The 144,179-nt window shown below is 41.9% G+C and overlaps 1 protein-coding gene across 1 annotated transcript; it reads right to left on the reverse strand.

The window, feature by feature from the left end:
* Window positions 1–37,861: 37,861 nt before the first annotated feature.
* Window positions 37,862–87,237, reverse strand: LOC148040008 (two-pore potassium channel 5-like). Its single transcript, XM_087665974.1, has 2 exons — window positions 85,371–87,237; window positions 37,862–38,087 (listed from the first exon to the last, which is right to left on the reverse strand). Exons 1-2 carry the CDS (start codon window positions 86,684–86,686, stop codon window positions 37,922–37,924), a joined length of 1,482 nt encoding a protein of 493 aa, XP_087522100.1. The 5' UTR covers window positions 86,687–87,237; the 3' UTR covers window positions 37,862–37,921.
* Between the last annotated feature and the right edge of the window lie 56,942 nt (window positions 87,238–144,179).

Consider the following 144,179-nt stretch of genomic DNA (forward strand, 5'->3'; position numbering starts at 1 on the left):
AGACAATGCTAAAATGTAGACAAGACATCTGATTTCTACTTAACAGGGTAAGCCCAGGCCTTATGTGAGTAATCATCAATGAATTTGATAAAGCACTTTGCACCACCTAGCAACTGACAGGGCATGGGACCACATACATCTGAATAATGAACAAGAGCCAAAGGCTCACCTATGCACTTCATGCTAGAATTCTTATGGGTACTACGTATCTGCTTGCCATGTAAACAATGATCACAATATAGAAAACACTTATAGTCTAGGGTTAGTAGATACTACAAATGCATAAGCATTTTCATTCCTTGTAAAGACATGTGCCCAAGGCGATGATGCCAAAGAGATACATGTGGAACTGTAGCCATAGCCAAAAAAAATTGAACTAACCCAGATACAAGCAAAGGATAGAGGATAATAGACTTAGAACCACACATAATAACAAGATTCCCATAGGTGATCTTCCATGAGGAATCACCAAAAGAGACAACATAATTTGCATTATCCAAGGTGCCAACAGAGATAAGGCTCTTTGTGAGAGCCAATACATTACGTACATCATGAAGAGTGAATATGCTTCCTGAACCAAAACATAGCTCAACATCACCAATATCAACTATCTCTAATGCCAGGTCATTATCTGAATGGAAAGATCCAGTTATACTATGATATGGTTGAAATCACTCTCGAGGGGTCACATGAAGGGAAGCCCCTAAATCTATCAACCAACACTGAGTATATCTTGACAAAGCATCAATCAGTTGTGAAGCATCCCAAGAAGAATTTGCCAAGATAAAATCATCAGATATATCATGCTACACTACATTAATCTCCACAATATTAACAGTAGACTTGCTAGGTACAATGCTATAATCATCATTCTTGTTCTTCATTCTACCATTTCCCTTTTCCTTGCACTTGTCTTTGCACATTTCATGGCATTGTGGCCGAATATGATTTGCTTTTCCATAATAATGACAAGTAATTCCAGACTTATGGCCACGAAACTTACTGCAAGATTGTCCACATGTCTTAGATTGAGACCTTTAGAGTCTCTACCATGACCATTCCCATCCTACTAGCCTCTGACAATCAATGCATGTGATATACAAGAAGCATCCATATTCTTTCTATTCACCTCTTCTATTTTAACATCTTACAATTTCAACCCATCCTTAGTGCAAAGAGCCATATGAAAAGTGTCCACAAAAAGTGTCCCATGACTCAGGTAGTAGAGTACCAAGAAAAAATAAAGGGATGCAAAGTATCATTGAACTTAATCTCTTACAAAGTTAAATGGCTGAAAATGGAGTGACACTCATTCAAATGGGAACACATAGAAGTCCCTTCCTTCATGCAAAGATCCATCAACTATTTTAGCTAATGCATTTGAGATATAGGACTCTAGTTTTCATAAAGATTCTTCATCTGTATCCAAAGTTCATATGCAATCTAATTTTGAGTTACAACATTGTAGTGAACCTTCTTAGAGAGTGATAAAATAATTGTGGACTTATAGAGCTCATCCAATTCATCCAGTCCTTAGCTGTAATATTTTCGAATTTGGCACCCCCATTTTTTAGTGGTCTAACCTATAATTTTTGCACTAAAACCTTGCATATTTGGGTCTTTCAATAGTTGTAGTTGGTCTGATCTAGTTTCTCAATATTGAAGATAGCATTGTCACAAGAATCACTAACCATAATGAGACCAAGCAAGTGCACAAAAGGGAAAACCAGGATGTTGTAATACCCTACAAATCAGCCCCAAATCCATTGCTAAATCAAGCAGGAGATAAAAGATACTACCAAAGTAATGAATTGTCTACAACTAAGCAAAAGACTATCAAGTCCAAGTGAATTCCCTCAAATAGATTACATAAATCTAAAATGACAGACAGCTAAAATTCCAACAATATGCCAACAACCAACTATAAGCAACCAAGAGGGAAGAAGCAAAGAACAATTGGCACTGAAGATTGTCACAATTGTAGTGTGTCTCAGAAACCATATATGCAACATGCGTAGATGTCATACATGAGATAGGTCTCAAGGGTCAATGAAGAGAATTGCAAGATGCATAACCCATTGAGCAAAGCTCAATACATAACCTAGAAGCATATAAATACCACTAACAACACCTTGACAAACATAAGTACTAGGTCCAAGCCAAGAGATCAAATCAGCCCACGATAGGATAACTACATCCAATAAATCAGCCTAGGATAGGGTAATGACATCCAATAAATATGAACAGAGCATGTGCATGTCACAATGAGTCCCACTGTCTCACTGTAATAAGCTCAAGCTCAACTGAATAAACCAAATGCTCTTTGTAGTACATCCAAGTGCCAATGTGGCTTAGTACATAAAGTCGAATAGCTTCCACTGAAGCAAAAGTCAAATACCAAATGAGCACGAAAATCTTAGAGCATCATGGTGATGACATCCATACATCTAAGATCCATAGAACATATATCTATAAGCATAAAACCCAATATGTACTTCAAGCTTGTGAAACTGCATAAGCCATTGAAACAACCAAGACTTGAACCACACTCAAGATGAATATTTCTAATCTCAAAATCTAAGCTCAAGACTGTCCAAGAGCTAGATCAATGCTAAGTATCAATATATTTGTATGAAGCACCCGAATGAAATCCAAGAGCAATAGGCATTTAATGTTCCCTAAGAAAAGCTTGTTATCCACTATATTATAGTAGTGAACCTCTTGATGGGACAAAAAATGGGTCGGCACTGGCTATGGCACTAGCCGGGCCTCATGCATACAGCAGACACCTCCACCACCACCTAGCCTCGCGGTCCAGGAGCATCTATAATAACTAAATGCACACTAGATACTTCTAATATTGCATTTGTAGCTGGATAAGAGTCCAACGGCACCTTCCCCAAAACCCCATATTTATTTTTCTTGATCCTGACAATCCTATAAGGACCATCCCATTTGGGCTGCAGCTTTCCTGGAAATAATTCTCTACGTGCATCATAATACAACACTAGCTATCCTTTCTTAAAAGTGTATTTCTTTGCTTTTAGGTCATAGAGCTACTTCATCTGACACTTGATCACCTCCTAATGTAGCAAGCTCTACAATTTAATGTCATCAAGGTGTGCGAGAGTCGTAAAATGCTCTAAGAGGGCATCCTCGTCACCCAAAGAATGATTGATTGTGAATCTTATGGTGGGCAACTCAATTTCTAAGGGATACACGCACTCCTCCCCATAAACTAACTTGAATGGGGTGTGACTAGTAGCTTGTTTGAAGGTCATATTATATGCCCATACTGCCACATATAATTTGGTATCCCAATCCCATTTCTTTTCGGAGACTATCTTGGATAGGATACCCACAAGCTACTTATTGGTACTTTCAACTTGTCCATTTGCTTGTGGATTATAGGGGGTCATCTTATTATGCTTGATTTTCCACACTTCAGTCAGGCTCTTAATCACCTTGTTCAAAAAATGGGTTCTACGGTCCGATACTATTTCTTTTGGCGGACCAAATCGACATACGATTTTCTCCAATAGAAAACTAATGGTTTCCTTTGCATCGTCTTTCCGTGTTGCATGTGATTACGACCACTTAGTAAAATAATCTGTTGCTACGATAATATACCTTTTTTGTGCAGTGGGCGACAGGGTAGTAGGACCCACAAAATCGATCCCCCACTTCTCGAACGGAAGGATCATCATAATAAGAGTAAGTGGTCGCTTCCTATTCTCTCAGCTATCATGTCGTTGACAAATGTCACATCTTTTAATGTACTCGAATGCATCTTGGAAAATGGTCGGCCACCAATATTTCGACCTCAAGGCTTTTTGCGCAGTTAGCCACCCAGTGAAATGATCTCCACAAGCAGAGTCATGGCACTCTTCTAAGATGAAACGGACCTCGTCAGCAAGCATTACGCATCGGTGGTAGATATCGTCTACCCCTTGCTGATACAATGAGACTATAATTATTGTGAATTTTAAATCATGCTGCTTAATCTTTTGCTTGTCTAACTTCGATAGACCAGCTCCAGTCTCTCTCGTAGACAAATAATGTGTTATCACCGTACACCATGAGGGAATAGATATCATGTCAATCTTGAACAAGATTCCTAGTCACTACCTTTAGCCAGAGCTTCCTTTGGCTCCCCAAAGTCGACAAGGCACTCTACAATACCCTGCAACCTGGGTGGCTTACTCTTAACCTCATAGTGAAACACCTACAAAGTGATTAATCACTTTTCCAAACGGTCGAGCGGTTGTAGCTTATTCATCAGCAGTCCTAGCCCTTCCACCTTCGTATAAAGGACAACCTTCTCATAAAGGATGTAGTACCTAAACTTTTTAGTCGCAAAGACCATCGCAAGGCACAACTTTTCTATATAAGTATAATTAACATTAGATACACCCAGCTTCCGACTAGCAAAAGCAATCGGATGATACCACTTCTCTTCCCACATCTGCGCTAACTAATGCTATGCATGGTGGCTGCTGAAAAGATATAAAAAAATTTGCCCCTCTTTGGTGCTTTCAGCACAGGTGCTCTTACGAGTTCCTGCTTTACATCCTCGAAATCCACCTTACAAGCGTCACTCCACATAAACAAACAGTTGAAGAATAATATATTTGTCAATGGCAACGTTCTTTCTGCCAATGCGTTTATGAATCATTGATAATATCCAACTGGTGACAGAAAGCTATGGACTTCTTTGGGGATACGTGGTAGACTCATGGCGACTATAGCTTTGTTTTTTTTAGGATCCGTCATAATCCCTACCAAGCTAACTACATGGCCCAACATGAGCCCATAAGGTACGCCAAAAACGCACTTCCTCATATTGAGAGCTATGCAAAATTGTCTGCACCGCTCAAAACATTTTTGTAAAATAATCGACTACCTTTCTCTCACAGTGGCTACCCCTAAATCGTCAATAAATACCTTTAGCTCCTCAGGGGAAATGTCACCAAAGCTCTTATCAGCAGTTCGTTGCCAAGAACCAGGTGCGTTGCATAGACCAAATTCCATCACATGATATGCAAAGGTCCCGAAGACAGTTATGAATATCATTTTAAGCTTATCCTATTCTGCAATTGCCATTTGATTATAGCCTGCAAAACATTCCTTGAACGAATATATCTCCCTACCCGCCAATTGATCCAGAATCTGGTCGATAAAGGGTAGTGGGTAATAATCCTTAACTATTTGCGTATTCAACTCTCGAAAGTCCACACACAGCTGGATTTGATTATTTTTCTTATTCCTGATCACAACTGGTGAACACATTTAGTGTGCTGCATAAGGAAGATCAAACCTGCTTTCTATAATTTCTATAACTCCTCGAACCCATCCCACAACTCAAATGGCATACGCATGACTTTCTATCACAGAGAACAGCTTCTTTCCTTCAACAGAATTGTATGGACAACAAGGCTGGGAGGAATGCCCCTAAGTTCATCGTAACTCCAAGCAAAAATATCGCGGAACTCTTGGATTAGAGTGACATAATCCTCTCATTTGTCCGCACTAAGCATAGACCCTACCTTTATTGGCTACTTATCGTCTGGCATACCAAGGTCTAGTTCAATAACATCTGCGTCCCTTATTCTATCTTGAGCTTCTAATGGCTCATTCAGCATTAATTGATAGACGTCTTCTGTGGTCAATCCCTCTTTGGATTCATCAGTCAACGACATCTCACTTGCAAACACATCTTCCATTGTCTTTGTAGAAGACAGGGGAGCTTGCTCACTTTGAGGTGATTCAGGATATGCATCGACTACCACACATCTAGCACCTCTACCAAATATCAATCTACCAGTAGATATATCTACTTGACAATCTGCTTGTAAAATCCAAGGTTGACCAAGCAATACTTGGTAACTTAGACGTCCTGCAAATCAGATTACCCTAAAGTTCAACAAGCATTCTACGTTGGCAACTGTCACGTGGACTTTAGTAATGCACCCCTTTGGCTATCTCAGACTATCATCCCTATCAAATTCTACTACTTCTTAATAAAATTGACATCCACAACTATTCGTCTATATTTTTTAGAAATCATATCGGTTTATGCTTCATCATGTCCTTAACTTTGCCAAGGACATTAGAGGCACTCGACTCATAGCCACGATCATCTGTTTGTTGTCCTAGCGGTGTAACCACTTGATTAGGAATTGGCTGCTGACCTAATGGGACAACATTAGAATTCATTATTTGGCCTCCACCATTTACTGGGCCTACCTGACTAGCCATAGGCATAGTCATACTATTAGGAGGAGCTCGTAACATAGGCAGATTCGGCATGATACTCCCTCTGCCATTCACATTTGACATGGGGTCCCATTGACTCCCGTTGGTTAGTGCCAAATTATTACCATTCCAATTTATCCTTGTTGCATAAGCCGCTTGCAAGCACGACTCTACTCCTTTTGCTTGGGTAATAGCAGCGTCAATGTCGGCCCACGGAGGATTCAGTGGTAGTAATAAGGAGACGTAACCTGCGCGCAAGAAATATATGAAAATACCCCTTATCTACCCCCTATTTATGGGACCTTAGCTTATAAAATGCACCTTCCTTCCCTTAAATAACCCCCTCCCTTACACTCACATGGTACCATATGGTAAACCCTAGTGGACCCCCCGGGTTTCGGCTAAATCACCACTAAGCTGCACTTGGATATTGAAATCTAATCCATGTAGGAAATATTGCAACTATGCAGCCAGTGGAATGGGGATATAAGTATTAAGTTTGTGAAGAACTTGCTTTAGCTTCTTGGCATAGGCCTAGATATTCTCATTTGGCTCTTGGTGTGTTACATTCAAGACACACAACCAATATTGTCCACCCCTCTCAGGAGCAAACTCTCTACGGAAGGCTGTGAAGAATTGGTCAGTGCTAGTTATGGTTCCGACCTCTAGACCGTGATACCAAACTGCTGCCCTTCCTTTTAACATCATATTGAAGAACATCATTAGGTATCCTTCATCTTGGATTTGATAATTGAACATGATCGTTTGAAACTCCTTAATATGGAGTTCTCCATCTTCTTCTGCTAACACATGCAAGATGGAAAATGTACTCCTAATGCCGATAAATTCTGTGTCCCTGCTAGAATTGCGATGGGTTGTGCCATAGCTACAACCGGATTGACAACAGGACTTTGTGTAGGTAAAACTACACCCCCACTTGAAGTGGGTTAATTGACTGGAAGTGGGAAAGTTCTAAGACTTCCACTTGCACTCAAAGGGCTACTTATGACACTTAGGTTATTAGAACCACTACCGCTTATGCATAGTGGGCTGTTTCTTTAAAGGAATAATGCATTACAATCTCCAACCACCGTCTAGCCCTCTAAGCACGTTCCACTTTTTGTATTTCAGCTTGACGATTCTTGTCAAAGGGCATAAACCAACTATTTGGTCCCTAGAAACCCTAGATTTGTAACCACCACTTGTTGGAAGCTCCCAGCCAAACACACCACTGATGGGACCTAAAATGGGTTGGCACTGGCTATGGCACTATCTGGATCTCATGCACACAACAGACAACTTGATGTACATTGAATAGACTTAATTATGTGTTTGTAACTAATATGTAGTCCAATGTTTACCTTCCCTTCTCCTCAAAGGGAGATCCCAAACATATAGGCATAGTGCCTCGTAACACAAACATCAAGAAGCTCCTCTGGGCTGATTGCCATGGCTCCATTGTGACTCTCCTACACATCGGGGATTGGCCCCAGGATGCGTCACTCCAACATATAAAACATAATGCACAAAATCCACTCTTTTCTTGTTTTGTATGATCCAGGAATATATAGATCCTCAACCAACAGTCCCAAGGAAAGTGTACAATTGAGCTACAACAGCAAAGGCTCCTTTCCACTCCATGTATAAGTCATGTCCTAGGAAGACAATTGCTATGCAATCCAAGACTGGTACCATGTCATGCGTCATGCATAGTGCATACGATCCTAGTGCACAAACAATATTTATCAAATCACCATTTTTTGATGTGGAAAAAACAGCCCTTTCATGATTTTCACTAAACATATGCTTCGATGTATGGAGATTAGCACCGATTCCTCGTGCTACTAGCCTCTTAAACTGAAATATCACAATTCTAAATGCAATGCACAATCAAATATTTCAAAGATTCACACCCTCTCAGCCCTCTTAATCTCTTAACACCACCCTTTCCCTCTAACGTTTAGGTTATGCTGCATTGCATAGGTATAAGGTTTTATTTTGTATGTATTTTTCGCATAAAATAGAAAAAACATAAACTATGACACATAAAAAAAGCCAAACTGGAGCCAAAATTCATGCCTAAGCTTTGTTATATAGCCACAACCATGAATCATAATTTTCTAGATTTTTATAGAGCGAAAATATTATTTTTCTCCATTTTTAGCTATTTTTCTCTATTTATTTGTGCATAAAAATAGATTATTTTCTGATTTATGATTAGTGACTAATTATGACAGTGAAATATATTTTGTCTCAGAATTCTATCCCATGCGCATCTCTTTTCCCCACTTTAAACCAATAAAACCTTCATTTTTACACAAAAATGCACTTTTTGGAGCTATAATTTAATTATTGCGGCTATTTATTATTATGAATTTGCATGTCTTTTATGCATAGCCCTCAATCATAATGCAAAAAAGCTCCAAACAAATTTTTATTCCATATGAATTCCATTTCAACCATCAAACATCAATAAGAAGCAAATTTCCTTTATAAAAATGACGGATACTGCTTACTTGCGTGTTGCAGGTTTTTTTATTTTTTTTTGAGGTTGCCAATGGACCAATCAGCAACAAATCTTCAATAGTCAACATCTCCCCTCAGCCTCCTCTTGATCTTGGAGCAATCCGATTCATGTCGGACAAGCATCCTTCAACTTGTCTTCATTCTTCTTCATGTGCATGAACTGCCCCTTGAGGGGAGAGAGAGGGAGGAGAGAGAAAGACTAGATTTCTTGCAGACCATCTCGATAGCCATCTCACGCGTGAAGCCAAGTGATAGAGAGGGAAGGAAGAATGTAGATCATTGATGTAATCAATCTGGGGGGTTGTATTGAAGTAACCAAGCCCCCCCCCCCTCAAGAACTCGTCTTGCTGATTCCATGGCACCTTCATCTCCATGAGTGCGCTAAAAAAGTGTTCCCAAGGGGCCCCGCAAGGGTCAGACCCCTCTAATTCTCAAGTGGTTTACCAATTTTTAGCACTCCTCCTACATCTAGCTTCCAAATCGACTTCTGAAAATTCCTAGGCGTCCGTCTCGAAGTCCCCCACTGTCGGACATCTCCCAAAGTCTCATACGATAGTCAAAAAAATTATGAAAATTCCCCAATCGTTGCTCGATGGTTCTTTAAAGCACTTTAGGGGTTTGCCGCTTAAAATTGTACTAATTATAGCTGCGGCCTTCGATGAAGTCTATTTTTCCCTTGAAATTTGGATTTTTTGGCTATTTTTAAGCACTTCTCAGAGTCAAAAATCAGCTGTCAGGTAGAATTGCTTCCGTACCATAAGTCAACCTAAAGGGGGTCTAGCCGTCTTGTAAGCCATGCGATAGACCCACAAGGCAACCTTCAACTTGTTATCCCAATCATTGCGTGAGGCAGAGATGAATTTGGTCAGGACATTTATCAAGATTTTATTTGTGGACTCAGCTTGACCATTTGCCTGAGGGTAATAAGGCGAAGACTTCCTATGGATGATTAGGAAAGAGGACGGGAGGCGAGCTATCACTTCATGGATGAAGTGAGTGCCTTGATCGCTTACTAGTTCGGAACCATGAGATCACCTGCTCCTAGAGGAGCTTGGCAGTGGTCCTTGTGTCATTCGTTCTTGTAGCTCGTCCTTCTGCCCATTTTGTGAGGTAGTCGATGGCTACAATGATGTATTTGGCTTGTGAATACTATACCGCAAAACTAATGGGTCCGATGAAGTCAATCCCCCATTTATCGAAGGGTTGTCGTGTAATAATTGGGGTTAGCTCCATGTGATCCTTATGAATTGGAACTTGAGTCCATTGGCACTCATCACAATGCTTCACAAATTGTGTTGCATCTCGGAAGAGGGTAGGCCACCATAGCTGGGATTGCAGCACCTTGCATTTGGGACTTGGAATGCAACAAGGTTGGGTCTTCCATGTAGGCTTCCAGTCATCATGCAAACTGGAACTGAAGGTGTGTCCTTGAGCTTGCCAATTGCCTTGGTGGCTTGTTCATACTCCTCAGTGTCTGAGAATGGTAGGTTGATGGTAGCAAGAGCATGCATCCAATCTCGCTCATCTTTAGGGCATGGGTTGTACTTGGTAAGAGCCCCATATGATCTCCTAAACTGTACATCACCCTTCAGCATGGTGGAGATGGCATCTAGGTCAACCGGTGCAGTTTCCCAAGTGTCCATCTCTACTCTCACGGCCTCTGTTCGATTGCCTAAGAAGATGAGACCATTGCTCCAATCTTCTACGATTCTCAGATTGTGCATCTAGGGTTAGCCTAGCAGGATATTGTAGTCCACTCCTTTCATGACTATGAAGTCAACTGAGAACTAGATTCCTGCAATCTTCACTAACCAATTTTTCAACACTTCGAATGGTTTCACCTTCATTCCGTTAGCCAATGTGATGTTGAACCTAACAGTCTCGACCGGTGGGTTACCCCAGGCCTGGAGTACTCCATGGCTTAGCACACTCACTCCTGCCCCTATGTCTACAATCCCCTTTCTTATGATATCCCCCAGAGCTAGGATTGGCAGGAATGCATGCATTTTTGTGCCTTCCCAAAAGGCATTGACATGCAGGGATTTAGGCATGGAGTGCAGCGTCAGACTTGGTATTTGAGTTTCTGCATCATGCGGGGTATCTTTGCCTACATAGTCATGCCCTTTGGGTTGACGAACACACTAGCTACATTCGAGAGGCTCATGTGTGCCATTTTCAAATATATACTTAGGTGATATTTAGAAGTATTTGTTGAAGATTTATGTGTTCACTATAATTAGAAGAAACACCTAGCCAAGCTCCGAGCTGTTTTTGAAATATGTAGACTATATCATCAATTGCCCCCTTGACATGCCAATTTTGGGTAAAGCATGCATGCATCCTAGGGCACGTTGTGTCAAAGAATGGCATTGTCACCAACTTCTCAAAATTTAGGGTTATCGTTGATCTTCCACCACCAACCGATTACAAGGGAGTTCAGTGCTTCCTAGGCCATACAGGGTACTATCAACGATTTGTGTTGAACTATACATTAATTGCTAGACCTCTATACAAATTGCTGATAATATTTGAATAGACCAAGGAATGCCAATGTGCATATGAAGATTTGAAGAAGGATCTAACCATAACACCAATCCTAAGAGCCCCAAACTAGACCATAACCTTCCATATTCATATTGACACCTCAAAGTTTATCGTGGGAGCTATGTTGTGCCAACCTAGTGAACATAATTTAGACTATCCAATGAGCTTTGCTACCAGAAAACTCACGAATACTAAAATGAACTACTCCACTTACGAAGATGAAAGGGTTAGCCATGGTGTTTGCTATAAGGAAAATTTGGCATTACCTTTTGGCTACACCTTTTATCTTCTTTGTTGACCATCAAGCCTTGCTTTATCTTGTTAATAAACCTTGTACTACTGAACACATTACTCGGTGGTTACTTCTGCTTCTAGAGTTTGACTTCTCTGTGGTTGAATGCAAAGGGAAGCAGCACTACATGGCCAACCATATGTATCACATAGCCATAAGAGAAGCCGTTGGACAGGGCATCACAGATGACTTGCTTGATGCACATATGTTTAACCTATCTAGTTAAAGGAACCTAGTTAAGACCTGACTTGATGCCATACTGGGCAGACAACATAGTCCAAGTGCTTGAGCATAGACTACTTGGAAGACCCATCAAGAAGGCTCTCGACTTAGATGAATCATCCTTAAAATACAACCATGTCAGTTGATTAACAGGACAACTCTATAGATTAGGGCAAGACAGCTTGCTATGCAGATGCTTGTGTGAACATGAGATGCATGATGTACTTGCAGAAGCACATGGCGGAATTGTAGGAAGGCACTTCAACGGAGACATGAAAACCTGCAAGGTGTTGTAGTCTCAACTGTGGTGGGCTACTCTTTTTCAAGAAGCAGCATGATTTGTAAAGCACTATGACGAGTGCTGACGGACCAAGGTACCTGTTTGTAAGGACAAAATGGAGCTAAGTCCAATCGTTGCAAGACAATCATTTAAGAAAAGGGGAATTGACTTCATTGGAGTGATTACCCCTACGGCACAATACTCACAGGCCAAGTACATCATCGTTGCTATAGATTATCTCACAAAGTGGATAGAAGCACGAGCCATGAGGAAAATGATGCTAGAACCACTACTAAGTTCCTTCGGGAGCAGGTGATCTCACGATTACAGTAGTGGGACTCAGATGACTGTGACTCCATCCAAGCATGGCACTGAAAGTTCCAAAACTGTCAAAAATCGTGACAAATCTCACACACGCCTTGATCAATCTCTCAACTATGATCTTGGAAGCAAGTATCCAATGCAAAGGCACGGTCAAATCTTACATGTGGAGTTTAAAGGTGTGATAGTGAAGATTATCAAGCACAAAATGGTTTTTAGTCATGAAGCTCTCTCTCTCTCTCTCTCTCTCTCTCAACTCAAAAATGACAAATGAGCTCTCCCCCTATCCTCTTGGCTTCTTAAACCCCTGTTTGCTTAGTATTTTACCTCCCCCTTCTCTCTCTTTGCCATCTTAATGCCTTGAAGCTCTCTTTTTTCTAATTTTTCCATGTTTTGGACCTGCTATTCTAGTAGAAACCCTATTGTGTGTTTTTCTATTTCCCTTGTTTTTTCCCTACCCAATTGCATCCAAATCACAAGCAACCTTTTACACTAATCCAACCTACTTATATAGATCCAAAAAACCAAAAATTTTACTTACAAAAAGGAAATGGAATACCTCTTCAACTCCCTCGCTTCCTATCTATCTCAAGCACCGGTTTGGAGCAAACCCTACTTCAATGCTCAAGTTGGAGCATGCAAGCACTCAAAGCTTGAATCCGTTCGTTCGACCATTTTCCTTTTTACACCGTGTCATTCTGATGTATGCTTTGTCCATTATTAATTTTTGCGAGTTTTCATGTCTTTTTTGTGCATAATTTTACCCTTTTTTCATGTGAACCTGCCCTATTCTACTCGGAATTCAACTCTAACTGGATAGCCTTGTCCTGCCACCCTTTTTGCACAATTCTCCTTTTTGCTCCGTCCTGTTTTGACCTTTGGATTTTTTGTTATCTATTTTTATTTTCGAGCTCTATTTTATTGTTTTTCCCATGTGAACACCCTCTAACCCCCCAAAAACACATTCCAACATGACAGTCCTATGAAACATTGTTTTTTGGACATTCTTCCTTTTTACTACCCATCGTTCCAATGCCTGGATCTTTTTATATTAATTTTTGAATCCCTTTTTGGGTATGCTTTTTGGGTTTTTTCCATGTGAACGGGTCTTATCTTTTTCAGAAATGTGTTTTGACTTGATAGCCATGTTTCGGCCATCAAACAAAAAGCTTAATTTACATCATGACTTTTTGCACATTTTACCTTTTTCCCGCGCTTCATTTCGGCACAATCAGATTTTTCAATATTAATTTTCATATGCGTTTTTGGGCTTGATTTTTGCAGTTTTCCTATGCGAACGCCCTAAATTGTTCCCGGACACCCCGTTGCACTATTCCCTTGTCTCCCTCTCGACTTTTGGCCCAGTTTTCCTTTTTCCAGCATTTTGTTCTAGTGCACAGTTTGGGTTTTATGAATTTTTTCGTTCCATTTGCGCCTGTTGTGCCTCACGCGTTGCGCGCGATCGCCCTTTTTTCGATTTTTACTCATGGCATCATGTCTTTGCGTCATCCCGCACCCACAATGCCATCCAGACCCCCATTGTTTCCCGTCCACGCAAATTTTTTACACCCGTCCCGCTCATGTGTGGGACAGGAGCGGCCCCCATTTTTTCTTTCTTTCTTTCTTTTTATTTATTTCAATATCATTTTTTTGAAAAAAATAAACCCCCTCCCTCCCCGACGGTTTCCCCCCTCCCCTTCTCCCCTTCTCCCCTTCTCCCCTCTCTCTCTCTCTCTCTTTCTCTCTCCCCGACTCCATCTCATCCTCCCCCTTCCATCCCCTTCCCTGCCATCTCCATCAACCCTTCTCTCCTTCCCTTCGCCATCTCCTCCCTCCACCTTTTCGCCCCCGCCATCCTCCTTCCCCTCCTCCTCTTCCTTCCCTCCCTCTCCCCATCATCTTCTCCCTCCTTCCCTTCACCACCTCTCCTTCCCTTCGCCATCACCTCCCTCCTTCCCTTCACCACCTCTCCTTCCCTTCGCCATCACCTCCCTCCCACCCCTTCGCCCCTGCCATCTCCCTCCCTCCACGTCATTCTCCTCCCCCCTCCCATTCTTCTCCACTCCCCACCGCCGCACCTGCCATCTGCCTCACACTCTCTGTCACCACACCTGCCATTCCAGGATGGTTTTGAGAGGGGTTACCATTGACTGGAGCACTTACCTTCTTACGAAGATGGACCAGCATTTTGTCAAGGTGACTAGAGGGAATGTTACCAATGTAACATTTGGTTCATATTGATATGCTTTTCTGACATATTCAAGCCTTAAGAAGGGTGTTTTACCTCCTCCTCCATGTGATCCAGTTCCTCCACCTTCAGAAGATTCAAAACCCATTGCCATAGAGGATACTGATTCCCCTCATCCATTGGTCATTCAACAGAATAGCGTGTAGCAGAGACAATTCCACCAGTTATTCCTTCAGTGTTAGTTCTTACTACCTCTAGAAGTGAACTCTCTGCCTACCTCACATGCAATAACTTATTCACGGCACATCAAGAGGGTTCTTTGGATATATCTGTTCCTTCGCTAAACCGCTTAGTGACAGGGGATGCCATCCCTTTCCTTTGTAAAGACATCCAGAGTTCTATTGAACTCTCAGTGACAGCTTGTGCTCAACAGTTGTATTCTTCTTTCTATGAAGAATTGATGCAATCCAAATATGAGATGAATAAGGCAACCACAGAGCTAGCCTCTGCCAAAGATACTCTTTCCAATATGTTTAAGCAGATGGAGCAACATCAGACCAAAATGATTGAGACCCAGAGAGACAAAATATTTTCTTTGAAAAATCAGTTAGCAAAAGCTTAGTCAGAGGTCACAAGGGTTTTTAAAGAGAAAGAGAAAATGTCCAAAGAAGCTCAAGAGTTCAAGACTCTTCTGAATACAAAACTATGAGACTTGAAGACTGCTCACAATACAGTGGAATCCCAAGCCTCCCAGATTAAATAGTTGAGGGACCAACTGGTGCAGTCACGATCCATTCCTCCAAGTCGTAGTGTCCCCATAATTCCTTCTATGTCTCAGTAGGACTTGACTACTCTTCAATGGAATGCCACTTTATGTCCTTTATTTCAGGCCAAGGTTGAGAGATTGCAGTCTCGATTGGATATCTTATGGACTACTTTTGAGCAGTTTATGGAGTTTATTCCTCCCACCCACTCTTTCTTTGTTCATTATCAACACCAGAAGTTAGTCTTTTATGTTAAACTTTATACCATGGATTTATCTCCTCCATAGTATGGCTGGAGTGGACCTTGGTCTACGGACATGTTATCTGAAGTGGCCAGGATGGTATTTCAGGATTCAGAAGTCCGAGATTCAATGTTGATGTCCTATATGTACCTCAGAGGTGACTTGTTAAATCTAGATGATGACGACCTCTCTTGGTATGTTGGAGATGTAGTCTTGCAAGTAGTACTCTATGTACACCAGTTGGAGCTTAAGATTGATGAAATGTTTCAAAAGTATTCTTCTAGAGCAGATGACTGTCTAGAGGAATCTTGGCATCCTATGCTGGATTATGTGATCTTAAATCAAAGACAGTTAAAGGCTTTGTCTCATGTGCAAAATGTCAACCAACTAAGGGTGGATCTGTTATCCTATCTTTCCAAGAAACCTCCTTTTGATCCTTTATTTTTTGAGGCTTATGCTAGACGTTCTACCTTAGGACCATCAGTTTGATCCTTGACTTACTATCAACAAATGGCTCATAGGTATGATGCTTATCTGTATCTTTTCCAGAATACCCCACATGTCATTTTACCCCTTCTATTTCAACCTAAATATGCACCCCATATTCCTATTTTTACGCAATGTCCTTTCATCATTGATCGGGAATTTTCTCCCCTTATTCCTTGTCGTCTCCCATCTTCTCATTTTTTTGTCTACATTCCCACCACATTTCCTTACTCCTTTCCTTTCTGATACTGCTAAATTGTTGGATTCTCCTACCGTATCTTATTCTTATTTTTATGATTTTTCTTATACCTCTCTTTATCCTTTATCCCTTATTCCCTTACCATCTCTTTCATCTTTTATTCAGACTTCCCCTATGTTGGTTACAGAATATGAAGGTTTTGATTAGAAAATCATCAGAAGAAGAAGCTAGAGTGCTGGAGATTCTTTGACGGGACCCCAAATTAACTAGCCTGTGATTCTAGGAGAATGGAAGATTGCAAATCAAGCCTTTCACAACTATTTATGTTTTGCTCAGCTTCATTCTCAATCTTTGGATCCATCAATGAGACTGACTGTCCATTTTTCATGGTATCTAGCCTTTATGCACCATCGCTCTCATAGTGATCAAAAGTAAGTGCCAAAGTTATGTTTGGATGTCAATATAGATGTGGATACTCATAAGCTAGATGTGCTTTATTTTCATGCTTTGTGCTTGCCAAACAGTTTTGTTATCCTACTAGAGAGCATGTGTTGTTAGCAATTCTTGCAAAATCCTCCAAAAACCTTTGTGGATGAATCTTTATCCCTAGAAAGGTTTAAAAATCATCAATCCTTTAAAAGGGATCATCTTCATTGATCTATTATCCTTTGTAAATTTGATGTTTGATCAAAGTACATCTATCTATCATTTTCCTTCCAAAGAGGTGCCATTCAGATATTGTTTGTGTAAGTGGTGTGAGTTGTGGTATGTGCATATTGTTTATCTTTGTTGAATGGAGCTGAAGTTGAAGCTGGATTGCTGAAGACGATATTGGATTAAAAGCTAGAAAAAGATGATGCTAATTTAAAGAAAAATCTTATATCCTTTATAAGTTTATGTTGCTATCAATTTTTCAAAAACAATGGAGATAATATCAAAAAGGGTGTTTTCCTTTTGTTGTAGTATTATCAGATATATAGGTTACTTGTTGGGGTCGTGATTGGATGATTTTATGAAGTGTTGTTGAAGACAAAAGATCATATTGAGCTCTTTACTGAGCTTATATTCTTCTTTTCCTTAGGTCACGAGGACACTTCCTTTCTAAGTGTGGGGATATGTGGAATGTTGAAATGACTCGATTTTTTGGTTGATTTTTATTGTTTTTGAAATTTGAATGGTTGATTTTTTATGGATTTTGAGTGATGTTTAGTTTTTTTGGAAGTTCTTGAGAGTGTTTTGGATGATATTGATTATGTTTTGGAAGCTCATGATGATTCTCAGTAGAAATATGAGGCTATGTGATGTTCTAATAGGTTCTGTTGAGGTTTTGATTGGTTCTGATACCTTGTGTTTAGCTTTTGTTTTGTTCTAATTTTCTTCTGTATGAAGCATGGATTGATGGATGATGAAAGTTGAGTTCTTTTGAAAGCTTATTGAGTAGTTTTTGATAGTTTGGAATGGTTTTAGTATGAGTTATGAGGTTTTGATGTTTTCTGTTGACCTTCTATAACCCTTTGTAGACCTTCTGTAGAGCCTCTGTTCCTGCTCTGTTTTTGTTCTGTTCTATTCTGTAGATCTTTTGTAAGTGTTCTGTGATATGAGAGTGTACCTTGGAAAATTTTTCTAACTTTTGGAAATGATGAATCTAAGTTCAAAAGAGCTAAAAAAAATGGAAGAAACTGCTGTTGAAGATTGAAGAGAAGACTGAAGTGAAGTGACAGTAGTGAGCTATGAAGAGACATTGTAGTGGCTCTGATGCCTTTTCATACCTCCCATACCTCTTGGGAGATGCATCCACGACCAAGAGAGGATTATTTGAGAGTCATTATTGATTATTGTAGTAAGGATATTATGTACTATTGATTGAGAGAAAGAGAGAGAGAGAATCAGAGATAGCCAATTCTATCAAAACAATGTATCTATCTATGAGAGATAGAGAGAGAAAACTATAAAGACAATGAAGATGAATACTATGTGATTATTTACATTCAAAAGTGGTGTGTTCTTTTGTGTTTCTTGTTCTATTGATGGATTCTATGAAGATGTTGAAGATTATGGTTGATTCTATCAAATCCGTGGGAGATATCTACTATGATGTTGCATGAAGATTTCTTCTTTTCCTTGTTGTGGTTCTCAAAAGAATGAAACAAAAGCTTGTTGATGTTACAATATAGATTTTCTTACAGTAGAAACCCCTTTTCCTTGGTGTTCCTCTTGGGGCTCCACCTCAATACTCTCTCAATCAGCCTTTATATCTAGAAGCTCACTATCACACTCAACCACATCAATCTCTTTTGGCAACAAATTTGAATTCTCAACTTCATCATAAAATCTTTCAATTTCAAAGCCCTCCCCCTCATAGTCTTCTAAAAAACTCAAAAAATCCTCCTTAATTATCTCTTCATCTCTCAAACACTTAGATCCACCATCAAGAAATTCTCGACTCTCTTATATCTCCCCATCTCTCTCAAAATTTACTAACTCTACTACAATGGATGACAATTCTTGATGAGAATCACTTCCAAAACTTTCATCCTCACTATCATCTTCCTCAAAACTCCTCAACACTCAAAACTCTCAATTTTTCTCTCTTTCTTTTCTTGGACTTCGGATTTACAAGTTTTTTCTATTTTCCTCTCATCCTAGGGCAGAACTCTATTAATGAGCAAAATATATATCGGTCTTCTTCTCCATCATATCTCTATTTAGGTCATAATCACTTTCCCCTTCCCCCAATGGAATATCAAAAGCATGATAATTTTTCCTAGGTACTCTAAAAAAATTTCCTTCTTTCTTCTCTCTCTTCTCTCCTTTGCAAGCATCACATCAATTATCTTATTTTCCTTGCTCTACCCCATCTACATACCCTACCCCGTAGGCATGGATTTGACTATGATCGAAATATTCATGGGGATTTTAACTTTCCTAAGATATATAATGTTAATGCCCAGAGCCCTGAGGAATGCCTAGTCTTTAGGTTAGAGGATCTCCTCCCATCTATCAACCGCTTCCTTGCGGATTTTTCTTCTTGCCCAGATCCAGCCTTCTTAACTACCTGTAATTATCTTAGGCTTATCAAGTTCCTACTAATGCAAAGGCCCGCAGCCGAGGAAGCCCACCTCCCTCCACTCTTTTTTGACATCAACCTAGGGATAGATAGTAGAGCCATCACTAGATTAATGATGAGGGCAACCCTGCTTCCCTCCTTTTGCCTAGAAATCTTAGAGGATATGAGTGATACCCGCTTCACAAGGTGCAATCATCCTTTCTTGTCATCCACACCCCTGAAGGCCCGGGCCAGTATTAAACAATATCTACAAAGTCACGCATTCCCATCCCAATGCTTGCGACCGCCTCATACTCCAACTGAAGGTGATAGGCATTAGCGAGAACATCTTCCTTGTATGCAATTCTTCAAACAAAAATAAAAAAAGAGAAAAAAGAAAAACTAAAAGAGAAAGAAAAGAAACAAAAAAAGGGGGGAGAGAAAAGAAAAGAAAAAAGCACGATGGCTTACTTTACTCACTACACCTAGGGTTTACACCTAGCCCCTCCCCCACTTCACGCTTAGGGCACATCGAGCAGGACTTCCAGACCTGTCACCCTAAGTTTTGCATTGCACCTCCAACAACACACAAAATGGGTCCTCAAGTGTGGGACATTACCAAGGGCATACCCAAGGTTAGACCCATCTCCCAGCTCCACTACACATGCACTTACACCACACCGTGAGATAGACACACCCCTTAGGGAGTGCATAACTTTCTCTTGCAGGCTATGATCGTGACTCAATGAATGGCTACCCAGCTAAAGAAGATCATCCACGACATCCGCTAATGACCAAGAATTTTTTCCCAAGTCAGACAGGACGTCACTATAGCAGCTTCAGGAGCTTTTGCATATTCTGATGGTTGGATGGACCAACATGCTTGATGTAGCCAACCATCTGCTTGTTGATGGCTACCATGACTGAACCAAATCAAGCAGAAGGAAAAATCAATGATGGACCCACCATTGGCATAGATTTTGGAACCTCATATTCTCCAAATGATTAGAGATGCCCATGCAAAATCTTTATCAACTGTTGCAGAATGGGAGCTATAACTGTGTGAGAAATGCCGAGCATCTTCATGAAGTCTAAAGCATGCCAGAATATCTCCCAGTCATTGTTAATCAAACTCCATCACCTATCATTCACAACAGCACCTTTTGATTGTGGTCATCTACCCACCAGTTCCACTTAGCAACATGGGACTGGCAGTCAACTAGGAGGGGGTAATGTTTACCCCAACACAAAGGAGCGGGAAAATGGAAGAAGGAGATAATCGAAAGGGCATAGGACGAAGGAAGGAAAAGGCACCCCCCGGATGGAAGTCAGACCCTGAAAATTTTGAATGACGACCTCTCCAGAAGGCCTCAACGTCACCTCGAGAAAAGAAAAGAGTAAAAGCGCACCATTAATTATGAAAGCGCTCCCGAATCCTTGTAAAAGAGTGCCAGGCTCACTCCTATGCAAATTGTATGCACTAGTTGGGAATGGGATAAGTTAGAACAGTGGGAAATAGGAAAAGAGGGCCTAGGCTAATAGCCGTCCATGTAAAAAGTGGGGATGACCGCCCAAAAAGTAGGGCATGTATATAAAGTTCAAAAGTGAATGAGAATATCATTCTTGTGTGTGGCCAAAGATTCTTCTTCTTCTTCTCTTGTTTCTTTCCTTCTTTCTTGTGCTTGAGTGAGGGATTGAGGGAGTGTGAGGGAGTGAGGGATGAGTGTGTGAGAGTGAGGGATCGTGGAGAAGAAGCTCCCCATCTTCTCTCTTCATCTTCTCTTCTTCTCGCTTTTCTCGCGCGGCTATGGAGGATAGAGCTTGACGGAGAGGGCTTGAGCTTGCTTGAGCTTGCCGCAAGGATCGTGGAGCTACTGGAGTGCAAGAGAGAGGAGGAAACTCGATCAAGCATCAAGGTAAGCTCACTACACCAGTAAGGTAAGCATTGCACGTCGGCTGTGTGAGACGTAACCATGGCCGCTCGGCTTGAAACACTTGATCAATAAGTGGTCCATAGGTCTCGGGTTAGAGCTCCATAGCTCCCCTCCAACATCACTTGTACATTCTTCTTCTAGTTGTCCTTCATCTCCATGCCATCAACTCAATAGTGGGAGTGAGGTAGAAAAGGAACTTAACAAACAAAACAAGCTCATAAGTGTACTCACAATTATGACCACGGGAAAGCCTACCCTACGCTAATTAGAAAATGTTGTCTCTATCTAATTCTCTTCAAGTACTCTCTCCTCAATGATGATAATTTTTCTCAACTTTGATATTCCTTGCTTCATCTTACAAAAAACCAATGGAGATGTCAAATTTTTCACGAGCTCGATCATTGGACTTGATAGAATGCTTCTTATTTTAAGTGTTTCATCTGATTTGACATTGACTACCTCTCACATAGCCAATACATCTCTCGCACTCATTGATCTATCCATTCTTCTCCCAACCCATGTGAAAGTAAGAATTATTGAATCGAGAGGGTATGCTAAACTCATTACCTTATCTACTCCTCAACTTGGCAAAGTGAAAACTCAATGGTAGCTCCATGATCCATATAGTGGTACTTGGTGCATCTTCTCTACTTCATAGCTCTTGATTCAGCCTACAAGCACTCAATTGACAAGAGGAAATGTAAAGAAGGAGAGACAACCCAACTTCTTCTATAATCCACCTCTCACCCAAGAAAGGGAAGAAGAGAAGAGCACATGCAAGGAAGAAGCTTTACCTCTCAAGTCCCTCAATCCCTCTCTCAAGATGGAGCACAAGTAGTTAGAATAGAAGCAAGAAGAAAAAGCACACTCTCAAGCTTACACACCATAAGAATAAGCTTCTCCATTCACTTTTTGGTTTTTATACATTGAGTTTTAAGTTTGGGCTTCCACTGGAGTTGAGTGCCTATCTCTTATGTTTGGATCTTAGCTAATATTTTCTAATTATGCATATGCATTTAAATTACATAAACCATCATGAAAGTAGATGAAAGCTAGTGCTTGTATCCTTGTCGAGTTGTGAGTCTTTCTTTCTAGCATAAAATGTTAAAACTTACACATGTGCTACACTAACTCTCAAAATAATATTAAAATTAACTATATGATTGTAGATATTGACCAAAAATCATTAGATGCCTTACATCTTTTGCTTGATTTGGACACTTCTATTTTCTTTTGTTTCTTTTATATGCCTTTGTTAATGGGCTCTCGTATTCTATTGCCCTTTTGTTCTTCAATTAACATTACACCCCTCCTAGCCAAGTGTCAATCCCATGGCACTCTATGTCAAAGGTAGCATGCTTTAACTTGCCCTAGAGGCAAGGAATGTTGGGAAGAGTTGTGGGGTCATTGGAAGGAGAGTATGACTATTATTGGAGATCAATTTGGATGTTGAAGTTTGTTGATATGTCGAGCTCTACACGAGCTAGCATTCACCATGAGCCTTGATGATGTGGCAGGATATTGGTCATTGGCATGTTAGGTGACCAACATGAGGATACGCTACCAGTGATTCTATAGCTAGACTACATCCATGTAGTCCATCCTTGGTTATGGCATATTCATTGTGTTATCTTGTCTTTCCTTTGCATGTTCACTTAGTGATTGCATGTACATATATTATGATACTTTAATATTAGTCGTTTCTCATGTTATAGATTCTTTTTTTTGTAGGAAAATAAGAAGAAAGAAGAAGAATATTTCATCCCTATCTCTCTATGTGCTCAAGTCTCTATTATTTTCTGTATGTGCTCTTGGTCTCTTTATCTCTCTTCCCTCTTATCTATTTTAATGGTAGTAGAGTCATCCCATGGCTATCAAAATCTCGATTGAAGACTGAGATGAAGGTATTGGATCACAAAAGAAAGCAAGCAAGCAATGGATAAGAAGCTATTCCACCTTGCTTGATTGACCTTGGATTATAGCGGTAGGAGGCTCTTGACGCTAACAGGGCTACAATCTCTGATTGCATGGCAAAAGTTGTTGAGCAAGAAGAATAGCGCATATATTGTAGACAAGTCCCTTAGGGTTTACTAGCTATTGTTTTGGGCTTATGAGATCATTTCATCCTTTGTTTTGGACATATAAGTGGCCTGCAACAACAGTATTAGGGTATACTATAGTTTCAACTATGTTAGCCATTTACAAGTGCATAGATTATAGATTTTGCATCTATAAGGTTTTAATTGTTTATTGGTTGCAAACATAGAATGCATCTATATATAGATTATAGATTGTGGTTACTGTTGTGCAATGAGTAAAAAAGGATGCATGTTTAGTTGTGGTGCACCTAGTATCAGCTTGCTTGTAGATTGTAGTTTTTTACAAGTTGTTTATTTTGTAAAAATATCTGGCAACTTCAATCAGATTGTCAGCAAGAAGCTTAATGACAATAATTATCATGTATGGAAGTTTAGAATGAATTTTTTTCTAAGCAAAAAAGGTATTTGGAATTACATTCTCAATACATTGAAGGGGATATGATAGTAGCACCCAAAGTTCCTATGTAAAATCCTATTCCAAAACAAGCTAGGAAATATTGGGAGCAGACACAGAGTAAATTCATGTATTGGCTATCTATTAGAATTACAATTAGCATGATAGGCTAGGAATCCGATATCTATGCTATTATATGAAAGAATCTAACAAGGCTGTTCGAAGTAAACACAAAGGCTATAAAGCTGCAACTCAAGTCAGAGCTAAACCAAGTGAGAAGAGAGAACCTATCCATTAATGATTGTGCCTTGAATATCAAGTGTATTATGGAAGTTCTTGGATCTATCACTAGTGTGGTAGTTAATGATGATGATGTTGCGCATGCATGCTTATATTGACTTAGAGATGAATACAAGAGCTTTAGGTTATTTATGAATACAAGGGATGATATCTCTGATTTTGCAGACTTGATTTCTATGCTAATACTTGAGGAGAAGAACCTTGGCTTGGATTCCTCCTCTTCTCAAGGTAAGAATAAGTTTGAGTAGATGTTTTACTCTATTAGCAAAGCTAGAGATCATGGTAGAGGCCAAGATGGTGGTCATAGTCGAAGTTATAATGCACAACAAAATAGAGGAGGACAATCTCGAGGAAGGGAGAGTGAAAGAGGCCAAGTTATAGATTCTAATAAACAACTGAATTCTAGTGATAGGAGAGAGTGTTTGCATTGTGGTTAAACATGCCACATTTTCAAACATTGCTTCAAAAAGAAAGATGAAATTAGAAATGGAAAATGGCAGCAAGGTAAGTATGTATCCAGCAGTAGTAGAAACAATGATGACAAAAGTGAACAATTGTTTGTTATGTAATACTTTATGAATACTATGGCTATTAATGGTTCATCAAAGAATGTTATAGGTATGTAGACTCAAGTTCCTCTAACCGCATGACTTCTCAAGTTTAGAGAGATATGCAGTCCAAAGTCTCTAGGCTATGTGGAGACAAGGGATGATACAGCTCAACCCATTACTCATGTTGACAATGTTCCTTTGAGCATGCAAGATGGTAAAACTAAGTAGGCGGCTAATGTGCTACATGTACCAAGTATTATGAAAATTTTGGTTTCTCTTGATCATATGACAGAATTGGAATTGCAGGTTCAGTTTACATCTAATAATTGTTATATATAGAAGATCCTAAAAATGATTGCAAGGTGATGCAAAAGGAAAAAATGCTAGAAAATTGTTTGCTCTTGATGTAAGTCTTTTTGAAATGAATACTGCCATGTTTGCACAAGGTTCAAGTGTTTGGCTAATATTGAAACTTGGCATAAGAGAAATGGTCATGCAAATGTGCATCAGCTGAAAGACATACGTCAAAATAGATTATGTATGGTTTGCCTAAGTTTAGGGTTGATGGGATGCATAAAGTATGTAAATCATGTCAATTTGAAAAGTAAGCAAGGCATGCATTTCCACATGAAAAGCATGTGCACAAGAAGCCACTTAAATTGATTCATTTTGATGCATGGGGTCCTACAAATACTACAACTTTAAGTGGTTGCAAGTATTATGTTTCCTTCATTGATGATCATACTCGTTGTGCAAAGTATGGATTTACTTTATGCGTGAGAAAAGTGAGGTGTACACTCACTTTAAAAGCTTTAAGGCTTTGGTTAAGAAGGAGACAGAGTTTCATATTAAATACCTAAGGTTGGATAGAGGGGAAAAATATCTCTTTAATGAGTTTTCTGATTTCTTATAGAAAAGTAGTATGCAAAGGTAGTATACACGTAGACATACTCCGCGATAAAATTGCAAAGGTGGCTCATGCATTGATGTCAGAAAAAAACTTGCCTCCTTACTATTGGGCTGAAGTAGTTGGTACTATTGTATACATTATGAATAGGATACCCACCATTGCTATTGTACATGGTATAACACCCGAAGAGAAGTTTACAGGTAGAAAGCTAAATCTGTCCCATATAAAAGTATTTGAATGTATTGCTTATGTACATGTTCCTAATGAATTTCATAGTAAATTGGATCCCCAAGTAGAAAAATGTATATTTGTGAGATGCTCTCTTGAGCAAAAGGGATATAAATAGTATAACCTACCATTGCTATTGTACATGGTATAACACCCGAAGAGAAGTTTACAGGTAGAAAGCTAAATCTGTCCCATATAAAAGTATTTGAATGTATTGCTTATGTACATGTTCCTAATGAATTTCATAGTAAATTGGATCCCCAAGTAGAAAAATGTATATTTGTGAGATGCTCTCTTGAGCAAAAGGGATATAAATAGTATAACCCGAGTTAATAGGGATGTTGTTTTTTAATGAAACGACTAGCTTGTATAGAAATATGTAGAATGTAGTTGGGTCTAATAAGCACAAGAGTATGGCTATGTGAAAAATAGATCAGTAGTGAGAGACATTGACTGGACCACAACAGTCACTTACTCATGGTTCTATTGATAAGCCTTGGAGTGGTAGGTTGAGATCATAGGTTACTCCACCAAGTATATCACAAATGTCAAGAAAAGGTAAATAGAAAGTTAGAGACTCACCTATTATGACAGATGCATCATGAGGTTCCTCTCATGTTATTGTTGATTCAAATGACTCTAAGAAAATATTAGATTAGGAGTTTGGGATTTTTTTTATTAAAAAACCTAGTGTGTGGAAGGCATAAGAGGATATTAAAGCACCTAGCAATGATCTAGGTCCCCACAAGTCAAGTAGAGTAAGAAAGCCAATGCAATGTTTGACATATGATAGCTATGTAGCTCATCACTATGCATATATGGCTAAGATTATGCAAATTGTGGAACCTAGTTTTTTTGAGAATGCAATGGGTAATGAGTATTGGGATTGTACTATGAATGAAGAAATGGATGCACTTAAGGAGAATGACACATGGGACTTGGTGCCTTTACCTAAAGGCCTTTTGAATAAGTTGTCGGTTGAAACTTCGATTGAAAAGTTTCTTATAAGACCTAATAGGCCTTCAGCTAAAAATTTGATCAAATAGTTTTTTATAAGACCTAATAGGCTTCGATTGCATATTTTTTATACCTTTTTATTTTATCATTATTTTTTGTAAGGTCAAATGTCAATAAAACCACATCAAAATGCAAGGCTAATAGACCTTTGCAATAGGCCATTTAGTTGAAATTTCTTTTATAAGGCCTATCACGCCTTCATACACAATTTTTTTAATTTAAAATTTTTATTTTTTAAAAGGCCTTTCCTCGGCCATCAGTTGAATATAGACCAACATGTGCTTTCTTTTTTTGAATCATAAGGACTTCATCTGACTTTTTTTAGTTTTTAAAAAAGACTAATAGGCCTTTGGCCTATCGAATAGGGCCAACAACCAAGTCAATAAGGCCTTTGGCCTTAGTGGAAAGAAAAACATCCTAAAGGCCTTCTAGTGTGAGGTATGGGCTTAGCCTTTGTGTAATGGGCCTAGGCCCTAAGGCCAAATGGAATGCCAAGGGCCAACTAATCAAGATGACTATGCCCTAATAAGGCCAAGTCATGAGTATTAAGACCTATGAAGGCCAAATCATGCTATTGGTGAGGCTGAGGCAATACCTAAAGCCAAATCATGAAGAGGACCATTGGCCAATCTACAAAGGCCCATTGGCCAAATCCTAAAGGCCTATTGGCCAAATCCTAAAGGCCTAATGGCCCGATTGCTACTATGGCACATTACCATGACCATTGAAATAGCACGGGTTTGAGGCCTCACTAGTTGCGATATGGGAGTTTTCTTTGCCTTTCTCCACACACAGTTGCAAGTCTTCTCCTTCTCCTCCCCTACTTCTTCCCTACTCTTTGATCTCACAAAAGAAAACTTACATGTCCCAAAATTCAAAGAGCAAATTCAACATGCAAAGGCATAGCTTTTCATTGAATTCATGAAAACTACAAAGAGCTATAGAGCACTCAAACCCCTTGTTTTTGCAAGCCCCCTACTTCAAACCTCCAAGCAAGCCCCTTAGTAGTCCCACAAAGTATTAGACAAGGAACCAAAAGTTAAATTTTTTTAATGGTTTATTACCTAATGTTTGTTCATAAGGTTACTCTAACTTCTCAATGTACTTTTAAATCCACTTTTTCAAACCAAAAGCATCTAATCTCTCCTACTCCATCCGTCCTAGTATACCTTACACTCATTTCAAGCCCCACTCCTAATTTGTTTTGAAGTACATGCCTCTATGTCATTTTAAAATCGTGCTTCTATTTTGATGCATGATAAATAGAATTAACACCATTGCAAGTGATACCGTCCTATCCTGTCAATGGAAGCAAAATGCAAGAGCTTTTGCAAGTTTGTCAACCATCATACTCAACGAAACACTTACTGTTTCAAGCACTTTATCTAATTTGGCAATGGTTACTTCTCACACAACCAATATATCTCTCACACTCATCGATCTATCCATTCTTCTCTCAAACCACACAAAAGCAAGAAGGAATGAATCGAGGATGGTTTAATAGAATCAACGCCTTACCTTCGCCTTGATGCCATGAAGAAGCGAAAGATTGATGGTGGCTTCACAATCCATGTAGTAGTATTTGATCTACATGCTCTGCTCCATAACTTCCAATTCGATCCACAAGTGCTTAATCTAGGAGAGAAAGGGTGAAGAAGAAGAAGAAAAGAGACAAACCAACCTCTTGAAAGATAGAGCTCGATGGAAGCACACAACTAGAAAGCATGGTACGTACCATGACTTTCACATCCACTCTTTATCATTGCACACTCTTGATAGAGCACCCTCAACACAATTCATAATTGTTATCTATCCATGGACTTTCATTTCACTAATTTGATAGGATCTACTAGCATTGAGAGGAGGGAATATGTGCATGAGGTGAGTGGAGACCAACTAGAGGGACACACATGCTATACCCACCCTAGTATTGGGGAGGTGCAATGCTCTTGTAATCATTGTCTTATTGTTAGAGTGAATGTAAGAGGGACTTCAATTCTAAGAGATGTGACACTTTTCATTAGTGCATAGACTAAAAAAGAAATAATAAAACAATAAAATATCTATTTTATAAAATGCAAATGATTTGAATAGTTGAGTTCTCTCGATCATTATTCGTTGTCACAAAACTAGACTGCACACAATTTGTTGGATGTAAATATTGAACATAGCATTGATAAATTTTAGAGGCCTTGCAACATCCAAGCTCTCCATCATCTTGATTTTTGCCTCCCTTACTTCCATCCAAAAGCTTAGCAAGATTGATTTCCTCTTAAAGTTGTGCTACCTTGCATAATATTCCTTCTACCTCTCTCTCTACAAGAGCATCAAGAATTTCAAGGATCAATGCTAGAAATTTTATCACAATTGCAACCAATTGTCGTTCATCTCATGACCAAAGCTAGCACAAGTCCACCAACAAGTGCACCATTGACATCATCCTTGCTATCACTAGAACATTCTTCTTGGTCTAGACTTTTGAGCTATAATGGCAATGTTCTCTTCCTCTATGCATTATCAATGATCACCCTCTCTACTATGAAGGTATACTTCTATATACCTCATTGGGGTTTGATTGCACCTTTTGTTTGCTATCATTGTTGACTTGGTCTTTCTTTAATTTTTCAATTTCTAATAGATTATAACCTTGATCAAAATTCATGAGTTTTTTATACATCAAATAGCCTTATACACATCCTGCTTGTAAAGGATATCCCATAGTTATGCTAGATCCATGTAGACTTACTTAATAAATTTTATTTGTCTACATGTACAAACCCTACTACTAGTAAATCATGATATCTTTGTAATTCATGAAACCTATTGTTAGCAAGTCATACACACAAAGGAAAAATAGTGACTATGCTTGCGTAAGAGGTTGCGATGTTATATTATTATGATGCATCATACATTAGGTGATACAATTGTTGTGTGTATGATTGACAAAGAGAGACTAGATGGAGAAACACAAAAGCCAAGCGCCTTGGACCATATGATGGATGTGAACTGAAACCAAAACATCTTTTAGCTTTATATATACCACTATGATTTAGATCATGAATATCATCCATAGATGCATATTTGTATGGAATGTTGGTAATAATTTTTTCTAAAAGTAGTTGGATCTATTATTTTCTCGATCAAAACAAAGGATAAGAGGAGTATCTATTAAAGGCCTAGGATTTATGGTTTCATATGGCAATATCAATTTTTCAAATAACCAATGTAAATGTGGGTGAAACTTTGGGAAAGAAGAGGGTTGGTGATAGCAAAGACAAAACAATAGATAGGAGGAGTTGGTAGCCAGGCTACATTAATACGAATACATAATTCATATAATACAAAAAATATGGGACTATTATAGAATGACCCCTAAAAAATACATGGAATAATATGGGGATATGTCAACAAATAGAGTGATTACCACATTAGATTAAGGAGATGATTATTGAAAAAAATCTTCCATATGAAACATTATTTGTATGAAAAATTTATTTCATACTATGAATTTATGGAATTCTTTCGTGGAAAATAATATTCCCCCATAAAGATGAAGTTTTATTATGTGTTTTATGTCTAGTCGGTCTCTATAATCAAGGATTGTAAAGACAAAGATAAAAAAATAAAATAGACAAATTATTGAGCTATTTAAGCATTAAATTTTGCTTAGTTGTCTCTTATGAGACTAATTAGCTTAAAATTGAGAATAATTAATAAAAATTATTATTATTATAGATAACTAAGTTATTAATTTATTAATTTTAAATAAAATAACATTACATTTTCTTAAATATCAAAGTTAGTTTAAATATTAGCTTAAAGTAAATTAAACTTTAAGTTAATGTTTGTTTTTTAGCTTAATTAAAAATTTGTGAAATATATTTTAAGGAAAACTTAGACAATAGAGACAACCCTACTAAATGAATTTATTATTAAAGTAGACATGTTTCTAATCGGTAAAGATATCTCTATAGAGTATATCAAAATACCATATCCATCCCCGACACAAACAAAGAAATACAAGATCATAGGGAACTATAATACTTAATAAAATAAGGAATACATAAGAAATAATGGGAGTGGAGATTGCACAAGGAATGTCATTATTATCTTCATTATGATCATTGCATTGCAATTGAATGAATGCAAAGACAATAGAATACATTTGCGATTAAAGCTGCACTACCAACGATCAAAAGATCTTGAAAGACATGACTATTCATTGTGACCATACATGAGATCATTGTGGTCACAAGGGTAATCAATAAAAATATCTCTGAAAATACATTAGAATAGCATATCCATACCCAACATAAAGAAAGAAATACCAAATCATAGCAAACCAAAGAACTTAATACAAGAAGAACACACATGAAATACTAAGGTAAAGATTGCACAAGGAACATCATTGTTATCTTCAATATGATCATTGAAACTAAATGAATACGAATACAACATAATACATTGTGGTTAAAGCAACACTGCTAATCAGTAGATCCTAAAACACATGACTATTCATTGCAACCATTCATATGGTGTCTAGTAGTGCATTGTCCCACACCCAACAATATTTAAGAGTAGAGGGGAACTCAAAGAATAATAATAGCTTTACTTGATTTGCTTAGGAAAAAGAGAGAATTCTCTTAAAGAATAGTAATAGCTTTACTTGATGTATTTATTCTTCAAGTAGACTAGTTCAAAGTATGGGAAAACTCAAAGATGAAGCTCAAACTATTAATTAAGGAAAAACTAAATAGAATAAAACTCAAAATTATGACCAAAAAATTAGGAGAGTCTCTACAAAATGTGATGATGCATCAATACACAAGACTACTTAGAGCTTGGAATTATTTTGTGTGTCCTTTTATGTATCCATGTTGTCATGCATTTTATGTCAATGCCTCCAAACTTCACATGGTGAAGATATAAACATAGAAAAGTACAAGGATTCTTGGGTATGCCCCAAATGCCATGGAAATTGCAATCTTGGTTGTGTCAACTGATAAGCCTCATAATTAAGCAACCTTTTATTTTATGATGAATTTTTTTATATGTTATACTTGTTTTATAGCATGATTCATACACTGATGAAAAGTGCAAAGAGAGAGTAATGCTCATAAAATAAGAGTGCAAAGCTTTCATTACTAGAGTCGTTAGGCAAATGGTGAACATGTAGAAAGAAGTCTTTATTAGTCACTTTCAAAGTGTTGATGCATTATAGACCTTCGTCCAACACTTGGCCAACCAAGGATATTAGTAGATGTACAATCACATCGACTAGGTAGGGATGTCACACAATCCAACCTCAATACTTCTTAAGAATTATAAGCCCATATCTCTCACACCAAGATTGATCTATTCACTAGTTCAAGAATCTTTATCACTATGTTGTCATGACAACACTATTTTCACCATATAATTAAGCCTCACTTGTGAGGCACAAATGTGCAATCATAAATGGATTTTTAGCACCTATATCTGTTGGAAAAGAGTAATGCTTCATAGTTTCTATCCAAGCTACTACCTTGGTACATTTGCCAAGTTAGGCACTTGATTTGCTTTATGAGGAACTTTCTTGGTGTTTAATGGTACTAATGTTTTTAGGCAATACCTCAAGAACATAGCTAGCATTCGATTAGGACTTAAAGCCATACTCATCTAGAATGCCAAGTCCATCAACAACTTATTAAGTATTAATGAAAATAATATAACTCTAAGTCTAATTCTCAAATAACTTTTATCATCTTATTTACAATAGACCATGGTTTTTCTTCACTTATAGTACGTATTTTACACCCTTTATTGAGGATTTAGTTTTCAATACATGCTTCGCTTCTTCTAAAAACTTAAATAGAACTTTTGAATGGCTTATCATAAATTCCCTAAGCTATTGAATGCAAAAACTAATTTAAGTTGCAATATTTTATCCCAAAGCATCACTTTATTCCATAAGCATATTTACAAGAAATACTCATACACAAGCATTCATTCATTACATAGAAAAGTAGCCCAACTAAGTCAAGGAAATCCTAGTTCATGTGGATTTATTTAGCACTTATCATGCTATAGGTGGGGGATGGATGATATACTTCCCTACCTCATAATGGACATGACATTTTAATCTATGACTACTTCTGGAAAAACCTATCATCATCCCAAGTCCAACCTATGTCTATATGTTCCCCAAGGAGCATTGTACCCTTAACATTAGTGGCATTTGCAAAGGATGACCAAAATTGTGTTTGGTTAATAGAAATTGTGATGTGTGGGATATGAAACTACCTCCCTAACTACTAGCCACAATCATAGCCCATTCCTCTAAAGCTATTTATTCTAGTTTCTATATGACATGTGTAATCCTATTAGCAAATATACTACAAAGCTTTAAAAAGTCATATGATTTAACATTTACACATATTAGTAGGACGTAATCATCAAGTTTTCATTCAACCACTTTCCACCTAGCACACCATCAACTTTGATTATCTGAACAAGGTATACTACATTGTGAAATCTATAAAAAGAACTACACTAGGTTCACTTTACTTCTTCAAGAACAATATAAAAGCAATCAAACATACATTTCCACATGACTTTCTTTTTTATATATTCATATTCTTTATTTACAAAGCTCCTTTAAGTTTACAAAACTCTTTTGGGTAAGATCCCTTTCAAATCAAGAATCTATTGAGCCTTTAGACTACTTTTGCCTATTTGGACCCCCTTTAGGTCTTAAGTTACCTTATCTAGATTAGACCTTTTGACATTCTATAAGTACTAGGCACATGATGGTTCTCATCTTTGACTTATGCTTTGACCATTGGAATCCACTTCCCAATTTAGGACTATCTAACTCATAGACCGACATGCATGCAAACTAGTTGGGATGGATTCCAATAAATTTTTCTATGAATCCTCTTATATACAATTATCCCTCTATCTAAGTACATGACTTGTATGTCTATTCAACATCCAACTATTATACATGAATATGTAAGGTTAGGTATGCATGAAAACACACTCAAAGACAATCCATCCTAGATTCTCTATCTTTTCTCATATTCTTGTCCTCATTTGTGTATTTGGTCCTTCCTCAAGTCCTTAAATCAAAAGTTACAACCCCTCATTCCTTAATGGAAGAATGCATGTGGCTAACTATTCTTACTATCACAATTCTCAAGCTAAACCTCTAGATTGCTGCTCTCCCATCAAGGTATTAGCCCATGAGCATCCTTGAGTCTATCTTGCCCTCACTTGAACCGTTGGGGGTAAAGGCGCATGTGCCTAACCGTCGGTGTATTCATTATACTGACAGTACCTGCATGCCTATACACTACAGGTGGCAGGCGCCCATCATTTCATTTCATTATTTAGTCTTTCAGTGGCATCTAAATAACGAAAGGCCGATCACACATTGTTGGAGTTCCAACATCATGTGTCTCTTACTCTTGCTCTCTTGCTTCTTCCACCATAGCTCTTACTTCCACTCGCGTGCTTCCACTTAGGGCTTATCATTTCAACTAGTATCAAAGCATTGGCTTCGAGGAGCTTCTCTTCAATCTACTTCAACCCAAATTTAAAAAGTTTCAACTCTTCATTCATGGAAGCCATGGCTTCATCTTCAAAGATATTTGTTTGATCTTCCCTCCTTCGTGACTTGTTTTCACCTCCTAAGGCTTGCTCCAGGGCTATATTAGGCCTTGTCCATCAGTGATTTGTGCCTACCATGCTGCACATCTTTCCTAGCTCACTACACTCCAACTCCTATGGGCTCTTAAACTTGGGAATCAATCTTGGCAATCACCTTGAAAAGTACCGTCACTTGGTTCTTGTGGTTGCGCACCTGTTGGAGTGGCAATAATCCTACTATCTATTGTATACAATAGTAGACCTGCTATAGCATAGGTCCGTGTGAAGGATTTTCATTAGAGTTTGAAGCCTCATATATGCTTCTCTTTTATGCCTATTGGTGCCTACATCATTAGTAAATGCTTGAAAAATGTCTTGATATGTTTTGTGGCTTGCATTGAGCTCATTTAGCTCAAATTTCAAAGCTTATTTCACTATTGTAATGCAATGGACAACAAGCTTTTACATAGGAAACTTTTATGCCTATTGCTCTTGGATGTCATTTGGATGCTTCGTATAAATGTATTGATGCTTAACATTGGTCTATGCACTTAAATATGCTATGGGATGCTCTTGAGCCTTGATTTTGAGCTTGGTGACATTCATCTTGGTTGTGGTTATATACCTTCAGTGGCATACACACTTTCGAGCTTGAAGACTCTATTGGGTTTTATGCTCCTAACTTATGCTTCATATACCTTGGATGCTTGGATGACCATGTACTTCATGTTTAGAGCTTGCATTGCTCATTTGGCTTTTGGTTTTGTTCTAATAAGAGTTACTTGTGCTACTTGGATACTTTACATTTGAGTAAAACTTTGGGTTTATGCAATTAAGCTTATATTAGCAAGACTGTGAGACTTGGTTGAGTTGTCTATGCTCTTTGGATATTATTTGGATGTAGTTGTTGCCTAGTGGGCTCATTTGATTCATGCTTTGAGTTGGCCCCTATCTTTGTCAAGTTGTTGTCAATTATGTATTCATCCTACTTAGCTATGTATTGAGCTTCTTTCCACTTGCTCAGTCAGTTGTGTATCTGACAGTTCTATTCCGCTATCTTTGAGACCTACTATATACATGACAGTTATGTCTATTGGATGTATATCTCTGACACATTGACTTTGATAGTTCTCGGAACCAATTACATACTCGATGTCTGCTAATGGTTTGTACATATCCCACTTCTTACAAGATATACCTGCCAATTGTAGATTGGATTTTTTCGATTGTTTTCTCACACTTGGCTTTGGGTTTTACTACTGCTATTATTTTCAGCTTGCAATATTTAAAATTTTATGTATCATTTATGAGGATAGATGCTCTGACTTGACCGTCATCCTTTGGTATTTAGTAGATAGTAGGACCCTAATCTTTGCAATTTTTCCTCTATTAGACAATGTCTTGGTTGTGCTTTTGGACTATTTTGCAATCATTTATAGCAGCTTATTTATCTTGGATTATGCGTTCATTTCTTGCATTATAACTGGTGGGTCAAATAATAATGCTATCTTCAATATTGATAAGTTTGATGGCACAAATTACAACTAGTGGACGACACAAATTTGATAGGTTTTAGTATAGAAATTGCAAATTAAGCCATTGACACATGAGGGTATAAAGCCCGAACACTTTGATATAGAGGATTAGCCTGAACTAGATGAGCTATGTAAATCTACAATCGTTTTGTCTCTCTCTAAGTAGATCTACTATACAAATGTATTGCCACGACTACATTGTTCATTTATTTTCATAAGATAGATTCATAATTCACTAAATATTTTCTAAATGCTAAGCGATGCAATCATGATATCCTCAATAGACTACCAAGCCATTTTAGTCACATGATTTAAAAGGGAATGTTTTAATCATAGAGAACAATTGCGCAAGAAAATCCTTCCATTAGTTATAAATGAAGACATTATCATTAGATAATGGGATTATCCTAGTCCGTAAATGGCCATCTTGTTCAAGCGGACATTCCATGCACTAAGAGAACATTATTAACACAATTTTATTCTTTTACTTCATTTTTGTAGACTGAAGATGTAACACATAAATATCAAGTATTTGACAACATAACATCCTCCATATGTTTTCTCCTATGTCTTTGTAGGTTGATGATGTTGCGCTATCATATCATGCAATTGATGTTTTTTTGAAGACATCTAATGCAAGGCAAACCACCTAGTTTTTAAAGTTGATCAAGATTATATTGCGTCTTCATGAAGAATTGGTTTAGTTAAACACCCTATAATTGGTATCACCTATCCTATATCTACAATTATGTTCATATGGATAACCCAAACATTCAACCTGTCTAAGACAAGCTATTCACCGCTCCACACCCCCAACTTACAAGCTAGACATCTAAATGTCATATTGATGTTGTAGTTTATAGACTGTGAGAGATCATGTTTCATGTTTAAATGCTTTAAATGCAACATGTTTTATCTTAAACAACTATTTCTTCATTGGTGTTGCACTATAAACATGTAGCTTTGGTCCATAATCATTTTGAAAACATGAAGCAACACCAACCTCCTCCAAATATTATTTCACAATCATTGATGCAAACTAATGTTACTTGATTGCCCCAATAGCATCAAGTTGGAAGGACATAGTCCTACCAATATATGAGATGAAAAGGACATAGTCCTACCAACATGTGAGCAAGTCTAAAAGAATTGATTGTATGTCAGGCAAGACCTTCAAGTGCGCAACCACCCTCATCTAAAAATAATGATTCATTGTCACCGCATAGGAAGCCTTAATTGTGTAGTCTAATGTTTAAGAGGTGCTAAATACAAAGGCAATCATTGAAATATGGGGAGAGTTTCCATTATTAATAGTTTAGTTGACGCTATTCAAGCATGCTTTCACTACAAGTTTGTGTATGGAAGAACACATGAAATGTATGAGTTCATCACTCTTTGGGATTAAATCAAGTCTTATATAACAAGAGTGAGCCACAACCTCTATAGAGCCACATTTGTGAGTCTATTGGTCTTTTTGTGGTATACAACTCACCGACTTACCAAAAAGGTTCCTATGAGGAGCCACTAGATGATCTTCACATTGGCAGTTTCAAAGAATTGTGGCTCCTCTTCACATTGGCACTTTCTAAAGAACAAAAAAGAACTTCCAGAGTAACAAAATCACCTTGCTTGACGCAACACACAAGAAGGCACAACATACAATATTAGAAAACCCTATCAATGTTTAAACCTAGGCCTCCATATTGACACTACATTAAGCCCATATTAAAAACGTAATGACAAGCCTAACAACGTAGCTCACAATCCACATGGAATTTCACAAATATAAACATTGAAGCTGAAGCTAGGTAGTATGGGTTTTTTCCATACGCATATCAACTCTTTTTATGTTAGATCATATTGAAGGTATTCATCTCCTTTCAGCTCTTGCGTTGAAAAGATTGGTCAGACCACACCTTGTTGAGAAGATAGGTCAGGCCACACCTTGTTGAAGGTACTTCATCGCCCTTTCAGCCCAGCTCTATGAACATTAACCAGGCACGACAGTGTGATTTTTCCAGATTTTTCAACGTCTAACTTGTTGAACCGTTTGCAGATGCTCAAAATGTCTCTCTCGTCTATCTTCCCCATCTGTTTTAGCTTGTAGACCACAAAATCCGACTTGCTGCATCGATCATAACAATATAACAACAAGATCTTTCTTAGCACTCAAGTCTGCCAGCCAGCCACTTTAGTAAAAAGACCTAACCAGAATTAAAGTTGTTTAAGTCAACCAAACTGCCAATGGGAAACAATCTCTTTGCAGCAGCATTTCCAGGGAATTGAATGTTCTATAACCTTCCATTAACTTTCTTTGCTTTCCTAACTATTTGAAGCTATAAACTGTTGTCCTGCCCATGCTTCCTGCCAGTTGAAATGGCTAGATGCACAAACATGCTTTGCATGGCTTAGGATAATGTCTAATACCAATTTTCGGGAGCCACTATGACACAAGCTAGGCATACAGTCTTGGGTCCCAATCAAAGTCTGCACTCTTTCAACAAGTGCACCCCAGACAGATGCACTACAGGTGACTGGATATGTGCCCCTATATAGAAAACCCACAGATTCGTGCATATGCTATGACAGTTAAATAAGGAACATAACGACATGCACTTAAATAAGGAACATAACGACATGCACATGTAGTTACAAGTCTTCAAGAACTTTGACATGTTTTTGAGAGTTTAGATCCTTGCTAGTACCCACAATGGTTAAATCAAAGAACCTAACATTTTGCAAATGCACTTTACAAGTATTCAGGAATGTTAGCATGTGTACAGCTGAAATCTTGCCATTGCTCATGACCAATCTCAGCTACACTCTAGAAAACATACATGTTTGCATACAGCAGCACAAGGCCCAGAGTTTCTTCTTGGAAGAGAGGTTTCTTCCCCTCCCTCTTTTGATATGACTTGAGCAAATGAAAACATTGAGCCATGTGAAGATTCGTTAGCTGAAGTCGGTCCATTGAGCTGCCATTGATAACAGGTCCATAATGTAAACCCCAATGTTGAGTCATTTATCAAGAATGTTGGGCACCCCTTCATAGCTAGTCCATAACATCAGCCCCAATGTTGAGTCAATTATGAAGAGTGTCGGGCACACTGTCACAGGGACGTGAAATTTTGAGATGCTTTAATCTTGCTAGTAACATTTGATTAAGTTATTAATCAAATGTGCAAGGTTGTTTAGCACATGTGATGCACATGGCAGTTATTTCATGGGAACGGGCCAAGGACCCCGAGGATGCAGTGGGTGTTAAAGGCAAAAGTTGTGTTAAGTTATGCCAACTCGGTTTTGGTGGTCAGTTGGTGCCAGGTTAGACCCTAGGACAATTGTTTGGCCATTAAGTGTCAGTGGTGACACTAGCGACTAGTCTAAGGGTCAACAGAGGTTGGGAACCACTCCAAGTTGCAAATGGCCTAGCCAATTTCATTACAGATGGGCATGTTTAGTTTTGGGCAGGGTCAAAAGGTCTTAAATTAATTTTCAGAATTAATTAATTCTGAAAAATTAATTTAATGGCTGAAAATGCATTAGGAAGGCTGCCACTTGGCAAAACTTTCCCATGCAACTAGGGAGAAGGCTGTTGGAGGGTGGTGGAAGCTGAATTGCAGCCATTCGGAGCTTGGTGGAGGGAGAGGAGGTGATCAAATTTGGCTCTGAGAGGCGACGACGACTAATCGCGCGCCGCGATAGGACAGGGAGCAGCAAGTTTTCTCTTCCGCCTTGTCATCAGAGCTACGAATCAAAAGATGAATTTCAGCTGATTTTCTCTCTCCACAGCATTCTCTCATCTGCTCCAGTCTATGCTCAAGCATTCTCAGTAATTCTCAGCCATTGGTAGCAGAGTACAGCCAAATTTGGTGGACAGCAGAGAGTTTACTGCTGTAAACCCTAAATTACAATAGTAATTAGGGTTTAGCAACCACCTTGGGACCCATGCCATCAGTCAAAGGCATTGTATACTGAAATCAGCACCGGAAATTCGTGGAATTGTGAGGATTTCAGATGCCAGTCCATCTATTGTGAATTTGGGGCAGCATTTGACCAGTTGGGGTTCCATTAGAGCAAGTCCTGGGTGAAAATCAAGGGGCAATTTGCCCGAATGCTTTGCTAATTATTGGAACAACAAGAGGTTTTTAAACTAGCCAAGGAGATCGTGAAATCTCGACTTGTAATTTATCCATCAGCAATTGAAATTAAAGAAATACCGAAAGGGGCGTCAGTTTTGGGGCCAATAGGGTGTCCACTGTCCAAGTTTATGAAGGTAAAGTGAGCATTTCAGTTTATGTTCATTTGCTAATTGCTGTAATTAAGTGCTTAATCAGGTTAAACCACCCTATCCAAGAAGGAAGACTGGTTCACACACCTTCATAGCTAGTCTATAATATCAACCCCCAATTACAAATACTATATCAATATAAATTCACATTTAAAACACCAAGCCACCATTTATGAAGGACGAATGTCTCGCCAGCTAGCTTGAATGAGATAAAAAGATGTGGATAGGTTTCATCCAATGTGTAAGTTGCCCCCAGAGATTTGAAGCTCAACCTCAAGAAAGTAGGTCAGAATTTTATCAAGCAAACTATCCATTCATTTCACCATTTGACATGTATGTATGGGCTGCAATCAACACCTATATTTACACAGCCAACAAAGTAGTTTGCACAAGTCACAATCCATTTGTGTATCGATCAAAAGTTGCAAAAAGCTGTAGTGGCATAAGGCTTGGCATTATATGGTGACAGACCTCATGTTTATGCATGGTTGCCTATTACTTGGTCTCCTGTCTCACAATCATGGAAAACAAACTAGAGAGTTCAAGCTCATCATGACCATTCACACTACTCGTTCCATGGACATCTCCCTCCCTCCCATCAAGCCACCAAAATTAAGCCATGCATTAACACTTACCATGCAGTAATGCCTAATTTTTCTCCATTGAATATCCCCAATAGTATTTATAAATGAAAAATACTTTATTTTATTCAGTAGGACAAACGCACAAAATTCTTCTATTAAAGGGCATGTTGTGGGCATCCATCTTTACATCTTTTATCACTCATTGATCATTATCACTCCTCTTCTCCAAGCATTCTCCCTTCTCCATTAACGTTCTCTCTCCAGCTGCCCATACCCCAGAGGAGCTGCTGCCCAGCCAGAGGAGGTGCCACCCTGCTGCCCAGAGGTTCCACACTGCTGTCCAGCCAGCTACCCAACTGCTGAATGCTGCCGCCCTGCCCTGGAGAACATCACCAACCCCTGGAGGTCATCATTAGCTTCTACTCACTATCTGCTGTTTGCAATCATTCAAATCAGCTGCAGCCTGCATTTTCCACTCTGCAAGCTGCATTTTGCTGCTATAGTGGAACTTGTCTGCTGATGACGTCATCTCCTCCTCCCTTATCTACTCATTGTGGAGACCTTGCATTTTGCTGCGTGGAGTCATCATCAACACCGTGCTTGCAGGTGGACTACGTTTCACTTCCTCACTGCTGTCCACATTATTCCTTCTACTGCCCAGGGTCTTCAACATCCTACTTCCCAGAGGACTATGTTTTGCTACCCCCACAGTCCACCCAGTGCTGCTACCATTCATCAGCTAGGACAATGAAGTCATCTTGAACCACTCCATCATCACCGGCTTCTTGGCTCTCATCAACCTTGATCCTAGAGATACGGAGGCCTGAGATCATTGTATCATCATTGTATTTAATTCATTATTCACTCGTGCTCTATGTTTATAACTTCATTAACTCCTAGCGGTTGTTTTACAACTGTTGTCTCTAGTGCAAACACTATGTTTCCTTTACATAGTATTAGAGCAAAGGTGCTAGCTAAAGATCCTCATTCTCCCTCAAGAACATAGGCCCTTGAAGGAAGCAATGAGACCATTGGCAAGATTCCTCCTTTCTATTCTGTTGGGCCATTTGGAAAACTCTATCTTCAGCTCCCATGCTACCCTTGAATTTCAAGTCTGCAAAGTTGGTGTTATTGGTTCCTCCCAAAGGTTGTAGCACTGACCACTGGGTGCACATAATGCAGCAAGAGAGGTCACTCAACCTCAACTTCTCGTCATTAACCATTGCTCCCTGCGGTAGTAGAGTATATGAGCATCTCCAAAGACGCCCCTTGTGCCAACTCGCCTTCTAGGTGACATAGCTTGTTCTACATTGGCTACCAAAGTATTATTCTTAAGGCAACTAGATGTCGATGACATGTGCTAAATCCTTTTGAGCACCTAGAGGCTAGGAGACTCCATGAGGAAATAAGCCCTCCTGAAAATGGTCAAAATCAGCTATGGAACTTTCCCCTGCCTATTTTAGGTTCACGGGCTTCTACAACCCTCAACTGCATCTACCCTATCAAGAGATAAGAGGGTGTTAGACAACTTCATCACAGGTTTAGTCTCCTGTGAGGTAGTGACTGCAGCTACCTGTGGCTGGACAAAAGCTGCACATTCCTCCTCCCTTGTACAACTCCACAAACACATATTTGTCCCAAGAGCATCAATGAGATCATTTGTGATACCCTTCCCTCCCACCCTCTTCAATCCAACAATGGAAGGCCACCTCTTGTAGCTGCCTGCTTTTTGTGACACAACAGTCCCAGTCCAAATACCTTCTTTAGCAGTCTTGGAGGATAGTTCCAATTCTCTTGAGGCCATTATTGTTAATTGTTTTTGTTCCCTATCTCCTTTATTATAGGGGGATCTCTTGGTTTGCACCAGTCTCCTCCATTGGGAAGCTTTTCCAGCTTATTCTGTATCTCAGAGAGGATACAGTTCATTTACAACCATCCATCAGTAGAGGTTCCTGCACCATTGCAAACAGCCTTGGCCTTAGTCCTCCACCAGTTTTGGCACCAAACCCTAGGATCTTCAGTCATCCTGTGGTCATTGCACCTTTGTGTCTTGTCCACCATGGAGATGGGGATAGTGTCCTCTCTCCCAAGGCCAATGATCAAACTCATCTTGGTATTCTTATGAGCATGGAGGAGCTATTGGCTGCTCTCTCAAAGTTGACGTATGGATACCTTCATATATGACCTTCACTACTGTTATCCTCTCAACTTCTAAGCTATGTTACAAGTGCTTCTTTCAGTATTTCGCTCCCATCACCTCCTTCCACAAAAGCTGCTACCCTTCATCATCCGAGACATATAGTCATCTCGATCCACTCTGGTGTCACCGACTCCTTGGCTCTAGTCAAGAATTGTACTAGAGAGAGAAAGTCATGAGGTTATGGTATCATCATTGTATTTTATTCATCATTCATTCATGCTCTATGTTTCTAAATTCATTCACTGCTGAGTTTATCATACACACTCGTCTCCACCACAACTCCTATCATACCTTAGTATGGTATTAGAGTAGATGTGCTCTTTAGCTACATATTCTCATTATCCATGCAAAACACAGGGCCTTGCACGAAGCGACAAGATTATTGGCCGAATTTTCAAATTTCTACATTTCATTGTGCTACAACATTTGAGAGAGAGATCTATCTTTTGCTATCATCCCACCCTCCCATTTCATGTTTGCAACAATGGAGTTATGTCTTCCTCCCCAAGTTTGCAACATGGACCACTTGATGGTCCTATTGTGGCAAGAGAGGTTACTCAGTCTCATCTTATCATCATTGGCCATTGCTCCTTACCCCACCAAAGTATGCATGCATCCTCAAAGGCACCCCACCCCTTGTGCCAACTTGCCGTTCTAGACAACATAGATTGTTTTGTATCAGCTATCAATGTACTATGCTCCAGAAAATAAGATGCTTATGACACACACTTCATCCTTTGGAGCATCTGGAAGCCATGAAACCCCATGGCAGTAAGCCCTCTAGGAGACTACTATAACTAGCTATAGTGGTTTTTCCTATCTATTTTCACATTCAGTTGCTTCCACGATCCTCGGCTCTGCAATCTAACCCATTCAAAGATGAGGTTGTCAGATGCTCTCGTCTCCACAATGATCAATCCACTCCCTTGGTGATATACTGGCTGTCGACTACCCATGGCTCCACAAGAATTGCACATTCTTTCTCCCTTTTATGACCCCATGGGCATGGATTCCAACACTAGCATCAAAGAGATCATTTGGGATACCTCTCCTAACAACCCCTTGTCTACCCAACATCTGAAGGCCACCTCTAGTAGCTGCCTGCTTCCTGTTCCACAACCCCAAAATCCCAATTACCTTCTTTGTCACTGTTGGATGATACCTCTCCCTCTCAATCCCTCATCTACCCAACATCTGAAGGCCACCTCTAGTAGCTGCCTGCTCCCTATTCCACAACCCCCCCAATTCCAATTACCTTCTTTGCCAATGTTGGAGGATAGTTCTGATTCCCTAGAGGCCATTACTAATGATTTTTTGAACACTACCTCCTTCAAAGGGGGATCTCTTGGCTTGTGGAAGTGTGTCCTCCATGAAGAAGCTCTTCTAGCTTATCTCATAACTCAGAGGTGGTCACGGTCCATCACAACCCTTGGCCTTAGTCCTCCGTCATTTTCAGCAACGACCCCTAGTATCCACAAGTTCTACCTAGGCTAGAGCCATGGATTTTCAACCATGCCTTGGTGGCTACATCTGTGCATCTGGTTAGAGGTTGAGCTATCTCCTTTGCTACTGTTATCCTTTCAAGTTTCCAACTATGGCACAGGTGCTTTGATTCTACTCCACTTATCTAGTGGTGGAACTGTCTACCCTCTTATCTACTAGTGGACCTATCTACTCCCTTATCTCTTCTTTGATTTTACTCCCTTATCTACTAATGGAGTTATCAATAATCATTAGGACTATGTTTTGCTCCCTCCACTATTGGTCACACCATTCCTTCTACTGCCTAGAGTATTCTTGGACATCCTACTATCCGAAGGATTGTGTTTTGGTCCCCCCACTCCTTCCCTACGTGCTACCACCATTCATTAGCATTGAGCCACTCTCCAATGTCATCCACTCCTTGGCTCTCATCAGCCCCTCCTAAGGTCATTGTATTATCATTGTATTTCATTCATCATTCATTCATGCTCTATGTTTCTCAATTCATTCATTACTAGTGTTTGTTATACACATTTTGTCTCCATAGCAAATCCTACCACTTCTTTACATGGTACCAAAGTAGAGGTGATCAAGCTAAAGATCCTACTTCTCTATGAAGAACATAGGGCCTTGCAAGGAGCTATAAAACCACTGGAAACGCAGACTCCTACATCCCATCATGCTACACATTTCAGAGAGAACTCTATCTTCTGCATCCATCCCACCCTCCTGTTTAATGTTTGCAACATTGATATTATGGCTTTCTTCCCTAGGTTGCAGCAGTGATTTGTGGGTGCAGCTATTGTGGCAAGATAGGCCACTCTACCTCATCTTATCATGATTGGCCATTGCTCCCTACCCAAATGAAGTATATGTGCATCCCCCAAGGCAACCCCTATAACAACCCACAATTCTAGGTGATAGAGATTGTTCTACATTGTCTTTCAAAGTGCTATAGTCAAGGTAATGGGACACCTAAAAATGTGCACTAAGTGCCTTCAAGCACCTAAAGATAATGAGATTGCAATGAGCAATGAGCCCTCCTTGAAAATACTGCAACTAGGTACCGAGATTTCCCCTACCTATTTTCAATTTAGTGGCTTTTACTACCCTCGGCTCCACAATCCAGCCCATTGAGAGGCTAACGCTATTAGAAACCCTCATCTACATAGTCTATAGCCCTAACGAGTAAAAGAAAATAGGTCTTGCTAAGAGGAGATTAAGTGTGATAGCAGAACTCACTTAAGACATTTAATTCTCGAAGTAGAATTCAAAAAATGCCACCAATAGGATTGAATATATGTATTGCCTTGAGAAATCCCCACCTACTCAGTAAAAACTTTTGCAATATCCACTCCAGTTGCTACTCCAGACGCCCTGTAAGAGGGCCAATTCGAAGAGCCACCATGTGTTTATTAACATCCAAAAGAGCAGTCTCACCTATATCTCTCGAACTGGCATAGTCCCAAAACGCCCAATTCTAACCCAAATGATTTCCTTGTTTCCTTGAGAGCATAAACAGAATTGCTTCCACCAATTCATCCAAAGATGTACGAGTCCAAGGTAGGAATGGTAAGAAGAAGGAAATCGTACTAATCATAAGACTCTGCACCACTTTAAGACGAACATGCAAAGGCCAACCTTGAGATTTCCAATATATTAAGTTATACCTTATATGACCAAACATCCAGTTCAACAAATTCTTATCTGCCACATCCACCCCAACAATAACCAAAATTTCTCGCAATCACCCCTTTAAAAAGAATCTTGCCCTACCATCCTCAGTCAATCAAATCTCTTTCCATGCAGTTAATAAGAATATATTTGTGCATATTGATATACAAACTAGATGCTAACCCAAACAAAGCCCAAGCAAACCTAGCTCTAGCTAGATTATTTCTCTCAGCCCTTACAAGCATGAAAGAGTCAACCAATGATTGCTCAACAAGTTTTGCACCACTAGGAAGGTTAAGGGCCACAATCTCTATCTGAGGCAAACTTATCCAATAAACTCAGCATAAGTTTTGTGACCAGCACTGCACCCACCCCTTCCCACCAGCTCTCGTAAGCTCCCCCCTTGCCTGCCAGCATCCCCTTTGCCCCCCTCCATTGCGCTCACCCAGAGCCCGCATTCCGCAGCATCCGCCACCCAGTTGTCCCTTTCCCTCCACCTGCACTGCTTCACAGCAGGTGTGCTGCGCCCACCCCTCTCGCCAGCGTTCATCAGCTCCCCCCAACTCCGCCAGCCCCCCCTCTACTCTGACACACTGCACGACCCCCCGCGCCCCCCCCCCCCCCCCCCAAAATACCGTTGCTCCTCCCACTTGTAGCAACACCTCCCCCCTTTTGGCAGCACAGTAGCGGGATTTGTAGGTCCTCAACAAGGTCGCGCAATGGAAACCCCTGGTTAGACACCGGTGCATTCTGCGAGTGCCCCCCAGTCAAACACTTTGCGCGTTGTCCTCTCTGAGGAACAGCTCTTGGCCGTCCGTACCACAGAACTAGAGCTTAAAGAAACAGCGATGTTCGGTCAGGTGATAGGACACTCTCCATCCAGGGCCCAACTCCGAGATTGGCTTCACTCTACGTTGTGCATTGGCACAACATAGATCGTGGAGGCAGTCCTCATGGGCCGAGGGATATTCATGGTTCATCTCACCTCTGCGGACGTAGCTCGTGAGTTAGTGGAGAGTTCGCCCTATGCCTCCAGAAAGGGGGTCATTCGCATGGTTCACTGGTACAGCGGCTTCACAGTGGAATCATTTGAGCTCCACAACAAATTTCTCAAACACCCACTCACTTTACTTTTCCCCGGACTAGCGGTAGAGTACCGCCAGTTAGTGGAGGACTTTGGAAGGCTCTTCGGCACAGTTCTTCTTGCCTCCTTCGCGGATGCAATGACAGTTGCAGGAGTCCCCAAGGTACGAGTGGCCGTGAAAGACACAAAGAGTATACCCAAGTTCTTAGAGATTGAGACAGGAGGTCATTCCTTTAGGCAGCAGGTCACCGTGACCGGGTAACCAAGGCAGTGCCTGCGCTGCCATGGCTTTGGGCATCAAGTAGCAGACTGTACGCGCTTCGGAGCCAAGGCGGCTTCGCCGATAGGCCCGCAGGTGGACACTGACGGCTTCACACAGGTCCAAAGATGAGAGAGAGGGAGACCGCAAGGGGGCCATAGCCAGCTCCTCCAACGCAGCCTCGATAGTAGGGAGCAGGAGGGCGAGCGACGCCCCCTCGGCAGAGCACTCCACAGCTCCCCCTTGCCCGCCCCACCCGGCAGGACCGCAACCCCCCACATCCACCACCCGCGCCACAGGCTACCCCACCTGAGATCCCACAGCCCCACCCGGCAGGACCGCAACCCCCCACATCCACCACCTGCGCCACAGGCTACCCCACCTGAGATCCCACAGTTCCACCCAGCAAGACCGCAACCCCCCACATCCACCACCCGCACCACAGGCTACCCCACCTGAGATCCCATAGCCCCACCCGACAGGACCGCAACCCCCCACATCCACCACCCGCGCCACAGGCTACCCCACCTAAGATCCCACAGCCCCCACACCCACCCACTTCCCATGCCCCCCCCACTGACTCAGGCCCATGGCCCCACCTATCAGGACCACCAGTCCCCCCCCACACCTGCCACGCACCTCCGACCCCCCCATCATCCCTCGGGGGAAAAACCGTCTCTCGGTCTTCTTCCCCCCCACCACCTCCCGTGCCGCGCACCCCCCCCCCCAATCCGCCCCTGGTTCAGGTGATCCCCCCCAGACCCACCCCCCCTCCTCCCACAGAAGTTGATGAGCCACTCACGCCCACACCATCCTTGCACCAGCAGTTCTCCCCCTCCCACATAGCCACAGTGCCCCCCTATCAGGGCCACCAGTCCCCCCCCCCCCCACCCACCAGGCACCTCCGACCCCCTCACCATCCCTCGGTCTTCTTCCCCCCCACCATCTCCCCTATCGTGCAACAAAACCCCCCCCCCCCCCCCCCCGATTCACCCCCGGTTCAGGTGATCCCCCCCAGACCCACACCCTCTCCCCACAGGAGGTGATGAGCCACTCATGCCCACATCCTCCTCGCACCAGCAGTTCTCCCCCTCCCACACAACCACCAGCTCATCTGCACCTGCCGCCCGTCACACTTTCCCGAGGCAGGCACGGTTGTTGCCACAGGAGTTCTTCCGCAGTGGCCCATGGTCCTACATGAGAGTCGTGGAGCGTGGAGAGTTCCCACTACCTCTAGAGGTGGGGATCTTCGTGGTTGGCAAGTCCAGGAGAGGCAAGGTCCATCTACTAGCACCACCGAATGGACCAAACTATGCTTTCTTTTTTTAGTCCTCTCACTCAGGGGATTGGACGACACAGATAGAGGAGGGTTTGAAGAGTCAAGTGGAGGACCACATCTCCTAGTGGATGGGAGAAGGACTAGCACTGTTTGCACAACAGTGGCCTGGCTGCATGATGGACATTAATCAGTGGACTGGTGCCGAGGTCCCACACTTGAGCATTATCTTTCGAGCCCCTCCACAGTGGAGAGCTCCACAGGATGTGATCAAGTGGCCCCTGGCACAGGTGGCCCGCTTCTACCAGTGTACAAAGTCACGACTCTCAGCATGGCTAATAGATGCATTGATAGTACCACCTGGAGCATCTATCACCCCTATGGTCCGGCCGAGAGCCACCATGGGGGATCGAAGTTCACCGTCTAGACCTATGGCAAAGCGTACTTGCATGCCCCATAGTTTCTCCTCCTCATCAGCAGCCTCCAAACCGAATAGATGCCTGTTCGATCAGTCACAGGTTTCCCCATAAGCCTAAACCTTGCATCCTGGAATGTGAACAGTCTCCCCTATAGTGGGGCACATGGTTCCAAGAAGTTGATTGTTCGGCAAGAGTTGCAGCCGGCACTTGCCGGACGGATCGACATCTTGCTTCTGCAGGAGCACAAGCTCACCCCCCAGCGGACTGGGAAGGTACTTCCGGGCAGCTCGCACACTTACTGAAAGCACGCCATAGGTGCCCACGACAGGAGTGGAGACGTATGCACCTCTATTGGCCCGAGTCTCACCGCCTGTGTACGAGACCACAGGATGATAGTGGCAAGAAGGGCTCTATGGATCAGATTGGATATTGGGGACTCCTGTATTGGAGTCCTCAATATATATGCCTCTACAGAGGTTAGGGCACGTAGCAGGTTCTGGGTGGAGATCGCAAATGGACTCCCAGAGGTGGACTCCTGGATTGTTGGAGGAGATTTCAACAACCTGGAATACTTGGAGGACTAGCAGGGCAGAGGCCGAAACTACCAGGGCATGGCTGGGGAGGAGCAGGAGGCATGGAAGGTTTTTTTTCTTGCAGTCGGAGCACATGATGCCTGGAAAGACCCTGCCTTCCATAGGAGGAAGAGGTCGTTGGACTTCTCTTGGGGATACAGGCAGCTAGGTGGAGTCCTGTTGGAGCAGTTGGACATGTTTTATGTGGGAGAGTGAGGAGGCTCTCGTGGAGGCCAAATTGAGCAGTTGGCAAGCACCATGTTGTCCGATCATTGCTCGGTTCTCCTGACACTTGACCCCCCAGCATCTACCCTAGATACACAATCCTGTCGGATCCCTAACTTGATCTATAGGAGGGAGGAGGTGACGAGACAGATAGGGCAAATTTGGACCACAGAGTGGGATAGGAGGGACCAAATAGCAGAGGAGGTTGCAGAGGTCCTAGCCGAGTCGAGTAGAATCTGCTAAGAGGCAGCCATACAAGCCAGGCAGTAGTGTTGGAAGGAGGAGAGAGCACTCCGGTAGGACCTTGCAGCCACGCAAAGATTATTGCAGGAGGCACCAGGGGATCCCTGTCACAGTCTTGTGACATGGAGGTATGTCACAAGACTCTGACAACTATTACCTTTTTGCTGATTTCTTTATTACTACTTTATTTGGTTTTTCTTTTTGGAAGGATCCCTCTTGAAATATACTAGCCTGAGTTGCATGGCTAGTATGTGAAACGGACAGGAATGTCCAGTGAGTCAAGACTGGACAGTTAAGGTCCAGTACAAGTCTGGAAGAGACTAATGGCACTGTAGATTGACAAGCCTGGAAGAGACTTGTGAAAGTGTATATGGACAAGTGTGTTGAAGAACTAGCCTGGAAGAGACTAGTTCAAAGTGAAGATGAACAAATCTCCAAGAGATTAGTCCATGTGGGATCATCAGTGGAAATTCACTTTCAGTTGAGCTACATTGCAAATTTGGATGTAGCCATAGTCTGCAAAGATAGTCAAAAGACTAGTGGGGATGCAATGGAAGCAGCTCCTAAAATTTAGGGAGTTACTATTTTTGAACCCCAGAATCTGTTCGCGTCATTATCTTCGTTTTTGCACGAGGATTAATTCTCTGGTCTGTGCCGAGGTCAAATTTTGCACCGATCATAGAGAATTTTAGACCGAAAGGTTTAAACAGGAAAATTGTTATGTGTATGCCATGTGTCACAATTTGGGCATACATACCCAAAAGAGAGAGAGAGAGCAGCACAAAAACGAGTTTCAATGCATGAGGGGTAGATTGGAGCATGGAACTCATGGGGCTGAGGGCAGATTGCTGTAAATACATCAGCTATGGAGGGTACTTCTTCATCTCTGACTCATGTACAGAGGTTGAGCTTGCTCCTCCTAGGTCACTCTCTCCTTATCTGAGCAGATGGATTATGTACAGTGTTGTGGGCTGATAAGATGGATCATGTACAATGTTGTGGGCTGATCAGATGGATCATGTACAGTGTTGTGGATTTATGCATAATTGCCAAGGCAAGAGCCTCTTGAATAGGTACAGGGTTTGCTAATTGCATTCCCAAGCAGATACTTGTGTGGAAAATGCTGTTTTCCTGAGATTTCTCGCGTGAAATCTCGCAGGATTCAAAGGGAAAGTGGCCCATAAGGTGCGGGAGCCCGCTGGCTACGCACACAAGTGATTGGCAGGTAAAACAGGGCCCAAAACAGGAAATTACAGCCTGCTGTATATTTTTGCAGGTTTAGGTTTTTGGACATTTTTGGTGTCTATTTGCTCCAGGAGCTTCAAGGAAGCTCAAGGGACACTGTACATGTATTTTGGAGCAGTTTAAAGACAAAAACCAGAAAATTCAGCGTGCTGAATTTCTTACCAGGCACTTCATTGAGTGTGTTTAGGTGTATGGAGGCACCTATTGAGTAGGGATAATGACCAAGTCAAGTTGTATTGCCGTTATGCTGTCGAAATCGGGTTGGAACTGTGTTTCCTTCTCCACTTTGTACAAGGACAGCTTGTGGCCAGGTTATTGTGGGATTATCCCTTTGTTAATGAATAAAGAAATACCGCAAGGGGTGCCTGACTTAGGGGCCAACAGGGTGTCTGTGTAGCAACAGGAGCATTCTAGCTTCCTGTATTTCTTCTTGATTCTGTGTCTTTAAGTTCAAGTTAAAGTGGGCGATTGTGAATTGGGTGAAAGCATTTATATATTTTGGTTGTACACTACCGCCCTTTCCAGTGAACAGGACAGTTACAATCCCACCCTCCACACACAGGAGGTGCGCACGCGAGCAGCCATTGCTGGCCTAGAGGACAGGTGCTCGGAGTTCTCTTTCTGCACCTCAGCAGCATTTTGAGCGCGGAAGGGGGACACGATGTGCAGGGAGTTCTTCCAAGTGCACCAGTCCCACACCATAGGAGAGCAGATACGCAGCCTTTGGGATCAGTATGGGAGGACCTGTTCTAGCCCAAATAAGGTGATGGAGATTGCCACCGACTATTATACGCGCCTTTTCCAGCAAGAGACAACTTCAGCTAGAGGACAGAGATGTAGACAGCAGGTATGGGATCACATCCCGTCCCTCGTCACAGAGGAGATGGGATGCTCCTCCTAGGCCCCTTCACAGAGAAGGGACTAGAGAAGGCTTTCCATACACAGGATGGGCAGAAATGCCCGCGGGAGGATGGCCTCTCTAAGGCCTTCTTCACTACCTACTGGGAAGTGGTGAAGTACCCCCTACTGATAGCTTTCCATGAGATTTTCACTTCAGGACAAATGCCAGGGAGTCTCTCGGCAGGCCTTATCAGTCTTCTCCCCAAAGGGGAAGACCAGTTGGAGCTCTCCCAGTGGAGACCGATCACCTTATTGTCAATGGCCTATAAGGCACTGGCAAAGATGATCGGTAGGCGACTACGCCCCCTGCTTCCAGATATCATCCATGACACAGACAGGCTTTGTCCAGGATAGGAGCATCCTAGACAATGTATTTACCTTCTTTGAGGCGACAGAGTAGGCTCAGCACAATGGGCAGGCAGTACTACTCTTGGATTTCGAGAAAGCTTATGACAGGGTGGACTGGGATTTCCTAGAGGGCACCATGGTGAGGTTGGGATTCCCCCAGGTTTGGATTCGTGGGGTCTCCGACCTGTACAAATCGGCCACAAGCACGGTTCTCATAGGCGGAAGGCGAGGGGAGGAGTTTCGGTTGGAGAGATCGGTTCGACAGGGCTTCCCCTTGACCCCATACCTGTTCCTACTCTTCGCAGAGGCGATGTCTCACTTCCTCAGGTCACGTGTGAGCAGATTACGCAGCCTCCGACTTCTAGTGAGAGAGGAGACTGAGTTGTTAGACTCTGAGTACACAGATGATGCAGCCCTCTACATAAAGGACGATGAGTTAATGCTGGAGAGAGTGTGGTTGGCTCTTGACGCGTTCTACTTTGCAACGGGAGCGAAAATCAACTGGCAAAAGTCGGTTGGTTTCCTCATAGACCCGAACTCCAACACAGAGTGGGGCGTCCACCTCGGATTTAGATGGGTGAGCAGAGGGCAAACCATCCAATACCTAGGGTTCCAGGTGGGACTCGACATCACTCCTGCCCAGCAGTTTCTTCCTGTCATTGATTCTATTCGGAGAAAACTGACCTCTAGAGCACAGTTCGCCTCTCACTAGCCGGACGAGCCCTGGTGATTAACCAGGTCCTCCTAGCGGCGGCCTAGTACATCGCCTTGTGTTGGTGCTTCTCCTCATCGTGCGTAGTGTAGCTTCGCCGCCTAGTGCGAAATTTCCTTTCGTCAAGGTCTGATGGTTCCAGGGATTCCAGGGCCAAGGTGGTGTGGGCGACCATCATACGACATAGGTCAGAGGGAGGTCTTGGGATCATAGACCCAGAGTATCAGAGTATGGCCCTCTTGGGCAAGCTAGTTGTCCGCGGTCTCACACCGGGCGGGCAGACCTGGAAGGTCTTATTGTAGACCGAGGCTTGGCGGTTAGTGGAGGCCATCCCTGAGATGGATCTTCACATCAGCCCAGATCACCCCCCCCCCCCAGATTACCTTTCCTTCGCAGTTTACTCCGCATGTGACAGGGCCTCTGCAAGGCCCTAATCCAGAGCCCCCCAAGCTGCCAGGAGGAAATAGACCGTCAACCAGTGATCTAGAACCCCTAGGTCAAAGATCGGGAAGGGGCACAGATAGGTGAGCGCCCCCACATCCAGTGGGCTGGGTGGGAGGCCGGCCCAACTCGTACCATCAGGACATGGCGAAAGGTGTACAGGATGGCGGACAAGGAGGTATTGCAGCGAGTATCAAGCTGCCAAAGAGGAGTGGAGTTGAGGAGAAGAGAGATAGACGCAGCAATACCTCCGGAGTGGCTTGCCCCCCCGATACGAGAACCGATAGAGCCCGGGGAGTTATGGGCAGCTAGGTTTTCACCAGCAGGCATCCCCTTTCAGGTGGCAGGTAGAGTGGGTGGCGCCCCGCAGGGGACTTTCTTCGCCGTTAAGGAGGGGGGACATCTGGCCCTTGACAGAGAGCAACAAGATGAAGGGATTTCCACCCTTTCGTGGAGGAGGATTCGGGCCGTGGGCCTTCCAGGGAAGACATGGCGACTGGACCCGTATGTTTTCTGGAAGGAGCTCAGGGAGTGGCGCCTTTGGATCTGGGAGGGCAGACCACTTGATGAGGTGGAGTGGGATCCAGGAGAGTGGCTATGGCCGGCCTATGCGGTCGCCAAGAAGCCACCCAGGTTCCTAGAGTACACTGCCAGGATTGGCAGACATATACTGATGCAGGAGGATATGGACTGGGCGCCGTCACGCAGCAGGCACTAGGCGGAGCACAGCATCACGGAGCCCTTCCGACAGACCTTCTGGCACCGCCTATGGGATAGCTGGAGGCCGAGGAGGGTGTTGTACTTTTTATGGCTAGTGGCACATGGAGGCATGGCGGTGGGAAGTTGGCTTGCCCAAATACAGGAGGGAGGTTGTAAGCGCTGCACATAACAACCTTTGGAAACCCCAAAGCACTGCCTTTGGTCATGTGACGAGGCGCAACTTGTGTGGAGAGGAGCATGCCGCATCCTTCGCCGTATAGTATCCAGTCTTGGGTGTATCTCACGGGGAGCCTTCTATTGGCAGGCAGTCAGTCAGGGCCGTCACCTTTTGTACAAGGCCGGGATGCAGGACACTATATTCATGATCGAGGCAAGGTCGTGCGCAGTGGTCGGTCTGGAGGCTCTGCCATCCGCCAGGTACTAGAGCCCACAGCAAACCTCTCGGAGGTATGGGAGATCATAGGGAGTCTTACTGGATGGCATATATGGAAGGCACGGTGTTGGGAGGCTTTCGGTGGAGAGAGACTTTCAGCACATGCGACCTTAGCAGAGCTCTAGACCTCCATCATCCACTCCCTCCGCGGCCGATGGGATCAGGTGCAGGGCGAGTCGTCCAGGGCTCGTCAGGAGCTCCGTGGTCACTTCATGCGTACTTAGGGCGGCCAGGGTCTGTTCTTCATGATGCAGGCAGGCAGCCCCAGTTGGCGATATACGCCCCCCCTCCCCCATGGCTTCTTGCCCCCATCCCCCCCAGATTGCCTTGGGAGGCTTGTATACATGATGTATTGGTGACTTTGCATCAGCTCCAGCTGGTCTATTGAGCATGAGCACTCTATTGTAATCAATTTTTTTTAGTAATATAATCAGCCACATTTTACTTGCAAAAAAAAAATAAATGTTTTGTGACCAAAGGAAACAATAAAGGGCTAAGAGGATATCCTTGCCTCAAAGAACAAGAAAAAGCAAACTCTTCAAAGGTCTCCCCCTTAAGTGCAATTCATGTAGTCCCACTTGACTTATAGTATTTATGACATTGGTCATCTGAGGGACAAAACCCATAGCAACCATCGATTCTTATTTTTTTTAAAAGACAAATTGACACGATCATAAGTTTTCTCTATGTCAAGTTGGACCATTACCACATCCTGTCTAGATGCTTGTGCGTGATCAATCCACATTAAGGATATCATGCAAAATATTCTGACCCTTGATAAAACCATGCTATCAAGGATAAACCAACCTATGAAGCAAACCTTAGTAAAGTTTTCATACAGTGAGCTAATCACAGAAATTAACCACAAACCTATGAAGAAGTTTAACACAAACCTTAGTAAGGATTTCATACAATGAGACCATCACAGAAATCGACCTCTATTGCTTTAACTCCATCCATGCAAGTATTTTAGGTAGCAAACGAAGCAAGGCCAACTTTCAATCAAAAGGCATCACATCAAAGCACCATATCTCCTAATACATGAGAGTAAGGGGAGCCTTGAGATATTCCATGTAAGCTGCAAATAGTTCATTTAGCAAGTCATCTATCCCAACCTCTTTTTTTTTGCAATGTGGCTAGTCATATAACTCCAATGAATTTTACAATGAAGTACATATGCTCAACAATCTAGTTGGAGCTATCACAAAAATTAAAAAACAATCATATATACAAGCCTCTCAAGGCCATCTAGAGGATATGGGGAAAAGAAACCATGGAGGGGAGAATATACTACCACCTAGGGTTGCTTGCTTACACATACCAAGAGCTATCTAGAATACCAAAATTAAAGTTCATTTTAATTAAAAATATTCAAAAGTTTGATTAAATCATTAAGTGTATTTCTCATTTTGGTGGCATATCCCCCTCTTGAAACATCACAAGTGAACCCAATTACATGCAGTTAAGATCCAACATGGCATACAAAATGACCAATACATGTTTTCCAATAACCAAGCATACTGTCGTTACTGCATGTGCTATCAATGTACAGTTATTCATACATGTTTCGAAGTAACCAAGTGCGTTGATGTTACCACATGGATTGCCAATGTACAATTCTCCATACTTATTTCCAAGTAACGAAGCACACTATTGTTACTCCATATTCTGGCAATGTACACTTTTCCAAAATGGTAGTTATTGCACTAGTATATAACCAATTACAACTATACAAATCCACGGCTATGAAAATGGTACTCACTGCACTAGCTAATAACTAATCATAACTATAGAAACACAAGTGTCCATAAGCTGATCATAGAAGTACTTGTATGGAATCCGAAAGACCTCCAATGGACTCTAGATACATGACCATATAAATACCAAGTGGAAGGACCGCCTCCCTCTTGAGCATCATGCATGTTCGATCAGAGATGACAGCTATCAGCTCAATACACAGACAGTAGAGAGAGAGTAAGAGTGTAGACACAACTCGACACTTGATTAGATTCAAAGTGTGTAAGTGAAAGTACAAAAGTACAACCCTTAGACTTTAGGGCTATGTAAGTGCCTTAAGGTCCGTTCATACACGAAAGTGTGTAATGTGTGATAAGAGACCGGAACTATGTAACATAAATACACAAATAAGAAATACTATGACTGGGGGGAAAAATCTCTCTTACGGAGAGTAAAAAGTGCCCCAATGTCCTACTACGGATCACCGACACTCCTATGTGAGCATAGACATGAGTAAAACCAACAAACCCCCCTCGAGTAAAAAGTGATCAGCATACAAGGATCATCCACCAAAGGAGATGAAATTTAAAGCATTGCAAAATGCTTCAAATTTGTCGCGTGGAAGAGTGTTGGTGAAGATATCTGCCAAATTACTGTTGGTAGGATAGTATGCAAGGCTGATATCCCCTGCATGTAGCCTCTCTTTGACAAAGTGATAATATATCTCTATGTGTTTCGTGCATGCATGAAACATTGGGTTCCATACCACTATATTGGCACTCTGGCTGTCAATCAACAAAGAAGTAGACTCCGTGACATATACATCAAGATCAATCAACAAACATCTCAATCATACACATTTAACTATAGTAGTGAAAGCTACCTTGTACTTAGCTTCACAAGACGATGTGGCAACAATGGATTGTTTCTTGCTAAGCCAAGAAATGCAAGGAGAGCCAAGAAAGAAACAATTTCCACTTGTAGAGTGACAAGAATCAAAATCTCCAACCCAATCGGAATCACTATAAGCATGTAATTGCAGCGGGCCCCCCTTGGCGGCATAAAGAAATCCAAGAGTCCTAGTGCTCTGCAAGTAACGGAAAATATGTTTCGCAGCTTGCCAATGTGACATGCGTGGACTATACATATATCTCCTCAGGGCTGAAACTACAAACTAAATATTTGGCATTATGTTGCATAAATAAATGAGACATCCAACTACTGGAGCATATGTATGAATGTCAAACATGTCACTATCATCATGCAAAGACAACTTAAGTCCAGTCTCCATTGGTGTGCTTACCGGCTTGCAATCCTGGAAGCCGAATCTCTGAAGGAGTTTACCAATATATCTAGATTGTGGCAATCCAATGCCTCTAGTATTATGAATAAACTGAATGCCCAAATAGTAATGCAAAGGCCCCAAATCTGAGATTTCGAAAGTTTGCTGTAAATTTTTCTTAAATGCTGAAAACTGATCAGCATGTGTCCCTACCAGCACAAGGCCATCGACATAAAGACAAGTGACCAGCAAGGATTCCCCCTCTTTGCATATGTAAAGAGTAGATTCTCATGGGCCCTAGCTGAGTAAAAAGGCATCAATGTTGGCATACTAAGCTCGTGGAGCTTGCTTCAAACCATATAAAACCTTTTTTAGCTTGCATACCAAGTGTTCGGATCCTTCAATTGCAAAACCCATGGGATGCTGAATACACACTTCTTCCTGAAGTTCCCCATGTAAGAATGCAATTTTAATATCAAGTTGATGCAAAACCCATGGGATGCTGAATATACACTTCTTCCCCATGTAAGAATGCAATTTTAATATCAAGTTGATGCACAGTCCAACCACAACCAATGCAACCATACACCGGATAGTAGTCATACACAATGTAGGAGCAAATGTCTCCTCATAATCAAAGCTTTTCTTTTGTGCATAGCCTTTTGCCACTAGCCTAGCCTTGTACTTATCAATGGATCCATCCACTTTTCATTTTAGCTTAATGGCTTTCTTTTCAATGGGGAATGTGACTAGATCCCATGTTTGATTCTTCATGATAGAATCAAATTCAGCTTCCATTGGTGCCATCCAATGTACACTTTGTTGTGCATTTTCAAAAGAATCAGGCTCATCATCATCAAGTGTGTTTGCAGCCATAACAAAATCCATAGTATTAGCATGATCATGCAGATGTGCTTATCTTCGAGTACAACCACCAAGAGAAGCATCCAAATGACCTATTCAAAACATGACAAGCACACCTAACTGCTTCCATCCAAAATCCATGTGGCAATTTTGTAACTTTCAACATACATCTGGCCATCTCCATGAGTGACCAATTCTTCCATTCTACAACCCCATTCTAATGTGGAGTATATGCAATAGTATATCGATGTGCAATGCCTTTTTACTTCAAAAAATTATTTAGTAAGACATGTATTCCCCCCTCGGTCCAAACAGAGAGTCTTAATCTGACAGTCAAATTGATTTCTGTCTTAACAAACTGGTATTAGAGCTGGCAAAGAGTGCACGCTTCTCGAGACAACTTAGGAGAGGCAGTCAGACTAGCGAATGGAGTTGCAGGTGTCGCAGGCGAGTAGGAGTCGCAAGCAAGCAGCAGTCGGCAAGTCACGGGCTGCAGATGTCATGCAAGCAGGCGACGACAACAGCTATGCGTGATGGGATAGCAGTTGTGACAGGCAGGACGTGGCGACCAGTCGCGACGAACGACCAGGACCAAGTTGGATTCGACAGGCTGCACGCAGGTCAAAACGTCAGGGGCAAGTCACGCAAACTGGCAACACACCAACAGGGCAGCAGTCGCGTGACGACACACTGCAAGCGATAATCGACAGGCGACTGGACGGCTAACGGGCATGTGGTAACCTGCACGGCAGGTCAATGGAACCTGCACGGCGGGTCAATGGACCCCCCGTCACGTTTTTCTTTTTTTCCCCCCTCAAAAAATCAGTTTTTACCCGTTTTCTTTGCAAACATTTGTGCGTGTAAGCACAGTTTAGGTTTTTTGGGCAGATTTGTGCCAGAAATTTGGGGATTTGTCCAGATTTGATGCAAGCAAGACACAATAGTGATATTTGTCTTAGAAATTGCAGGAATTTGTGACATTTTGCCTTCAACATTTGGGGATTTTCATGTACATGCAAGAATTGGGCTGAAATTTACCCAATTTCTCGACATTGATACACATTGGACCCCATGCAATTTGGGGCTTTTGCAATTTGGGCGAAATTTGTGCACCATTTGGTCATTTTATGTACATGCGGGTTTAATTCCATGCAATTTGGACATCTAGCATTTCGGGGTTTTGCTGAAATTGCTCTATTTTGGTAAAATTGGTCTATTCTATGCATGCCAGAGACAGTGCAAATGTATGGTTGATGCTTTGAGCACAAAAATTTTGGGGCTTTTGACTGTGCATGTCAAATTTTGTGCTCGTGGGTGCATGTACAACAGAAATTGCAGCTAAAATTTGGGACTTCTCATGTAGTGTGATGTATTTGCCCTTGAAACAGCTGTAATCAGTTGTGGAGTGTTGTAGCACAAGGTTTAGTGCTTCTGGAAATCTATTTGCAGGTCTGAAATTTCTACTTTTACGTGGTCATTTATTGCTGGTTGGTACTTGCTTGTACCTTGGTCACTTGTGTGACAGTTTGAACCTGCATTTGCTGAATTTTCTGGTCACATTTGGGCTGAAAATCATGGCTGTTGGCAGCAGTGATAGCAGTAATCTCATGCACATTAAGAAGCTTGAAGGAGCACATAACTTTGCAGTCTGGCAAAAACAACGCTGTAATATCCTGTTGCAAAAGAAGCACGCAAAGCCGATTAAGACCAAAGGGGCAAAGCCCGCAGACATGGAACAGGAAGATTGGGATGAGTTAAATGAGCTTGCACGCTCAACCATCGAGCTATCAATTTCTGATGCCTTGTTGTTCAATAATGAAGGTTTGGATTCTGCCTATGCTATTTGGACTCGACTGGAAAAATTGTATGCCCAGAAGAGTACCGCAAGCAAAGTTTATTGGCTGAAAAAGCTTATGGATTTGCGTATGAAAGAAGGTACAGCAATGTCTACTCACTTGAGTGAGTTTAACTCCATTTTCAGCCAGCTGGTTTCCTTGAAGTTCTTGATTGATGAAGAAATTAAGGCTACGTTCTTGCTTTGCACTCTGCCAGAGAGTTGGGATACATTCAGGACTCCTATTAATGCGATACTTTTGTACGTTGATGTAGAGAGTGCTCTACTCATGGAAGAAAAGAATCAGCAAAACAATGCATCCAATAAGTCTTCCAGTGCTTTGCATACTAGGGGCAGATCACAGCAAGAAAGGTAAATTTAATAGCAAGGGACGCAGTAAATCACGTAGTAAGGATGTTGAATGCCATCATTGTGGCAAGAAGGGTCACTTTAAACGTGGTTGCTACAAATGGAAGAAAGAGAAAGGAAAGGGCAAGAAGGCAAATGATAGCAAGGAAGAGAAGAAAGAGAGTCAGCCTAAAAAGAGCAGTGTCAAAATTGAAGAGGTGAATTTAGTCACTCATGACAGTGACTGTGGAAATGACGTACTTTGTCTCTTCACACTTTATTACACATGCTTTACTTGCAAATACGGATGATGATATGCGCACTTGGATTCTAGATTCAGGTGCTTTCTTTCATGTCACCCCTCATCATGAGTGGTTTTCTGACTATACAGGGGGTCAACATGGTGTTGTCCATCTTGGGAACAACTATACATGTGACATTGCAGGCATTGGCAGTGTGCAATTGCAGTTTCAGCATGGTTCTATCTTCACACTTCAGCACCTCAGCTCAAAAAGAGCTTGATTAGCATAGGGCAACTAGATGACAATGAATTTCATACCACCTTTGGTGATGGGAAATGGAAGATCTGTAAGGGATCTAGAGTGATTACCAGAGGTTGTAAAAGTGATACCTTGTATCCTCTCCATGTATCTAGTGTACATGACCATGTTGTTGCCGTGACCGAGCAACCAAGTGTTTCTTTGTGGCATGGCCGGTTGGGACACATGAGTTAAATTGAGATGAAAATGCTTTCTCGTTTGGGTTACTTGCCTTGTCTTCATTATGCTAATTTTGAGCATTGTGATCATTGTGTTTATGGTAAACATACACAGACGTCCCATAAGAAGTCTCTTTCACTAAAATCTTCTCCTCTAGAGTTAGTACATTCCGATGTATGTCAGATGCCAAGGTTATCTTTAGGGAAAAAGAAATAATTTGTCACCTTTGTCGATGATGCTACACGGAAGGTATGGGTTTACCCTATTCATAGCAAGGACGAAGTGCTTGGCGAATTTCAAAAATTCTTAGCATTGATTGAAAATCAGACCGATAAGACACTTAAGTGTCTTTGCTCTGACAATGGTGGGGAATATGTGTCCAAGGCCTTTCAAGGGTTTTGTGACAGCAAAGGGATAAAGAGGGAGCTCACTGCCCCTCATAATCCACCCCAAAATGGAGTTGCAGAGCGTATGAATCGGACCATATAGAATAAGGTCCGTACGATGCTATCTCATGCTACATTACTCCATGGTTTTTGGGCAGAGGTTGTTATAACAGCTGTACACTTGATTAATCGGTCACCAAACAGGTCTTTGGGGGGGGTGGGAGGGGGGAGTTCCCCAAGAAGCGTCGTCGAGCAAGCCACCTTCGTATGCACACTTGAAAGTGTTTGGCTACGAAGCATTTGTGCAAATACGTAAGGAAAAATGCAGCAAACTTGAGTCAAAGTCCTATAAATGTATTTTCCTAGGATATGGTAATGAAGGTAAAGAGCTGCTCATAAGACATTTGAGCCATATCTAACAACTTTTATGCAAGTATTTATTGATGATTTTTGTGTTTTTGGCAGTAGGAGTGAACATTTAAGACATCTCAGGTTATGTTTTGAAAGATGTCGATGATTTGGCATGTCATTGAACCCCTTTAGGTCTGTGTTTGTAGCAAAGAGAGGTGTGTTTTTATGTTACATCTTGTTTGAAGAAGATATGAGTATAGATCCAAGAAAGATTGTAGCTCTCCAAAAAGCTAAGGCTCCAATTACTATGCAAGAAGTTATGAGGTTTGTGGGGCAAGTGAAGTGGCATAACATGTATTTAAGGTACATATCACATATTTGTTCTCCTCTTACAACTTAACTAAGAAAGGGATGCAATAATGGGATATAGATTATGGGATCCCGAGAAAAGGAAAGTAGTAAGCAACAATGATGTTATCTTCCGAGAAGACCGCATGCACAAACAGCCCGTAAGAATGGAGGAAGTCTATAGGGTTGTCTTCCGGGAAGAAATACCTTTTGGACAGCAAAATGTGCCCGATATAAAGCAGCAAATACCTGCTGTAAATGAGCCTACAAATGCAGAAAATAATGTTGGAAATGATCAGCCAGCCATTTTCCATAATGATGAGCCACTGGATGTGCAGGAACAACTAGGACAGCAAGCTATTAATGCTGATTTGCGGGCTAAAATGCTAGGACAGCAAGCTGAAAATGGAAATTTGCAGACTCAACAGCCAACAAACAATGATCATTGGATTAGGAGATTGTCTAGGGCTACTAGACAACTTGATAGATTCGTTCCTAGTGCAAAAAATGTGGTTGATTATGTCAAGTTGACAGACTGTGGTGAACTGTCTTGCTTCCATGAAGCAATGGACAAACAAGACAACAAGAAATGGTATAAAGCCATGTTGTCAAAGATGGAATCTCTTGAGAAAAATGACACTTGGGATTTGGTGCACTTGCCTAAAGGGCAGAAAACCCTTCCATACAAATGGGTTTACAATATGAAGGTCACTTTTGGTTCCTCGCCAAAGTACAAAGCAAGATTGGTTGCAAAGGGTACAAGCATGAACATGGAGTTGACTTTGATGAGATATCTTCTCCTATAGTCAAGATGACTACATTGAGAACCATTTTGGGCTTGGTTGTAGCTGAAGATATGGAGCTCATACAAATGGATGTAAAGACTGCATTCTTGCATGGTGATCTGCATGAAGACATATATATGCAACAGCTTGAAGGGTTTGTGGCAAAAGGGAAAGAGAAGATGGTCTGTAAACTCAAAAGGAGTTTATATGGGCTGAAACAAGCACCAAGAGAATGGTATCATAAGTTTGATACATTTATGCAGTCTCAAGGTTTTCATAGAAGTCAAGTGGATCACTGCTTGTACACCAAGAAGGCAGCAGATGGTAGCCTGATTATCTTGGTTCTGTATGTTGATGACATGCTGATTGCTGGCAGGGATACTCATGTCTTGGACTCACTAAAGCAAAGTCTTCATGGCAGCTTTGACATGAAGAATCTTGGTGATGCAAATCACATTCTTCGCATGCGAATACTCAGAGATAGGTCAAAAGGATTACTCTATCTATCTCAACAGGAGTATATCTCCAAGGTTTTGCAACGTTTCAATATGGAGGGGGGAAAAACAATTGGGGTTCCACTGCCTCCATATGTGAAACTCAGTGCAGAGGACAACCCTACATCTGATGATGAGAAGGCTGAGATGGCCAAGATACCATATGCTTCAGCTATTGGCAGTTTGATGCATGCTATGGTTGCTACACGTCCTGACATTGCCTTTGCAGTGGGAGTGGTTAGCAGATACATTGCAAACCCTGGTAAAAAGCATTAGGAAGCAGTGAAAGATATTATGAGATACCTCAAAGGCACAAAGGATTTGTGCATTTGCTTTGAAAACCAGAAGACATCTGTCGTTGGCTTTACGGATGCAGACTATGTTGGTCATGCGGATTGCAAAAAGTCCTCTTCTGGGTATGTGTTTACCTTCATAGGAGCAGCAATCTCTTGGATCTCCAGGCTATAAAAGTGTGTTGCATTGTCTACTCTACAAAGGCAGAGTATGTGGCTGCCACTGAGGCATGCAAGGAGGCTTTATGACTTTCACGTCTGGTGGGAGAGCTTGGCATTACAGAGTTACCTATTCTCCATTGTGATAGTCAAAGTGCTATCATGCTAGCACGGAATCCCGTCTTTCATGCAAAGACAAAGCACATATAGGTGAAGTATCACTTCATTAGATATGTACTTGACAGCAAGAGCATTGAGCTTTTCAAAGTGCATACAGATGATAATCCTGCAGACCTTCTCATGAAGGGTCTTTTAGCAAAGCGGTTTGCTCATTGCCGACAAATGATGGGAGTTGGATAGGTATATGTATTTCAGCTTTATACATACTTAGACTTAGCTAATTCTTTTCTCCTCTTAAGGCACATTGCCTTTAGGTGGAAGCTTTTTGGGAATAAAGGACCATCGTGCCTTTTATATGTGCACGAGTGTAAACACACCCTTAGCACATTTGCACTTTCATATATATCCATCTAAAAAACCTAAAGAGGTACACTAGTCATTGTACCCAAGAACATTGTGTCGTGCTCACTCTCCTCTCTACTTTGCACTCACTCACTCTCTCTCTCTCTCTCTCTCTCTCTCTCTCTGCTATGAGAAAGCATTGCGTGTCTCGATCCTCACGCTCTCTGTCCTAACACCCCTAATTCAGCTTAAATCAACAAATTTAGCAAGAAAATTCCATACACAATTGGAGCTAGAGTGATAGCTCTCTAGTCTTGGATAGTCTGGGTTTCGAACCAAGCTGGCTAGAAACTTCTTTTGATTCAGCTTTTGCCTCACACATGACACCTGCTGGCCCCAAAGTGTAAAGAAATACCCTAACATAGAAACACAAACAGAAACCACACGACAAGGCACACACTAAATAAAGAACACAGTTAGGGTTAGGGTAACTCAAAGACAATGAATACAAAAAATAAATGAAGTGATATGACTGCTGAATATACAATGCTCATGCCGCAAACACACTATGCAGTGAATGAATACTGAACCTCAAACTCCTGTATCTCAAGAATCAAGACAGGGGGGAGAGTGTATTGTACTCTGAACAGATCCCAAATTGCAACAAGACAGCCTCCTGATATCGAACACCAGCAAATGCAGCCAAGGAAGTATGGATCTAATGCAAATGGCAGTGCAAGAGAGAGAAAGACTAAAAACACAGGTGAGGAGAGAGAAAGACTAAAAAAGCAGGCTCTAGGAGAGAGAAAACAGCAAACACAAGTAGTGGAGAGAGAAAATCTGCTGCAACAAGCTGAGAGAGAAAATCTACTGCGTCAGTGGGGAGGAGAGAGAAAACTAAGCAGGCAGCTTCTGGAGAGTGATCAACAACAGTCACTCTGCTGTAAACTGCAGGTGGAAGGCTAGAAATAGGCGCCAAACTGTAGATGACAGCAAGGGACACCTAAGATTGCAATGTTCACCACAAAAGGGGTGTGGGCAGCAAGCTGAAAACATCTGAAACCTACAAAAACAAGATCAATTGCTGAATGGAGGACAACATACCTATTCATAGAAAGTTTGGGCCCTCCCAAGTGGGTTTGTGCTTATGAGACACAAACACTCTCTAGGAATGCATTTCTTTTAAATAAACAAGGTTACCTCATTAATTAAGCGTGTTTTGGGGCTGTTTAAGTGAAGCTAATGCATTTTAGCTCAACACAAAGCATGGTGTCCCTTTCGGTATTTCTTTAGATTACTGATCTATGCTTAAAATTGGTTACAAATGGCTATATTTTCAGTAATTTCTCACTACAAAACTCATCCATAGGTGCACAATGACCTTGTCACATTCAATGTTGACCTCCAACCAATTGTAGAGTGTTCAAAAATATGAATGAATACTTCAGCCTGCCAAACCCTGCCAAACCCTAAAGATTACAGCCAACATCTAAAGTCAATTTCTCAAAGCATTCGCTTAGAAAACTGTCTTGTATAGTTCGCATACAATCCCATGTTGTTCCTCTCACAAACAGAGGGATTTCTCGTGATGAAACTGTGAGAATGTCTTTTTCTTCATAATGAAGTTGCCCAAAGAGCGCACTAGGCTTGAGATCTCAGAGGAGGAAAGAGGATCTTAGCCCATAGTGTTGTAATAGCCTGTTTTTTTTAATATTTAGTTCAAAAACAACAGTATAACTTGCTATAAACAGAGTTACAAAGATGTCCAATGGATTGCCCATACCAAGAGGAGAAGATTGGCTACTATTCTCACTACATCCACCCTGTCAACTCATATTCCGTGAATCAAACCTGCAATTTCTGTATGAAGAAGAGAATGATGACTCTCTCTAAACTTGGATTGCTCCAAAATGAGAGAGAATGAGCCCTGAATAGCCAAGATAAACTTTCCAAAAGAGTAACTAGCTGCTATTTAATTAGGTCTCATTTTTTATCAAGGGCTAATTAATGACTTTATCATTAATCATAAGTGAGCTACTCACTAGACCAAACTTAAGCTTTGGGTCTAGTGACTTAATCATTAATCATAAGTGAGCTACTCACTAGACCAAACTGAAGCTTTGGGTCTGCTTTATAACTCAACTACTATGAGCAAGCTGCTTAAAGGGCAAAACTTTCAATGTAACTTAATTCTGAACTACAAACTTTCAATTTAATAAAATTTTAACATTGCACCTTGTTACTTTTTTCTTGCACTTGTACCACTAGTATCTACACTTACCCATTACATGTCAAGTCAAATCCTCCGCTACTTGTGCAATGGTCACCATATCAAGAGCTAGGGATATCAGAATTGAAGTTCCTTTCAATTAAAAATATTATGAAAGTTTAATTAAATCATAAAGTTCATTCTCATTCTGGTGATACTGGGGATCAAGGTGGGAGGCATGGACTGTGCGGATTTGGAAAGGAGGGAAAGATAGGTGGATAGACATAGTTGTGCTTCCGTGGAGATACATGAATGTGCTTCCATGGAGGGGGTGGCGGCTGCTTTTGGGGGTGGGAAGGGAAGCCTCACTAGCAGGTGTCCCAGTGAGACCACCCTCTCTCAACAAATACTACTTGGACTGTGTGCCTTATTGGAGACCTAGCTACCTCTTGCCCCATCATCAATGGACTCTGATAAAACCGTCATCCTCTGCCTGTGTAATTGCCTACTCCATAGCCTTAGCCCCAAAATGTGTACACTCCAAGGTTTGGTGCCCAAACTCATGACAACGAAGACACTATCCTAGCCACCCTATCACTGTATTCTACTGCTCGAAAACATGTTCTCTAACCTCAATCTCCAAGAACTCAAGGATCTTCTTTGGGTCCGGTACCACCACCTATACCTTCAGTATCCTAGCCACCATCATTGCATTGGTAGAAGACAAAGAAAGAACCGTGCCAAAAGGGCACCCAATGCCCTCTACCAACTGCTTATACTCAACCACAAGCCCAAGGAAGAGGAGGGTAACATGACATCTGGGAAATCTAGTATGAAGAGCTAAGTCCGCAATCTTGAAACCTCTATACTATGGAACCAAATAAATGACACCCCTTGAGGATACAATCGAGGAGCCCTCGATGAGCTCCCACAGTACATCTTCCGAGGTAAGCCAAACCATGAAGATACCTTGCCCCATCAGCACCACATCTACTATCCGTGAGTTGCTGATATAAGGTGAAGTGGAGCCATCTTGAAGTTGTGTTAGGGAGGGGAAGTGACCGACAACCCTAAAGATCACAATGTCCTCCAATGGCTCTAATGGACTAAAGATGCTCCTCAGTGAGGACAACACACAAAGCATGTGATTGGGGAGAAAGATGCAATAAAGCATACTTTACTTTATCCTTTAAAATGGCTGCATCCAAAGTTGCTGCCCACTCGTGTCATTTTTCACTTCATCCTCTAAATCTCCGCATCCAAAGTTGCTACCCACTCGTGTGATTTGATCATAGATCAAGTCTTATACATATCTCTGGGTTACACTAATAAACTTTGACTGCTAACTTTGAGCTCTCTCTCTCTCTCTCTCTCTCTCTCTCTCTCTCTCTCTCTCTCTCTCTCTCGCGCGCAAATGGGCACAAAATAAATCTATAGGAGAAGAAGATTCCACAGTGGTAGCATAAAAGAAATAGTTATCATTAAAGATACGACGCATGGAAAGGGCTGAGAAGGCCCAAGACAAGGGACAAACCAACAATTAGCATTCTCCAAAGAAAGACTTTGCATTTGAATGGAGGCTTATTAATCCACCCTTCCATTATAGGCAAGTTCCACCATGCCTTGCCTTTAAGGAGTCCCTAGACAACATTGGCCTTGGTCACGATGTCATGCCGCTACGCGATCACAGTGTGAAAAACTCTAGAGTGTGGCTTTCTTATTGATCTAGAGAGCCAATGCCATATTAGTCATTAATGTTAGTGTCCGTAGTATGGCTGGTTCAAAAATACTAGATTTTTTGACAAGTTTAGCCAATTTTTGATATTTTAGATATTATCTCTTGTAAATATCCAAAAGCTGGAGACAACTTCTAGAATAGGATGATATGTAAGAAAAAACAAGTGGCTTTCAACCATTTTGGGAGGATTTTATGCAAAAAGAAGGATTGGCGAAATCGCGCGACGGACGATCACAGTTTTCAGGGAGTGAACAGCACTTCGAACTGGGAGATGGAGTGATCTAGCAGAATTCTGGCCAGGTGTCTTGGTATTTTACCCCCCTTTCGGAGCCAATGGAGGCATCAGATTGGCGGTCTGAGCAGCATAGAGAAAGGTATTGTTTTATGCACGTTTTTGTCTATAAGAGATTTATCTTCTCATAATGCAGAAATACAACTCTAAGTATTCTTCTACATCTTCTATTTCTTTAAACCCCTTCTCTTCCATCTACTCCTCTCCCTGAATCTCCCTTCACCCTGCTGTCTCTTATCCTGTGGTAGACTTTTAACCCCAAATGCTCCAACAGTAGTGAACCTAACATGAAAGTCGGCAACAGGTGTGTAAAGATGGGGGATTCTACCGATTCAAGTAGTGGTGATACTTTACAACACATGATTGCTTTGTTGTAGCAACAACAACAGCAGCAATTGTTGTTACAACATCAGATGCAAACTCGGTAGGAAGCAGAAAGAATTGATTTCTTAGTTATGAATGCTGTGAATGCATTGCATACAGTGGGACAGGAATTGAAGCAGTTTAAGGGTCAAAATGTTTCGGCTTTCATCCAGTTGTATGAAGAAAAGATGTTTCATGGGGTACCACAAAATGCATGGAGTCGGTATTTCTCCCGTTTGGCCATACATGCCAGCATGATCGGATTGATGAGTTACATAGAAGAGATATTGATTGGGCAGCTTTTAAGAAAGCTTTGAGAGAAGAGTTTTTCTTGGAAGATGCAGGATTGGTAACTAAAAAGACATTTATATATTGGATTGAAAAGCCCAATAAAGGGTTAGTTGCTATAGCTTTGCTCCGTAAATTTAAAAGTCGGTATGCGCAATTGGATGCCGATGAGCAGCAATCATTGGAGAGTAAAAAATTTGATTTTTTTCTGAAGACTGCAGATCATGTTCTTGTAAGAGAAGCTGACTGATCGTTTAGAAGATGCCTCTTCTAAAACGGGGCTGAAATCAGATTAGGCTAATGTAACTAAGGCACTGCATATGTTGGTAAAGAGAGAGTGGATGAAATTAAGATGGGGTACAAACACCACACCTGCTAGTGCTTAGAAGGGGGCTGAAATTGCAGCCAAGGTGCCTATGGCTATGGCAAAACAATCGGCTATACCTGTTGGTCCGGCTCTTAAATGGTTGATGCAAGTCAGAGTATAGAGGGAGAACAAGATGGAGTGCACCAGTGGATTCATTTTCAGCCTATGCTTATTTCGCTAAGGTTCATAATCAAGAAGCTATTGTGGAAAAACAGAGAAGATTTGATGAGGACACTGCTGGCCCTTCCTCTTCAGGTCCATCTAAACGCATAACACTAAGTAAAATGGACCAGTAGAAAGAGGCTAAAAAAGCCATACGTGAGCATGTTATGGAGGATGCATCTCAAGAGAAGAAACAAGAAGGGAAGAAAAGGGGCAAGCATCCCAGTTACAGGTTACAATCTGATCTTGAGACTGCCACAAACCTTAAAAAAGTCTTGAAAGATCACATACTTGGCAGTAGAGTGAAATTCACACTTGGTGAAGTTCTTGGAATCGCAAAGCGTAAATTTCATGATGCAATCATTGATATGCTGAAACGAAAAAGACAATTTGATGGTGAAGTTTTGCAAGCATTGACGCAGGTTGACAAAGACATGGAGAAACATGTTCAAAGGGAATATGATGATGCATGTAATACTTTTTTGGAACAGCCTGATATTGAAAATGGGTTAAATGAGAGTATAGACAACAAGCTTGTGGCTGAAAATGGTATTATGGGCAGCACTAAGCATAGAGAGAAGGCTATGTATAATGGGGATGTCCATCAACAAGCACATGAAGAAGAAGATGCTTATTTTATTCCAAGCAGTTATTATGCATGAATGCATTGGGCTCGTGCTACAATAGAGACAATTGTTAAAGTGAGAGAAAGAGAGACGCCTTACATAGCCCTCTTGGATCATGGTTCCAAAATCAATGTTATGGCACACAGCTTGTATGAGAATGGAGATTGGCAGATTGATGTAGATCCGGGATGGCGCATGTGAACAACAAACAATTCATTAGGAGATCTTTATGTTGCTTGTCCGAATGTACCAATGACTATTGGAAATGCAGGAATATCATTTTTTTGTGCAGGATTCGTGTAGTTATCCGGTGATTTTGGGGCAACCCTATATTTCGGAATCAAGGCTGAAAACAAAAGCCTTGGATGACGATTCTTCATATGCTCGGGTTCAAAGTAAAGTCAATACAAAGACGGTACAGTTTTTCACTGTTTGTGTGAGTCATCCCCGCAATTGAGATAGGCTGTGAGATAATCCTATGCCACCTAATGCATGAGAGCTTAAGGGTTTTTAGACAGCAGGGAAAATTGTGTTTGTGTCTGGATTGCAGGAATGGACAACATGTAGTCTTGGCAGTTTTAAGAATATTTCAGCCATGTGCAGGGCTAAAAAGAAATATGTAGGATGGGCTGAAAAAGAACTAAAGACATATAGTTTGATGGCTGCAAATGAAGATATTTGATGGCTATTTTCAGGGCTAGTTGATATTGATACAGTAGCTGAAATTTCTACAGCAATTAATGCTAAAAACAAGGCAGAAAAAGAGGTTATTTATGTTGACACTTTAGAGATGTATAAAGTCATTCAAGAGCTTGCTGAGCCTGAACATGAGAATATGGAAGAACAGGTTGAAGATGAAGGCATTGATATGGTAGAGAATACTTCTTCTGACACTGCAAATCCGTAAGACTTTGGCACATGCCAAAGGATGTGCAGGTTAGGAGGGAGTGGATGTCATGCCGCTACGCGCTCATAGTGTGAAAAAATTTAGAGTGCAGCTTTCTTATTGATCTAGAGAGCCAATGCCATATTAGTCATTAATTTTAGTGTCCGTAGTGTGGATGGTTGAAAAATAATAGATTTTTGGACAAGTTTAGCCAATTTTTGATATTTTAGATATTATCTCTTGTAAATATCCAAAACCTGGAGACAACTTCTAGAATAGGATGACATGTAAGAAAAAGCAAGTGGCTTTCAGCCATTTTGGGAGGATTTTATCCAAAAATAAGGATTGGCAAAATCACGCGATCACAGTTTTCAGGTAGTGAATAGCACTTCGAGCTGGGAGATGGAGGAGTGATCTAGCAGAATTCTGGCCAAGTATCCTGGTATTTTACTCCCCTTTCGGAGCCAATGGAGGCATCAAATTGACCATCTGAGCAGTATAGAGAAAAGAATTGTTTTATGCACGTTTTTGTCTACAAGAGATTTATCTTCTCATAATGCAGAAACAAATTAGCAAGCTTCACCTCTGTTAGTATTCTTCTACATCTTCTATTTCTTTAAAACCCTTCTCTCTCATCTACTCCTCTCCTTGAATCTCCCTTCACCCTGTTGTCTCTTACCTCCATGGTAGACTTTCGACCCCAAACCCTCCGACAACGAGGGTCTCTAATCAAGAGGTGATAAATCTGGTTAACCAAGGGCTGCTAATCCTACAAATGCAATAAGATCATGTTCCAATTTTGCCTCAAAATCTAGCATCCTTTTCGGTATTTCTTTAACTTTTATTGCAAATGGATGGAATACAACTAAGATCTTCTGATATACTCTGCTAATCGAAGCACCTCTTGCTATCAAAACTCACCAACAAAGCTTCAAACCAATTTGTCCCTTAGTTTTCTTCGGGATTGGCCTTCACCTCATCTTGCTCCTTGAAAGATAAATTAAGCCCCAAATCTGATATGGACCGGCTGGTCTCTTGAATCTCCCTAAAATTATTTAATGTCAACTACTAGAATTAAAGTCTTAGACCCTCAATTCTAAGCATGCATCCCGAGGTGGCTGTCAAACCCTAATTTTTGTTATAAATTGGAATTTATAACAAAGCTTTCCAATATTTGATGACTCAAATGGCTGGATTTTGGTAAAACTTGAGAGATGGATGTGGGATGAGAGAGAATAATGTAGAGAGAAAAATTTCAGAGTCTCATCACAAGAAAGGCTGAAAAACTGCTAATGTCTACTCAAACAACCATGGAAGGTATCACCTATAGCTTTCGACCGCTATTGCCCCCTCATGTATGATATCACCTACACCAAAAGGACCTTGGACTGCTATCACCTGCACCTAAATTATACATCAATTGCCCCACTACCATCATTTTCTTATGCTCACTATCCGCACTTGGAAATCATCCTGTTGTATTGGCTTTTCCTTCAGTGCACCTTACTATCTTGAAGCTCTTAAAGACGATTTCCTCTTCTTGCCTTTGTTGCCCTCCTTTAAGGGGTTCAAAAAGTGCAAAAACCAAGGATCCTTTGCCAATTGCACACGCGTTTCAACTGCTATCCTCAAGAGATCTTTAACTAGTCATCAAATTCATTTTCCTCTTGCAAGCCATCAGCTTCTAAAGCCCTAGAACGAGCCACGTTTTTTAAACCAACATTATCAGCTTGCTATCCATGCTATGTGCGTGCCTTTTCCAAGATTAAGCATTGCATTTCCTCCTTTATCATGTGAATTTTCAAACTAAGAGGCATCATCACTGCTTGATCCCATCTCACTATTTACAGACATTCTTGATGTAATGCTCAGTTGAATACCATGTCAGTACTATAGCAAGCTTCATCCTGTGAATTTTCAAACTAAGAGACATCATCACTGCTTGATCCCATCTCACTATCTAAAGGCATTCTTGATGTAATGCTGAGCTGAATACCATGTCAGCACTATAGCAAAGCTTCCGATCTTCAATCAGGTGCCTCGAGCCTACCAAGTCAAGGGATTTGATGGTATCCCAAAAATGGAACCATGAAACCAGTCTTTTTTCTCGGAGAGGGTGGTAAATAGCATGATTTAACACTAGTTATAGCAAGTATAAATTCATATAAAATAAAAATGCAAATATTACCACTTAATTTTGCGCATTGGACATCAAGTTGGCCCCAAAAACTAGCGCCCCTTGCACTATTCCTTTCACTTTATTGCAAATGGATAGAGTACAATTGAAATCCTCTTATCTTCTCCACTAATCTAAGTGCCTCTTGCTGTCAAAACTAACCAACAAGCCATTAAACTAATTTGCCCCTTGGTTTACTTGAGGATCGGCCTTCACCCTACTGCTTGAAAGACAAATTGAGCCCCGAATCTAATATAGAATGGCTGGCCTCTTGAATATCCCTTAAATTCTTTAATTTCAACTACTAGAATTCAAATCTTGGGCCCTCATTTCTGAGCACACATCCCAAGGTGGCTAAAAAACCCTAATTTTTCCTATAAATTAGGATCTACATTAGAGATTTTCCACAGGCTGAAAATTTGTTGTTGCCCTGCTCAAACAGCAATGGAAGCTATTATCTATAACTTAGGACCACCAAAAGGGTTGTTATCCCCTCCTGTGTGTCAAAAGTAACATATATGCTCTGATACTATGTCAAAATAAGCGACAGTGCAAAGAGAGAGTAGGATTTGTGAGGAGTAACACAAAGTGTGTACGACAAACACTAAGAGAGAAGAGAAACTCAAAAACACAAGAACACACTGATGATGCATTGAATCATGCTATGAGAAGAAAAGCTGATACAGCAAAGCCAAAGCTCAGAACATAACTGCATTGTTCTATCTGAATCAGGCAGCAACACTTGTGGGAAATCTACACAGTGAAGGGAGCGAAACGCAATCCTACAAGCAATGGACTATCGAAGTAATCACTTGAAGGTCAATAACAACTATCGAGGGAGTGAACCCTAGTCCTCTAATGTCATCAAAGATGTGGAAGATGATCAACAGCTGTTGAGGGAGCGAACCGCAATCCTCTCATGCCAAGGAGTGGCCAAAATGTGGAGACCAACTCTTTTTGGGACTGTCAGTGTGAAACCCTATATGAAGTGTGTGAACTAAAGAAGTGGTTCCTCAACACCCCCTCTCAGACCCAAAAAGGGATAAAAAAGAGGAGTGAAGAGAGATATGAAGAAGATGTAAAGGATCCCGAAGATCCAAGATTTCCACCTAAAAGGTAACCTATAGTAAGAACAGGAGACGAGATGAATTGTAGAACCTAACTCCACCTCGGGAGAGAAGCCACTAGCTTCGTAACTCCATGCTAGAGGAATTTGAAGGTCTCGCCACCAAGTCGCCCTCCAAGGCCCCGATCTAGGCGGTCTTTGAAGATCCTAGGTATCAAGAGGAGAAATGACTACTCAAGGACAGCCATCTTAAAAGAGTTAAGGGTTCTTCATGATGAGTAGATGCCCCTCCTGAGGGTAAAGGTGCAAGGGCCCCCTTAGGCGCCGAAGACGTAGAAGCCCCCTCTGCTAGAGATAGAAAATCTAAAAACTCATGGATCATGGACTCCAAATCATCTGATGACGAAGGAAATGCCGCCGGTCGTGCCAAAGAATGTATTTGGGGTGTTGAACTCCCAAAGATGGCCTCTCGAACCTGAGTGGTCAACAGTGAGGAAAGGTGAGGCTCAGATTGAGCCAAGGGTAGGCAATAGTCATTGTCTCTTAATGGAGTGTACTGCAGAGCCAAAGTAATAGAAAGGGTCGAACAATCACTCTCTCGAAGGAGCACACTACCAAGGCGACAGGAGCCAACAATCACTGTCTCTTGGGGGAGAACAATCACTCTCTCTCTCAAAGAAGCAGACTGCCAAGGGGACAATAGCCAATAATCATTGTCTCTGGGGGGAGAGGATTGCAGAACCATGCGTTGTCAAGGTGGCATTCCTGAGACCCTAGAAGAAGTAGAACCAACCTCCGTAGTGCATTCTGGGGGTCACGAGGAGGCCATGGTACCAGTCGATCCTCCTGTGGCTCGAAAGGGCTTAGTACACATCAAATACGTCTTATTGTCTTGAGCATAAAAAGCTAAAAGCCAGTGCAGAATAAACGAGTGCCAGGGGGTAGATGCATATACTCCGGTGGGATAGGGAGCAAATGTCCATGGCGGCAAGCATCGCTGGGGTTTCTGGCGATGCCAAAAGAGAAGCACTCAATGGTCTGTCCATCTACCTATGGAGAAGCCGTAGCACCGGAGCGTCGACATGTGAAAGGGTGGGTGGGTGGCAGAGGAAGAGAAGGATATCTTTATCTCCTGGTGATGCACCAAAAATGAAAGAGAAAATCAGTAGATGATGCCGGACCCGCGACCTGTCTTTGCCTTCTCTAATGAACAAGGTCTTTAGCTCTCTGAGCTCTTGCACTCCAATACCATGTCAAAAAATAATAGGCATGCTCTGATACAATGTCAAAATAAGCAACAATGCAAAGAGACAGTATGGTTTGCAGGGAGTAACACAATGTGTGTACGGCAAACACTGAGAGAGAGAAGAAATTCAGAAACACAAGAAGAACACGATGATGATGCACTGAATCATACTATGAGAAGAAAAGTTGATCCAACGGAGCCGAAGCCTTGAAGATAATTACACTGTCCTGTGTGAATCAAGCAGCAACACATGTGGGAAATCTGCACAGTGAAGGGAGCGAAAAGCAGTCCTTCGGGCAATGGGCTATTGAAGTAATCACTCAAAGGTAAAGGACAGCTGTCGAGGGAGTAAACCGCAGTCCTCTAATGCCGTCAGAGAGATGTGGAAGATGATCACCAGCTGTCGAGGGAGTAAACTACAGTCCTCTAGTGCCAGGGAGTGACCTGGGCAGCAAAATGCAAATCCCATAGTGTTGAGGAGCTGTCAAACGCAGGGAGAGCAGCCCACATGCTGACACCAGGTGGATAATGATGACGCCAAATAATGGAAGATGAGCCAGGCTGCAAAAACGCAGGTCCCAGCAGGCATATGACACCAAGTGATGGAGCAAAAGCCAGGCTGCAAAAACGCAAGTCTCAACAGCCCCTATGACATATGAGTGACGCCAAGTGATGGAGAAGGAGCCAAGCTACAAAAACGCAAGTCCCAGCAGCCCCTGTGATAGATGAGTGATGAAATCACTGAAACTCAATGATGTAGAGTGTTGCCAAAGGCTAGGATACTGACGCCAAGCTAGAGATGATGACGCCAGGCAAGGAGAAGATCGCCACACTAAAAAACGCAAGTGAAGGTGAAGCCTGATGAAAAAGGGTGCTGATGCCAAGCAGATAATGGTGACGCCAAGTGGAAGACACTCCAAACGCAAGGCTTGATGATGGAATAGGAAGCGTGAAGCAGAAGAGGAAGGGTGAAGGCAGCCACGAACCGCAATGTCCTCTTGAAGGGGTGTGAGGGCAGTGGAAGGGGCTATTGAGAGAAGGAAAGTGGTGGTGGTGACCAAAGTTGGTCAAGAATGACTGAAGAGAGAGAGGTAATGAATGAAGTGACTACCTATTTATAGGCATAAGGTGTTTAGGGTGGCGCACCACTGTGTGGGCACCCACTGAAAAAGTGGCCAAGATGTGGACACCAACCTTTTTGGGGTTGTCAGTGCGAAACCCTAAATGAAGTGTGTGAATTGAATAAGTGGTTTCTCAACACTGTGTGCTGTCAGCTTGACCAGAAGGACCTTGGACTGCTATCACCTACACCTGGAGGACTACAAACTATTGTCACCTGCTATAAGACTAGTTCTTGGTGGTTGTAAATCACATCATCAACATCTCCTTGCTCTCTAACAACCTCTGTCTCTCTCAGAATGGTTGGAATAGACTTCCACCACTCCTCAAACATTTTTCCCACTTGCATGGGTAAATTTTGCCAAGTGGCAATAGCATAAATCATCATTTACTTTTAGTCTCACTTTGTCTCTTGAATCAAATTGTAAAAGTATCTCCACCAACCTTCTAGTCCCATATTTCAATTTTATCAAGCTTATTAAATTAATTTTCAAAATATAAATCTTGAAAATTAATTTATTAACTATTATATTTTTTAAAAATAATTTTACCAACCAATGATTAAATTAGCTAGTTCAATTTATCTTCCAAGGATCCTTGAGCAATTATTAGATCTTAGACTTGACATTAATTAATTAATTGATGCCTAGTCTCTAATGTCACCACACTAACATTAGTGGCCAATAAATTAGTTTGGGCCAAAACCTGACACCAGGTACCACCTAGTACTTGTTAGAGATAACTTATTACACCTTTTGTCTATGGCATCAACTAATATTTTGGGCTCCTACATCCCACATTATAAAATAATTAGCTTGCACCTCACATGTGCAAGTCACATTAATACATTTGATTGACTTTTAATCAAAAGCTAACCAGCAAAACTTATTACAACTTTTGTCTATGGTGTCTATTGATATTTTGGGGTCTTATGTCCCACATTGTAAAATAGTTAACTTGATGTGTAAGTCACATTAGCACATTTGATGAACTTTTAATCAAATGCTAACCAAAGTAATAAAATTTTATATCCCCATGACACTCCATGCATAACTCCCCAATCTTTATGAAAAAAACAAAATAATTTGGGCTAGATTCTAGGCAAATCAAGCAAGTTGCAAAAGGGGATAGATTTTCCATGTGGCAAACTACATTTTCCGCAACAACTTATTATTCAAAAGTCTTTTATTGTTTTTAATTCAGTTGTATGGTCTTTGCACTAGTCAGCTAACTTGATCAAATTATTGTATTATTTCCTACCTGTTTAGACAGACTTGCCTTGCAATCATAGTCATTTGGTTTTCATCCAAGTGAAGAGAGATCTTTGGTTGCTTATACTCACACAGCCCATTGTACATATTTGCATCGGTATTCAACATTCATTTGTAAAAATTACACGGTGCAGTCTGTGCAAGGAGTAGAAAATTACACATCAAATATGAGAAGAACAAAAACTGCTTTAATTTCAAATGAATTGATACAAACATGGCTCTATCCACCCATGCACTTCCAATGTAAAGCTTAGATGGCGATCCAGACAGATGATAGGTGAAGAGCTTAAGGCTAACTAGAAGAACTTTGACTGGGTGAAAGATAGATTGATGATGGCTTTGGAGGGGTCTTCCTTTTATAGCCCCACAAGGTAATGTCGGCTTGTCCAACCATATTATGAACCTTCCCTAGCCGGCCAAGGAATACTCCTGCTGCCATCAGGCTAGGGGCGCTGCCCCCCAAGACTCTCGTCAAGGGGCCACTAGTCTCCCTTGGATCCCACAGCTAGGGGTCGCTTCCACAGCCCCCAAACCCCAAAATAGGAATCCCTAATAACTCCCACACCTTGCAACTCAATGCATTGTGCCTCAAGTTGCTACTAGCATAAGTACTCTATCTAACCCAAAGGCTAGATCCACAAAGGTCACATTTTTGCCATCTGATCACATAGACCTCATCTAACATACAAGTCAGGATCCCCAACCAATGTCTAGGCTCACACATGGCTTCTCCTCATAACGGGAGCCTTACAACTTAGAGCACTGTGGATCATTGATGGCACCTTACGAGAGCGGAGGATTGAGCATATCGAACATCATTCTCTGCAATCTTCAGCATTATGGATCTTTCCCTAACTCTCTTCTCTCCATGTTCACTTCTTTCTTTTAATCCGGTTATACACTTCTCTGCATTCTCTACACTCTAACATATATCACCTTTTCGACCATTTGCTCCACCGAAAGAGAGAGAGATTATTCGACTCCTTTGCCTTTGCAATCCACTCCGCTACAACAAAGTGGTTGTTCGTCGTCACCCTTGGCTTTGCAATCTATTCCATTGCAAGACAGTGGCTGTTAGCCACCACCTTTGGCTCTACAATCTACTCCATCGAGAAAGAGAGAGATTGTTGTGTGACACCAATGGCTCCACATACGCTATACATTGCCCCTCCTCCACATGGCTCCATGGATACCAACTCCAATGAGGGCATTATAAAGATCACTTGTGATAACCCCTCCTACTTTCTTAGTATATCCTGCTATCCCTCCCTCTCATCCCTCTTCTACTCCACATTTTAGAAGCCCACTTTGGGAGCTATATAGCCTCTAATCCACCATAGCCTCAAATACATTCTTTAGTAGTACAAGTGGTTATTCCTTCATCATTAGATATATTGGAGGCCTTGAATGTTTCAGCCATCTCTTAGTGACTAGACCTTTGCATCTTGTCCAACATATAGAGACAAGGATAATGTCCTCTCTCAAGGTATCCAATCAAGCACACCTTTGTGTTCTTACTAGCATGGAGACACAAAGCTAGCGGCTTCTCCCCAAGGTCGAGTTTTGGGCACCCTTAGCTATCATCTTTCCTCCTGGGTGGAGTTCTTTCCTTTCTTGGATTACAAGTGTTTCCTTCATTATCGACCATAGGTCCCCCCACCTCGCCATCGAGTTAGGAAGGTGGGCCTCAGCTCTTCTTCCACCATCACTATTGACTCGTAGGAGGCCTCTTCTCCATTGTACTTTCAAGGGTTGGTTTGTCTTCGTGTATACCTCCTCACCAACTTTGTGCATGGATGATTCATACTTATTGTAAAAGGGCACTATTGCATGAGATCCCTACATGGGTATCACTAGAGTGGACCCTATTGCATAATCATGTGTGTACTTGCATACTCCCTTCATGAGCCCCTTCTCAAGTGAAACACCATGTATTGTGCAACATGCTATGCCCTCTTGCATCATTAAGCGGGGATCCCAAGGAACATCCATTGATCTCAAATTGTCACCATTAGATTGCCACCACCCTCACCATTTCATTCCTTGTCCTCAATGCCCTTGTGGATGGTTGGGCACCTCTCTACCGTGTTGACAAGCATGCGTGCTGACCATCCGTTCCCCCATGGAACACTCACTAAATAAAATTTGGGGATAAAAAATCAAAAGAAAAGAAAACGAAAAGCCCACAAAAAACAACAGACCTAGGCTAACAAGAAAAGAAGGAAAAAAACAAGCAAAGACACTCCCTATTGACAAACGCTACCCCAAACAGTCTACATGCAAGGTGCCAACCCAGACATTTGGCTGGCTCTCATGTCTATAAATAGTGGATCTGTCCAGCCACTTTGCATCCCACACCTTTGCTGCTCATCACCCTTGCTCCTATGCCTTCTCCACTTGTTGCCTGCTTGCTGCCACATCATCATTAAACTGCTGATTGCAGCATTTTCTGCACCAGCAGACCACCTTGCTGCTGCCCAACTGCCACATCATCATCCAATGGCAACCTGATTCCAGCCCTCCATCTAGCATTTCCAGAATTTGCTACAGCTGTGTTTGCTGCTGATCAGGCCACGCTGTCTGACGTCATCATTCGGGACAGTTCATGGGCTGCGTTTTTGTCACATCTACTGCTGCCCACTTCTCAGAGTTCTACTGCTGTGCTTTTTCCTCAGAGGCTGTGTTTGCTGCTGATCACTCCTACAGGAGTGCCACAGCTGCATTTTCTTCATCTTTGGTTGCATGGCATCCTCTGACATTAGAGCTTTGGTGGTGTAATGCTTCGGGATCTTTTGGAGGTCATCTCCATCGACTCAACCTGCTCCTCCAGAGAGAGTGGTTAGAGTCTCTCTTCACTCTTTGGACATACATTCTATCATTCATTTGTTCCTTCACTCTATTCTTTGCGTTCTGTGTTTTTAGTTTATCTCCAAATTCAGTTGTTTAGTCAAATTCATACACATTCTATGTTATCTCTGCAAACCCTAAAGTGTTCTCCTCACATTCGACCCTTCGCCCTACTATCCACTCTTCTTCCCCCTTGTGTTTCAGTTTCCCTACTGTTTGTGAGGTGCTGGCCTGCCTTAGGTGCCTGAAGAACTTGGGTTTCCCTACTGGTCTGAGTATTGGTCACTAGCCGAAGGCTGCCTGACCTGCTGATGGCTGCATTTACTGCCGGAGGAAACCTTGGGAGCTGCATTTTCAGCTGGAGGGGCTTGGTGCTTTCCCTACCCTTGAAAGATTGCTGGTGGCTGTGGTTTCAGTCCTAAAGGACTGATGGTGGCTGCATTTTCAGTCTGAAGCACTGTTGGTTGCTGTGTTTCATCCCTAACATGGCTGGTGGCTGCATTTTTAAAGAGACCTTCATGTTTCAGCTGCTGATTGGTTGCTGTGTTTCATCCTTGACATGGTTGGTGGGTGCATTTTTTTAAAGAGACTTTCACGTTTCAGCTTCTGGGCATCCTACTTCTCCGCTTGGCTCTATTTGGAACCTCTCCTCCATCTTCCACCACCTCCTCAGTCCACTTCTCAGCATGGATCTATTTGAAACCTCTCCTCTGTCTTCCACAAACCTCCTCAGTCCACTTTGTCACCCATGAGGTCTCAACTTCATTTCTGTCTTCTTGCACTGGCTGCATGTACACATTCTACCTGAACTGCCCAAGGCTCAAAACTTGGACCCCTCTTACACCCAATAATGGTGCTTCTCAAGTTCAAGCTGACTTATGGGACAGGATCCATGCCAGAGATTTGACATTCTTTTGCTTTAATTGTATTAACAATGTGTTGCTTCATGTGAAAGATCTTGAGACTACAGCACTCTAACTATTCCTCATGGAAGGTGAAGGCTCCTATGAGATGTGCATGTTCATCTCTTGCCCTATTACTCCTTCACACAATGATGGCGCTTCTCAGGATCAAGCTGATTTGTGGGACAGGGTCCATGCTAGAGCTTTGACATTTTTTTGCTTTGGTTGTACTAACTGTGTGTTGGTTCACATAAAAGTGCTTGAGACTACAGCACAGCTGTGGACTACACTCAAGAACCTCTGAGGTTCGCACCCTCTCACCATCTCACTCTAGTAGAGATGCGGCTTCATGAGATGTCCCCATCCAAGCCTCCTACTATGACAAAGCACAACAATAAGATGGAGCAGGTTTGGTCTAAGTTAGCATCATGTGGTTAGGTGGTGGATTCTAGGGATTTGGCAAGTATACCTTGCTTATCCATCTTCCCTCCCCCGGGTATGTTGTCTTTTATACCAATTGCTTACCATGGGCTTGTGAGACTAATTTAACAAGAGTTAGTTCCTTTAGTGCTCAAGCAAGAGGCTCAGAATTCTAACACCTCCAATGGGTTGGGAGCAATCACCAAGGTATTCACCACAAATTCCAATGGGGAAGGGAAGAAGAAAGAGAAGAGTACGAGAGACAAGGAGGGAAATAGGAATAAAGAGAAGGATCTTTCAAGAGGTGCCCTCATAGCAAGAGACCTTGAGAGGGAATCCATATGGAGGATCAATGTTGGTAGAAGCGTCCCCATCTAAGTCCTTCAAAAGACGCAAGGCATGCGATACAATTGCGAAGGATACTACCTCTACGACACCAACTACATAGTCCATGTTTGTCACTCTTCTTGGTTTAGAGGGGGAAGCTAGCTTGGCCTCTTCAAAGCCAAAGCCTTGGCTGTTTGGATAGTGGCACCACTAGCCATGTGACTCCTCATCCGGAGTGGTGCGGATGTCTAGGAGACCCCAACAAAGGATAGGATATGACAACTATGACAGAGAGCCCGAGATGGAGGAGCACTACCTATCCAAATGTACAATGTACTAGAGAGATCATTGCCTCTTCCGTGAGGGCTTCAAACCTCTCCACCATGTCATGGAGTACGGGACTAGAGATGTCTAGGGCTTTTCCTCTTGGAGCTCCAAAGGCCCCGCACATCACTACTATGAGATAGGAGACCATACAATAATTTACTATGCCAATGCAGCAATCTAGACACAACCAACACTTCAGCTTGAGAAGAATTGTCAAAGGCTTCTAGAGCATCATTATGCCAAAATAAAACCAATATAACTTCACAAACTTTTTGTTTAATGGGCAAAGCAAAAAAATATGTATCTCTAAAATATCAAAAGCAAGTGTAGAATGCTTTCAATTGCAGCATAGCACCTACTGCAATTTTAGTGTTCAGCATAAAGCTTTATGATGCATGGAAAAACACAAAATGTGGCCAGCCTAAGGAAAAGATGGCACACATGCACACACATACACCATAAGAGAATGATAGGGCATGCAAGGAAGTCAAAACAATAGCCTGTTTGAATCAGTAGTTCACTTCTTGACATCACAGATAAGGACATGAACTTTAAGCAGGGCTCATTTCCAGGTCATCCTTTTCTTATGTGCCTGTGGAACTACCTGCTCATTGCAATACAAGCATGATCCAGATGAAAAAGCATCTAAGCACATAGAATAATCTTGGATTGAAATTTGACACCCAAGCTTAAATGTGATTGACCTAGAATGGATAACTAAGTTTGAGTCGGAATCCTAAAACAAGGCTGAGGCTCAGGTATAATTTAGCCGAAAGTGATTGAAACAGAGGTGAAATCCATGCTCGGGTTTTCTGGAAATTGCTCAAAGAGCAAAGTATATGTGTTCACAAATCGTTGTTTGAACTCTCCTCTTTTTGGTGTCCTATTTTAGATCACTGCAGATCATGCGAGGAGTGAAAATTCCTGTATTGAATGGAGTGTGTAGTAAATTAGCGTGTGCCCCTTGGATGCTGCCTCATTATAGAGCAGCCCTTGCCATGTATCGCAACTGAGAGTTGTCTTCCATAGAGAAAACTGCCCAAAAAAAAAACTCAAGTCCTGTCAACTAGGAACAATGTTGCTCCACAAAAACTCACATAACAATCTTTATCCTTTCTTGTCCCATGTCTTGTTGCTTTCAGGGCTCTCCTTCAGAGAGCAAAACTTGCATATTGAATAGTAGCTTTAGCACTTTTAAGTATTAAATACATCAAAGGCACTGTAAAGTCCTGCAAAGGCACAAAACCAACGGCTCACTTTTACAACTCAAGGGGAATCAAATAATTCTTAAATGCCATTTATGCTCTCCTAGTCCAAAACCAAGATCAATAAGACACCCCTTGGACAAGATTTATGGCCCTATCTGACCCTCAAAATACCTGCATAATTGTGGACTACTCATCCTGGCCATGGCTATATGTGCAGTCTGATACTGGTAAATTTCATAGGAGAACACTTAAGGAAAAACTGTGCAACCCACTACTGTAGCAATCTCAAGCACAAATACACTTACAAAAGACCATAGGTGCAAATTGGACAACTGAAAGACTGCAAAAAACAACTGAGAGATGATTCATCCAATTCACAGTTTAAAAAAAGATGCACTCACCTCACACTGCCATCATTGTCCAAGTCTGCTGCTAGAAAATCTCCAGTTGTCATCTCTTTTTCCAACATCAATTTTGCAATCAACTTATGGCATTTGTCAATACGTGCTTCTGCAAGGTAAAGGAAGGACTGTGCAATTGCCAGAGTGCTCACTAAAAGCCATACTGAGGCAAATACACGACCTAGAAGTGTCTTGAAAGTATGATCTCCATAACCTACTGTTGTGACGGACATGCAAGATAAATAAAAAGCATCGATCCACCCCAGCTTCTCCAAATAGTTCATCATGAATGTACCCAGTCCTATGCACAGAATGACAACACCAAATGCAAGGACCACTTTGGAACGGATCCTCATGCGTCCTTTCTTTACATCCACCAGGTAAGTTCGGACAGTCTCATGTGGGCCTGCAGCAACTGTGTTCAGCAGTACATTTTCTTGCGTTTGCAAAAGATAAGCCACCATGGCACTCAAAAGCATATCGACAAAGCCAAAACCAATCAAAACAAAAACACATGAGAACAGTTTTGCCAGAGGTGTAACAGGTGTGATGTCACCATATCCAATAGTAGAGAGCGTAACAATGCAGAAATATAATGCATCAAAAAATCCATTTGTGCTCGAGCCTGAAAATTCTTGCCCTGCAAGGATGTACATTATGACTCCCACTGCCAAATATAGCATAAGCCATATCAAAGCCTGTGACACAACCGCTGCTGGTGAGCCCAAGGATTGCGCAGTTTTGAAAGCAAATCCATCTGATGCTTTTTCAAGAACAGGATTTACAGTAGGTGCAGTTCTTGCCCTCCGCAAATGTTTAGTTGGATGAAAGCATTCTTTTGAATGTATCAAAGTTGCTGGAAACTGTTTGTCACTCTCTGCCCTCTGACTTGTATCCAGATTACAAGGCAGCACCATTGCTCTCGTGAGGTCTCGACTGCAAGGGGCAATGAAGGAACCCCTTTCATCAAGGTCAAGTCTTGTCAAGGATGGTAATAGATTGTGTTGTCTGCGATATTCTACAAGCATGTCATCATACGGAGTAGCATTTACATCTGCGTTATGATATCTGGGGCTATGGGAATATGCACAGACCTCATCACACATATTAAACTCTGACCCAGACAGGTGCCAATCTTTTCTGTGAGTGTCATCATTATTTTCATCATTACCACTGTCACTATTGTTGAAGGTAGTAGCATAATCAGTTTGATCAGAAAATGGGGGTGAGTACAAAGAGTCGATATCTGGAGAGCCAAAAATAAGCCTTTCCTTGATGCTGCGGTTTTTTGCAGAGTCAAGGAGAAGTTCCTCCATGTTAGACCAACAGCATGCATAAAAAACTACAAAAGCTTGTTTGCCATTTGCTGTTCCGTCCTGCTATGTTCAAGGATAGACCCCTTGCTGGTCAAAATATAATCATTCAGTGCTTCCTGTTCCATCCTGCTATGTCCAAGAATTGACTCCTTCAATGGTGATCAAAATATCATCATTTAATAGCTTACAGCCGAGAAAATGGTGCATAAGCTTGACTGTTTGACATTGTAGCTGCATGCAGGTTTACTAATCCCTTGCATACAAATAATCAAGAACCTTTCTAGCAGCAAAAGCTTTATTGTTGGCACAATTCCTATTGCAGGACTACTCATGTAAGAACCGGTGCTGCATGATACATCGGGTAACACCTCTGCAAGTTCTAATCAGAGAACCTCTCTGACGGCATTCTAGCAAGATCGAATAAGGCTTGCCAGACACGCCGTGTACCTTGTATATTGGCCTGCCAGCCGTTTTGGAAGGCCTCAGCCGCCATAGCCGTCTTTTTCCTATCGTCCATGTAGATATATTTAATCTGCAGGTGTGTTTTTCTTTCGTCCGGCCTGCTTGCCAGCATGAAGAGAAAAACCAAATGGCCTCACCAGCTCGACACGTGCATTTTGTATGACTGCTTACTAAGTCCAACAATTCTTACAAAAGGAACATTAATTCTTCCGTTGATGAAGAGTTGTCATCTTAGTTCATACTAGGCGCTCCGCACCTAGACCCGCACCCACCCCCACGTTTTCTTTTTTTTCTTGTGGGGGAGGTGGGGGGCTGCCACGTGGCACCCGCCCCCTACCTCTTCTTAACTAATAGTATAGACTAGGCTATTCGCACTTAGATTCTCTTGGCATTTCACGTCGGGGTTTGAAAGCACGTTTCTAGGCGATCCACACTTAGATTCTCTCGGCATTTCACATGGGGGTTTGAAAGTATATTTCATATGGTAAGAGGGTTCAAAGAAGGTTGATATAAAAAATAGATCCAAACTTCAAAAGCTTTGGCACAAAAATGGGGGTGTGGTACTCACTAATGTATATGGAATGAAAGACCAACATTAAAATATATCTCCAACAAAACCTTGATCATTTCTCAAAGTTTTTCAAAGACCAACACATTTGATGGTGCTTTCTATTCACATTGAGCCTATCTTGGCATACATATTATCCTTACACAGTGAACCAATAACATCACATAAATTTGACAACCCATAAAGTATATTGAAAATTACTTCTTCTTCTTCTTCTTCTTCTTCTTCTTCTTCTTCTTCTTCCTCTCTCTCTCTCTCTCTCTCTCTCTCTCTCTCTCTCTCTCTCTCTCATAATAAATAATTAATAACATATGTACATGATTGTATATGTATAATACATTAATCAAAATACACTTATATATGATTTTAATAATTAATTAATGTATTAATTATTAATATCCAATAAATTATATAAAATTATTAATAATTACAGTACATACATGACAATTATCATTAATACAAATAATACATGAAAGATAAGTATACATAATGATTATTAGTTAAAATAATAATATATTAATTAATATTATAAATTATAGTTATATATTAACATATTATATATTTAAATATATTATTTTTATTATTAATATATATACTTTTATATATAATTATAATTAATTTAGGTAATAAATTAATAGTAATTATACATAATAATTAAATGTTAATATGTAATATAAATATCAACTATACATATACACATTGATTATAAGTTAAGTGTATTTTATATAGTATTAGTTAATAGTTAATGATTAACACGTTAAGGTGTGGGTATATGTGAATGATACACACCTACACACACATACATTATTCTCTTTTTGCATGTTCTTATTTTTCATATGCTTTGTTTGTCTGTGTGTATGTGCTCTGTGTGTGTGTGCGTGTCTAATACATGTATGTCTATTTATGTGATCTCGTAAATGTGTGTCCTCTCTCTCCCTCTCGTCATTTTGATTTTCTCTCCTTTTGTTTTCTTCTTATTGTATCTTATCTTACTTCACCTCATGCACATGTATATATGTGTATATGCATGTTTATATGCATTGCATGTATATGTATATGCATATATTTGTGTGTGGATGTGTGTGTTTGCATGTGTGCATGTGTGCATGCATATTTTATAAGTGTGTCTCCTCTTTCTCTTTGTCTCTCTCTCCTTTTTTTTTGCTAGATCGCTAGCCTATATTACAACAAAAGTAACCACCTTTTTTGTTATCAAGGCAAACATAGAGACTTTGAGTGGTAGCTTTCTGGCTATGATATAGGTAGAGAAAAATTCAAGAATGATGAATGTGACAATGGGAAGTCAGTGATGGGTATACAAGTATTAGGAGCTATGAGATGGAGGCAATGTTGGGAACATGGACCTCTTATACCTATGGCAACTCCTCATGCTTGGCGAGGCTAATACAAGTGTGTTTTTCCTTATTGCCCAACTTAGAAAGACAAATCATTTCTAGTGCATGTTGTCTATCTTGCATTCAATACATTTTTTATGAGCATCCCAACCCTCAAGGTTTTGCAATAAAGGCCTCCTATTGGATGTTCAGACCTCAATAACATACTCAATGAAGGAGTTGATACAAATTGTATACTGACATAAATCTCAACTCGCCAGATTCCAAAAATGTATGCCTCCTCGTCTTTCAAAGCAACTCAGATGGACCTTTCCTATATCATGTATGCCCTACCCACCTTGGCTCAAGATCTAAAAACGACAAATAGGTTTGACCCCATGATCCGATCCCGACCTTCTCATAATAGACTAAGCCATCTAAAAGTGAGAGCTTGTAGGCACATCGTGATTGGATGGTCTCTATTTTCATTTGTGCCAAGGGTATCTACAATGGAGAGTAGCAAGCCATCAAGGAGTGGAGAGACATACCAATAGAGGAGGCCATTGGGCATGCCGCCAAGGAGAGGAGGAGGTAGCAAAGGGGCAATAGCCTAGGTGAGGAGGCGAGTGGAGGCACAAGCAAGAAGGGGAGGAGCAACAAAGCCGATGAGGAGAGAAGCAGCCAAGGAGCAAGATTGGTATATTTTTTAATTTGATGTCAAATTTGAAATTGATAAGAAATGATGGTAAATTTCATAGATAATGATGGCACAATTTGAGAGTGATAGAAAGTGATAGTAAATTTTGAAATTAATAATACTCCTTGCCACTTGTATGCTATGAAAAAGTGAGCATAGAAATCAAGCCAAAGATAAGGATTGTGAGACTTGGAGGCTTAAGTGGCATAACAAGTCTCAAAGGTGAAGCTTTGTATCCCCATTTTAAAGCCTAGACTTTGGGGCAATTCAAAAGAATGAGCCTCAAGATTGAGCTTGAGGATGATGATCTTACAAATTGTGTTGACAAGTATTGATCAAACAAACGATTCTCAAGGGTGATCTTGAGATTGATACAACCTTAAAAGTGTGTCTTCAATGTCCATTTAAGGAATAAAATGTTTCAAGCTCAAGCTAGTAACTTGTCTTTAAACCTCCCAATATCATTAATTACTTTTTAGTGTAATTTGAGTTTCTTTTGACCATGAATCCCAATCCTATTTTCGATTTCATGTTATAAGAAGATGTCAAAATAATCTCAAGCTAAATATTATGACATTAGTATATTCTACAATTTCAAGGATATGAAGTAGTCCATGTGTTTTTGTTCATGCAAGTGCACCCAAGGTCCAGTAAAAACCATACTTTGACTTCTTAGATTATAATGATATGTATTCTCTTGTATTTCCACAAAACAACTCTTCAAGACTCGGAGTTCCAAACAAAGTTTTGATTTTATGCTTTCTTCCAACTTAGTATATCTCAAGGTTGTGCTAATGACTATAGCCTACTGAACCCAAGTTATGAGCTTGAAAAGTTCAAGCCCATTGATTGGAAACTTTTCTTATTTATAGTAAGCTTGAAACCAATTTCATCACTTCACTTTGGCATTGATCTTGAAGTTTCATGTCATGTGACATAAGTGAGAAACATCAAAATTTTGAATGCTTGCCAAAATTTGTAGATTGATATTTGGTGCCAAATTTCCTAAATTATTATTCTTCCTCTCACCATAAGTGCACTAGAGCTCTTTGACCTTGGATTGTCCTTTCTATTTTACCTCCTCAATGAGCAAGTTTCTCTCAACATTAGCACTCATAAGACCATCTATAGGTGTAGAGTTATTGATGGCAGTCCTTAAAGTATCCCAACTCTCATGCAAGGTGACTAACAAGAACATGGCCTTCATTGAATCATAAAATACAACATTAGCACTCATACGACCATCTATAGGTGTAGAGTTATTGATGGCAGTCCTTAAAGTATCCCAACTCTCACACAAGGTGACTAACCAAAACGTGGCCTTCATTGAATCATGAAATACAATATTTTGAGATGTTAGTTGATTAAAAATAGCATTAAATAAATGAGGTGATTAGACATTGAAGTTTCCTTCTCCATGGAGAGATCAATAATTTTTTTGAGCCAATAAACCTCCAAGCTTGCACTTTCTTTTTCATACATGTCACCAAGGTTTTTCTATACACCATATGCACTTGCCATGTCTTTTACGCTGAAATACACAGACTTTGAGAGTGTCAACATGATAGTAGAGCATGATAGCTCTTCGTCTTATATATCTGCATCCATGTCCTTAGGCTTAATCCCACTACATTTTATCAATTTTACTTACTTCGTTTGGATCAATACATTGTACATTTACTTTTTCCAATATAAAAAGTTTGTACCATCAAGCTTTTAAATATTGAACAATGCATTCTCTAAAGTCGATGAAGAAGCCATAATGACAAAAGTATGTCTATACACTAAAACTAGCGCGATATATCCAACAAAAATAACACTCATCCAAAAATAATATTTTGGCACTCCCAAAGGCATATGAATTTTTTGCAAGCTATCCTAAGTATTCGGCTATCTTTTGAGCATAAAACAGTCACCCAAGACTAAAAAAATGCAAAGTGCTTTTACAAATCAATTTTAGCATGCACAATCTCTGCAAAGAGAGCATAAACCAATAAAAAAATCCACCACATTGATAGATTCATCCAAATGTGTGTCCAATCCAAAGCCTGAAGTAATCCAAGAGCCTCCCAATGTGAACTAGTCATTGCCAACTAATGTTTAAACCTTATAGAAAGGTTTTTGTGATAAAATGAATGTCTTGTTGCTTCCAGATAATGAGAAAATGAATACCTTGTAGCTTCTAGATAATGCAAAAATATGGGGACTAACAAAAATACATCAACACACATTGCTTTAAATAGGAACAATATACTAGAGCATCCGGATTAGCAACATAGCCCATAGACATCACTATCTTAATAAATCATCAAGATTCTCATAGACATCACTATCTTAACAAATCATCAAGATTCTCTCTCTTTATGTTTCCCTATTTCAAACACAAGTAGACCCCCTTACTTCAAAACAAGAAAATCCTAAGCTTAAGCAAGCCCCATGTTGGAACCAAGTAGGACAATTTTTTAAACCCCTTACTTCTAAAAAATAAGTTGCCCCTATGCTTAGCCAACCCTTGTGCTTGCATGTATCAAAACCATGTGCCGATATCTCTTCCCATGCATCCAAAGCCAAGATGTTTTGCTGCAAACCCGGCCACAAATGGCTATCGAATCACTACCAAAGTGGGCTACTATAGCCCCAAATCAAGCCTCAATGGCTCAAGCAGCTAGTTGAACGCTCAAGCATGTGGTTGACTCAGATCTAGATCCTAATGATGAGAATAGTACCTCCATCAATTTGCATGTAGGAAACATTAATGTCAAAGAAGAAGCTCGAACCTCAACCTTCATGACAAATCTACACTCCTTGCAATCCTTGCTCCCATGAACATCAAATGCCACTCTAATACTAGTCGAGAGGGAAGCTATGGTGGAATGCAAGGTTGAAGCTATGGAGTGCAAGAGGGTTGAGAGAGAGACACATGAGAGTTATGTGGATACAAAATGGATAGTATCCGTATTCTTTGTTATCTTTACTTGTATATGACTATATAACGTGTACTTATACAAGGGTTGCACGCTCAACAATTGGTCATTAGCCTTTACCCTAACCAAAAGTTCTTCCCTTATTATTGTTTTCTTCAAGAATTGGTCTCTTGCAATTGTATCACTCATTCTTACTATTTACAAATATTGAGTCAAATGTTAAGCACAACATGTAATTATCAATCAAAATTTAACTTGAGTGAAGGTCCTATATTTCTTGCTTGTTATCTACAAATTTGGATATGCAATGGATTTTTTTAAAAGTAAGTCTATGAAGAACTAATTTATATACAAAGTAAAAGTGGTTGTTTATTTATGATACATAAAGAATGTTAAGTTAAGCACAACATGTAGTTATGAAATCAAAATTTAACACGAATGAAGGTCCTATATTTCTCACTTGTTATCTATAGTCTTGGTGTGCCAATACATTTTTACATTTTTATAAGTTTATTGAGAAATGATCTATATCCAAAGGAAGAGTTATTGTTTATTTATGATATGAAAGGCAGAGCGGAAGTGGAAGCATGAGTAGAAGTAAGAAGGAAGCAAGAGCTATGGAGGTTCAAGCAAAAAGGAGAGAGACTATTGTATGGGAACTCCAATGTTTACAATGTGTGACCTTCCTTCCCTTATTCTATTGTCATAGTAAGAATAAAGAATAAAGTGATAATGATGGGAGGTTGCAACTTACAATGTATGGGTGTGGAGGTAGTAAGTATGAGTAAATGTAGGTGGCTAGGCACATGTGGCCTTTCACCCCCAATAACCTCTCACTTAAATATAAATGGGCCTGAGTGTGAAGAAAACAAGAAAAAAGTGACAATGCACAAGGTGTATAATGTTCTACCCATCACTTTCCTAAGGAAGGCATAATGTTCCACCTAGGAGACTTAACAAGCTCTATCTTCTTATCCTCAATCACCTCTTTGATGAAGTGATAACACACCTCAATGTGCTTGGTCTTCACATGAAAGATTGGATTACATGTCAATTGAATGGCGCACATAGAGTCCAAATGCAAAGTAGAAGTCATAGTCATTCTAATGTCTGCCACTAGACAGCCTGACCATAGGACCTTCTCATTGACTACAATGTTCTTGACCTTAGAAGTAGATAAGGTAGTGTATTTCTACACCTTGGATATCCAAGGAACATCACCTATAGTAAAGATGAAGACATAGCCAGAGAGGTGGAGTTCCTACTATCTACATGTCCTACATAATCAAAGTCCGTGCAGCCCATGACTCTAGTATCCTGGTCACCATAACAAATGTGCATATCTGTAGTGCCCTTAATGTATCTCATGATACCTTTCACAATGTCCCAATGTTGCTGCCTGGTAGGTGTTGCCATATTACAAGCCATAACTCCCACTACAAATGATATGTCATGTTTAGTGGCTATTATGGCATACATCAAGCTGTTCAATGTCGATGCATACGGGATCTTTGCCATCTTGACCTACTTATCATCTGACTAGGGATAATCTACCTGACTAACCTTCACATGAGAAGGTAGTGGGTAGCCAATAGGCTTACTACCCTGCATATGGAACTGCTCAAGGACTTTATGAATGTACTTCCTTGGAGTCCCCCTAGAGCAATTGTCTCTAGTGCACATACTAAGTATATGAGAGACATGTTCCATGTCCATCTCAAAGCTCTTCTTGAGTTGAGTCTTCAAGGCATCTAGCTCATCATGAGTACTCCTAGTAATCAGTATATCATCAACATATAGCACCAAAATGATAAGGCTACCATCATGGGTCTTCTTCATATAAAGATACAAATCCATATCACTATAGGAGTAACCTTGTGAGTGCCTAAAGACATCAAACTTACGATACCATTTCCTAGGTACCTACTTTAAGTACATAAAGACTCTTCCTCAACTTGCATATGAGATATTCCTTGTTCTTTTCCTCAAAGCCCTTAGGTTGCTACATATAAATGTCCTCATGCAAGTCGCCATGAAGAAAAGCCATTTTCACATCCATTTGATACAAGTCCAAATCCATCTACTCAACCAAGGCCAATACCAAGCATGAGGGAAGGTCCTATATTTCTTACTTGTTATTTACAAAGTTTAGTACGCAATGGACTTTTTTAAAATAAAGTTTATGAAGAAATAATTTATATACAAAGTGAGAGTGGTTTTTTATTTATGATACACAAAGAATGTTATGTTAAGCACAACATGTAGTTATGAAATCAAAATTTAACATGAATGAAGGTCCTATATTTCTTGCTTGTCATCTATAGTCTTAGTGTACAATATAGTTTTGCATTTTTATAAGTTTGTTGAAAAATGATCTATATCCAAAGGAAGAGTTATTGTTTATTTATGATATGAAAGGTAGAGCAAAAGTGGAAGCATGAGTAGAAGCAAGAAGGAAGCAAGAGCTGTGGAGGTTCAAGCAAAGAAGAGAGAGACTACTATATGGGAACTCCAATAGTTACAATGTGTGACCTGAAGCATTTGAAAAGTTTTTGGAGTTTAAGGCTATGATTGAAAAACTGGGCTACATATAATGCTTGAGACCAAATAATGGTAGATAATATATATCAAATGAGTGTCAAGATTGTGGGAGAGAAGGAAGGAGTCTCACTTGTAGCTTTCTTGCTTGCACAATGGGGGAATACACACAAGGGTGGAGGCTGAAAACTGTTTTCCTCTTCTTAGTTGTGGAAGCCAAAAAAACTCTAGTACAAAGAAAAATAGAAGAACCCTAGATATGGGTCTCAAACCAAACTCAACTAACTAAGGTGGCATACTAACTGAGCCACGAACTAGAGTAGATAAGGATAGCTATCATGTAGCTATTATTCAGGGGCGGTGTACCAACCGCATCTGCAACTGACAAGTCGGTGACATAAATACGCAACGGTCACCCTGGCGTATCACGAGTGGAGCTCGATATGTCAACACTCCCCCTCGAGCTCAATCCCAATTCCTGCACACCAAGCAGGTCTCTGAACTTGCGCAGCTTCTCTGCGCCCAATGCCTTCGTGAATATGTCAGCTACCTGATCCTCTGTGCTGACATAAACTAGATCAATAAGACCTAGTAAAACCCTCTCTCGCACATAGTGATAATGCACCTCAATGTGCTTTGTTCTAGCATGATAGACTGGGTTGTTTGCCAAGTGTATACTACTCATGTTGTCACAATAAATGACAACTGGCCCATCTGTAGACTGATGCATATCATAAAGTAGCTTATGCAACCAAGCTACCTCACATGCAGCCATTGCTGCACCCCTGTACTCAGCCTCTGTGCTCGACAAGGCAACTGTAGGCTGTTTCTTACTGCTCCAAGTGACTGCAGCACTCCCAAAGGAGAACACATATCCACTGGTAGATCGTCTATCAGAAATACTACCAGCCCAATCAGCATCAGTGTATCCATGCAGCTGTATCTGAACCCCAGTCTCATAAAATAGTCCATACTGCAATGTGGACTTCACATACCTGAGTATGCGTCTAGCCGCATCCAAATGTGGTTTCCTTGGAGCCTGCATAAACTGACTTACCAATCCAACAGCATAGCTCAAATCTGGCCTGGTAATAGTCATATAAATCAAACTTCCTACTATGCGTCTGTACATAGTAGGGTCTTCTAGAAGCTCACCTGCATCTGTGCTCAGCTTCACATTCTGCTCCAAAGGAACTGAAATAGGCTTACAGCCTGTCATCCCATATTTGGACAGCATGTCCAATCCATACTGCCTCTGCAAGAGCTGTATCCCACTTGGTGATCTAATCACCTCAATGCCCAAGAAATAACGCAGCTCTCCCAAATCCTTCATCTCAAACTTCTGCTTCAATAGCATTTTTACATGAAGGATATCTTCATCACTGTCACCTGTCATAATCAAATCATCAACATAAATGACAAGTAGCATAATACCTTTCTCTGTTTTTCTCACATAAAGTGAGAAATCTGCCTTGGAAATCTGAAAGCCAATAGTGACAAGATACTGTCCTATCTTGTCAGACCATGCTCTAGGTGCTTGCTTCAAGCCATACAAAGCTTTCTTCAACCTGCAAACAAACTCAGGATGAACAGCATGCACATAACCTGGTGGCTGCTCCATATAGACCTCTTCTTGCAAATCACCATGCAAGAAGGCATTCTTTACATCCATCTGATGTAAAGACCATCCCTTTGATGCAGCCATAGCAATGACTGCTCTTACGGTTGCCATCCTTGCAACCGGACTGAATGTTTCTTCATAGTCAATGCCATATGTTTGTGCATACCCCTTGACTACTAATCTTGCCTTGTATCTGTTCACAGAACCATCAGCATTGTGCTTCACCTTATAAACCCACTTACAGCCAATTGCATTCTTACCTTTAGGCAAAGGTACCAATTCCCATGTAGCGTTTGCTTCCAAGGCATCCATTTCTTCATCCATGGCTTTCTCCCATTTTTCTTTTCCCATGGCTTGCTCAAAAGAAGTGGGTTCTGGTTCCTGTATCACCTTGACCATATATGCATAGTGAATGGCTGTAAATCCATCATATTTCAGCCTATCCACAGGATACCTAACTCTGGTAGACCTGCGCAAAGTGGGTTCACTCCCAGGTGCTCTCAAAACATCCCTGGTCTTCCTTACTCCAGGTGTAACAATAGAGGGAATACCCAACTCATCATCAATGCTCTGTTCTGAGCCACTGGATTCACCATCCACATAAGAGTGACCTGCATTCACATCAAACATGGGCTGATCAACCTTCTCTTTTCCTTTTCGTGATACCTGCATACCACTATCTGCATTACTTTGAGAAGATTCTCCTGATCTCAATCTGCCTGTCCATGGCGAAGAATGTGAACCACTGCTAGAGGACGCTCCAGGTCCACTAATATTTTGTGACTGCTGCTGTGAATTCTGTGCAGCATTACCATTTTGTGCATCTACATCATCAATCACATTTACTGGTTTATACCAGCTACTCATCTCATCAAAAACAACATCTCTGCTCACTGTAAACTTACGAGTAGAAGGGTTATAGCATCTATACCCTTTTTGCTGCAGAGAGTAACCAATAAAGATGCACTTCTCAGCTTTTGGATCCAACTTGGATCTCAACTCATCTGGCACATGTACATAGGCAATGCAACCAAAAATTTTCAGATGAGAAATATCTGGTTTCCTACCAGTATACCTCTCCTCTGGAGTCATTCCATGTATTGCTGCAGTGGGAGTCCTGTTCATTATGTAGACTGCTGTAGCAACTGCTTCAGCCCAATAAAAATCTGGCAGGTCTTTTTCATTGAGCATGGCACGAGACACCTCTCCAATATGTCTGTTTTTTCTTTCTGCAATTCCATTTTGCTGTGGGGTATGACTGCATGAGTATTGCTGCTTTATGCCATGCTCCTGCAAGAACCTTGCAAACTCATTTGAGAGGTACTCTCCCCCTCCATCTGACCTTAGGCATTTTACTTGCAGGCCTGTTTCTTTTTCAACCATAGCTTTAAGAGTTTTGAAATGCCCAAAAACTTCACTTTTCTTTTTCATAAAATACACCCAAACTTTTCTGCTATAGTCATCAATAAAACTGACAAAATAATGACAGCCTCCAAGAGATGCAGCTTTAGTAGTCCACACATCAGAGTGGATTAATTCCAATGGCTTCTTGCTCTCTTGAACATGTCTAGGAAATGGTTTCCTTGCCTGTTTTCCAAACTGACAGGCTTCACATACCTTATGCATTTCTGCAACCTTGAATCTAGGCAATCCTTCAACAATATTTTGGGCCTGCATTGATTTAAGTCGCTGTACATTAACATGACCAATGCGTTTATGCCAGATATCAATATCTGCAACTACACCGGTCCCATGTGCAAACATTGCTGCACTCAATTCAGACATGTCTGCATCCAACGTAAACATTCTGCCCTTCTTCTTTCCTTTTGCTATCAAGCGACCTTTATTTTTCATATCCTCAACAAAGCATCCATGAGGATTAAATCTGACCTGCAAGCCCTGCTCAACCATTTGACCGACAGAAACCAGATTCTTGGTGATATTCCGGACATGAAATACATCGGACAGGTATTTCTTTTTCCCATCCTGCATAGACAAGGGAATTTTTCCAATCTGCACAATAGGATGTGCAGTATCATCACCAGTCTCCACAAATCCTGGTTTTTCCATTTTCCTTGCATCCTCCATCCATTCTGCATGACCTGTCATGTGGTTTGATGCACCTGAGTCAACATACCATACATCATTGCTTTCTTCTGCACTTGTCACAGAATTGTTCATGTGCTGCACCATGAACAAATGCTCATTTCTGTCATCACCCTGTCTGCTAGAAGATGCATAATTCCCTTGTTGCAGTTTTCCATTCATGATGTCATTCTGCTTTTTATAGCAGTCTTTAGCCATATGACCCATTTTACCACAGTAGTAGCATTCAACATTACTGTTTGCATTTTGACCTCTTTGCCATCCACCACGACCTCTTTGGCTCCCCCTGCCTCTAGAGTTACCACGTCCTCCTCCATAGGACTGGTTTTCTTGAGTTTGCTGCATATTCTGATTTCTACCACGGCCTCCAAATCGGCCTCCTCTACCTCTGCCTCTACCTCTTCCAGCATTTGAGTAGAAGACAGCTTCTTTTGAAGTTCCTCCTGAAGAAGATGCACCACCATTTCTCTGCTCCTCAGAAATTAGAAGAGCAATCAACTCCTCAAAATCAGGAAATCTTTCACGAACTGAAATGGATGTCCGAAACTGTGCATAATCCTTTCCTAGACCATTCAAGGTCACGGAAACTAAATCATCATCTTCCACTGGCGACCCAATGGAAGCAAGTGCATCTGCAATCTTCTTCACCTTCATGTGGTAGTCATTGATGCTCATATTTTCTCTTTGCACATTGTGCAACTCTTGCTTGAGCTGCATTTTCCTGGCTTGTGTATTTGTGCTATACATCTTTGACAGAGTATCCCATGCCTCCTTTGGCGTACTTGCATCTTGAATATGCACAATCATAGAGTCTGAAATGCTGATAGACAGCCAATACATAACTTTCCTGGCTCTCTCATGCCATGCTTTAAATGCCTGCATTTGCTGTTGATTGGGAACATCAGGAAGAATTGGTTCTTCTTCATTTCCTGCAACAAATTCCCAATATCCTTTTCCCATAAGGAAATTCGTCATTCTAAACTTCCATGCTTGGAAGTTGTTCTTGTCAAGCTTTTCAGTGACAATCTGTGAAAGAGAATCAGATGCCATTACAGAAGAGTGCAAAAAATTCTGTCACTGCAAAAAACTCTGCTTCACCCTCACAAGGGCAAATCTGCAAAACTGGCGAAAGTGGTATTTGACCACACAGTCACTTCCTAGTGACGCTTTTGCATCAACAGGCAACAGAGATGATTCTGTAACTCCCAATGTCTCTGCGCACAAGCATACAATGCAAATTTTACAGTAACTATTCACCGACCTGTAGAACAGTGGCTGCACAGCATAAAACTGGGCCTTTTTCTGAGTGCGTGCAGAAAACTTCCGCCTCCAAAACAGGCCCCGAAATGGCCTCAAATCAAAAAAATAAGGTCGCCAAGGGCTAAAGCCCTTTCCCGTAGCATATACTGCCCTCTTGCTTCACCGCGAAGGGCGTCTCAACCTGAGACAATGCACTCCTGCACTTTCCGGCTGTGCTACCTGCAGAGATCTGCTCCCAAAACAGAAAATGAAAGCAACACTGCTCCTCTTACCAGAACACCGCGAGCTTGGCTTGCTTTCTTGAGCTCCTTACCACGAACAAGGCTCTGATACCATGTCAAGATTGTGGGAGAGAAGGAAGGAGTCTCACTTGTAGCTTTCTTGCTTGCACAATGGGGGAATACACACAAGGGTGGAGGCTGAAAACTGTTTTCCTCTTCTTAGTTGTGGAAGCCAAAAAAACTCTAGTACAAAGAAAAATAGAAGAACCCTAGATATGGGTCTCAAACCAAACTCAACTAACTAAGGTGGCATACTAACTGAGCCACGAACTAGAGTAGATAAGGATAGCTATCATGTAGCTATTATTCAGGGGCGGTGTACCAACCGCATCTGCAACTGACAAGTCGGTGACATAAATACGCAACGGTCACCCTGGCGTATCACGAGTGGAGCTCGATATGTCAACAATGAGTTCTCTTACTATTTGAGAGACCATAGGATCAAAATATAGACTACTTATAGGTATACACCATAGCAAAATGGTGTGGTAGAAAATTGGAACTAAAAGCTGTTAAATGCATTTTTCTTGGGCATCCATATGAGAAGAAGGGCTACAAATGTTATGATCATGTCACTAAAGAGGCACACACAAGCAGGGATGTGAGATTCAATGAGTATGAGTCTTGGTATCGACCAAAATCCATAGTTGGCATGGATGTCTATGAGAGTAGTGATGATGATGTGCATGTAAAGAAAATTGCAACGAATAATGTTCAAAGAAATCAGCATGTGTTGAGGATAGGCCTAGACCTAAAGACCATGAAGAAAGCATTGGCAATTTAAGTCTATGGAGTGGTAGGTTAAGGAGTGCACAAAAGAGAGAAAAATTTGCATAAGGGAAGAAGCCTATGGGCGCAAAGTTTTGAGAATGAGTCTATGAATGATGAGTTTGGCATACCACATGTAAGAACTCTAGGGATAGAGAGTGCAGGAAAGTATGTCCCACCACATGCAAGAATGGTTGAGACATCATTTAGTGCATTGCAGTTGAGGATATAAGATAGAGTGAGCTATCCAGTTGAGAGATTAACATATAATGGCTTCATGAAGATGCATTATGCATACATGGTATCATATGTTTAGCATGCTGAGTCCACCTGTTTTGAAGAGGCAGTTGGAAACAAAGATTTGGAAGAATGCTATGGATGAAGAGATGGATGCACTGACAAAGAACAAGACATGTGTAGAGGCGCGAGCTGAAACTCAACCACCAAGACCTATGGATAGCTTATTGTTCAAGTGTTTCAAGAAAGCACTAATGGCTACCTCTCACATAATTGATGCGCTATCCCTCTCTACGAGTGTAGTGAGCTTACCTTAATGCCCAATTGAGTTTCTTCCTCTCTCAAGCACTTCGATAGCTCCATGATTCGTGATGCACGCTCAAGCATCCTCAAGCCTCTTCCTCCAAGCTCCATCCTCCATAGCCACATGCGAGAAGAAGAAGAAGAAGAAGAAGAAGAGAGGAGATGGTGGAGGGCTTCACCTCCAAGATCCCTCACCCTCACACACTCACTCCCTCACCCACTCACACTCCCTCCCTCAAGCACTTACAAGAAAGCAAGAGAAGAGAAGAAGAGAATAAGAAGAGTCCACTTTGCCACACCCAAAGAATGAGCTCTCATTCACTTTTTAAACTTTATATACAAAACCCTAAATCCCTTTTGGGCAGTCATCCCCTTATCCCCCTTTTCTTACATGGCCCGAGGCTGTGGCTTAGGCCCTTTTTCCCATTGACCTCCTCTCTTCCTAGCTTAGTCCTACCGCTCGTTCATGGTTACAAATTGCATAGGAGGGAGCTTGGTGCTCTTTTACAGAGGTTTTGGTTGCGCTTTTATATTTAAAGGTGGGCCTTCTTGCTTTTGGCTTCTTGCAGCTTCCATGGTTGCATCTTGTACTCCTAGTGGTTGTTCCCATGCTTTTAGATTCTTCCGGGCCCACTCTCTTGTAGGGTGCCTTTTCCTTTTTTCTACCTTGCGCTTTTCCTCTTGATGCCTCGTTTTCTGCTTCCTTCACTTTGCACTAAACATTACCCCCCTCTTAGTTGAGTGCCAGTCCCATGGCATTGCTGGGTGGTGAGTCAGACAGTGTTGCTGGGGTAGCCAAGTGGCTTTTTGAGTTTGTATATGAGCCCTGTTGGAAGGTGTGTTGGAGGGATTTATGGTTCTAGAAGGCCCTTGAGTTGGATATGAGCTCTGGTGTTGGAGGGATTTATGGTTCTGAAAGGCCCTTGAGTTGGATATGAGCCCTGGTGTTGGAGGGATTTATGGTTCTTAAAGGCCCTTTTACGAGCCCTGGTGGAAGGTGTGTTGGAGTGATTTATGTCTTTGAAATTGAAGATAAAGTTGGGCGAATCCCTACATGGAGAGAGGCGGATGTGCGGATCCATATTTGAAATTAAATAAATAGTTGGACAGATCCATCGTTTAGCCCTCCCTGGCTGCCTTCTCCTGCGTTGTTCCAAATGAGCTTCTTCATTCACTTTTTGATTGGGGTTGTTGCATCTGCCCTTGCTTTGTTGTGCCTGCATGGTGACATGTCACATAAGATGAGGAGTGCATTGCATGGATGATGGGGCCTCTGGAGCTGGTGGTCGGGGCCTTTGTTTGTACCTGGAAAGAAAAGAACGGTGCACTACTTGGGGGTGTTTTTGCCTTACCGTGGAGTGTGTAGTTCCCGTGCTTGTGGAATTGGGAGATGGTTCTAACCTTGGGCAAGCCCTTGGTGGTGTCCCACACTTGAGGACCCAGTTTGTGCATAAGGGGAGGTGCAGTGCATGGAGCTTAGGGTGACAGGTCTAACCCTAGGCAAGAATTACCTTTCTAGGTATGTCTTGCCTTTGATGTGCCCTAAGTAAGTGTCGTGGGGAATCCAAAGGGCTAGGGGATTAAGGACAAAGCCAGTCGACCAAGGCCATTGGACACACCCAACTTGAGGACCCCTAGGTGTAGTGACTATGATCAATGTGCAGCTTGCAATGTCTACGTGTGATATCCTTTTTTTTGGCCCAAGTTACATAGTCATGATAGAAGTTATTCTTCATCATCGAAGTGAGGTGGAGAAGGGGGCTTAATAGATTTGTTAAGAAACTGGCGGCTTTGGAGATACCCCTTAAGGTTTAGGCGGACCTAAAGGGTGGTGGTGGAGAGGAATGGATGATTGCAATGGGTGAAGCGGTTATCATTCATGTCCTCTAGAAGAGCTAAGAAAAATGAAGGTAATAGAGCAACCCGCACCATTAGTGGAGCCATCGTGCAACTATCTATAATGTTAGGATCAAAATTGAGTACTGGAAGGCCGTGCTCTTGCAGGGTGGGGTCTTGCCTAAGGAGTATCGTAAGCAATCTAAGGTAATTACAAGTAGTAATAAAGGTGGGGTCAGGGCATGAAGAGAATTTGTTAGTGAATTGGATTAGGGTATCATACAAGTTCTCTGATGTGAAGACGAGGGCCTCTTCATATGTAGTACAATGAGGATTATAGATTATAGGAAAGTCGTAGTAGTTGTGGACATTGGAGTCAAAATCCACTCTCTTCGAGGGTAAGGCATAAAGGTTGGGTCATTCCGTTCGAAGGGTTGAGTGTTGCAAAAGGCCATCCAAGTGTCCAGGTTGGAGTCACAAACCCTTTTCCTCCATTTAGGTTGACATTCGTAGCCGGCCACTGACCTTGGCACTTCAAAACCTTATTCTTCCAAAATTCAGCATCTTCAATGGCCCATAAGGTGGGATTCTGCTCTCTCTCCTCCAGCCATTTCTATCCAAGCCTGCTTCTGATGTTAATCACCTCCTCCACCACCTTGATGGGCAAAACCCTATGCAAGTTGGTGGGGAACTAGAAGTTAAAGTCGATGGGGCTCTTGGACGTTTCTTGCCTCTCCCAGATTACAAGGTTGGCATGGAAGCTCGTTGGGGTATCATCTTCGCATGGTGGGATAGGTGCCCGGGGTGCCCTCACTCCCTTGGCATTCCATTTTCTCCTTGTGTCCTCCACCATTTTTTTTCTTCTTTCCTTTAGTGCTGCCTTCCTTTCTGCAAAGGTGTCTGCGTGTTTCTGCTCTTCAGGCCATGGGGAAGGAGATGGTGGGACAAGCTCTTCTTTGTGTGATCCCATTCCAAAGTTCACATCCACCTCCCTTTCCTAGCTTGGCTCTTGCTGCTCTTCTTCAATGAACCCGAGCGTGTCCACTTTCTGTGAGGTTAGGCCTACCAATAGGAGATAATGGTGTTACTCTTCCAGGCTTGGGACAACTCTACTCGGTTGTGGTGGCATCTATAGTCCTACTTTCAATGCTCTACGAGCCATTCACAGTTTCTTTTTCATTGCCTCTATGGACTCTCCCTCCTTTGCCCGGGTGACGTCCAATAGGGTATCCAGGAAGGTGCGTTGCTGGGTTTGGAAGCTCACTTGGGTAGCCTTTGCTCTACTTTCAGTAAGTATTTTTCCTTTTTCGACTTGAGTGAGATGGTATGCCAAGGCTTTGACTCTTTTTTCATTCTGGTTACCCATTCCTCTACCCTCCAGTTCATAACTTCGAGGCTTTATCCTTGTCTTTGAGCTAGCACTGTCAGCTTTCGTTTCTTGATCTTTCATTTCTTTCCTTAGCTTGTGTTGCTCTTCTTGTGTGCTGAGGTAGCCTCTTGGGTTAGTTTCTCCACCTCTCTTTTGTACTTGTGAGCTCTTTCCTCTTTCAGCTCCTCCAGTTCTTTTGTGGCTTTAGTGATTTTCTCCATTTCAGCTTGCAAATATTCGTAGCATGCCACAATCTCTTCATTGTGACAAGCATTGTATGGCCTTGGTTTCTTAATTCAATCGTGTGGTGAGGAGGGTGATGGCTTGTATGAGAGAGTTGTGCTAACAAGTTTTTCGGCATAATGTCTTGGATCATTAGAAGAACATATAGAAGGGGAGCAAGGACTACATAGTAGCATTGTCATGCAAGGATGCTACTATGGGGATTTTTCCACTGGTTGGATAATGGAGTGTATGCCTTCGTTCATGTCACACAGACGATTCGACGCACACAAGCCACTTAAGAGTGGGGCCTCAAAGCTCGAGTGGCTAGACAATTGAACGCCCTTGTAATCAGTTGGGGGTGGAAGGTCGGAAATGACCCCGATCTTTGAGAAATCTGTGGCAATGCCATTTTGTGACACCACATGTCCTAGGATGCATCCATGCTTCACCCAAAACCGGCTGAACGAGAGACAGTATAGTCAACATCCATTCAACCCCTTGAAGACCTCTTGAAGTGACATCCCCTATCGACTACAAGCAGGCAGTCTCATTCCATCCCCAAAACTGGTGGTTGTAGCTTAGAAGGTGAGTTTGTTTGTAGCAATGGTGCGTCATTCGGCGGGCCTGTCTGCTTGTAGTCGATTGCACTTGTGTGCTCCAACCAAGTTCTATCACAATCCTTGTATTTGACTCCTTTCACTACTCCAAGGGCACTCTGCTTGCGTGGTTTGGGGTCTACTCATATTTGTTCGATTATACGTCCCCAGTGTCGTATTCTAGGGTATCGATTTTCCTTTCTCTCTCATCATTGAAGGAATAACATTCCTCATATTCGTCATCAGAACTGTCTTTGTCTGGTTGCTCATCATTCTCTTCTAACATATCTCTTCTTGTTGGTCGAGGATTAAGGCCCAATTGTACCTCAAGTTTAAATTGTGCACTTTGGACTATCACCAATTTGTCTCGCCCAAGAGATCTTGGAGTGGCTTGAGATTCGTGGCTAGATTACCATCCAATTTGTCTGTCAGATATCCTAAGATCTCCAGGAGCTCTCATCTATTGTTCGGGGCTCGAAACATGACGGGGTTTGGTCTTCCCCTACCCCAGTCCTCTACGACTCTCGCGTTGCGCATCCAAGGTCGGCCTAGCAGAATGTCATAGTCCACTCCCTTCGTGACTATAAAGTCGACAAAGAATTGGATTCGGGTGATCCTTAGTGGCCAATTTTTCAACACGCTGAATGGTCTCACCTTCATTCCATTAGCTAGTGTGACGTTGAATCTAGCAGTCTCGACCGGTGGGTTTCCCTAAGTTTGGAGCACCATATGGCTTAGCACACTCACTCCTACCCTCATGTCCACAATCCCCTTTCTGATGACGTCCCCCAGGGCTAAGATTGGCAAGATTGCATGAATTTTTGTGCCTTTCCAAAAGGCATTGACATGCAAGGATTTAGGCATGGAATGCAGCGTCAGAGTCGGTATTTGAGTTTTTGTGTCATGCTCAAGCAACTCTATGGTAGTTTACTCATTTAGTTCTTCAACCCATTGTTTCAACTCTAGCCATAGCATTGGATGCTGCCTAAGCACGTCGCCTAAGCTTAGAGTTACAGGGGTGGTCACTAGTGTATTGAGGAGGCTGCTAGCTGCTTGCCTCTCTCCTAATAAATTATGTGGTTCTTGGCCAATGGCCTTGACTGGTTCGCTAGCCCAGAGCATTTAGACTTTGTCTAGGCGGCCCTGCTTGTGGTTCCATCGCCTCCCTTGATTTTGGTCGTGGGAGAGCGATTGGCATGCTTATGCTTGAGAGATCATTGATCTCGTCTTCTAGTATGGGCTCAACCTTGTAGGTGCTTTTGAACCTCCTTCACCCATTCTTTCACCTTCTTGATAGCTTTGAGTTGGTGCTTCGAGTTGGGTACTCCTCGACCTTAGCACTTCCCATTTCAGTCGTCCGTGGAGCCGATGTTACTTTCTCTGCATCAATGACTTTCCTTCCAATAGGTAGTGTTGTGGCACTTTTGGTTTTGAGGGTAACCTTAGCGTCTAGTATTTTTTTCCTTTGTCGCCAACTCTTCTTTTCAACTAAGGTTGTGTCAAGATTGCTAGGCCCTGGCAATGATATGCTGGCCTGCTTCATCTGCGTGCGGGTCATGACATGCAATGGGATAGGTGTGGCCTCCCCATTGAGTGTCTCGACACCGAACAACCCCAATGGAATCGATGGCTCATTTGTCGAACTGGAGGATGGCCTCCGCCTAGGGCAATTGACAAAGAGATGAGTGATTCCACACTCAGTGCATCTTAGGTCAGCCTTATCTCTATTTGCTTGCTCCCTCTTGGGGTAGCGCAAAGAAATGTGTCTTGGGTGACCGCAAGTCCAACACATGATTGGCTCTTGGGTATGTGCTCCTAGGCCTCTGCCTTTGCCTCTTCCTAACGCCATCATTGGTACTAGTAGATATTCCATAAGGATTGCATGTCTTCCTCATTGTACGATACATATGTGTTTACATAAGGCTCATCATCGCCGCTAGGCTCGTCCACATAGTGGATTGGGTGGGTGGGTCACGTAGGGTCCACGTGGTCTAGGGATACTTGTAGGATTTATTTCCATCCTTAAGATGGACGACTTGGCATTGTTAGGTGTCGGGAGAGACAATGGGGCTCCTCTTCCAAAGAAATTCGATGGCTTATTTGCAAGGTAGGGTTGACTGTAAGGCTGCGGGTATGGGAGCCTTTGAGGTAATTGACAATGCATGGTGTCATGGCGAAACCTACCATAATAAGCACAAAGGTCATGACCTAGGGTCCTACCACTCAATCAACAAGTGGTTTCTGCCATAATGCACACATTGGATGTGTGGGTGCATTGGCTGTCTCATCATCTCCTGCAGTTTGGCTATGTCCATCCTAATCTTTGCTAGCTCTTGTCTCCGATCAGTGCCCTTCCCTTTGTCCTGTGCACTTGGGTCTACTCTCTCACTCGGCATTGAGACCCTCTTTCCTTGAGTTAGTTATCCACTCTAATAGCTTCTTCAAAGACCCTTGCCAGTGCATCTTGCTGTAAGCTCAAGTTACCGTCCAAGGCTTTGTAGAGCTCTTCACTTCTATTCAGTTAATGAATACTGTGGATATTTCTCTTTTGGTTGGTCTTTTGCCCATGGGGATTCTCTTGAGGAGGCTCCTTACATGGGCTACATAATCTTGAATATCATGTTTCTCTCTCTGCTTGACGTTCGTGAGTTGCACTAGTAGGTTATTGAAGTACCCAGGTTCAGAAAATCTCTTAATGAAGAGATTTTTCAAGCCATTGAAATTGTCACACTTTGCAGCATCCAAACTCGTGTACCACATCCGTGGCCCTTGTTGCCTTTCTCGGTTGTTTGGTATTTGTGTAGCTGCTTTGCCACCACAGGAATTTTTGATTGGCTCTTAAAGCCTTGGTTAACTCCTAACCCCACTAGTAGCGATGTTGCTAATGTTGCAATGCTTTCCTTGTTGTCGTGTTATCTAGCATTCGCTTTGTCAGAAGCTTGCTCAATGTGAGGTCTCCTTTTAGCACTCTCTCACTCTCCGACTAGTTTTTGCTTGCTAGGGCTAGCACTCTCTGGATCTCTCGCATTTCCATGCTCTGGCGTAAGCTCCTAGCTTGATGATCCTGGTTGTATGCGGCTAAGCCTTGTAGAGCCCTACGTGCAAGCTTCCTCTCCTTCGCAAGGTCTGCTATGATATCCTCTACTGGTCTACCACGGTGTTCTAGCCGGGTTTGAGCATGATATTTGTTCACTAACTGCTAGACGGCCTCAAAAAATTCCCTAGGTTAAGTTCTTTGTTGCTTCTACGGCCTGAGATGTCCTCTTCCATGTCCAAGGCTTCTTGTTTTGCCAAGTTGTCGATCAAGTTGATAACACCGGGTAGATCCACTTCCACAATAGTGTCTCTATCCTTGTTGCGTCTGGCTTTTCAGCTATGTTCCTTGCTTGGTCCTACTTTCAGGGATTCGATCACCCTTCTATGTTCTTGGGTCTCCTCCTTCTACTGGTGGGTTCCTTCAAGGTTTTATGTCTGAGTGAATTCCTTGTTAATTGCAATTAGCCCTCAACTTACCCTCATTCCGTGCGTGTGTGTGTGGCTGTATTCTTTTCTATGCACTGTGCACAACCAGGCTCTTTGCTTTCCTTAAATGTGTTTCGAGTGATGGAAATTAGAGTGAGTGAGAAAAAAAAGTGTGCGAAACTCTAGCACTCTTGTCCATGGGTTGGCTAGATAGGGTTATGTGTTCAGTTTCTAGCTGTCCTCACCGGCTTCTAGGGTTTTTTGCCGCACTATTCTATTAAGCTCATTCAAGGTCAAGTTGGGATCTTACAACTGGCCCATAGCACCAGACATGATTCTAGACTATTCGTCCATGATTTCTAGTTCTGTAACTACCTCTGAGGCATTCGGTGGGTTCCTCTGGCGCAAGTCATGCTTCTCGTTTGTCGAGGTTTGTCAAATTTCTAGATTTTCTTTCTTAGGCTGTGCTAGATTTACCAATGTTTGATTTTGAAAATCGGACGTCCGATTTACAAGTGTCCGATTCTAGGAATTGGACAGGGTCGGGTCCGATTGTCACAATCGAACAAGGTGTGTCCGATCGGACGGCTTGAGTTGATCTAATTGGGATATGTCCGATTCTCAAAATTGGACATGGGTGCTTGGTTTGATTCGAATGTATGTTTGATTCTGTGGTCCATGCCTGATCGGACAGGGTGGTATCTTCGATTCCTTCTCGTCCGATTCTCGAAATCGGACGGAGTTGGTCCGATTTTCAAAATTGGATGTGTATGTTCGATCAGATTGGATGGGCTTGTCTGAGTTCAATTCTGGGAATTGGAGTCTGAGTTTGATTCTAGGAATCAGACACTGCGAAAAACGTCTGATTCTGTCTGCTGAAAACGCACACCGATCATGTTTTGCCACAAATCTTCACTCTAATGTTGCCACTACCTCCAAGAACCTTGAGAAATCAAGCATTGGTGCAGGCCAAGGGTATCCCATACCTGAATCTTGCCGAAAGCTCTGATACACTCTGATCGATTTGACGTAGACTCGTGACCTGCAAGCTCTCTCTCTTTCTCTCTCTCTCACAAAGCCAGGACTTCAAATGAGGCTTTTTGTGGTTACCCAGGACTTTTAACCCTTGCTACCCAGCACCTTAGCCTTTCGGATCACTCCACTTGAGACTCTGAGACATTTGAGCACTCTTTCTTTTTCCTTGCTATTGCCGTGTTTAGGATTGTTTTACAGTAGTGAACCTTAAGCTTCCCACTCTAATTTCTCCCTCCTATCCTACTCTAATTGCAAAAAAAATCAAAAGCAAAGCACTGAATTGATTTCTCCTACTCAACTAATCATAAAAAACCAAAAATACTTACTTGTAGCACGGATTAAAGGCCCAAACCTCCTATCTATCTCAAGCTCTGGTTTAGGGATGAAACCCTTACTTTGATGCTTGATTTGAAGCCAAGATGTAGAGGCGATCAAGCTCAGCACAAGACCCATGGACCACTTATTGTTCAAGCATTTCAAGCGAGCACTAATGGCTACCTCTCGCATAGTCAATGCGCTATCCCTCTCTATGAGTGTAGTGAGCTCACCTTAATGCCTGATTGAGTTGCTTCCTCTCTCAAGCACTCCGATAGCTCCACGATTCGTGATGCACACTCAAGCCTCTTCCTGAAAGCTCCATCCTCCATAGCCATGCGCGAGAAGAAGAAGAAGAAGAAGAAGAAGAAGAAGAAGAAGAAGAAGAAGAAGAAGAAGAAGAAGAGAGTAGATGGTGGAGGGCTTCACCTCCAAGATTCCTCACCCCACACACTCACTCTCTCACCCACTCACACTCCCTCCCTCAAGCACTTACAAGCAAGCAAGAGAAGAGAAGAAGAAGAGTCCACTTTGCCACACCCAAAGAATGAGCTCTCATTCACTTTTTGAACTTTATATACAAAACCCTAAATCCCTTTTGGGCGGTCATCCCCTTATCCCCCTTTTCTTACATGGACGGCCATGGCCTAGGCATTTTTTCCATGGTCCTCCTTTCTTCCTAGCTTAGTCCTACTGCCCATTCATGGTTACAAATTGCATAGGAGGGAGCCTGGCACTCTTATGCAGAGGTTTTGGTTGTGTCTTTATATTTAAAGGTGGGCCTTCTTGCTTTTGGCTTCTTGCGGCTTCCATGGTTGTGTGCCTTGTACTCCTGGTGGTTATTCCCATGCTTTTAGATTTTTTCCGGGTCCACTCTCTTGTAGGGTGCCTTTTTCTTTTTTCCACCTTGTGATTTTCCTCTTGATGCCTCGTTTTTCTCTTCCTTCACTTTGCATAAACAACATGGGACTTAGTTGAGTTGCCTTATGGCAAGAAGGCAATTGGTTACAAGTGGGTATATAAAGTCAAGTGCAAATTTCATGGCTCATTGGAGAGATATAAGGAAAGGTTAGTTGCAAAAGGTTATCCTCAAACATATGGTTTGGATTATGAAGAGATGTTTAGTCTAGTGGGCTAAGATGACTAGAATAAGATTGGTGATTACATTGGCTTCTATCTACAGTTGGGAATTATACCAAATGGATGTGAAGAATAATTTCTTGAATGATATGCTGGAGAAAAAGGTATACATGGATTAGGTAGAAGGATATATTCACAATAAATATCCACATTATGTGCACAATTTGAGGAAGGCATTGTATGGATCAAAGCAAGCACCAAGAGCTTGGTGTGAAAGGATCAACAATACTACAAGATACAAGCCTCATATCGACGTTCAAAGCGACGCAAATGTTCATTAAATTTTTTTTGCCCCTATTATCTCTCTAAAAGCGTAAGTATAAGCCCCTCTATGTCTAGCCACTTGGGCTTTGAGGTGCCACTCTTGAGTGTCTCCGACGTCTATGTGACATATATGCACGCATATACTCAACCATCATCCACCCAATGGAAAACCTCTCTACTGCCGTAGGTACTGGAAACTCCTCATGCAAAGATGTCACTATATAGCATTTGCTCCCCTCCGGTATATTATTCCAATGGTCCATAACATTGTGCCTAAATACTTGTTGGCACAACTCTCTCATGTGAGACATCACTCCCCCCTCATTGTTCATGATCAAACACTTGTCTTGTCATCTACAAGGTATCCATACCTTGCTGGGGTATGTCTAAGGTGTATTCTCTCCAACCTGTGATCATGCTCTTGGGCATAATTAGGAGACCCATGCATATCTAGCATACCCATGGGGGTAGTATCTCTTAGAGTAGCACCCAAAGGGGTGCCACCTATGGATGACTAAGCGAAGCTGGGAGTCACTAGAGTAGATGTCCCTATAGGTGTGACAAATCCTAGAGGTGATAAGTATCCACCAGATCGACAAGATAGAGACACCGCATCGGAGCCTCCACAACACCCACATGAGCCACCCTCTCTGGAACCTGTAGTACAAGAGTGTGGAGTAGCACCCCTCTCTAGTCGACTGTGGGCTCACAACATTCACATATCTGTACAACACCCCCTAGAACCACTCCCTCTGTTCGGGGCTAATATAGAGCATCGACATTGTCTATTGAAAATCGAAGCATTAGGGCATGCTGAAATAGATATCACAAAACGGCCCGATGATGTTCATGATAGCTTTGGTCCACCATATCTCTAAATCGGGCCATCTAATCTAGAGATATATGTGTGAATATCTCCTGCAACTCCTCATCGCTCATCCCTCAACTCATCCTGCTCTCCAAGTATCATCAAAGGTAACTTGTCCAGATAGAAAATGATGTTAGCATAATCAATATAAGGATTTAGGTAAAGCACGACAATATAACTCTGAAAAAAATAATGCTAATTAAAATGCATATTCTAAAGTATCCTTAAAAGCAAATCATCAACAAATTGAGCAAGCGGATGCAAATATGACTTGGCCTATAGCCCCATGTCAATCTCCTTGCACAACTCTGCGTACACTGGAAGGCCTATAGATAGGTCACCACAGAAGGAGGAGTCTACTTCATTCTCGAAAAATTCTTAGCCTCCTGAATCATGCTTGTCTCCTCTACACGCTCCAAGCCCTCTTTGCCCTCCACTCTTCACAATATTGACCCCTCCACCTGCATACTCTCCTCTTCTATGCTGGGGACATTGCTTTCATCATACACTTTTGCACTTCGAGGAGCTAATGACACAACATACCACCATCGAGGTTGTCAGGGATTTGGATAGAAGATTACTTGTTCAATATCACATATAAGAGTAAAGCAACATTTGTGACTGTTTCATGTCATGGAAAATTAAAAAAAAAAAGGTTATGCACCTGTTCACAATGGGTCAGCAGGACAAACATGGTGCGTAGATCCATCCATCTTTTCTCGGAATCCATTTTCAAAAATCCAGATGGACCTCGTGAAATGGTTTCCCCAGCTCCTTCTTCTAATACCACTTTAAACCACTGTACATTGAATATGATCATGGAGAAGCTATGGTAATCCACTGAGATAACACTTTGCAAGTTCCCAAAATACTCCATCTCATCTACAACGGTGTTTGGATCTATAGCTCGATGTCGGTTCTCTTGCTCAAACTTTACCATGATACCACAATTCGTTGTGGATTGCATTTTATCAACGCACTCAGCACAAAAATGTTGCTTGTGCAACTAGCCACACTGTAGATTTTGTATTGTACAGTGAAACGGTTAGATTAGTTGTTGCATATAAAATCTAAATACGATAGATTATAAAACATGCGATCACCTTCGGACTGCATCCCCTTGAGAATTTTTATTCCTCGGTAGAGATCTCTATCCCTTCGCGAGAAGCTACAATCAAAGCTCCATGTAACCACCGCATAGACATAAATCGCAGCATCTCCTCCATGCCCTTAGGATATCGAATTGATCGACGGTGTGTACTGCGTCGAAATTTTGATCGCACTTCTTTCCAATCTTTTATGGCCTACTTGTACCTAGCGAGCCACTTCTCCATGGATGCATGATGCAACATACAAAAATGATTCACTTTCTATCATCGTCCTTTAGCAACCATAGCATACTGTTGTCTGAATCCATTGCTGGTAGCTACACTAAAATATGCATTAATGCCTCTGACACCAACCAACCTTCAACCATGCTACCTTCTGGGCCGAGCTCATTATCGCACAAAGCCCTTCAAGGTTTTCATGAAGCACTCCAAGAAGAACATCCATCGCATATGGATGGGTCCCTCAATCTCCACTTCTTCTCTACGAGATGCACCAGGAGGTGAGTTTGTATCATGAGCATGCTTGTGGGTAGGTACTTCTCAAAGAGATAGACTGTCTCCACCGCTCCCCGCCTTGCGGATTCAATAGAGGATGACTTGATCTCCTTTTGTGAGATCCATTGCACTAAATTTGACAACCTGTAGATCATCTCGTGTAGTTTTGGAGTGAGGCATCTTGTGATCGCAATTTGTAGTACAAATTGTCAAAAATGAAAAAGCATTACGAACATCGAGTAGACACTAAATAGCAAAATATTGAGGCTACTTGCAATCAAGGTCAAGGCAAACTTGACATATCTTATGCTAATCATGGGATTTCAGCCTTGATAAGCTGGTTGTCTTTAGAGAAAGCGGACTTGAGGGAATGCACCATACCCATCAGGGTGCGGATAGAACTAATAAATTGCTTCACAATGAAGTCAGTGCATGAAATAGAGCAAGGACACACACCGAGTGAGTGTAAGTTGAGGACTATTTGTAAATAATAAGGAACTCACTCAGAGTTAACAATCAAAATGAACCCACTAGTAGGAGAAGACCCTGAAATGTAGTCAAATGATCAAGAACCCCAAGTATAGGACCAAGCAAGGATGCAACACCATTGGATGAGTGGATCTACCCAACTTAATAAATCTCATCGACAACTTGGTGGAGCATGAGACAGCAAGGACCAACACCATTGGATGAGTGGATCTACCCAACTTAATCAATCTCATCGACAACTTGGTGGAGCATGAGACCGCGGATATGGAAGAGTCAAACACTAACCACAGACGTAGCGAAGAGCTTGACCTAGGTGATTTTTCGACGGAAATCCAACAGCTAGTCTGGATGAACCACCACGGTAGGCCATCCGAGGAAATCATAGCTGACCTTGAAGAGGAGAGAAAGCTAGTGCAAAAGGCCTTGTAGAGCATAGTAGCATACAATCAGGAGCAACAAGCTAGGAGCTTACGTTAGAATATAGAAATGCACGAGATTCAGCAAGTGCTAGCCCTAGCAAGTAGAAATAGGACCTAACCTGATACAGAGAGGGAGAGAGCGCTAGAAGGCGATCTCACATTGAGTGAATATCTTACGAAAGCGACTACTAGACAACTCATCGACAAAGCAAAGCGCCGCTGCATTGGCAACCTCGTTGCTTGTAGGATTAGGAGTTAACCAGGGCTTTAAGAGCCAATCGAGAATCCCTATCGTGGCTAAGCAGTTAGACAAGTACCAACCAAACGACAACCCATACAACTTTGTAGAGAAATTCGAGCAAGTCTGCAAGGCCAATGGCCTCACTAATCTTACTCAGTGCTTGCAAGCTTTAAGTCTATGCTTAGGCGATAAGGGTAGGACATGGTACACGAGTCTAGACACTGCTGAGTGAGCTAACTTCAACAACCTCTAGAGTCTTTTTATTAAGAGATTCTCTAAGTCATCCGCGTACTCTGATAACCTTTTAGTGTGGTTGATGAACGTCAAGCAGAAAGACAAGGAGGATATTAGAGACTACCTCATCCACGCGCAGAGTCTCTTCAGGAGAATCCCAAAAAAATTGGCGAGCGACCCACTGAAAGAGTAGTCTCCATGGTCTTCATTAATGGGATACAAAGTGAGGAACTCTACAATGCCGTAGGCAATTCAAGCTTGTAGTGAGATGGGCTAGCTAGGGTCTTTGACTAGACGATTAGAGTGGATGACCATCTCAAAGAGAGAAGCTCTAGGAGCTAAACCCGAGCGGATACTAATGCTAGAAACCCTGAGAGAGCTTCAACATCAAGCAAAAGATCATGCCCAAGTACTCAAGATAAAGGAAAGAGAACTAACCCAAGTCTGCTTGAGACTCGCGTACTCACAACCATATAGAGAGCCTTACCTAGCGAATAGGCCACAAAACTTCTTCAGAAGGGGAGCCCCATTGGCTCTCCTGACATCCAATGATGCCAAACTGGCCATTTGTAGGATAGAGATAAACCCCACATGCATAGCTAGACCACCTAGACGCTACGTAACCCATCCACCGAGCCAATCCATTATGTGGAGGAGCCAAACGACAAAGAGCCCTACGTACACCCTTACGTCTCGTATGACGAAGAGGGCAATACAATCCTTATGGATTACTGACCTATAATGGTGATGGCATTAGGTAGAGGTAGAGGTAGAGGCTTAGGGGGGTAGACCCAATAACCAATTTCTTGTTGGAATTGTGGTCACCCAGGACACATCTTCTCATGCTGCCCTAAAGGGAGCAAGCAAATAGCAATAAGGCCGATCTTAGATGCACTGAGTGTGGAATCACTCATCTCTTCACAGATTTCCCTAGGTGAAAACCATCCCCTACCTTGGCAATTATGCCATCCATCCCATTGGGATTGTTCAGTGTCAAGACAATCGATGGGGAGGCCACGCCCATCTCGTTGCATGTCATGACTCCCACGCAGACAAACCAAGCTGGCATATCATTGCTAGGACCCAACAACTTAGATGCAACCTCAATCGGAAAGAAAAGTCGTAGACGAAGGAGAAAGAAAGCTGATAAAAAGGCCATGCTAAATACTAAGAGTGCCACGATGCTGCCTTCCGAAAAGAGGTGACAGATGCAGAGGCAGAAATGTCAGCTCTAAAGACGGTTGAGAAGGGGAGTGCAAAGGTTGGGGAGTACCCCAACCCGAAGCACCAACTTGAGCCCATAAAAAAGGTCAAGGAGTGGGTAAAAGAAGCCCAAGAGCACCTCAAGGATGCTGAGCCTACATTGGAAGATGAGATCGATGATCTCTCAAGCGTAAGCACACTAGTTTTGCCTCAACGACCAAAGTCAAGGGACGTGGCTCACATGTAGTGCCGCTTAAATAGAGCCTACACGCTACGAGCCAACAAACCAATCAGGGTCATTGACCAAGAAACACAAAGTTAGGAGAGAGACAAGCAACTAACAACCTCCTCACCATGCTAGTGACCACCCCAGTGACTCTATTCTAGGAGATCTTCTTAGGTAGCATCTGATGTTGTGGCAAGAACTGAAGTAGTAGGTTGAGGGGTGGATGGAGTAGACTAGCGCTGACTTGCACAAGAATAACTCAGAAACAAAATATAGATTCTGACATTGTACTCAGTGCCAAAATCCTTGCACATCAATGCTTTTTGGGAAGGCACCAAAATGCATGCAATCTTATTGGTCCTAGCTTTAGGAGACACCACAAGAAAGGAAATTGTAGACATAGGAGCAGGAGTTAGTGTGCTGAGCCATGCAATCCTCCATGCTTGGGGTAACCCACCTGTTGAGAATGCTAGGTTCAATGTCACCCTAGCAAATGGAATGAAAGTGTAGCCATTTGGAGTGTTAAAGAACTGGTCATTGAAGATCGCATGAATCCGATTCTTGGTTGACTTTATAGTCATGAAGGGAGTTGACTATGCCGGCCCTGGATGCGCAATGCACGAGTCATAGAAGATTGGGGTAACGGTCTAATATACTTAGGCAATCAAATAGAGGCAGTGAGAGTAGAGATGCATACATGGAAGACCACATGAGTCGACTTGGATGCCATCTCCACCATGCTGAAGGGTGACGCTCAGATTAGGAAATCTTACGGGCCACTGACCAAATATATCCCTTGTCCCAAAGATGAGCGAGATTGGATGCACATGCTCACCATGATAGATCTGCCATTCTTAGATAGTGATGAGGAGTGCAAGCAAGTTGTTAAGACAGGTGATAAGCCCAGAGATGCACCCTCAATGCCAGTCTGTAGTATGATGGCCAAAAGCTCGAATGGACAATCCAACCTTGTCAAATTCCACGTCCCAAGTAATAAGTGAGAACTTCTAGAGATCCTAGAATATCTGACAAACAAGCTAGTTGAAAATCTAGCCTCTAACCTCAAACCTCTCCACGATCTCTTGGATGAACCTAAATGGTGATGGACCAAAGTGCACGACTTAAACTTAATGTACAATTGGGCCTTAGTCATCACCGATGAGATGGAAAATCCCTACCAAGACCTAGGAGACAACAAGTAGTTGGAGGAGGATGGTTCTAGTGATGAATACGAGGACTGTTGTTCCTTCAATGTGATGGAAGCGAAGGAGATATAGATACTATAGATCATGACATTGAGGGAAGGGTGATAGAGAAAATCCAAGCTGACTCCAAATCGCATAGGAAGAGTGCCTTTAGAATTGAGAGAGGAGTCATGTGCATGGATTGCGATTGAACCTAGTTGGAGCACATAGGGTTAATAGATTACTAACAAGTAGGCCTTGCCCAGTCAAGTGCTTTGCTAGTGCTCATGATAGAGTCACCATCTGAACTACGATCACCAGGTAAGACTCCCTCTTCTAGCAAAGACAAAGAGTTTGATTCTGTGTCACAAATATGAGTTCAAACAGTGATCCTGAGGTGCCACAACCACCTAAGACCAGACGCACCAAAGGGGACCTGCTAGTCCACCTGAGGCATAGAAGGTTGAAGGAAGAATGACACAAGCAGCCTAGGGATACGTAGGTTGAAGAGCAAAGGAAACCGCAAGACCTGCTAAAGAGATTTACTAAGTTTAAGAAAGGCAATAGGATAGTGATCTTGCTAGGAGCCAAATGACAAGGGCAAGCAAGCAAACCAATAGAGCCAAAGTCAAGGAGGTTAATCTAGCTAAGGAAGGGGAGACACCCCGACATGCTGTCTGTATTATTGATTGATGACTTGACTAAGGAAGAGGATGCAAGTTGTGTTGCTCTCTTGCGAGAGTACATGGACATCTTTGCTTGGTCTCTCAATGAGCTGAAAGGGGTAGATCCAAGTGTCGTAACTCATAATATCCCCTTGATCCTCGATGTAATGCCGGTCAAGCAACGATCGTACCCTATGAATCCCAAGCATGCTCACGCTGTCAAGGAAGAAATTGAAAAGTTGCTAAGGGTAGGATTCATTTATGATATTGAGCACACGGACTGGTTCTCGCCCATAGAGATCATATTAAAGAAGAATGGAAAGATCAAAGTGTGCATCAACTACAAGAAGGTAAATGCTGCTACTAAGAGGGACAATTATCCATTACCATACACTGAGCACATGCTCGAGTGAGTAGCGGGCAAAGACACCTATAGTTTTTTGGAGGGCTTCTCAGGATACAATCAGGTGCAAGTGCACCCTGACGATAGGCACAAGACTGCCTTCACCACTGAGTGGGGTGTCTTCACCTGCATAGTCATGCCCTTTGAGTTAACTAATGCACATGCTACTTTTCAGAGGCTCAAGTGTGCAATATTAAAGGACATGCTCAAGAAAGAGTTAGAGGTCTTTGTTGATGACTTATGTGTTCACTCCACCTTGAAGGAACACTTTGAGTAGTCTTTGAACGATGCAAACTATATCGTCTCTCATTGAACCCTTTAAAGTGCCAGTTCTGGGTAAAGCATGTATGCATCCTAGGACACGTGGTATCCAAGAATGGCATTTCCACTGACTACTCAAAAGTTAGGATTATTGTCGATCTTCCATCCCCAAATGATTACAAGGGAGTTTAGTGCTTCCTTCGCCATACAGGGTACTATCGACGTTTTGTGCTAAACTATGCATTGACTGCTAGACCCATGTACAAGCTTATTGATAATATTCGAATGGACCGAGGAATGCCAGCACGCATATGAGGAATTGAAGAAGGATCTAACCACTGCACCAATCTTAAGAGCCCCGAATCGGAACATAACCTTTCATGTTCATATTGACGCTTTGAAATTCGCAGTTAGGAGCTGTGTTGTGCCAGCTTGGTGATCATAATCTAGACTATCTAGTGAGCTTTGCAAGCAAACAACTCATGGATATAGAAATGAATTACTCCACAACCGAACGAGGGGTTAGCCATGGTTTTTGTCGTAAAGAAATTTCAGTATTAGCTTCTGGCTATGCCCCTTATTTTCTTTGTTGACCATCAAGCCTTGCTGTTATCTAGTAAACAAACCCTGCACTACAGGACATATAGCTCGATGGTTACTTTTGCTTCTCGAATTCGACTTCTCCATCATTGTACGCAAGGGAAAGTAACACTATATGGTCGATCATATGTCTTGCATACCCACGAGAGAAGTTGCTGGATAGGGAATTGGAGACGAATTGGCAAACACACATCTATTCACCCTATCTAGTGAAAGAGATTTGTTTAGAGCTGGCTTGATGCCATATTGGGTAGATGACATAGTCCAACTGCTGGAGCATGGACTTCCTGATCGACCCATAGAAAAGGCCCAACTAAGGTAACTCATTCTCAAAATCCAACCCTATCAGTTAATAGCAAGCCAACTCTATTGGCTAGGGCAAGATGGATTGCTGTGGAGATGCATGTGTGAGCACAAAATGCACTAGCTGAGGTGCACGATGAAATTGTAGGAGGACACTTCAGTGGAGATACAATAGCTTGCAAGAAGATATAGTCTCAACTGTGATGGCCCACGCTTTTCCGAGATGCGACAAGATTCGTGAAACATTGTGACGAGTGCCAACAGACCAAGGTGCTAGTTTGCAAGGACAAAATGGAGCTAAGTCCCATCATTACAAGACAACCATTTGAGAAATGGGGGATTGACTTCATTGGGCCCATCAGTTCCGTGGCTCAATATTTGCAAGCCAAGTACATCATTATTGCCAGCGATTATCTCACAAAGTGGGCGGAAGCTCGAGCCACCAAGAAGAATGACATATGCACCACTGCTAAGTCTTATGGGAGCAAGTAATCTCATGATTTGGCTGCCCCATTGAACTTGTTAGTGATCAAGGCATGCACTTCATCAATGAGGTGATTGCTCATCTCCTATCCACCTTCTTGATCATCCATCAAAAATCCTCATGCTACTACCCTTAGGCAAACGGCTAGGTGAAATCAACAAATAAGATTCTGGTAAACATCCTGACCAAGGTATTCTTCTCTACTTCACGCAGCGATTGGGATAACAAGCTAATGGCAACCTTATGGGCCTATCTGATAGCCTATAAAATAGTTGCGAGACAGACTCCCTTCAGGTTGTGACCTACGGAATTGAGGCAATTCTACCTATAGAATTCTTTGTTCCTAGCTTGAGAATCACTATTCAAGAGAGATGGGAGGGAAAGGAAGCATGGACGGAATGTCTAGTTGAGCTAGAATGCTTATCGGAAACTCGACTTCTAGCCACCATACGCTGATATGCAAAAATGCACGATGCAAGAGCTGGTTTGCCAAGCACATCAAGCAACGAGATTTCAAATAGGGTGACTTAGTACTGTTGTACTTGGTCAAGGGACATAAGTAGAAAATTAAGTTTAGGGGGTCAGGACCTTTCAGAGTTTGCACCATGAGCCATACTGGTAATGTAGAACTCGAAACCCTGGAGGGTGAGGGCATAGGCTTCTTTAATAGCAGCCATGTAAAGAGGTACTACCCTCCCACACATTCACTACATGAGCCCCCGATGCTAGAAGCCCCTGTCAATGTATGAGTAGCCACCATTACGAAGATTGAAGATGAGGATGAGGAAGTTATAGCTTCGGCTTACCTGTGCATGACCATTACAGCCCAGCATGAGTAGCCACCATTACGAAGATTGAAGATGAGAATGAGGAAGCCATAGCTTCGGCTTACCCGTGCATGACCATTACAGCCCAGTAGACATAAGTCATTGATGCATTGATCAATGAGGGCAATGATTTTAATATCCAGACTCATGATCATTGGACTCAAATTGGAAAACCACAGTTACAACCCACTAATGCCAAACTCGGTCCATTTGGGGGCCGATCATATGAACTTTTGGGAATGTGCAAAGTTGCAGTCTCTATCAAATCTGAAAGCTTGCCCATGATCTTTTATGTGTTGCCAAACACGAAAGATGTAGGCATGAAATCATTGTTAGGATGAACCTTTAAGAAGCAAGCCTACTGTAATGTTGACTACCGATCATAGCACATTCTGGCCATCGACAACATATGAATCGCATAGCCTTCAGCAATGGCTCCATGACTCCATCACATTCCGCAAAGCCATCTATAAAGAAACCCACCATCAAGAGGAGGGGTGTTGTGGTTTGTCACCACCTGCCAAACCTCAGGACCGAGCAAAAATCCTACCACAAAGCTAACACCCTTGAGCACCAGTTCAAATGGATACCAAAACGTCCAAGACTTCCGCCTAGGAGCACCAGACCATGAGCTCGCAAGGCTAGGAACCTTCACTCAAAACCTAGGAGGCCTAGAAGAAACTACAGGCATCGACAAATGGTCAAGCTGCAATGGGCCCCCAAGACATTATTGCAAGTGTAAGGCTATTACGAGGGAAATACCTGGATTTGGGTACCTAAAGCCAAGATGGCCAAGGACACTACCCAACTGCCACCCTCAAGCTTGACCATACAAAGTATCAAGACCAATCAAGCATCAACGCCACAGAAGCATCTGGTTGCAGGGCCCATTGCCCTTCCAAGATCTAAACCCATCGAGACTCAACAAGTCTATCAATCCAAAACATAGCCCACTACTCCTAAACCACCTCAATCTTGCCCTGCTAGTACCCCAACTTCCACCCAAGTATCTAATAGCATGCCACCTGCCACACTTGCCATGCCTAGTGCACCAAGGCCACAACCCTAGCTAGAGCCGCAACCAGAGTAGCACTTGTCAGTTGCTGAACTATCAAGCCCAGCCAAACCTCAGCCACCTTCTGGCCTAAGACCCTCTTACCAATGTAGATTCATTCTAACCTTGGCCATAGACTTAGCTAAGAATACATGTGATGACTTGGTTGCTTTCCTAAGACTCTTGGATGCCATGTTTACCATGCTTGCTAAAAGTTACAATAGATTGGACTTCGGTCTTTTGGATGAGCCTTTAGCAACGAAAGAACGCACGCTACCTTACTCATGGGAGGAATCTAAATTCATATTTGATAAAGCTTCCCAGGCAGCTAAGGAACTCATTGCCACCGAGCTTTCCATTGAGCAAGCATGCAAACAATGCCTTATCACATCTTATGACAAGAGCAAAGTCCTTGCCACGGACCAAGAAATTGAGGAGTTGAAGCAGCTCGCTGACAATGACTCCTCTTTCTTATGCAATGGTATTCTCTTCAACTTCAATGGGAAGTAGAAGGATGCCAAGTCATGCAGAATGTTGAACAGAGACGTGCGATCAAAACCTCGGAGTATGACCCGACATATGTAGCTCCAACTTCCTATTAGGTATTGATCACCATTTGTAATTGATCCCTTGAGGACCACAGCAGAGGGCATCCCTATTTAGATTGAATCCTCGCAGAAGAGGAGCTCCATATTGCTAGTAGAATTGAATCCGGTGATTTCCTGCTCGATGTCCTCACTTACATCACACATGTAGGCATCCGAACCTGTGACATGGACCAATATGCTCAAATGGAATACAACCCTAATTTTATCCTTGGCTCATACAAAATTAAACATAGTAACCATGCATGAAATGCCCTTAACCCCTTAACCCATAATCCTAGAAAGGATTCTTCTTATTTCCACAGGGGCAGGGGGAAAAAGGTGGAAATAAGAATAAAACTCAAAAGCAAAGGAAAACAAATCAAAACCAATTCATGGTTAAGAAAAAGGGTCATAAAATTTGGAATGTATGGACTACTTGAGGGAGAAGTTTAATTCTATAATTAAGCATTTCAATTCTGCAAGCATGTGATCGTTTTCCTCTGCAAATAATTGTTTTGAAAAGCACTAATGGTGAACATGGCTTCATGATAGGCACTCAGCATGGCAGGTTAAGAGAAAGCCAGTAAGTTGCCATTTTCAGAAGAAGAGCAGGCAAAATATGGCATTTTTGTGGAAACAAGGGCCTCTAACCCAGTTCAAGTTCAAGCATGTCTTGAACTTGAGGATGTTGCCATGGAGGAACAAGCAGTGAAGTAGATTGTCGAATAATGCCATCTACAAAAGTACATGGAGGTAGGTAGCCAAGCCATTGACTACGAGAAGTGTGCAGAGTTCCACCAGACCTTTGGTAGGAACTGTAGCATCGTGATAGTGCAGGAAAGAGAAGAAACCCACCAAGTCCAGATTGAGTTGACTCTAGAGTTGGTGGAGAAAGAATTGGGCCTAGCCAATAAGGTGAAAAGGTGGTTGAAGAGAGATGTGTATGGCCATGTTAGGAATGGACAAGGTGATGGTCCACACAAACAATGGCGTCAGCTTGGCAGACATCCCTGATCCCAAAATCTAGCTCTAGGCCAAAATGATGCACGCATTGTTCTCTGGCCATAGGTACAACTCAATAATGAGCCGAATCAACATGCCTATGGTGGAGAGCATTGTAGCAAGATCCCTTGACAAAGTGAACCTAAATGGCTTTGTGCACAAGACCATTGAGTCTTTAGTAAAAGCACTGGCAATACGAGGAAGACATGTAGGAGGAGAGTCCCCTACTACCAAGGCAAAAAGAAAAGCATCAACTTCTCACCCAGTGTCAATCCACACAAGGCCCCACCATCAACTCGGGAACCACCCTTCAAAGAATCAAGCCAAGTGCCATGGGACTGGCACTCGTCTAGGAGGGGGGTAATGTTAACCCCAGTTCGAGACGACGTAGAAAAAAGAAGTCAAGAATGTAGATGCAACGGAAGAAGCAAGATGGAGAATAGACAAAAGCACAATGACGGCCTCAAAATTCAAGTCAAAGGCAAAGGCACATTTTTGAATGCAAGGCGGTGTCCCTAAAACTTTTGTAAAAGAGCGTCAGGCCCCATTTCCTTGTAGTGCAAGTTGTTATTCAGCATGGAATTTCAACAAAGCATGGATGATTATTAACTTTAATATGTTAGACATAGAGAAGATGAAATGGTTGTATACAAGGAGTTTGATATTAAGGACCTTGGCTTATTGGGGTACTTTCTTGGCATTGAGGTGATTGATACTCCACATGGAGTTTGGCTAGTGCAAAGACAATACAAGTACTAGAGAAGTATGGAATGACAAGATGTAAGCCAATGGATACACCTTTGGATCAAAACATAAGATGGTGGACGATGGATAGGATTTGGAAGATGTAATTATGTTTAGGAAGATAAATGGCAGCCTAATCTACCTAACCATTAGTAGGCCTGATTTGAGCTACTCGGTGGGAGTGATTAGTCAGTTTATGCAAAAACCATGTAAGTTACATTTGGACACATTGAGGAGAGTCTTGAGATATGTGAAGAAGATAGTTACCTTTGGCTTGTTTTATGAGAAAAAGATCAAGCCTACATTGTTTGGCTACATAGATGTAGATTGGGCCCGAAGGTATCATGGATAGGAGATCCACTAGTTTCTATGTATTCTCATTTAGTTTAGTTATGATAAGTTGGAACAGCAAGAAGCAACCTACAATTGCTTTATCTAGCACAAAAGCGGAGTATAGAGGTATTGTATTGACAATATGTGAGTAGACATGGTTGAGATTGTTATTATATTGTATGGGGATAGAGATAGATGGCAGAGTTGTCATGTATTGTGATTAACATTAGGAGCATTATGTTGGAAAAGAAGCTAATCTACCATACAAGAATGAAGCATATCAAAGTGCACTACCACTTCATTGGAGAGAAGGTTATGGATGGAGAGAAAGACTTAGTACATGTCAAAATCAACAACAAAGTCACGGATATCTTTTCCAAAGCATTAGATTAGGATAAGTTTGTGTATTTTAGGAATGCACTTGGGGTATTGTATTTGCAAGCTCATTTCGAGCTTGAGGGGGAGCATTGAGAAATAAAGCATATGATAAGCCATATTCTATGTATGAATAAATAAAATAGAGACTATGTGTTAAGAGTCCTAAAGATCAAAATGTATCTATCACTTTAGAGGATATTTTGTGTGTATATCAGTTGTTGAGAGTGAAAGAAGAAGAAGAAGAAGAAAAACTCTTGAGCCTCCATGTCCCTTGCTATTGCTCCTTCCGTTACACATCCTTCTCTATTCTTTTTAGAAGGTATTGTAAACAAGTAAGTACTTTCATTTCTTTCAAAGACTTGCCCAAGGTGACGATGCTAAAGAGATACACAAGGAAGATTGGTCATGGCCAATACATGATCAACATATTTAGATACAAGCAAAGGGTATAGGTTGCCGATCTTGGCACATCTAGTAAAAACAAGACTACCATGAGTGATCTTCCATGCATAATCATCAAAAGATACATGGTACTTGTCATCATTCAACTTTCTAGCTAAGATAAGGATTTTGGTCAAAGCTGGTGTTATGATGTTGTGTGTCCACTCATGAAAAACTTGGGAGGGAGGGCTAAATATGTCATGCATTTTTTGATAAGCACTATCTACCCTAAATAAGTTGGAAAACTCTCCCTAGTTGAGCTTAGGAAGCATGAACAACCTCCAAAATGTAGCAAATAGAATCGAGATGGCAACAATGGATCAAGCATGACATCAAATTTTGAAATTTTTGAGTCTAGCGAAGACCCTGTCCCCTTTCTTGAATTTAGTGAAGTGCTTTGGTAGGTCTTGGGGTTTCTTTTGCTGTTTGGCTTCTGACCCTTTTGGTTTTTCCTTCTTTTCCTCCTTCAACCGTCTATGCCTCGTCTACGCCTTAGGTGGATTGGCAAGTCCCCTTTGGTGCATCTGGTTTTAGGTGGTCTGGGTATCTTTGGATCTCTCTCAAATCTTACTTCCAATAACGAGTTAAACTCACAACCCTTGCTAGAGGATGGAGTTTCACCTGGTGGTTGCAACTCTGAGGTTGACTCTATCCTAAAGAGAGGTACGACACTTGGCTGGACTAGCCGTGCTTGCTTATAGTTTATCATACCTAAGTGATCTAGCCAGTGGCAATCTCATTCAACTCTAAAGACTCCTCTTTCAATTCTACATGCATTGGCTCTCCACGGCTTGGAGTCTACTTTTATTTGTTTGATCACTCGGTTGTCAGTGTCGTACTCTATCGCCTCGGCCTCTTCTTCACTACTTTCATTCAAGGAATAGCAATCCTTGTACTCGTTGTTTGAATTGCTACATACTGACTGCTTGTCGTCATCTATGTCTCTATTCTCAACTCTCTTTTCATCAGCAATTAGTGCCCAATTGTACATAAGGTTTAGGTCACGCACTTTAGTCCATCGCCATTTTGGTTCATCCAGGAGATCTTGGAGCAGTTTAAGGTTAGCAGCTAGGTGACTAGCTAGCTCCCTTGTTAGATACTCAAGAATCCCTTGGAGCTCAAGTTTGTTAGATGAGATATGGAAAGGGGTGGGTATTTGTTGTCTGCTAGGGTTTTTGGCCATCATATAGAGTGGCATTGATGGTAGGGTCTTACCCCTCAGAATCTAAGGTATAGTGGCTTTATTGGACTCACTGGCTGTTCTTGCAACTTGCTTATAATCTTCTTCCTCATATGAAATGGCAGAATGATAGTGGCTAGCACATGCACCCAATCCCACTCATCTTTGGGGCAAGGAATGTACTTCATTAATGATCCACACAAATTCTTGGCTTGGGTGTCTCCTTTCAAGATAGAGGAGATGGCATCTAAGTTGATCGGCGTGGTCTTCTAGGTATCCATCTCAACTCTTACTACCTTCGATATGTTACCTAGGAATATGAGGTCATTACCCCAGTCTTTGATTACTCATGCATTCCCTCATCCATGGTTGGCCTAGCAAGATATCATAGTCTACTCCCTTCATAACAATGAAGTTCACTTAGAACTGGACACATGCTATCTTTAAGGGTGAGTTTTTCAATACTGCGAATGGCTTAACTTTCATGCCATTAGCCAGCATGACATTAAACCTTACAGTCTCCACTGGTGGGTTACCCCAAGCCTGTAGGATTGCATGGCTAAGCACATTGACTCTCGCTGCTGTGTCTATAATCCCCTTTCTCGTGACATCTCCTAGTGCTACCACTGGTAGGACCGCATGCATCCTTGTGCCTTCCCAGAAAGCATTCACATGAGTTCAATGTGAGGCTAGGTATTTGGATGGCTGCATCATGATCATGCAAGTTAGCTACTCTTGGCTTGTTAGATCCCTTTACCCACTGCTTCAATTCTTGCCATAATGAAAGGCTTTGCCTAAGCAGATCCCCCATCAACAATGTTACATGGGCCAATAACACTGTCATAAGCAGGGCATTAATCACTTGCCTTTCATCTTTCCCTACACTCTTTTGCCATTGATCTTAGGTAGCTTGCTTACCGATGGTGTCTAAGCCTTGTCTTCATGGTTCTACATGAAGTGCAGATGCATCTCTTGAGTTTATGCATGTTGGTGAGACAAGCATACTTACACTGGAGAACTCATTGATCTCATCTTCTAGGATGGGCTTGATATCCTTTAGATGCTCTTGGGCTTCTCTCACCCGCTTCTTAACCTTGTTAACTATTTCCAATTGGCACTTTGGATTAGGATATTCCCCAACCTTGGCACTCCCCTTCTCTGCTGTTTTAGGTGCTGAAGTCTCAGCCTCTGCATCTGCCACTTTCTTCCCTCTTGTTAGTCTGGTCACATTGTCTATCTTTAGTGTAACTTTGGCGTTAGCCCTCTTTTTCTTCCTTCTGCAAGTCTTCTTTTATATTGAGGCTGCATCTAGATTGCTAGGTCTTGGTAATGAAATACTGGCCTACTTCATTTATGCTCTAGTCATGGCGTTCAATGAGATGGGAATAGCCTCATCATCAAGTGTTTCAACTCCAAACAGCCCCAAAGGTACAGAAGGTACGATGGCTAAGCTAATAGATGGTTTTTGCCTGGGACATTTAGCATATAAGTGAGTGATTCCACACTCGCGACATCTCAAGTTGGCCTTTTCTTGATTAGCTTCTTGTTCTAGTTCTGGGCAACAAGACGAGATATGCCCTAGGTATCTGCAAGTCCATCATGAGATTGGGTCTTGGCTTTGCCCTCCTAGGTCTCTACCCTTCCCCAACAACCATCACCAGTACTGGTCTAAAGTCCATTAAGATGGGATTTCTCTTATCATCCTATGAGACGTAAGGGTTTACGTATGTCTCATCCTCATTCATCTCCTCTACATAATATATTGGAGTGTCACTCGATGGATAGGTCACGAAGGGTCCAGGTAGTCTAGGTATGCTTGTAGGGTTGATGTCCATTTTGCGGATAGTTGGTTTGGCATCATTAGGCACTGGGAGAGCTAATGGAGCTCCCCTTCCGAATTATGGCAGTCTATTCCCCAAGTAGTATGGTATCTTGTAAAGCTGCGGATGTGGTAATCGGCTCAATAATTGGCAATGTATAGCATCGTGACTGAACCTACCATAGTTGGCACAAGGTCTAGATCTAGGATCCATGCACTCGGCCGAGAGGTGGTTTCCTCCACAATGGACACATTGCACGTGAGGTTGCGGGGGTCTTCTAATCATTTCCTGGAGCTCGGCCAACTACTCTAGCTTTATGTCTACCAATTCTTGGCTTGGGTCAACACTCTTCCCTTTCTCTTGGTTACTTTGACTAGGTCTCTCGCTAGTAGTGGTAGCTCTCTCTTAGGCTCTAGAGGTTGCACTATCTTGGCTTGTGGTTCTTGAGCTTCTCTCCTTGATAATTTTGTCTACATATATGACTTTTTCAAAGACCCTAGCTAGCACATCCCTTTGTAGGTTTGAGTTGCCTACCAAGGCCTTTTAAAGCTCTTCACTCCTAATTTCGCTTATGAATATGGTAGAGACCACTCGCTCACTAGGTTGCTCTGTAGTTGGGATTCTCTTAAAGAGACTCCACATGTGGGTGATGTAATCTCTAATGTCCTCTTTGTCCTTTTGATGACTGACATTGATCAGTCAAACGATAAGGTTATTCGAGTACCCCGCCTCAGAGAGTATCTTGATGAAGAGACTCTTGAGAGTATTGAAGTTGTTGTGTTCAATGTTATCTAGATTGGTGTACCATGTCCGTCCTTTATCTCCTCCGAGACAAAGATTGAAAGCTTGTGCACGTTGAGTAGGGTTTGTTAGGCCATTCGCCTTGCACACCTGCTCAAACTGCTCTATGAAGCTATATGGTTCCCCTTGTTGGGCTAGTACTTGTTGAGTTACTTGGCAACTATGGGCATCTTCTTTTGGCTCTTCAAATTTGGAGTGATTCCTAGTCTTTCTAGCAAAAAATTTAGTAGGGCCGCTTGGCCATTATGCAGCCATATTGTTTGTAAGTCGCTTCATGATAAGCTCACTCAATGTGAGACTGGCTTCTAGCGCTCTTTCCCTCTCTGCATTGGGCCCCGTCCTATTCCAATTGGCAAGTGTTAAAACTTGCTAGAACTTTCGCATTTCTATATCCTACCTCAAACTTGTTCCTCGTTGTAAGCAACTATGCCCTACAACACCTTCTTGGCCAATCTCCACTCTTCCTCAAGGTCAGCTATGATATCCTCAGTCGGCCTATCATGATGCTCCATATTGGTTTGTAAATCATATTGATTGATCATCTGTTGGTTATCAATTGGAAAATCTCCCAAGTCGAGCTCGTCATTTTCATGATTGGAGATTGGTCCTGATATCTTGTTGGCCTCTTGGAGCCCCAAGAGGAACACCAAGGAAAAGGAAATTCTCTTGTAAGAAAATCTATCTTGTAACATCAACAAGCTTTTATTTCATTCTTTTGATCATCAAAACAAAGAAAACAACATCACGCAACATCATAGTAGATTTCTCCCACGGATTTGATAGAATCAACCATAATCTTCAATATCTTCATAAAATTCTTCAATATAACAAAGAACACAAAGGAATACACCATCTTTGAATGGAAATCAATCACATAGTATTCATCTTCAATGTCTTCATAGTTCTCTCTCTCAATCTCTCATATACAGTTACACTGTTTTGATAGATTTGACTATCTCTGACTCTCTCTCTCTCTCTCTATCAATAGTACATCATATCCTCACTAAAATGCTCTCATAATAACCCTAAATAATCCTTCTTAGGTCGTGGATGCACCTCCGAAGAGGTATGTCTGATATGAAGAGTCACCAGAGCCACTATCGTGTCTTTTCACAGCTCACTACTGTCACTGTCACTTAGTCTTCTCTTCAGTCTTCAGCAGTTGTTTCTTCCACTTGTTTTAGCTCTTTTGAACTTAGATTCATCCTTTCCAAAGATTAGAAAACTTTCCCAAAGTCACACATACATTCTATAGAACACTTACAGAAGGTCTACAGAATAGTCACAATACAGCACTAGAACAGCTACAGTACAGTTACAGTACAGAGATAGAGCAGAGACAGAGGCTCTATAGAAGGTCATCAGAACCTCATAACTCATAGTCAAACCATTCCAAACTCTCAAAAAATATTCAATAGGCTTTCAAAAGATCTCAATCTTCATCAATCATCAATCCATGCTTCATACAGAAGACAATCAGAACAAAACAGAAGCTATACAGAAGGTATACAAAACCCATCAGAACCTATCAGAATATCATATCTCCATTGAGAATCATCATGAACTTCCAAACATAATCAATATCATCCAAAACACTCTCAAATACTTCCCTTACAACCATACATCACTCTAAATCCATCAAAAATCAATCATTCAGACCTCAAAAATAACAAAAATCAATCAAAAATTCAGCCTTTTTCCACTCTCAACATATCCCCACACTTAGAAAGGAAGCATCCTCGCGACCCAAGGAAAATAAGAATATAAGTTCACCAAAGAGCTCAATTTTGTCTTTCGTCAAATCTTCAATAATCTTACCAAAACACGACCCCAACTTATCACCTGTATCTGATAGAAAAAACTACTAAAGGAAAACTTCATTATTCATTAACTCCTCTGATTAATCATTTAAAAAACCATAACAAATTTTTAAAGGATATAAGAGGTTCTCTTCAGCTTTCCACCATAGGTTTTCCATCCACCAGCAATCTTTTGAAAAGAGCTCTCGAACAAGTATGCGCAATCAACACGAACTCATCACATACAATTAAGATAACACATACACAAACACTAACACAACCATATGAATGACACCTCCAAAAAGAGATATATCATTAAAAAGATTCCAAGATACATTGCAAAGGCATCAATGAAGATGATCCCTTTTAAAAGCTTGGTGGTTTTGGAAGCGATCCATGGAGAAGGATTCATCTACAAATGTCTTGGGAGGATTTTGAAAAAACTGCAAGCAGCATATCCTTTCTAGCAAGACAAGGTATCTGCTAGGGAGACATAGGGCATGAAAATACAGGACATCCAACTCTGGGAGTCAATGTTCACATTGAAATTCATACAAAGTTTTGGAATGGCCTTTTGATCATTATGGGAATGCCTATGCATGTATGCTAGATACCAAGCAAAATGAGCTGTCAATCTCACTGAAGGATCCAGAGATTGTGAATATTGGTGAGCAAAATGAATGTAGTTCTGGTATGCTTGACTGGCAGTTGTCTAATCTCCTGGAATAATTGGCCAGTTTATTTGAGGTCCTATAAGAGAATCACTTGAGCTCCATTCCCTTCGTCTGGGAATCTGCTGATCAAACCCTGCATATTCACTAATCAACTGAGGGGGTTGAGAGATAGAAGTGGCAGGAGATGGAAGTGGAATAAGTAAAAGTGGATGAAGAGATGGGTAGGCAAAATCATAAAAGGAAGAATAGGTTAAAGAAGGAGTGGCTGAAAATTTTAGGGAATCAGTTAGGAAGGGTATTAATTGATAAATAGGAAAGATAGAAGGTATATGAAAGGACGGAGAAGGACATGGTGGAGAAGGGGAAAATACTCTATCTTCGATAAAAGAGCAGTATGTAAATATGGGAATTTGAGGAAAATATTGAGGTTGGAAAAGAAGGGGTAAGATTGCTGTTGAATTGGTTTGATAGAGGGAAAGATAGATATCATAACGGTAAGCCATTTGTTGGTAATACAGTAGGGTAGGAACAGAGGGACCTAAGATAGATCGTCTCTGATAGGCATAAAAAAAAATGGAATCAAATGGATTATTTTTGGAAAGGTGAGCTAAGAGATCCACCCTCAGTTGGTTATTGCTCTGTACATAGGTAGAAGCTGTGTTCTGTCATTGATTCAGGACCACAGAATCAATCATGGAATGCTAGGAATTATCAGGGCAAGTAGCCACTTTTGAGGAGTAACTCTGGAACATGTCATCTATTCGCAACTCCAAATAGTTGACATACAAAACAGCTTGTAAAACCACATCTCCCACATACCAGGCCATATCCACTTCATCTAGAATCAAAAGAAAGCTACAAGTGAGACTCCTTCCTTCTCTCCCACAATCTTGACAAATCATCCACTATTACACGATGGGCACCTCGACCTACAATCACTCGACCAGCGAGTATATCGACTTGACAGTTTGTTCGTAGAATCCATGGCCTGCCTAGCAAAACTCGATAACTAGGATATCCTACAAACCTTATCACCCTAAAGTCCAGATGGCATTCCACGCTTGCAACTGTAATGTGGACATTAGTGATGCAACCTTCTGGTTGTCTTAGACTATCATCAGCCATCCTAAGAAGTGTGGAGCTATCTTTTTGGATCTCTATACCTAACCTCTCCATCAAATCTGAACTCATGATATTGACAGAGGATCCAGTGTCCACGATAGCATGCTCCACTAATATTCCATCCACATACGCTGGAAACCTAGGGCAATGCTTTTCAACATGATCGAACCAATCTTCTCTCACTGTAGCTATGCCTAAACGTCCTACAATATACCCTATACGTAGAATTTTCTTGAATTCCTTGCATACTCCTGGAGAAAGTTTAATCAATTATAGGAGATTTAGGTCTGGTTTAACTTTGCAAAGAGAACTTGCTAGGTCAAAGTCGTGGTAGTTAGCCAAAGTTCTCTTCTTGTGCCAAACCCTTCTCTCCTTTGGTCTTTCAATCGGCTTTGGTGCCTCTTTTTTAGCCTTTACCTTCTTTCTTGGCAATCCTTTATCTTCTCGGGATCAACTTTACTACCAACATGTCTTAAAGGTCCACCTTCCATATCAAGATTCAGGACTCGCTTTGCCCTAGCATCTTGCTTAGGGCTTCCCTCGATAGGTTTTACAGTTTCTTTGTCACCCTCTTTGATCTTTTGACCTCTTGTTACAGCTCGTAGATTAGAAGTTTCAGCATCATTGACACATACGGCCTCAATAAGGCTGACTCCACTGCCATGAGACAATTCCTCTACAATATCCTTTCCTCGTTGCAGTATTTGTCTTGGTCCCTCATCTTGCTGGAGATTATTCCCTTGTGCGCAATGGTTAACTAGACCTAGTTGTTTACTCCCTTGTTGGAGAGAACTGATCTTACTCCAACAGGTTGTAGCTAAGTGGCCAGACTTTTTGCAAATATCACATTTAATATTCAAATAAATCCTAGGGAAATGTTGGCCACCACACCACTTACAGCTGAATCTTGAGGGGGCACCCTCTTCAAGGCATCGACTCCCATTATGTTGCTTCTTAAGAAAATTGATGTCCACAGCTATTTGTTTGTATTGTTCAGAAATCATATCAGTATAGTGCTTCATCATGTCCTTAACTTCACCAAGGACATTAGAGGCACTCGACTCATAGCTGCGATCATTAGTCTGTCGTCCCATCGACCTAACCACTTGATTAGGAATTGGCCTCGCTGACCTACTGGGACAACATTAGAATTAATTGTTTGGCTTCCACCACTTAGTAGGCCTATCTGACTAGCCATAGGCATAGTCATACTAAGAGGGGCTAGTAACATAGGCAAATTCGGCATGATACTCCCTCTCCCATTCACATTTGACATGGGGTCCCCTTAACTCCCATTGGTCAAGGCCAAATTATTACCATTCCAATTTATCATTGCTTCATAAGCCGCTTGCAAGTGCAACTCTACTCCTGCTTGGGTAATAGTAGTGTTAATGTCGGTCAAAGTGACACTACTAAGCTGCACCTGAATATTAAAATCCAATCCCTGTAGGAAATATTGCAATTGTGCAGTTGTTGGAATGGGGATATAAGTATTAATTTTGCGAAGAACTTGCTTTAGTTTCTTGGCATAGGCTTGGACATTCTCATTTGGCTCTTGGCGTGTTACATTCAAGACACGCAACCAATACTGACCACCCTTCTCAGGAGCAAACTCTCTACGAAAAGCCATGAAGAATTGGGCACTACTAGTTATGGTTTCGGCTTCTAGACCCTGATACCATACTGCCGCTCTTCCTTTTAACGTCATGTTGAAGAACATCATTAGGTGTCCTTCGTCTTGGATTCAATAGTTGAACATGAGCATTTTGGAACTCCTTAATATGGAGTTCTCTATCTTCTTCTGCTAACCCATGGAAAATGGGCAACAGTGCTCCTAATGCCGGTAAATCCGGTGTACCTGCTGGAATTGCGATGGGTTGTACCATGGCTACAACCGGATTGACAACGAGAGTTTGTGTAGGTGCAACTACATCCCCACTTGTTGTGAGTTGATTAACTGGAAGTAGGAAAGTACTAAGACTTCCACTTGCACTTGAAGAGCTACTCGTGACACTTAGGTTACTAGAACCACTACCGCTTATGCGTAACGGGCTGCTCCTTTGAGGAGAATAGCATCTTACAATCTCCAACTTCCATCTAGCCCTCTCAGCACATTTTGCTTTTTGTATTTCGGATTGACGGTCCTTGTCAGAGGACATAAACAGAATATTTGGTCCCTAAAAATCCTAGATTCGAGAACCACCACTTGTTGGCAGCTCCTGAAAGACGCACTGCTAATGAGACCTAAAATAGGCAGGCACTAGCTATAGCACTAGTCGGACCTCTAACATGCACAAGACAACCCCACGGCCTTGCGGCCAGGAGCATCTACAGGACACATTGCCCTGCCATTGTACGTACATTTTACATTTGTATCATGTTTGTAGTCCAACCCTTAACCTTCTCAGACTCCTCAGAGGGAGACCCTACACATTTTGGTGTAATTCACCACGTAGAACAACATAGGAGGCACCCCTCGCTATTGCCGAGGCCCCACTGTGACCCTCCTACACCTTGGGGATTGGTCCCTCCATGCGTCGCTAACATATATAACACATACGAAACAGACTCCGCTCTTGGTACCAATATTATATTGTTCCAGGAATGTACCAGTCCTCACTTACTTGTCCCCTTGGACCCCATCGTCTAGACCTACAGCTTAGATGCCTTACTCTCTCCCGCGTGGGTCATTTGTAATTCAACCAATTGCTATGCATGCCAAGAATAGATACCATGTGTATGATTCATGCAATAGTGGATGCCTTATTGTGCACAAACAATTATGGTATGAAATCAGCCTATGTGTCGCGCAAAAACAACCCTTTTAATGAATGTTTGCTAATATGCAATGCTTCATTTAGGAATCTAGCACAAAGGTGAACCTCGTGCTGCTAGATCCATTATTTCCAAATAAACCACATCCTAAATGTTATGTATAAAGAGAAAGATTAGACTTTGTATTATTTCAGTGCTTAAACTCTTGTATAACATCATCCTCCCCCTCACCGTTTAAATTTTACTACATTGCATAGGTGTAGAGGTTCTTTTATGTCATTTTTTGTATGTAAAAGCAATAAAGATGCACTTTAACACAAAGAAAAGGACCAAATTGAGGCTTAACCTCATGCTTCAGCCCTGTCAGACATTTACATACATAGATCTCATTTTTTCATTTTTTCCGAACGCAAAAAACCCATTCTTTTTTATTTTTCTCTACTTTTTGTATTTATTTTTAATAGAAAATAGGTATTTTCTATTTTTTTCTGATGACTGACCATTGGAATTGAAACTCGACATTTTTCCTTACTTTACCCCATGTCCACTCATTTTTCCTACTCAAAATCAAAGAAACTATCAATTTTCATCAAAATTAGTGTTTTTTCAGGCTTTGAAAATTTATAATTGTTGTAAATCAATACAAGTTCTGCATAATAGTGATTGCAGCCCTCAAACATAATGCAAGGAACATTCAAATAAAATTTCAGCTCATGTGCACACCATTTAGACCATGAACGATCAAAAACAAGCAAAATTCTTTCATAAAATAGAGCATACTACCTTTTGCGTGTTTTGGGTTTTTTGAATATTTAATTGGGACTGTGTATCAACCAACTAGCCATAAATTTCAGCATAGATCTTCAGCCTTCAGCCTCCTCAGTCTCTTGGAACAATCTGGTGCCTCCCGGACAAGCATCAATCTCCCGATTCTCTTCTTGATTCTTGCCACATGAAGTGCCTCTATGCAGGAGAGAGAAAGAGGAGAGAGAAATACTGAAACTGCATCTCCACAATCGGGCAGCCATTCAAGGATCGGAGACAAGCAATAGGGAGCGAAGATAGAGTGAAGATCAACCATGAGATCAGTTAGGGGGGTTGTTTGCAAGTGCCATAGCCCATCTCCATCAATTGTGGGAAAAATGGTGCCTTCTCTCAGCCTGCGTGAAAAAAACGGACCCCCCCCAATAATTTTGAGTTTGTTAGGGGCCCCCAAAAGACATGAATTTTGGGCTCCCTAAAGCCTATTTCCACTTGCCCTTTTGGATCTTGGCCTCTCAGACACTCCCTCTTCCTCGTCCGATATTTGATTCGCGGTTCAAAAAATCCTTGGCGTTCATCTTGAAATCCTCCACTGCCGGGCATCTCCTATGGTCTCTTCTAACATGCCAAAATATTATGAAAATTCACCAACTGTTGTCTAGTGGGTCTTTTATGCACTTTTTAGGCATTGCCGCTTAAAATCGTACTGATTGCCATCGCTGCCTTTGACAAAGTCTTTTTTTCCCTGAAATTCGGAAATTTTAGCTATTTTTAAGCACTTCTTGGCATCAAAAATCATCCGTCATCTGGTCTATAGAAAATAAGAGTTCTTGAGATGTAGAGGTCTCATCGAGTGGGATGAAACAAAATATTCCTTTAGAGGACCTAGGGAATTCCTTGAAACTAAAGACTCTTCTACAACAGAGTCAGACTAAAAGATATTAAGGGTTTCTTAAAATCCATCTTTTTCCATCTCTTTGCCTGGTTTGTAACCATTTTGAATATCTTTGCTTTGCACAAGAGTTTAAATATCCCTATTTTCTTCTTTGGGTAACAGTGGATATAGTCCTTGCTAAAGATGATGTATTACATGATGTGGTTGTGTCTTTGAGCTTGAATTTGTGCCAAATTTGTCTATAGAACCATTGAAAGACCTCTAATAAATTGTTTGCTTTGTATCTTCCACCTCCATGTTTTGTGTGTCTAAAGTATTTTGTTTTTGCTTGATAATGTGATTTTTCCATACCTTGGGTTTGACCAAATAGATAGAGATCCATATTTATTGATAAAATATGGAGCATGGTTGTATGGATGTCATGTAGCTACTACGCAGACACATTATGAAAAATCTTGGAGTGTATCATCATCCAAATTTCTTTTTTAATCTAGAGAGTCAATGCCATATTAGTCATTAGTGTCAGTGTCCATATTATGGATGGTTCAAAAATATGATATTTTTGGATAATTTTAGCCTATTTTTGATATTTTGGAGATTATTTCTTATAAAGATCTAAAAAATATGCTAGAAACTTCTAGAATAGGGTGACATGCAAAAAGCAAGTTCCTTTTTCAACCAATTTTGGAGGTCTTGAACAAAAAGAAGGGCTTCCAAAATCCCGCAGTGCGCGATTGCAGTTTACAAGCAACAAACAATACTTTGAATGGGGAGAAGAAGGGCTTACAATCAGCTATAGAGATCAAACAGATCGAATTTTTTTCCCACAATTTATTTTCACTGTCGGAATCGGAGGCATGGTCACAGAGTCTGATTCCCAGAGTCAAACCACTCGGACTCTCGAACATTCCAATTTGGCCCACTCACACACCTATAATCCCTCGTCCAAATCGGACATCGCTAGTCATTCGAAGTTGGACAGACTCAAAAAATTGGGCAACCAGAATCAGACGATTAGACTCGGACCCCACCACCCAATCGAATGGCCATTTGACTCAAACTGTCCAATTTGGACAATCAACACAAGACTCGAACTTGGACAGTCCAATTTTCTCACGTCTAATTTTCTTACTCAGATAGACCAGGAATCGGACAGTTTGATTCTGGGAATCGAGCATATGATAATTAGACACACTAACTAGAACTTGGAAACTGATCAATCCAGCACATCCCAGGCCAGGTAGAGCTCAACCCAAAAGCTAGGCAACACCTCGGTAGGCATCCAGACACATCAAATAGCTCATAGAGCCTCCAGACTTCAAAGATCATGACTCAACCACCTAGGAAGCAACTGAGAACAAAGCCTCTCAGACCACCCATCTGAAACTTTTTAAACGACCCAAACGAACCTGCTAGAGTAACCATCACCTAAGGGAGTGGACTAGAAAAGTGTGTTGCATCACATTATTTTTGCCAAACAGTCAAACACTACATGAATAATCACTTGAAGTGCACTTGAGAAAGTAGAAAGATTGATTTCGCATTGTACACGAAAAGACGCACCCCAGGAACACTTGAGTGCACTTAAATTTGAGGACTAACTGAACTAACAAGGAACTCACATGCAAGATAAGTAACCTGAATGAACCCACTAATAGGAGAAGACCCTAAAATATCAAACGCGCTGCCAAGGATACCAAGTATCAAAAGCAAGCCTCTTGGAGAGTAGCAAGAGTGACATGATTAGGGACTCAACCTTACCTGAGTTAACCAAATTGATCGACAACCTAGTGGACCAAGAGGTGTTGAGAGTGAAAAAAGGCTGAATTTTTGACTGATTTTTGTTGTTTTTGAGGTTTGAATGATTGATTTTTGATGGATTTTGAGTTATGTATGGTTGTAAGGGAAGTATTTGAGAGTGTTTTGGATGATATTGATTATGTTTGGAAGTTCATGATGATTCTCAGTGGAGATATGATGTTCTGATTGGTTCTGTATACCTTCTATATAGCTTCTGTTTTGTTCTGATTGTCTTCTATATGAAGCATGGATTGATGATTGATGAAGATTGAGATCTTTTGAAAGCCTATTGAATAGTTTTTGAGAGTTTGGAATGGTTTGAGTATGAGTTATGAGGTTCTGATGACCTTCTGTAGACCCTCTGTAGAGCCTCTGTCTCTGCTCTATCTCTGTACTGTAACTGTACTATAGCTATTCTGGTGCTGTAATGTGACTGTTCTATAGACCTTCTGTAAGTGTTCTATAGAATGTATGTGTGAATTTGGGAAATTTTTCTAATCTTTGGAAAGGATGAATCTAAGTTCAAAAGAGCTAAAACAAGTGGAAGAAACAGCTGATGAAGACTGAAGAGAAGACTAAGTGACAGTGACAATAGTGAGCTGTGAAGACACTGTAGTGGCTCTGGTGACTCTTCATATCAAACATACCTCTTGCTCCCTGGGTACGCCTCGGCTTCGAGATCCTGATGACACCAACCGTTGACATGATCTTCACCACCAACCCTTTGAATGATGTGAGCTTTTATCCTAACAGGATGGGGATGTGAGTATGGGATGCCCTCTGTATCTATCAGAGAGTGAGACAGAGGGTGGGGTGAGTGACCAGTCTTTCCTTTTAAATCAAATGAGAGGTGAGATGTATGAATGGAGTGTTGCACGCACGAAATGGGCCTCTCAATGCACAATGCACAATTTGTTTCTGTGCACTGCACCATAAGGCTCCCTGGCCTTCCTTCTTGCATTGTATGCCGGCACAGGGCGGGATGCACAGTTGCACCATCAAATGTGCACAAGGCATACAACCTTTGCACAAGTGACCGTGAGGATTACATCAACGGGTTTCAAGACATGGTTGCCCTCTGTATCTTTCAACAAAGCGTGAGACAGAGGGTGGGCTGAGTGTGATTGGAGTTTCTTCAATCAATTACTGAGAGGTGAGGATTGAGGGACGTTACGACCTTTGGAGTCAGGTGCATTCCCGTTTCTCTATGCACCCATGGGCTGGGGTTTCTGCCATCAACACATGACACATCATTCTACTTTATACACTGCACTACAAGGCTCCTTGGCCTTTCTCCTTGCACCTATGCCAAACGGGTTGGACGCACTGATGCACCATCAATTGTGCACCCTGGCATACTCCCTTTGCACCATTCCTTTGTCGCTTTCTAAACTGGGTGTGAGATATGGGTTTTCATCCTGATTTCCTCGAGTGACATTAGTAATGGGGCGAGTGCCTGTTCTTTCATTCCATTTGAGTGATCGTGAGTTGAGTGTAATATCACTCACCATCGATGAATTTTCTGTGATTCCTTCAACCAGCTACCTCCTTGGGTGCTGCCGCGTGGTCCCTGCCATGCAGGATGTATGCTGTGAAGATACCTTGGTACCTCATGTAGCCGACAACGACAGTGGATGTGCCATCGACAATCAACCTTGATTCTCGGCAACATGGGCCAGGTTTTTCTAACCCTACACCTTCTGTTGTCAGTGACGGTCATGTTTTAAGTGTGGGGACGTTAGCAGTTGGTTTGTTGTGTGGTACTAGGTCCCTGTTGCTCGGTCAACCCTATCCGTTAAGGTTTTAAGTGTGGGGACGCGTCCCTGTGCGTCTACATTGCATACCCCTCTGCGTTTGCCTTAACCTGATAATGCATCTATGCCTGCCCTGTTTTTACCCTGATGGGGTCCCTTCCCCATCCACCCGTCCATTCTCAACCCACCCTTGGGGCCGTTCCCTTGCAGTTTTTCTTCATTCCCTGATTTTGATGTCCTTTCATGTGAATGTACACTATGTTCACCGCAATTCAAATCCAAACTTATAGCCTTGTTCATCCCTTTGAATTGACTATTTTTCCTTTTTACCAACCCCTGTTCCGACAGACGATTCTCAAGTTATTAATTTTTGAAGTAATTCCCGTAAATTGGACAGTTTTCCATGTAAACGCATCTTACTTGCTTCGGAACTCTGATCTGATGAGTCAGGCCTGTCCTACCCTTTTCCCCTGACACTTTTTCTTTTTACTCCCTATCATTCCGATGCACGGTTCATCCGTTATTAAATTTTACGGGTTTTTGGGGCTATTTTCGTGCGTCTTTTTCTTATTTTTCCATGTGAACATGTCGTATTTTCATCGGAATTACCGTTTGATGTAACGGCCGTGTTCTGTCCACCTTTTCTCACATTTTTTCTTCTTTCTCCCCCTATTTTGCTCATCGTATTTTTAGTTATTATTTTTTCCCTGTGTTTTCAGGTCCATTTTTCGTGTTTTTTACATGTGCACCCGTCCTAATTCCCCCGGCACTCAGTTTTGATGTGACAACCTTGTGTCACCCCTTTCCTCACACATTTTTTCTTTTTTCTACCCTCTATTCCAGTGAACCTATTTTTTGTTATTAATTTCTGACCTCGTTTTCGGGTGTCATTTTTCCATTTTTCCCATGTGAATGCATCCTACCTCGATCGAAACTGTGTTTTGACGTGATAGGGTTGTTTGCCACGTTCTTCTACACCTTTTTCCTTCTTTCCGCCTTGCATTCCGGCAAGCGGATTTTCCAATACTAATCCCCATATGTGTTTTCGGGCCTGTTTTTTTTTATTTTTCCCATGTGAATGCCCTTATTTTCCTCCGAAACCCCCATCTTACCTTTCCATCATTTTCCCCTCCTCTCTCAGCCCATTTTTCCTTTTTACGGATTTTCATTTCGACGAACGGTTTATGAGTTCTTAATTTTTCTTTGTTTTTTCGTGTTCTCGCGTGTCTCGCCTTGCGCGTGAACGCGTGCGTTTTCAATTTCCGTATCTTGAGACGCCCCCGTCGCGTCCGCGACTTGCATGTCGACGTCTCTGCCCCGTCGGGTCCCACCATCGCAAATTTTTTTACCCCTGCCCCGCGCACGCGCGCGGGATGGGGGCGTGCCACCTTTCCCTCTCTTTTCTTTCTCCCTTAATTCATTTATTAATTAATTTATTATTATTATTATTAAACAAAACCAAACCCAAAGGGCACCTCCCCCCGCGTCTCAACCAACCACCCCCCCTCTCTTTCTTCTTCTTTTTCTTCTTCTTCTTCTTCTTCTTCTTTCGTCTTTCTCTCTCCTACCCCTCTTTCTCTCTCCCCGACCCTCCCCCACCATCTCCCCCACCCTCTCACCTCCTCCCTCCACCCCCCCCATTCCTCCACCTTCTTTCCTCCTGCACCCTCCCCCCGCTCCTCCCCCCCCTCGGGTCTCCACCTGCCGGCCCCGCCACGCCGCCCCACAGTGCCACCTCCTTTCCTTCTCCTCTCGGCCTTCTTCCCCTCGCACCGCCGCCGCGCGCACCCCACAGACACTCCCTCCCCTCCTCGCCGCCGCCCGCACGCCCCACAGAGGCACCTCCTCTCCTCTGCCGCCGGCCGCGCCGCCCCTCAGCGGCATCCTCCTCTACGTCTCCTCCCACTCCCCCCCCCTCGGCATCTCCATCCGTCGACCGCGCCGCCACGCTCTTCTTCTCCTCTCCCCTTCCGCCGGCCGCGCTGCCTGCCCTCGACGTTTCCTCCCACCTCCCGTCGCCCTCGCCGTCTCCTCCTCCTCCTCCTCCTCCTCCCTGTAACTATAGGTCAATCCACTAACCACACATTAGTCACCTAACCACACCTAAGTTAACTAACCACAATTAACTTAACTAACTTTACTTCAATTTAACTAACGTTACTTAAGTTAGGTTAACCTTACTTAGGTTACCTAACTCTACCCTAGTTAGGTTAACCCTAC

The sequence above is a fragment of the Lygodium microphyllum genome, chromosome 2 (assembly GCF_053477565.2).
Source record: "Lygodium microphyllum isolate KBCC chromosome 2, Lygodium_microphyllum_v1.1.10, whole genome shotgun sequence".
Lineage (NCBI taxonomy): Eukaryota > Viridiplantae > Streptophyta > Polypodiopsida > Schizaeales > Lygodiaceae > Lygodium > Lygodium microphyllum.

Bases quoted from the DNA above. Each gene is read 5' to 3' on its own strand.
- LOC148040008 (XM_087665974.1), bottom strand. From the start codon at position 86,686: ATGGAGGAACTTCTCCTTGACTCTGCAAAAAACCGCAGCATCAAGGAA. The intron at 38,088-85,370 runs GTGAGTGCATCT...TGATCGATGCAG, and splicing joins GACAATGATGGCAGTGTGAG to CAAGTCGGATTTTGTGGTCT.